The 137,500-nt window shown below is 41.7% G+C and overlaps 2 protein-coding genes across 2 annotated transcripts in view; one reads left to right on the top strand and one right to left on the bottom strand.

The window, feature by feature from the left end:
* Positions 1 to 19,303: 19,303 nt before the first annotated feature.
* On the bottom strand, positions 19,304 to 68,026 carry DHRS3 (dehydrogenase/reductase 3). Its single transcript, XM_074306227.1, has 6 exons — positions 66,967 to 68,026; positions 32,071 to 32,214; positions 30,485 to 30,604; positions 29,920 to 30,158; positions 25,836 to 25,961; positions 19,304 to 19,694 (listed from the first exon to the last, which is right to left on the bottom strand). The coding sequence occupies exons 1-6, from the start codon at positions 67,159 to 67,161 to the stop codon at positions 19,610 to 19,612; spliced, it is 909 nt and encodes a 302-aa protein (XP_074162328.1). The 5' UTR covers positions 67,162 to 68,026; the 3' UTR covers positions 19,304 to 19,609.
* Positions 68,027 to 103,755: 35,729 nt separating this feature from the next.
* AADACL4 (arylacetamide deacetylase like 4) overlaps positions 103,756 to 137,500 on the top strand; it is a 76,312-nt gene continuing 42,567 nt past the window's right edge. The window contains exons 1-2 of the mRNA XM_074297637.1: positions 103,756 to 103,885; positions 110,072 to 110,189. Of these exons, the coding sequence (XP_074153738.1) occupies positions 110,096 to 110,189 (94 nt within the window). The 5' untranslated portion in view covers positions 103,756 to 103,885; positions 110,072 to 110,095. The remainder of the gene's footprint in view (positions 103,886 to 110,071; positions 110,190 to 137,500) is intronic.

Genomic DNA, 137,500 nt, shown 5'->3' with positions numbered 1-137,500 from the left:
GAAAGAGTGTGATAGGCTAGGGCACTGGAGTGAATTTCATAACATGGAATTTAATGGGGATAACGATTAAATCTTACATGTGTTGAAAAAATTAACATCATAAGTGCAAGATGGAGGAAGCACAACTTGATAGCATTTTACTTAAAAAAGATCTGAGGGGCTTAGTGGACTTTAATATGAGATTCTATGAAATATAAAAGAATATATATATGGGGCAAAGGTCACTAAGATAATCACAGAATTTGTCAGAGACACTTCAAAGGCCTTCTAGTCCAGCCAATGCCCTCAAATGGCTTACCACTACAAAACATCTCTCTGGTCCCAATTTCTTCTGTAAAATGAAAGGTTTGGATTAGAAAATCTCTAAGGTCTTTCTTAGATTTCAAGGCTTCCTCACACATACATATTCATACACATACCTATTATTTTGGAGACTATAGAGTATGGATTAGAGATGGAACTAGAAGCAGAGAAGGAAAAGTATATGGGAAGAAAGGGTTATTAACAATGTCAAAAGTTGCAAAGAAGACTGAAAAGGGGACAGTGGATTTAGCCTTCAAGAGGTAATTGATAATTATTGGAAATCATCAGTAGTACAGTAGGATAAGTGGGTAGGACGGTAAAAAAAAAAAGTGGGAGTTAGAATAGACAAATCTTGACAACTTTGATTACCGTGGATACTGGATAATGTCCAACAGATGTCTAAACTTCAGTTGTTCTATGATTTCATCATTGGAGAAATACTGGCAGGAGTATGTTAGAGCCAGCTCAAACTGGTTCTCAGAAAACAAACGTTAAATTTTCAACGAGGGCATCTACACCTTAGAAACTGGCAAGCGTTACACATCATGGCTACGTCATGTTTCTTTGCTGATGATCTAGATTTTAAAAATTGATGGAGAAAATAGTGATAATTCATATTAAATGAAAAGTGTATCATATGTTCTCTTTTTCTCCAGAGAGTTGATTGTTAAACATTTATTAATACATCTTTAGATCCTGGTAAGAACAGAATTCCCTTAGAAAGAGCATTAAAAATGTGGGAGTGGGGGTTAATGAGGAAAAGTCTAATGTAGAAAATAATATCAAGCTATACTTTGGGACGTCCCTGGCTTCTTCACCATGTCTTCACATTGGATATTTTTTCTCCCTAGCTTTTCAGCTTCTTTTTTATATGTCTTCCTCTATTAGATTATAAGTTCCTTGACAGCAGGGGCTTTGGGGGGGGTATTTGTATCTCAAGTGCTTATCTGAGTGACTAGCACATAGTAGGTGCTCAAGAAATGTTAATTATTATTACACTATCTTAGAAATATAACCCTCTTTCTTTCTAAAAGTCAATTAAAATTGCCTGACTAAACTTATTCTTAACCGATAATCTGGAAGGGAAGCACACCAGTGGGGGCTTGAGCTGATGTTATGAGGGAATCTCTCCCAACTCATTAAGGATAACCCTACAATCCTGAAGAAGGGAATGTGGCTCTAGGACCTGAATTTATTATCTAATAGAGGAAGTTAAGGCTCTTTCTAAGGGAATTCTAAGATTTTCTTACCAGGATTTTAAGAAGTGATGGAGAAAATAGTGATAACTCACATCTGTGAGAATAGGAGTTGAAATAAGGCTCTTTCAGCTTATATAAGATTAATTGTGGATCCTAAATGATGAATTAGAAAAGATAATGAAAAGGTACCTAGGCAAAGACAGAGAAACCCAACATGGAATATCAGAGATAGAAAATAACTAGTAGGTTAGTTGGACTGGAATGGAGACTGTGTGAAGAAGGATAATGTGAAATAAGATAGGTGGGAGACAGATGGCATAAAATTTTAAATGCCAGCCCAAGGATTTGGCATCTTGTCCTAGAGACCCTAGGAAAACATTGAAGATTTTTGAGAATGGAAGTGACACGATTGTAGAAATATGTTTGAGAAATATCAATCTATCAGGTTGATTGGTGGAGAGAGGCAGGATCCAGGGAGACCAACTGGCAATTAGTTCAGGCAAGAAGTGATTAGGGCCTATGAGAGTTGTGAACATGGAGAGAAGGGCATGGATGCACTAGGTGTCACGGACATGTCTGATTGGTTGCTGGGTGTGAGGAATGTAGAATGATGGAATAAATTTCCCAGGAGGCAGAGATTTCAGCGATGACATCGCAGAGGATGTGTTTGGATGTGGCAGTGGGGATCAAGAAGTAAACTGTTCTGCCTCCCAGAACCTAGCTTGTGATTGCCACATAGAAGATGCTCAGCAATAGGAAGAAGGAAAAAGGATAGGGGGAAGGTGGTAGCAATGTAAAAGAAGGATGGAAGAAGAAAAATAAAAAGAAGAGAATAAGGAGGGGGGAAGGAAGAGAAAGATGGGAGAAAAAAGGATGATGGAAAGAGGGGGAGCAAAAAGAAAATGAAAGAAAAGAAAAAAAAGGAGAAAAGAGGTGAAAGGCAGGAGAAAAATGAAAAAGGAGGAAGAAAAGGAGAAGAAAGAAAAGGAAGAGGAGGAAAAAAAAGAAAGGGGAGAGTGCTGTCCTGGGGAACGTGACCAGTGCTATAATGTCATGTGAAGAAAACCAGATTTCTGTGAGCCAAAAGATAAAGTGTAAGAGGAAAAGGTCAAGGATAACAGGAAGTTTGAGAACAATCAAATACAACTATTCTTCAGCTTAGTGGAAAGGGAGGACAGAGGAAGTTAAGGTGGGGGTTGGAGCAGAGCTGGGCAGATAAGAGAATTCAGGGAGAGGCAACAAAAGGGCAACTGGTCGCCATCTGGGGCCTTACCTTGGTCTCAATTTGGTATTTCTTCCTCAGTCCCAGGCTTGTGTGGACAACCCTCCTCTGTGGAAAACCAGGCTGTTCTGGCTCAGGATGCCTGTCTGGGGCTTCACAGCAGAGGAAACCGTGCTCTTATGTTCATTTTCCCCTTCTCTTTTTTCTCTTCATTCCTCCCTCCTTAACCTTCCTCCTGTTCTCCTTCCTTCCTTCCTTCCTTCCTTCCTTCCTTCCTTCCTTCCTTCCTTCCTTCCTTCCTTCCCTCCCTCCCTCCCTCCCTCCCTCCTTCCTTCCTTCCTTCCTTCCTTCCTTCCTTCCTTCCTTCCTTCCTTCCTTCCTTCCTTCCTTCCTTCCTTCCTTCCTTCCTTCCTTCCTTCCTTCCTCCCTCCCTCCCTCCCTCCCTCCTTCCTTCCTTCCTTCCTTCCTTCCTTCCTTCCTTCCTTCCTTCCTTCCTTCCTTCCTTCCTTCCTTCCTTCCTTCCTCTCTCTCCCTGTCTCCCCATCTCATCTAGGCTAGTATGGCAGCCACTCAGCTGAATCTCATGGAATTTTTAAGCTTCTTCACTTCAGACTTGGGCTTGTTTATTCCTCATTATTCCTCAGTTGACCAGCAGCCTCCTCTCCCCAAACCAACACATACAGACATCTGCCCTTGGGGCTCCGCCATCTTGGTGCCAGACAGACTCTGGCTGAGTCCTCCAGCATCTCAGAAGTCTCAAGCATGAGCAGTCTACCCCTCGCCCCACCCCCACCAGTGTAGCAGGGATTCCAGGTGTGACCTACCACACCTAGTAACACAGGTAATGTTGCCGTTGAAACTCCTATTATATGTTTTATAACATGGACACACCCTTGATCAGTTTCACATTCATCTTATAATCCTCAACATGCTTCCTAAAGCTTTTCAAATATTTATTTTTAACTTTTGTAATAATTATAACAGCTAGAATTTATATAGAGCTTTAAGTTTTGTGAGCTACTTTTTAACATCTCATTTGATGTATGAATATAATTTGAGTTATTTTAAAAATAAATTTTGAAATAAACTCTTTAAAAAAATAATAGCTTTTTATTTTCAAAATACATGCAAAGATAATTTTCAATATTCACTCCTGCAAAACGTTATGTTTCAAATTGGAAATAAACTCTTAATTTGGTTTTACTGTGGAGTTAACATTTGTTAGTAAATCTTACCTGTATTGTTCTAAGATGAAACTCAAACTAAGATATAAAATAAAAGTGCAATCTTGACTCTAAGAAAAATCACAACAAAACAACTTATTGGTATAACACATCTAGAAACTGGTGGAGAGCATCGGTTTATGGAAACTTGAGGAATTTCAAGAGAACTTGATAAAAGGCTCCAGAATATTTGGTGGACCCTGCTACTGAATTTATGGGAGGATATAGATGCGTGTCACAAAGGATAAACACATCTGGACGGTCTTGATCTGCATGGTCAGAGAGGGAAATTGATGAGACTATGATCACTTCAGTTGTGTCTAATTCTTGTCCCCATTTGGATTTTTCTTGGCAAAGATACTGGCATGGTTCGCCATTTCCTTCTCCAGCTCATTTTACAAATGAGGAAGCTGAGGCAGGCAGAGTTAAGTGACTTGCTCAGGGTCACCCAGCTAAGCGTGTTTGACGACATATTATAATAATCTTCCTGACTCCGGGTCTGGCATTCTATTCCCTGCACCATTTGGCTGTCCTGTGAGACCAGAGACTCCCAGAACATTGGAGTCCTCTGTCACTCATTGCAGAATGGATTAGAAGGTAAAAGAGACCAGATTGCATAGAGCAAACATAATGGTTTGGCTTATGATGGTCTAATGGTGGGTGAGGAGAGCTAATGCTCAGTTCCTGGCTCAACTTGGCAGGATGTGCTTTTCTTGGCCCCAGTGGGCAGTCGTGGAGGCCATGAGTGGAAGTTGTAGAGGGGAGGTCCAGGAGACCTTCCCGAGAGTCCGAGCTATCCCAAAGTGGAGTGGATGATCTTGGGAGGCAGGTGGATTCTTACTTACTGCAGGTTTCCAAGTAGAGTCTGGATGACCACTGAGGGGATTCCTGTCCAGTGATCACTTGATCTAGTTGGTTCTTGACCTTTGTTCCAACCCTGAGATTCTGGGATTCTGGGATTGGATTTTTTGGGCTCAGAGCCCAACTTAGCTCTAGAATAGTCTTCCTTCCACAGCTCCAGAGGTCCTCAGCTTTGCCCCTGGAAATCACTCATGTCTGCCAATCCAGCAAATCAAAGGGGCATGAACACAGCTACCCACTGTGCGCTGTGTCATTCCCGCCATATTAACAGGGGCAAACTGGAAGCCATGTGGAATCTATTCTATTTGGAACAAACTGAGTTGCATTGTCACTCTTGAAATATTATGGTTATAAAAATTAATGAGCCCACAATGTAACTGTTCTCTGAAATCCCCAGAGATTTCTCAAGTCACCCCCCTGGTAGCCCAATGGTGACAGTAAGCTGGGGGCTTGGCTAGAGCCTGCCCTTGGTCATCGCAAGTGGGCACCCCAGGGAGGAATAAGCCAAACACAGCTTGGATCTTCCATCAAGTGATTTCTTACGTCCTATTAGCAGTGAGTATGAGATGAATGCTGAGGGTGGTTTCAAGGGCACGTTAGGGCGAATTAGAGGAAAGCAGAGGAAGGAAAATTCGAATGCTCTAGCTTAAGTGCCCACCAAGACAACGGCACCAGTCAGTTTCTGAACAAATGTGAAGGAGAGGAAGAAGGTGGACATAATTAGCCAGCCATGTGGTATCGCTGTCCACATCTGGGAACATTTGAGGGCAGAGCAGGTCTTGGCTTTTCAAAGTGAAAAATAGTTGTTGCAAAGAGTATTAGAAAGAAAAGATCAATATTTCCATGGTCTTTATGACATTCTCTTTTACCAATGCTTATCACAATGTCTAGCACATAGTAAGTACTTACTATTTATTGATGGATTGATTGATTAGATAATACATTTGGGTCATCTGTCCCCATATTGTTACAAACTAGAGGATTCTGGGCAAGTTCCTTCAGTTCCATGTGCCCTGGGCAACTCTTCACTATATTTATCCATCTTCCATAAATGTCATCTCCTCCATTAGAGTGTGAGCTCCTTGAGAGCAGGGACTGTTCTTCAAAGTACTTAATATTTATTGATGGATGGATTGATTGATTAGATAGTACATTGGGTCATATAATTAAAAACTCTTTGGGCAGATCCTCAGTCATTTTTAAAAGTATAAAGATGATGAGAATAAAAGTTTGAGATTTATTGCATTAGAGGATAGAAATGGGAACCCAAGCTGTATACATGATAAATGATAAGTAGTCATGGCCAAATGGATGGATGAATTCATGAGGATAACCATGGCCTACATGGTCTGAACATGTGCTAAGTAATTAATAATAATGGTAATAGATGGATGGATGAGAAGAGAACTCACTGAGGCACTGGAGGTACAATAAATCACTTGGGTTGTTCCCAAAGGAAGTACTTAATAATCAGTGTTGAATAGATGGATGAATGGATACATGAAAACAATATTGGAGCACTCAGGTTCTACAGAAAGTAGGTCTGTACATATGGTAGGTACTTACCATAGTAATGGTGAAAAGATGGAGGGATGGATGAATGAGTTGATGGATGGAAGAGAACAGCCCCCCACTGAGAGACTGGAGAACAATGGAGCACACGGATTGTTAACCCAATGTTGGACAAATGAATAGATGTATGAAGATCACAAGGAATCCCATGGATTGTCCATCGCAGGTTCTTAAAAAGTGTAACCCTGATAGATGAGGATGACAGTGGAGTTCCCGAGCTCCCTGTATAATAGGTGCTTACGAGTCATAATTAGATGGATAGATGTCTGCATGAGGTTAACAGTAAAGCGTGTGGTTTTGACCCCAAGTAGGTATTTAAAAGTCATCGTTGGATGCGTCGATGGATGACTGAATGAATGTGGAGGAGAAGGCTCCCGGAGGACCTGGTGTGGCCCAGTGATACCCCAGAGGGATACTCAGCTAGCTTGGGTGGCCCAGCCAGTCTGGCTGGTTCCATTGTGGAGTCAATCTCCCCCAACAAAGGTTTGTTCTCTCTCTAGAGCAGCTGTTTTTTGTTGGTTCTTGCCTGCTGTCACACCCTGTAGGCCTTCCATAAAAATGAATCTCAGTGGATTCATGCCATACCCTAGCTTGTATTTATAGAGTCGGTTTCTTTCCCAAGCCCTTTCACGTCTTTTAGGTCATCTTGATCCTCATAACACCCCAGGAAGTGATGGAAAAAACTCTACCCAAGGTCCCCCAGCTGTGGAGCCATAGCTTGAATGCCAGTCCTTCGACCCCAGACAGACTGGCTTTTCATCGGGCCTCATTGCCAGCAGATCACACTGGCCATCGCGGCTGCCAGAGGGCCTGGCTCAGGGCTCCCGGGGGCACTCCTGTCAGTCAAGGAAGGTTCCATGGCAGAAAGTTACCTCCTCAGCTAGGCAAATACTGATGCTACACCTTCCAACATAGCCTTTGAAGGGAAGATTTGTAATTTCCCTGAGTTCTTTGAAATACTTGGGTGCAAAGGGAATGTTCCTTCTCTTCCCCACCATGGAGCTAGAGCTAGAAGAGGTACAACCCTCCGTTTCCAGGTAAGCATTTCAGTTCTCTGCCTTTAGGGTTCTCCCAGGTCTTCCCTCTGTGGGGTCCCTGTCCAAGGGTACGCATGAAGGGGCCTTCCTGAGATATCCTGAGGCACAATGGGGAGCTGGAGAGAAAATGTCATACAGAAGGCTTATTGTTATGGCAAGAACTTTAGGTGACCTTCCAGTCATTCAAACATTGTCTTAAGGGAAGTGAAATGAATAAATGAATTAAAAAGCATCTATTAAATATTTCTTTGCACCAAGCACTGGACCAAGTGATGAGTATATAAAAAAAAGAGTATATAGTATATATGACTATATATAAATAGAATACTGCAACAGTCACTGTGCTCAAGGAACTCATTAGTTGGTGGTTGTTCTTCATTCTTGAGGACCAAAATGGCCAAAATGAGGGACAAGCATTTATTAAGTGCCGACTATGTGCATGTACTGTGCTAAGTACTGAGGGGTGTAAAGACAGAATTCCTGTTTACATCCAGGTTTGATAGGAATTGGAGTTGGAAGGAATCACATCTTGTCCAATCCCCTCATCCAAAGAGTTTGAGAGGCTTGATCAAAGAAACATAAGCATTAGTGTTAAGTCAGGATTTGAACCCAAGTTTTACCATCTCCCAATAGAGTGCTTCCTCTGACTCACCTGACCTCTTCTAATAGTTCTGTGCATCCTCAAAGTCTTTAGTCTTTAATACTTACTTCAGTCTCTGGTCAGACAGCCAGGCAAGTTGTCAAAGGAGGATGCTTAGTATGGATCCAAGCTATTCAGTTCTAACATGATATTTTTGTGAACACAAGGAGATTTAAATTAAATTAAATTAAAAATTTTCATTAGGAAGCAAAAGGCGGGGCAGCTAGGTGATGTAGTAAGTAGTGCACCAGCCCTGAAGTTAGGAAGACCTGAGTTCAAATCTGGCCTCAGACACTTAATACTTCCTAGCTGTGTGACCCTGGGCAAGTCACTTAACAGAAGAAAAAGAAAGAAAGAAAGAAAGAAAGAAAGAAAAGAAAGAAAGAAAGAAAGAAAGAAAGAAAGAAAGAAAGAAAGAAAGAAAGAAAGAAAGAAAGAAAGAAAGAAAGAAAGAGCAGAAAGAAAGAAAGAAAGAAAGAAAGAAAGAAAGAAGAGAAAGAAGAAGAAAGAGAAAGAAGGAAGGAAGGAAGGAAGGAAGGAAGGAAGGAAGGAAGGAAGGAAGGAAGAAGGAAGGAAGGAAGGAAGGAAGGGAAGGAAGAAGAAAGAAAGAAAGAAAGAAAGAAAGAAAGAAAGAAAGAAAGAAAGAAAGAAAGAAAGAAAGAAAGAAAGAAAGAAAGAAAGAAAGAAAGAAAGAAAGGAAGGAAGGAAGGAAGGAAGGAAGGAAGGAAGGAAGGAAGAAAGGAAGAAAGGAAGAAAGGAAGAAAGGAAGAAAGAAAGGAAGAAAGAAAGAAAGGAAGGAAGGAAGGAAGGAAGGAAGGAAGAAAGGCAGAAAGAAAGAAAGGCAGAGAAAGGCAGAGAGAAAGAAAGAAAGAAAGAAAGAAAGAAAGAAAGAAAGAAAGAAAGAAAGAAAGAAAGAAAGAAAGAAAGAAAGAAAGAAAGAAAGAAAGAAAGAAAAGAAGGAAGGAAGGAAGGAAGGAAGGAAGGAAGGAAGGAAGGAAGGAAAGAAAGAAAGAAAGAAAGAAAGAAAGAAAGGCAGAAAGAAAGGAAGGAAGGAAGGAAGGAAGGAAGGAAGGAAGGAAGAAAGGAAAGAAAGAAAGAAAGAAAGAAAGAAAGAAAGAAAGAAAGAAAGAAAGAAAGAAAGAAAGAAAGAAAGAAAGAAAGAAAGAAAGAAAGAAGGAAGGAAGGAAGGAAGGAAGGAAGGAAAGAAAGGCAGAAAGGCAGAAAGAAAGAAAGAAAGAAAGAAAGAAAGAAAGAAAGAAAGAAAGAAAGAAAGAAAGAAAGAAAGAAAGAAAGAAAGAAAGAAAGAAAGAAAGAGAGAGAGAGAGAGGGAGAGAAGGAGAGAGGGAGGGAGGAAGGAAGTAAGAAGAGAAAGGAAGCAAGGCAGAAAGAAAAGAAATTTTGCAATTTGATTGTGGTACTTGGAGAATAAATGTGTCTCCTAGATCACAGTGATATGATTGTCACAGAAGAAAGCAATCAGCATGGAGGTGAAACCTGGAAACTGCCTCCAGGGCCGTTAGACCCTCATCATCTCAGCAATTGAAAGTCTGAAAAGACAATTCTCAACACGGGAGCCCTTGGTTGGCCCTGCCAGATGCTCAGCTCTGAACAGAAAAAGCATTTTCAAGGATGTGTGTGTGCCCATCATATGCTGAGGACCCTACTCCCTTCTGTCTGACTCACAGCTCATAGGGACTCTCTGTGCCTGGTCTGTGATAGAGCCTTCCGATCTCGCTGGACTCGCTGTACTTTGACCTCATCTCAGTGATGTCATTTTGATCCTCCTCAAGAATGAAGGACAACCATCAGCCAGTGAGTTACTGGTTTCAATTTTCTGTTTCTATACTTAGCACTTGGCACAGTGCTTGGCTCAAGGAAGTATTTAATAAATGCTTTTAAATTAATTTATTCATTCATTGCACCTCCATTAAGATAAGCAAAATAAGGAGGGATTTAGTTTTAAAGATCATTCAGAAAACCAGACTTAATTAAGTCCCTTTTTCCCCACGCATTAACCTGAAACATGGCATTTTCTCTAAATCAGGGAGATGGAGTCATCCAACCCTCATAGGGGATCATCAGACTTAGAACCCCATACAGTGTGGTTCTGTTTGAGAAGACTGAGGAAATGAACCCTTTAAACATTTTGTTCTGTACAAAGCAATCCCAATAGACTTTGGCCAGAAAATGCCATCTGCATCCAGAAAAGAACTATGGAGACTGAATGTACATCAACACATGCCATGTTCACGTCTTTTTTTTCTGTTTGTTTATTTGTTTTTAATAATATCTCCCATGGTTTTTTCCCTTTTTGCTCTGATTTTTTTCTCCCAACATGACTCATAAAGCAGTGTGAGTTAAAAATAAATAAATTTAAAAAATAAAAATAGAAATTTTGTTCTGGAGTCTTAGAACTGATCATATGGTGTATTGTGATGAACATGGCAATGATGTGTAGTGGTAAGTCTACAACAGGGGATTAAATCCTGGCTGCTGTTTACTGGCTTCATGACTAGGAAAAAAAGGTACTTAACCTCAATGTTCCCATTTGCATGTCACTTGTGATCCAATTCCACAAGTTCTAGGCTTGCAGAGACCAGGCTCTGTCTTGGGAGCACTTGCCAAATCAGGATTCTTTAACTGGTTTTTCCCCACATGCAGAGTTCTCTCTGGGAACCTCCGAACAGAACTCACGTTGGAAGGCTTTACTGATGCAGGTAAAAACATTCAAGGTAATGATGCTTTTCAGGTACAGGATGTCCTTTATTTCAACCCAGAGAAGGGAAAATACCAGTGAGCCGCTTTCGCCTAGAAATCAATTATTATCTCATTTTAAATAGACCTTATCTTCAAACTCTCTCCAATGGAAAAGTCAAGGCCAGTCAGTCAATATGCATTTAAGCACCTACTAAGTGCCAGGTACTGGGGATACAGAGAAAGACAAAATCCAGTCCTTGCTCTTGAGGAGCTTAGAATCCAATGGGGGGAGACAATATGCAAAAAGCAATGTATAAATTGGAAATAATGGAGGAAGGTGCTAGCATTAGGAGGAATCAGGTGAGGCTTCTTATAGAAGCTGAATTTTAGCTGAAATTTGAAGGAAGCCAGGAAGTAGAGATGAAGAGCGAGATCATTCCAGACATGGGGGAAGAACCAGTGCTTAGAGTATGGAAATGTAATGAGGAATAGAAAAGAGGCCATCGTTAATGGAGCAAAGAAAATGTGGAAGAAGGGAACACGTAAGAAGACTGGAAAGGTAGAAGAAGAACTAGCTTGTGAAAAGCTTTGCATGTCAAACAGAACGTTTTGTATTTGATTCTGGAGGTGATCGGGAGCCACCAGAATTTATTGAATGAGGGAAGGGGACGACATGGTTGGATCTGTACTTTAAGAAGAGTAATTTGACAGCTGAATGGAAGATGGACTAGAGTGAGGGGAGATCGTTAGGCAGATTCACTGGTAGGCTGTTGCAATAGCCAAGAATTAAGATTTTAGTCTCATTTGTTCTTCTAGAGTCATCAAAGTCCAGTGGTAGGACAAAAGTCAGAACCACTGATGATGGCCCAGGATTCAAGGTATCTTCAATATCTGGCTAAGCTCTAAGCACTCCCCGGTGCTTGCTTCAAGAACATTGGAACAAATGTTCTCACCCACCCATTCTGCTGGGGGAAGTCTTTATGTGATTGGAGCAGACATTCCCCTAACTCAATGACAGATCTGTCAGTTATCCTCAACCTACCTAGAGGCTTTTCCCAGGGTCTGACTTCTGTGCACACGATCACTTCTTGGAGCCACAGGTGAGAGGAAAATAATTCAGTGGGAGAAGATAAGGAGGGGACCAGGCTCTCCGGGACACCCACCTTCAGCAGTGACCTGGATGCACATCCCTCACCTCCCCATAACCTTATTAAGCAGATCAGGGAACCTCCTCTGATCCACCCTCTGAATGTAAAATAATGATAATAATGCCTGTTTTACCTACTTCACAGGGCTCGTGGGAGGCTCAAATGAGAAGAGGGATGTGGGGAGTTTGCAGAGGTCACCCTGTTATTCCAGGTTTTAAGAGATTTTAATCCTGGGCTTGGCTCTCTCAGGCTCTGCATCTTGGACTGACCAGTCTCTTATTTATAAAATGGGGATAATAGCTGCCCCACCTGCCCTTCAGGGGAAGGATCAAATGAATTCATGTAAAGGAAAATCCTTTGAAATTTTACAGTCATCTATTAATGCTACTAGGAATTAACATTCATTCAAATTTAAGGCGCTGCCAGACAATAAGAAATGTTAGAGAGAGCCAAACGTTCCAAGCTAGCCCAGTGGTCCAAGGCTAGCCCCTGGCAGCCAATGGCATTTCTTCTTTTACATTGCCTCCTCTCTCATATTCCAAGAAAATGGACTCCCAATGTCCACGTCCGCCAGTCTGGACTTCCAAGATCAGGGACCAAGCAGACACAGCCTTGCCTAGCACAGGTCTTGATTTCCTTATAAAATAAAGGGATGGGACCAGAACCATCTCAGGACCACTCCCAGACTGGAAAAGTTTGGCAGAAAAGTACAGTGGGAAGAGCACTAGCTTTATTTTTTTCTCTCTCTGAAAGTATCTTTCTATTCGGAACTTAACAATCACCAAATAAAATTAGTATTTTCATATAAAAAAGAACAGAAAAAGATTTTATGTGCAACTATGAATTTCCATTGCATAGAGCTCTCTTTCCCTTTTAAGTGCATAATAAATTTCATATGCCATTTTAAAAACTCTCTGTCTTGCTTATAAACCTTCTTTCTGATAAGAAAATCTGTAGGGACACAAGACCTGGGTCAGTGCTGTCTCTGGTGCTTGTTACCTCTGTGACGTTGGGCAGGTCACCTGGCCCTCAATTTCCTCAGCTGGAAAGTGAGGTCGTTACACTAAATTAGGCAGCCCCACAAAGCCCGTACTTAATTTGTACTTAAGTTGCACTCTCTTAGGCTCTGCTAACTGACCTAACTGTCTAACAACTATGGAAGAAGGGAAGCCTTATACTTATATATATATACTGTTAGTGCCAATATATACTATACTGGGCTCAGTGCTTTGCAAAAATTACCTCCTTTGGTTCTCGTAGCAATAACATGAATAGATATGATTATAATGATCCCCATTTTACAGCTGAGGAAACTGAGGCAGAAGCAAATAAGTTACCCAGAGTCACACAGTCTGGGTAAATGTCAGAGTCCGTATTTAACTTCAGATATTTCTGAGTCGAGGCCCAGGGATGTAGCTGCTGAATACCTAGCTGCCTAACATGGCTCCCTGGGAAAAGGGAGAAGGAAGCTTCTTGTTCCCTGTGGGATACACTGAATGCTTGGTCTGATCCAGAGAGGTCTTCATTCAAGATGGGCCCTGCCCCTTGTCCTGGGGGCCTGCCAGAGCTGCCTACATTAGGGGGGAGGGAGCTGAGGCTGGGCCAGGCCGGACCAAGAAACGCTGCTTTCCAAGAGTGTACCAGTGGACCTCTGTTGACTTGATAGAGTTCTTAAATGCTTGTGTAAATTGGACTTCTCTGGAAGAAATATCAAATACTGGAGGAGTATTTAAAGATGCTGGAGAGGCGGGGATTTGGAGTCTGGAGAAATGGCTTTAAATCCTGGCTCTCTAGACCAGTTGTTTTTTATTGGGCCTTGCCTGCTGTCACTCACGCCATCTCAACCACCTCCCCAGAGCTATGTGAGGAGCGTTGGGTAGTCCTGTACACACCTCTCAGTCTAGAACCACAAGAAAATGAACTCTCATTGCTCTGGGAAAGGGTATGTCAGTCCAGGCACCTGTGCGTGTACACACTATTCCCACGGTCACCCTCTGGCCTCCTGGTCTAAACTCACACAGGACGAGCAGGTTTGGTTCGCAGGGTGGAGAACACTCCTCCCCCCAGGATTCTTGGGATAACTCAGAGAAGTGGAGGTTTCCAAAATGAATTCTCATGAGCCCCATGTCCGATCCTCAATACCTTCCTTCCTTGTTTCTTTCTCTCCTCTTCTTCTTCTCCTTCCTCCCTTCCTTTCTTCTTCTTCCCTCCCTCCCTCCTTTGTTTCCTTGATTCCCTTCTTTTTCTTTCTTTCTTCCTCCTTTCTCTCCTTCCTTCCTTTGTTCTTTCCCTACTTCCTTTTTTCATCCTTTTTCCTTCCTTCCTTCCTTCCTTCCTTCCTTCCTTCCTTCCTTTCTTCCTTCCTTCCTTCCTTCCTTCCTTCCTTCCTTCTTCCCTTCCCTTTCCTTCCTTCCTTCCTTCCTTCCTTCCTTCCTTCCTTCCTTCCTTCCTTCCTTCCTTCCTTCCTTCCTTCCTTCCTTCCTTCCTTCCTTCCTTCCTTCCTTTCCTTCCTTCCTTTCTTTCTTCCCTCCCTCCCTCTTTCTTGAAGGAGAAGGAAATGACTGCCTGGAAAACACCACCATGGAAAGAATGGAGAAAGACTAAACTGGGTCTTGGCTGGCCAGAAGATTGAGACTTTGGGAGCTGATTGGACGGGACTGATATGAAGCTGATGTGAACTTCTGGATCAGCATCAAACAAATCTGCTGTGAGCCTTTACCTCTTGGGAAAGTATAATAAATTCGAAATATTTATTAATGCATGTCTGAGTCATAGGCTCATAGATTGAGAGTCAGGGCTATTTACTCTAGGCTCTTCCCTTTTTACAGATGGACGTAAAGTGATGTGTAGGGGCATACAGTCAGTCAATAAATGTTGCAGAGATTCGAATGCAGGTCTGCCTCCAAACCCACCGCTCTCTCAGCTAGATTATGCTGACTCTAACGTTTTTTCTGTTTTGAACATTTTTTTTCCTCAGTAAAAGGACAAAAATAGCTACTTTCACCTTGATTCTGCTACTTTGTATAGTGAATTTTTTTTAGAAGGGCCCCCATTATTTATTTTTGGTGAGGAGATTTATATGTCATACCTAAGTTTTGTTTGAGAGGCTTTCCCCTGGAACTCTGGGGTGGGGCCTAAAGAGCTGAAGAACTAGTTTAAGAAAAAGTCTGACTCCCCATTTTTAGGGATCAGGTTCTTCAAGGTTTTAATGCAGGTCTGCTTGAGACTGGTGCTGGAGCTTCTCACAGGTGGAAGGGTCCTGTTTAGCCACAGGTGATGCTGCCTTTTGGACTCACCCAAGTGGATGGAGAACCAATCTTGGAAGCAGAAAAACCTGGTGCAAATGTTAAGAACTGCTGAATTAGCCTTTGGAACCAAGGTGCTCCTCAGCTCTGAATGATTCTTTGGTTATTGAAACCACAGATTATATTTGGGTAGAGTCTCAGGAGTTATTCTTCCTAACTATCCGCCTTCAGTAGCCCAGATTTGCTTTTTGAAATCTAAGAGTTAAAGCCTGAGACTCTTGGCTACCAAAAAATAGTGGGCCAAGAGCTGTAAATCAAAGCCATCTTGAACCAGAGCATGGAATGCCAGAACTACACACGATTACCCTGGGAAAACACCAAGGAGCTACCTCTGTCTGCAGAGCCAGCCTGGAAGAGAACCAGGCGGGAGAGCATCTGATTGGGGGATCTGGGCACTGTGCCCATTAAAAGTAACAGGTCTTGGATCAACCCCTCAAACAATTTCAGTAGAATAGGTTCTCTGCATCAGTGAGTAGTAGGGGTAATCAGACCCTGTGCCCCCTGCCCTCATTTCACATGGCTCTGGAGCTCAATATTGCCACCTTGAAAGTCATCCCTTGATGGTTCACCAAGAAGAAGGAATGTCAGGCAGAAGTCAGGCAAACAGAAAAGAACGCCGATTTCTTCTCCCTCCTTTCTCCTCTTCGCAGTAAACTTCTCTTCCCGGTATCTGAGGTTTCTCAAGGGACTCTTGATTCTGGGAAGCTGGGGGCGGAATCCTATATACACGGCAGCATTTTACATGGGGCCAGTGGCTAATTCACCATGAAAACACTGAGTGAACACTGATGGAGGAGGGGCTCTTAGCTGCCCTTCCAAAGCGGCCCTGCTTCTTGGATTCGGTTGTGTCCTTCCTTCTTGAAGAGGATCCTGACATCAAGAGATGATGCCGTGACGTGCAAGTGAGTTGGATTTAAGCGAGGCAGGACTGTTCAAAGTTGCCAGCCTCATTTTCTCCACTGGAGCCATCTGTGGCCAGACAAGATCAGGAAAACTGGATTCTAATGGAGCCCCAAACATGTTCTCCCCAAGATTGAGGATTTTAGTAGGAATCAATTGATCTCCTTCCAATCAGTAGGAAAGTTTTGGCTCTGGCAGGTGAGCAGGAAATTTAATTTATAGTAATCATTTTTTCCTACTTCCATGTTTTTATTTTTTAAAATATACATTGCTTTATGGATCATATGAGGAAAGAAAAATCAGAATAAAGGGGAAAAACCATGGGAAATGGGGAAAAAAAACAGAAAGAAGTGTGTTGATTTCCATTTAATGTCCATTGTTCTTTTTCTGGATGCAGATGGCATTTTCTCTCCAACATTTATTGGGATTGCTTTGGACACAGTAACCCTTCAACCCTTCTCAAGGCAAGGAAAACAGACCAAACTATGGAGTCTTCCCATGACCATGGCTGTTATCATGGGCAGTTCTAAGCTAAGTAAGTACAGAGGGATTTTTCCCCCCCCTGGAATATGGCTACAAGGGAATGAATCAATGTGCAGCCCCGGGTGAGGTTTGAGAATTGCCCTCCCATGTGTTTGAAATGGAGTCAGGGCACAGAGCCTTGGCTTTTGGGTAAGAGGAACTGGGTTCCAATTGCATCTCTTAGCATCACTTACTGTTTGTATGGCTTTAGTCTCTCTGGATCTAAATTTCCTTGTAAAATGAGGTGCTGGGACCAGATGGACTCTGTATCCCATCAGTTAATTTCCTTACGCAACGTGGCTTCCTTGATATGGTTCACAGGAAGGCAAGATTAGGTGTCTCTTTGATTCCTGCCAAGAGAAAGCAGGGAGTGGAGGCCAAGAGGCTGGCCACTTTGTTTTCCCCTGAAAGAAGAGATATATGTGGCTAGAAATATATCTATTTGCTTGTATAAATACTGTCAGTCTAGGGGAAGAAACTTTTAGATTTGAGCTAAACTCCTGGTCTCTATTTCCTGACAGGTGAGAGCGGGGAGGGGGAAGCTCTCCGTCCGAGTCTCAAGTCCCTTTTGACCAGTTCCAATGAGAACACAAAGAACAAATGAAACCGTTCATCCACGTTGAGAACAAAACAGAAATCAGGGAAAGTTCACATATGAATATACACGTGGATAAGACAATATAGATCAAAGAACTTACTCATTGGGAATAAGATATCCCAATTCAACTAAGAGAGAATCCCAGATTATCCCCAATCAAGCCTCGAGGATAGCAGGCTGAGGATAGGGACATGATAGAGTCCACCAGTTCCTCTCATATTGACTTCTTCCTAGAGTCTTTTTTTCCCTTCAGTAATCTGAAAAAAGGTTAGCACCAAACATCATCTCTCTCGAAGCTAGAACAACTCCGGATCTCTTCCCCCTTCTCACTCTTGACCCTGTCCCCTTCTCATGTAGGTGTGTGACCTTTTCCAGTCTTACTCAAACTTACTGCTCTCCACCCATCCTGCAATCCAGTGCCTCCAGCCTCCTCGCCATTCCTCCCGTCTCATCCTTGCAGCACGTGGCCCTCGAGTCCCAGAGTTTTCACCAGCTGTCTCCCATGTCTGGAATTCTCTTCCTCCTTTACCTGCTTCCTGATTTCCCTGGCTTCCTTTGCAGCAAATATCTCAATTTGTACATCAAGTCCTCCTTTACGCTAGTGTCTTCCCTCTGCTGATTATTTCTGATTTATCCTACCTTTTATTTGTACACAATCAGACTGGGAACTCCCTCAGATCAAGAATTGTCTTTTTATCCTTGTATTCTTAGCACATAATAAACATTTAACAAATACTTGTTGATTTCTTGGCTTATGTGTTTCCTCATCTGTAAAATGTGAACGATTTGCACTTACGTCCCAAGGCTGTATTAGCTAGAACAACATAGGTAAAATTCGTGGCGCACCTTAAAGCACTTCATAAAGCTTACTTATCACTATTGAATAATCAGAATTATCCTTGGGGTGTCTGCTCACGTGCTCATCTCTTCCCAATTAAATGGGCCAACTTCTTAACCACAGGGGAACATATCACGTTTTGATTATGTCGTGATGCTCACTAGCAGTGTCGAAAACCCATTATTGTCCCACTAGCAATGTTGTTCTCTGTTCTTGGACAGCGACTGGTGGTCAGTTCTTGGTGCTAATTGGGGGGAACACTGATGAGGAGGAGATAGTCCAGGAGGAAGCCAGCAGGATGAGGGAGAAGTTGAAAGTGGGCCACATGGGAGCATTCAAAAGAAAAAGAGGTTTAGCCAAATGACTTAAAGGGAGAAGGAACACGTGAATTGTCAAGTGAGGGAAAGGAAGGGAAGGGGAAGGGAGAGGAGGGAATAGAAAGGCAGCGCCATGTACTCTACATCCATTCTGTGTACTCTATGGTCCAAACAGACCTTACTCCTCAGTCCACACGGTGCTTCATATCTTGCCTTCATGACTGTGTATTTTCCCTTATATCCATTATGGCGTCTCCTCTGTCTCAGAATTGCTGGTTTCCTTCAGGGATCGGCTCAAATACTACTTTTTATATGGTTTCTTCTTTCTGGATCTCCCCCTCCTTCCCCTCTCTCACCAGCTGATAGTGACCTCCCTTTCTAAACTATTTTATTCATTTTGCATCCATGTATACATATTTACATGGACGTGTGTCAACATGTATGTTCTCTTTCCAACAGAATGCAAGCTGCTACAATCACTGGGAGTCTTACTGGTGCCTCATGGCAAAGGGCAGGGGAGGACAAGATGAGAAAATCGAGATTGTGCTCGTCGTTGCTACTAGAGGGAAAACCACGCAGAGAGTACGCCCCTGAAGGGTCTCCTTTCTGCAGATTGAGAGCACATCTGATTATTTCCCAAGAAAGGAATAGAAAGCTCAGGAAAGCAGCTCTCCGAGGTTCCAGTTTGACAATATCCATTCCAAATCCTCTCCCTACCCCACCCCCAATCCATAGGGAACACTGAGGAGGGAGATCAGTGGGAGCCTGCACTGGAGATGTTGCTTGGGTGTCCAGAGTCTGGTGGCAGGGATTCCAAGGGAGGGAAACGCTCTCAAAACCCCTTTCTTTTTATTTTCTGTTCCCTTTATGTTGTCAGGGGCCAACAGGGAACAGAGCCTTAAGAACAGAGTCTCTAGACACTTTTGAGGAATGATTCGACTATATAAGCAGATTTAATGATAAAACTCTAAAGAATTAGAAATATACAAAAACGTCAAGGCTGCTGTTTTTTGTTTTTCGCTTTTCGCCTCCTGGTGGGGTAAGGGTCCTGTCCATCAGTCTTGTGCAAAAGGTCATGGTGCTGGCTCAGCAGTCATGTTCTCTCCCTTCCTGGGACAGGAGCAGCGCCCATGGGCGCCCTGACGCAGGAGGGCGGTGCTAAAGGACAGGCCTCTGGAGGCCCTGCTCGCTTCTCTTGGCCTGGAGGATGTCTCCGTGCTTCCGGCTTTATGTCCGACCTTTGAAAGTGTTCATGCAGGTGTAGCTGCCAGAAAACTTGTGGATTTCTTCAAGTGCTGCTTGTGGGAGTATGCTGCCAGGGCGAAAGGAGGCCATGAGCTTAAGACACTTACACGATGCCTTCTCTTAGCTTCAGGTTCCCCGCCCCCCTTTCCCTTCCCCAACCCGGGACTTCTTTCCATATGAGCTGCTATCTCATCAGGACCCATCCCCCCATCTTGTACCTGTGACACTGATTTCTTGAACCCAATTGTAAGACTTCACATTTGCTGCTGCTCAGTCTTATCTTAATCAATTTGGGCCAATATTCAAGACCTTTAGAGTGCTTCATCTAGCCTTCGGTGGTTTTTCTCTCTCACTGCTTAGTGACATTTCCAAACATGATAACACACACACACACTCACTATAGACATATTTTTGTCTTTATCCAAATCATTGATAAAAAATGTTAAAAAACAAAAAAAATAAAAAAAAACAAAAAAACAAAAAAAAACAGGGTCAAGCATAGATGTCTGAGGCACTCCACAGGAACTCTGCTCCCAAGGTAACATCCATCAATGATTACTTTGGGTCTGGCCCTCCAACCAGTCCTTCTACTATCCAACTGTACTAACATCAATATTTTGACCATGTTTATAAAGTGCTTAACACAGTGCCTTATACATAAGAACTCAGCAATGCTCGTTCCCATGTCTCCTCCTTTCCTGTGTTGATCTAAATATTGGCCCCGATTCATGTGTCATCCCATTCCCCCTCCCCGATTTTGTTTGTTTAAAAGCTGTGTTTTTTAGTTTGTAGCATTAAATATTTTATTTCAAAAAGTTCTCATTTTAAGGATGAAGCCAATATTTTGGGAGCAACCTATTAGCCTCAGGAGAGTATGCATCCAATGTTAAAACAATCCTGTTTTAACAGGAGGGCCGGACTTAGTCTCTGAACCCCCTATTCAGTCATCTTCACTCTTTTCTATCATTAAGGGGTGTCACGTAATTCTATAAGGACATTTCATTTCTATAGTCAGAGAGGTCCTGGATAGGTTGAGATCTGCATGGCACTGGAGATTTTTTTTTTTTACCTCAGCTTTAAAATCATCAGCTTGGCCATTTTTCCATGATTGTGTTCAATGTAATAATTAATGTGAAAAGGATGGTTGGGAAGCACCATGAAGTACTCACTAGTAATCACTTCTAAACTAATCTATAGAAACACAAAGGTGAATCCTTTTGAATCCTCTCTCTAACCTGATACGATGAAGACAAAAGTCAGCATTTATAATTATATTTATTCTCCCTGGGAGGTAAATACTATTATCATCCAGATTTTACATGGCAATGATGAGGAATGGAGACAGAGGGAGGATAAAAGACTTGCTTAGCTGAGAAGGGGCCAGGCAGAATATGAACTCGGGTCTGGAGGACTCTACCACCACTTCACCTAGTTGTCTAATCAGGTGGGCAAGGAAAGAGTTGTGGGACCTGTGCTTTGCATGCCCTCGTGAGATACTTGGTGATGTTCGACACATTTGTGGTGCGCTTCTTCTCGGGTGGGACCCCAGTTTGGGCACTGTCCATGGTACAAAGAAGAAAACACCATCCTCAAGAAAGCTTCCAAGTTAATGCGGGAGCTTCCAGCCCAGAACAGGACTGCTATTGAAAGAGCAAGTTGTGTGACTCTGGAGAATAAAGGCACCTTGAAGTACCTCCTCTGGGGATGTGGCCCTGGGTCCCAAGTTTTATGGTTTCATGGTGAATTCCCCCCCCCCCTTAGGCTGGGGTTAAGTGACTTGCCCAGGGTCACACAGCTAGGACGTGTTAAGTGTCTGAGACCAATTTGAACTCGGGTCCTCCTGAATTCAGGGCTGGTGCTCTGCTCTATCCACTGCACCACCTAGTTGTCCTGTTTCATGGTGAATTTGAAATCTGACCAGTCCAACTTCCCTCTGGCCTTCCGAACCTTATTTGTCTGATGTGTAAGAAAGTTCATTCTATCCTAGGCTGTATTAAGTCTCATTTCTGGGAGTGGAGCACTTCCAGTGAAGGGCCACAACAAGAGAAGGGTACCGAGTAAGCCAAAAGATGACGGACTGAAGGAGCTGAGGATGTTGAGCCTAGAGAAGAGAACACTTGTCTTTGCTTCTTTTCAAATGTCTTGGATGCTGCCACATGTAAGAAAATTTAGACTCATACAGTTTGGCCCCAAAAGGCAGGACTAAGAGCCATGGCTGGAAATTACAAAGAAATTAATTTTGGCCGGACACTAGAAAAAAACTTCCTAACCAGGCTGGAATGGCCACTGTCCACTGGCAGGAATGGGCATTCTCTCCCAGAGTGGGATTGGAATCGATGGACCCTTCCTGCCCTGAAATGCTTTGATTCTCTGGTGTGGAGAAGGCAGATCCTGAGATCCATCCAATTCTGTGATCATGCAATACTTGGAAAGCATTGCAACATGTGGTATTGATTCAATTTAACAACGATTTGTTGTTGTTGTTCAGTCAGACATGACTGACTCCATTGTGACCCCATTGGGGTTTTCTTGGTAGAGATACTGGAGGGGTTTGCCATTTTTTCTCCAGTTCATTTCATCGTTGAGGAAACTAAGGTAAACAGGCTAAAGTGACTTGCCCAGAATCACACAAGTGTCTGGGGGTAGATATGAGTTCAGGTCTTCAGGCCTGGTGTTCTATCCACTGTGCTACCGAGCTACCCATGACAGTGGGCTGAGCATCTATCACGTATGGTGCAGAAAGGAAACATGGGGTAACGGAGAGAGCTGGTCTACATTCAAGTCTTGCCTCTGACTGTTGAGCCTCTCGGCCTTCGAGACCCCTTCTTAAATGGTGGATCACAACTCCATTAGGGTCTCAAAACTGAATGTGGGAGTTGCAAAATTATGATTATCAGTTAATGTTTGATTTGTACACCTGGAAATCTCTCAGGTAAAAAGGCGTCTCGAATAAGAAGCCCGACACTAGTCAACTTTGAATGTGAAAAGAAGGCGTTGATCTTCAGAGGTAGCGAGTTTCCCATCCTGGCTTAGTCTTTCTCCCTCTCCCTCCCTTTGTAGATGCGCGGCTCCTGTTCTGATGGAGCTTAGGGCCCAGGAAGGGAAGCGAGGCCGGACATAACCTCACCCAGACAGAATGGGGAGGCCGGACACTGCATGGTGGCCCTGCCAAGGAATTCCTGAAAGGAGTCACAGATCAAGACCTGGAAGGCACCTTAGGGCCATCGTGTCCAACCTCTTCATTTTACAGAGGAGGAAACTGGGACCCAGAGAAGAGTCCGGTGTGGCGTGCTGGGTAGAGAGCTAGCCTTCAAGTCAGGAAGATGGTTCCAACCCCACCTGACGCCTCCTAGCTGAGACTCTCAAACCTTTCCATGCCTGGAGCCATTCCCTACACCAACAATGTGCAGAGGAGACACTGATGTGCATGAGGGGATCTCCAGGGCAGCGAAGGCACAAGTTTGGTCTCTGCTCTCCACAAGAAGGTCTCCTCTTCTGTCACAAAAAACCCTGGTCCTTCTCTCAGCTCAGGGTTTCCTACGAAGGCTCACTCAGCTGCCTTTTCTTCTGGCTTCTAGCCCATGTCCATGGCAACAGATGGGGAGTAGATTTTTTTCTGAGAATTAATGGCACAGGAAAATAGGGGCACTGGATAGAGCTGACCTGGCTCCGTGAAGTGTGTCCTGCCCTTCCCTGAAAGCACTTTCTAGGTCAAATAGGTTTAATGAAACAGGCAAAGCTGGATTGTCAAGGGGTTGTGGTGACCTACTCCCTGGTGCACTTGTATCTCCTGGGTCCCCTGAGTCCTTTCCCAGCCTCCAATCTGAGACTCGGAAAAAGCCGGCCAGAGCCAGAAATCAGGAAGTGCCATCAGAAATCAGCCTGACGCGGACAGGGCCAGTTGTGTGACAGCCAAATGACCTCAGGGAGTGTGGTGCAAGGTCAATTCCAAGGACGCCCTCCGAGTTGGGAGGAGCTGGGACTCGATCCTAAGTCTTATGAAACTTCAAGGTGAATTCCTGATCAGGATTACCCTTCCTTGTCCTCCCCAACAGCACATGCGGGGACGCACGTGCCAGACCTTTGGCTACGCTCTTGCATTTATTTTGTACAGGAAGAGCAGAGAGAGGGAGATGTGAAGTGCTAGAGGAGAAAGAGGGCCGCCATCTTGTCGGATGGACCTGTGACAAATTTATCGTAGGATGTGGACAGAATGACAACTATGGAAACCGTGTTGGAGAGAACTCAAATTGAAATGACTTATCTAGTACTCCAAGAGGGCAGAGACTGTGGCATTTTGTCTCTGTACCCCCCAGGGCTGGGAGTAGTGCCTGGCTCCGGCTCTATCGTGTGATGTTCCGTGGTCAGGGAGTTGCCTCCAGATTTTAGCTTATGGCCTAAAGGGCACGAAGGAAGACAGCTGACAAATCCTGACTGGGACACTGCAGGGCAGGACTCCCTCCCTCCTGGGCCCCTTTTCCTGGGTCATGGAGAATGGCATTTCTCATCATGTTCTGCCTTTTTCTTTGGAGAGGTCCTATCTTCTTGGAGGATGGGGGGAGGGGCTGCCTGCCCAGTCTTGTCCCCTTGAAAGGGGCTGCCCATGGTGTGCTGACACAGGGCAGACACAGGAGAGCTGATGGTGAGCCTGCCCCGTCCCAGAGACGTCAGCAGCTGAGGCACTGAGGGACAGCTTACTTCCTAGGCCAGAGAAGGGCTTCATGGGCAGCGCTCAACTTCCTGTGGAAACAAGGGGTGATTTCCAAGCGCTTCTGTGGAATATGATCCGATGCCGGCTATGCCGACAGAGAAGAACCTTCTCCAGGCCTTGTCGTTCTGCAGAGTGAGGATGGAGAGGGCGCAGAGACTTCCTGAGCAGAGTTCTGCTTAGACAAGAATCTGTGACCTCCAGACCAGAGGAGCGTTAAAGGGCCCGTGACGTGGGCAAGCAGGGCCTCTGGAATTCTCCCATCTCGGCTCTTAGGGACAGGGACAGGAGAGGAGATTTCATCAAGGGAATTTCCGGATGAGCAAGCTCCCTCTACCACTACAAGATGCACCTTCTCTGTAACTTAGGTCTTAAAGAAGTGCCTGGAGCGCCGAGAAGTCCGATGTCCAGGGTCATATGGCCAGCGCAGGCCCAGATTTCAGCAGGGCACCCTATTACCTCTGTTGTTGTGTTTCACTCTGTCCACTGTTTCCACTGGTGAGGGGAGTGCTGTAGGTCCAATGCAAAGGGGAGAGGAACACCGGCGGAGCTTCTGCACTATAAGAACGCTTTATTTCCAGTTTCTGCATTACCGAGAACGCTTTATTTCCAGTTTCTGTGCTCCCTGAGTCCTCCATATCTTCTGCGCGTTATGGCAGTCATCACCTGTGGGCATTTGTTACCTGGAGTGCTTGTACAGGAGCCAGGGATCCTGACAGGGAGTCAGGGTAAACCAGACAACAGCTGTATCTACACTGAACTGGGAGATTCTTCCGGTAACCTCCAGGTGAGAACATGATGATTTGAAAGAGAAACTGCCCTTTTAGCAACAGGCCTTTGTATCACACTTGGTCCGAGGGAGCCCAGAGGCCGTGCTGGGCTGGAGGCCATATGCTACTTACAGGATAAAGCATGAAGATTTTTTTTCATGTGTTAGGGAGAATAGAGAGCTAGCTCTCCAGTCAGGAAGACCAGAATTCAAATCCGGACTCAGACACTTAACACTTCCTGGCTATGTGACCTTGGGCAAGTCACTTAACCCCAATTGCCTTAGGGGGAAAAAATCTCTTTTCAGACTATCTATCTAGCTTTTATAATCCTGAGTAAATCACTTAACCTCTGTGTGCCTCAGTTTTCTCATCTGTGAAATGGGGATATTAATAATATCTACTTCCCAGAGTTGTAAGAACATGAAAATACTATATACATGCTACATATCACCATGTTTTGCACGACAAGCACGTGTCTTTCCCCACTAAATTCAATTAATTTCAACATTTATTTAGTGTCTACTATGTGCTAGGGATGCCAAGGTGACGTCCCTGAGGGCAGGAACCCCTTCCAGAGTCTAACACAGGAGGACCCTGCCCGCTCTGATGACAGCATGTATCACTGTCTTGCACTGACTGATGATGGGCTTCACAGGGCCACGATCCCTCTCCCCACCCCAAGCACCCCAAGCACCCCAAGCACCCCAAGCACCCCAAGCACCCCCTGTACCTTTTCAAGATGACCAGTATGTGCATCGTCCAGGGGAGCAGGAGGAGGGCCTGATTGAGCTGAACAGCTTCCACTGTCCTCCGGGCCACTGTTTCTGGCTTCAGTGGGGGAAAGAGATTGGGAAACCTGCAATTACAAACACAAAACGCTGTATCACGCTGATGTCTCACCCAGGGAGCCCCTGCACTCAGGGCTTGCAGGAACGGGAGCTTGGCCACAGGAGGAGGAAGGGATGGGCTCTCTCTGGGGAGGCTCAGTTTGGGAAAACGAGGCACGACTGTGCAGCAAAACCAGGACTTCCCAAGGAAATCACCTAGAAGAGAGAGGTTTATGGGGTGGCCTAAGGGCTGCTTGGGATCTTGCAGTCTAGAACACAAGAGAATCATTATCATTATCAAGCATTTATTAAGTGCCTACTGCGTGCCAAGCATGTGCTAAATGCTAGGGATACGAAGAAAGCCTAAGGTCCCTGCTCTCAAGGAGCTTACAATCTAAGGGAGGAAACAGCAGACAGACAATTATGGTCAAATATGCCTTAGATGGGATTGACTGGGGGTAATCTCAGAAGAAAGGCATTAATAATTAGGAGGTCTAGAGAGGACTTCCTGTAGAAGTGAGACTTAAAGGAAGCTGGGAGGCAGAGACGGGGAAGACAGAGGGGACAGTCAGAGAAAACAGGCAGGGTCAGAAGGCGGAGGGTCCGGTGAGAGGAGCGGCCAGGAGGCCAAGGCAGCTGGATCATGAACAAGATAGATGGAGTAAAATATAAGAAGCAGTAAAATAAAGGGCTTTTTAAAAGCCAGAGAAAGGATCACTGGAGTTTATTTAGAAGGGAAAGGACATGGTTGGACCCTCATTTGGGGAAGATCAGTTTGACAGCCGCATGGAGGAGGAGGAAAGGGGACGGGCTCGAAGCTGGGAGATGGACCAGGAGCCTCCTGAAGTAGTCCAGGTGTGAGGTGCTGGGGGCCTGCACCAGATGGCAGCCACATCAGAGGGGAGAAGGGGGCGTCTATTAATAAATGCTGTGAAGGTGGAAGTGGTGGAACCGACACCAGATTAGGTCTGTGGCGTGACCACGACTAAGGGTTCACGAAAGACCCCAGGCTGTGGAGCCCTGGACAGTTACCGGGAAGCTGGGGCGGGGGAGGGACTTGAATTCTGTTTTAGTCATGTTGGGTTTGGTATTTGGACAGTGACCAGCCTGAGATGTCCGACAGGCAGGTGGTAATGTGCGAGATGAGCTCATGAGAGAGGTAAGGGCTAGAAAAATAGATCTGAGGATCATCTTCATGGAAATGATCATTGATTCCACGGGGACTGATGAAATCATTGGAAGAGATAGGATAGACAGACTACAGACAGATAGAGGGAGAATGTCAGTGGATCCAGGACAAACCCTTGGGGGAGAGTCATAGCTCTCGATGCAAATCTGGAAAAGGAAACTGAGAAATAGTTAAGACAGGAGGAGATTCAGAAGAGATCAGTGTCAGGAGGAAGTATCCAGGAAGAAAAGTCAAGAAGGACGAGGCCTGAGAAATATCTCATCTGGATATTGAGAGGTCCTTGAAGGGAGCAGTTTGGGCTGATGGTGAGGATGGAAGCCAAACTGTCTGTAGAATGTAGAGGTTTAGGAAGAGAGGGAGAGAAGAAGACAGGCACCATCTGTAGACAGCTTTCTCAAGGAATTGTACCACAAAAAGGAAGGGCGATCCGCCCCCATTCTACAATCCCCAAAGAAACACCAGAAGGGCAATGGAGAGGAGTCAGCATATGGCCAGACGAAGAATTACAAAGGAGGACAGCGGAAAGGTGATCATTAAAAAAAAATGATGATGATTGAAAAAGAAAATGGGCCAGTCCTATGGGGAAGTGAGGGGTACCTGGTACGTGGCTGTACCAGAAGCTCAAGGAAAGAAGGCAAGGTCTCCAGCATGGGGGAAGGATTCCCCAGGGCCAACAGATGGAGGGGCAAGGAGAAAGGTCCCCAGGGGGCAGGTGGGGCGGGCTGTGACCTGTGTCACTGGAGACAGTGTTCATGAGCAGGAGGCCACAAGTCCCCTAGAACACTCAGATGGTTATGAAAGGGTGTAGCTTCTAGGGAAAATATAACAATAATCTAAGGTCCCCTGACCTTCGAGTGCTATTGTTCTAACAATCTGTCTATCAATGATCCTAAAGCCTTCAGGCCTTAGGAAAGTTCTACAAACACTGCTGACTGTCAGATGCATAATCTGCTGGTCAGTGATGACTAAGTTCCTGAGATCACTCCTGGACTATAAAATTAGCCTATCAGTGACATGAAGAACTGAATAAATTTGTCTCCTTGTTCCCCATTCTTTGCTAAATCTTCTTGGATTAGTCCGCTTCAATTGGCGTTGCGATTAGAATAAACTTTGCCCCTTCACTTGGAGATGGGTTCAAGCCTGCAAACTCTTTTGAGACACCTCACGACACCGGTCTGTGACCCCAACTTTTGGGGGGCTCCTTCTGAACCTCAACAGCCAGACGTTTTATCAGTCCTCGGCAGGCTCTGCTGAAGTCATGGCTAGAATAGCTGCAGCTGGGAACAGTGGCCGGCTCTTCTAGTTTCTTTCAGGAAGAAGGTTTTCATTAAATACCATTAGTCCATCCCTCTTCATTTGCTCATCCCGGGACTGCGAGCATTCAGGCCTATATGTCAGTAGGCAACGGCCGCCCACCAAGGGAGAAAGTCTTATATTTCTGTCTCCAAAGGGGAAGAGGGCAAGGAGGTGGAGTTCGACGTGAGAAAGGGGAAAACACGGCCATAAATCTGATTTCCAGCTCCAACCTGTCGCTGTACATCACGAGCTCAGAGGAGCGTTTGACGTGCTTATGAGAATCATCCCTTCCCCAATTCTTTGGAAGTACTTTAGGGGATTGAGACAACCTTGCAAATAAAAGTTAATGGGTTCACCAGTCCCTAACCGCCATCCTCAGGAGGTAGCTGATCTTTAGGTCTCGGCCTCCGCTTGTCCAGCCTCAGATCGGCAGGTGGCTGCTCTGAGCCTCCGGCATCCGAGGGCCTTGGAAGTTCACATCAGGAGTTTGGTCCAGGGGCAGACCCAAGCCTGAGCTGTCTCAGGTCTTATCCAGCTTCTCCTCAAAGTCCTACAGGGTCCTACGGGAGGTCTTCTGTTCTCTGGACCCCGAGATGACAAAAGCAGATTCCTCTGGCTGTCTACCCGCCATTCCCTTGTCCTTGACCTGGTCACTGGGAACAGCGATCACATCAACTATGGTTCCTGGAGGATGAGACAGCAGCAGCCAGAGGACCCCGCTCTCATGTCCAGTTTAGAAATAACTGTCGCCCTCCATGGCACATAGATGCATTTTAGGAAAACTTAAATAGCAATGCATTGTAAGAAGCTCCATCTTAATCAGATGGGGCCAGCACTGTCCTCGATATATTCTCTTCCTCCATTGCAGATTCCTAACCATCTTTAAACTATGAACTTTAAAAATTATTTTTGGATAATTTTGAAATAATTTTGAAAATTTGGATAAATTTTACAATTCAACACAATGGGCTTCCTTTGTAATCTCATATTTTTTGCATTCAAAAACACTATTCTAATGAATCTATAGGGTTTGTCAGACTGCATAGTAAGTACTTAATAAATGCTTGTTTCTTTCCTTAAATATCACAAAAAGGTGAAGAACAGAAGGGAAAAAGAACTTATTAGGCACCAATTATGCACCAGGCACTGAGCCAAGTGCTTTACAGATGTTATTTTATTTGATTCTCACAACAATCCTGGGAGGAGGGGCTATTTTTATCCCCATTTTAGAGAGAAGGCAATTGAGTCAGACTGAGATGAGGTTGCCAGCCCAGAGTCACACAGTGAAGTTAAGTGCCTAAGGCTGACTTCAGGCTCAAGGCTTCATCTCTTGTCCCACCCCCTGCTAAGAAGAACCCCAGAATGTAAGCGACTTGAGGGCAGGAACCGCTTCCTCTTTTGTCTTTGTGACCCCAGAGCTTAGCAGAGTGTCTGGCACATAATGTTTCATAAATGCTTTTTCATTTTCCTTTTATTTCCTAAGGCCCATGGTCTTTACTCACCTGACTCTCATTCCCTGAAACATCTCTGTGCTAGTATGGAAGGGCAGGACAGTGGTGGCGTTGACCCCTGGACAGTCCAGCAGACCCAGAGTCAGACTCTCCATGAAGGCGAAGGAAGACGCTTTGGAGGTGCAGTAGTCAATGGCTCCAGGGATGGCCGACAAAGCCAGAACTGAATTTAGACACACAATATGGCCATTCTGGAGCTCTAGCATCCGGGGCAGGAAGGCCTTGGTGGTCTAGGGCAGAAACAAGAAGTCAGCTTGGAAGATATTCCTTTCAATCCCCTAGCATGCATCTTTTTTCCCCCTAAGGGGCAAGGATCTCAATAACATTTCTAGGCAATAAGTCTTACAATTAAGGGGGAACAAAAAATTAACTATCGTCTGCTTAGTGGAGACAGATCATAAAGACCCAAGAATTTCTGGCATGAGTTGGATCCAATACCAAATTGCTCTCTGACATGTCCGCTGGCCTGCTGATCTCCCCCACCAGGGTCATTCTCAAGGCCGCTGGACCTATCTTAGGAAGAAATGTCCACATCCGATTCAGCCGCTGCTCTTACCCAGAACTGCCCCAGTGTGTTGATGTGCTGCGACTTCAAGAGGGCATCATCATCACTGTCCATCAGGCTCTTCCCATGGACCACGGCAGCGTTGTTGACCAGAATAGTGATATCCCCTACCTAGAAACAAAAGGAAGAGAGCAGAGCCCAATTATGACCTAAATTCCCTCTGTTCAAGCTCAGCTGGGCACACCTCTCACTGCTCAAATGGACACGTCCCCTTCCGCCTCCACGAACTGCACGGGCCGCCTCTCAAGCACAGAAAGAACTTATTGCGCAGGTCACTTCTCATGCATAGAGAGGATTATTTCCAGTTGTTAAAAAAAATCCTTCTACTCCTCCAAGACTCAAACTACCTCTTTCTGTCTGCTTGTGATTGCTCTAGTTGAAAGTGGTATCTCTTCCCTCAAATTTCCCTAGAATATTTGTTTGGTTTTCTTTCCCACCCTCACCATTAATATAACATAATATAATGTAATATATAATATAATATAACATAACAATATTCTTATTTGTGTATGTGGTGTTTTTCTCTAACAGACTGCAAGTTCTTTGAGAGCAAGAATTATACCATTCAGCTCAAATGAACAAACACTTATTAATCTTGCACTGTGTCCAAGGCTCAGTGCTGGACAAGGGGTGAGAGCTGAAGGGGCTGAACAAGGACAGAAATGTGGCAGTCCCTGCCCTCAAAGAGCTTACCTTCTTGGGGAGAGGAGGCAGAGTGTACAGAGATAAGTACAAAAATATTACTTAATTGTGCTGCTAGAATGTATATTCCTTATGGGAGAGGCTATTTTGTTTTTATTTTTATATCTCCATTCTGACATCTATCATGTTTATATTTATCTTCTATATCCTATCTATACAAACATACACAGAAGAGAAATATGACCTAGATTTCTCATCAAGATCATTGGATAAGTTGCTTGTGATTGAAATCCAGACAATGTGGGGGTGTTTGGTTTCTTGGGGGAGGGGGATTGTGGTGTTCAGGGTCTGGATTTGCTATTTTATCTCTAGAGAGTGTAAGTTAATATTCTCTGAGAGATTCTCGGATCTGAGATTTAAATGATAGTATGTGTCAACAATCAGTATTGGAACCTAAATTATCCTGAACTCCAAATCTAGCCCTATTTCCAATAAATGTTAACAAATGAGCTGCGAATGAATGGACCATAAGAAATCAGCCAGTGGAGAAAAGGATTTAGGAAAGGAAATAAGAGAGAGTGGGAGAATGATTCCAATTTCTTTGGGTTCTTTTTGTTCATGGACATTGTCAGACACTTTTGCCATGCTCTACTCTAGGAAGGACCCTCCCCAAGCACCATCTGTTTCTGGGGAGTGGAGAAGCAGCAGCAGTGACCAAGGACGAGTTGGTCCCTTGAGTCCATCATGAGGTTGGGCCTGGCCATCCATGTGGACTAAGGTTTTCTTGGAGCCAGATCACAGGGAAGACATCTCTTTTCAAACACGCCTGAGATCTGAATGTGCCATCATCTTCCACAGGGATTCCCAGCCTTTTAATCTGAGCTGAAGACAGGTCCAAGAATCAGCAGCCTCTATCTCCCTCCCAGCCTCCCTACCTTCTCTCGAACAGCTTTTGCCGTCTGGTAAACCTCTTCCCGGTTGCCCACGTCACAGATAAAATAGTGGCATTCGGTACCCATCAGCCGGATTTCTTCGGTGGTCTCCTTTAGACATTTCTCAGTTCGACCCCAAAGGATGATCTGAAAGTGGAAATAAATAGAAAACTCAGCCAGAAAATCAAAACCAAGTTTATTATTAAAAAAGCTGACATGATAGCTAGACCATGTATCACTTCAGAGAACTATGGTACCATTTACCTAGCACTTTGTGATTTACACATTATCTTCTCTTTTTATCCTCACTACAATGTTGGGAAGAAAATGCTATTGCTTCCCACATTGTACTGAGATGTAGAGAGTTTGAATCAATTATTAAATGAAGGTGCTTCCTTTAAATAGCCTCCCCTTCCTCCCATTTTCAGTGTTTCAGTCTGCCCTTTTAAATATATATATACACACATATATGTATATATATATATAATATTTTATTTTTCCAAATACATGCAAAGATGGTTTCAACATTCACTCTTGCAAAACCTTGAATTCCAAATTTTTCTCCCTTCCTCCCTCCCTCCCTTCTGCCCTCCTCTCCAAGACAGCAAGCAACCCAATATAAATTAATCAAGTACAATTCTTCTACACATATTTCCATATTTGTAATGCTGCACAAGAAAAATCAGATCAAAGGGAAACAACCATGAGAAAGAAAAAAAACAACCAAAAAAGGTGAAAATACTATATTTTGATCCACATTCAATCCCCATAGTTCCCTCTCTGAATATAGATGGAGCTTTCTTTCCCATGTCTATTGCAATTGCCTTGAATCAAGAGGTACCTTTTGTATTTGATCATACTCTATGTATGATGTTGATCACCTCCCATCCTCCATGTATCCTCTTGCACATGAGTTGGAGAAAGATCACCATAGAACCTAGGTTTTGATATTAAGCTCACTCTACAGCCTCACACTGCCTCTAATTCTGAATATATGATAAATCAAGGCGAGCACAGTTTACCTCTGTTCTAGGTGCTGGAGACAAAAACCAAAGAGGCAAAGACAAAAGAATCCATTTCTGCCCTAGACAAACTTTCATTCCACTGGTGGAGGGAGAGGGAAGGGATGGAATATATTCACATATAAGTATACTTGGGATAGCTACAAACTCAATACACAGTAATGGAGAGGCTAATAATAATTTGGGGAAGAATCAGAAAAGGATTCGAAGGAGGTGGCAACTGAACGGAGGCTTGACAGGAGCTAAGGGTTCCAAAAGGCAGGATGAGGGATGGCATTCTAGGCAGGAGGGACATGCAAAGAGATGAAATCCTGTGTATGGAAACAATGAGCAGGTCAGTCTGGCTAGAACGTATAGATTACTGTAGAAGGACAAGCCAGAATCAGATTGTGCCTTGTGAATGCCAAATAAAGGGCTCTATGTTGTACGCTAAAGGCAGTGAGGATGCCCTGAAGCTGCCTGACAGGGCCTGTGCTTTGGGATGGGGCATTTGGCATCTGGTGGATGGGAGGGTCAAGACAATGAGGAGGCTACTAGAGTGGTCCATGGAGCTGGTGATGAAGGCTGAGACTGGAGTGGTTAAGATGCGAAGAGAGAAGGGGATGGAGTTAAAGAGACCTTGAGGAAAGAAAGCTCCATCTATATTCAGAGAGGGAACTATGGGGATTGAATGTGGATCAAAACATAGTATTGAGACTGGATGAGACTTGGAAACTGTTGGATATGGAAGCTGGAAGCATCAGTGTAAATGGCAGAGGGGAGGTGCTTTGAACAGAAATATGGAAGTTAGGAGATGGGCTGGGGGGACGGGTTAGAGGAAAAAAAGGTGAGTTCTGTTTTGGACAGAGAACGGAGCAGGCTAAGTTTGAGGTTCCTATGGGTCATCCTGATGGAGATGTTCGGCAGGGAGATATGTAGATTTGTGCTGAATCTGCAGAGAGAATCAGCATTGAGTGCTATGTCTCTGGGTAGTGCTCTGGACCTACAGTGAGGAAGACCTGGTTCAAATCCACAACTTGCTGTATGATCCTGGGAAAATTTGTTAACTTAGTTCTGCTTCAGTTTCCTCATCTGTAAAGTATAATAACAGTATCTACCTCCCAGGATTATTGAGGATAAATCAAAATCTTTGTAAGCTGTGTTGCAAACATTACGGTGCCACAGAAATCAACATTCTTCTTTTTATTATTAATTTTTGATTATGGCTGAATTCACATCAGCTGATATGGTCACCAAGACGGCCTAAGAGCAGAGGGTGCAGGATGATATTCTGGAGCAGATCTGCATATAATAGGCAGGCCAGGGATGATGATTCTGCAAAGAAGTCAAAGATTTGGGGGGTGGTAATTATCACCCCTGAAGCTCTCACAAAGCACTTCTCTTTGGGAGGAATTCAGGTTCATATTGCACTTGGATTAATACTCTGTGCTGCTGAAACCCCGATTTTCTCTAAAGGTCCTACCCAGTGCCTATTTAGACATTGGAGCTTCTGGACAGGGACCCCTCTTTCCAGCCATCGGCCTGCCTGAAATACCATTGGAATAGTGGGGGCAACCAAGGTAGGAAGGAAAAGAGGGAGCTTAAAGATATCTGGAGTTTTTTCTAGAATTGTATACATTAATAACAACAACCACCAGAATGACAATAACTCACATCTCTATTATGCCTTATAATCTGCCAAATTCTTCTGTGAGGCTGCGAATATAAATATTGCTACATCCATTTTGCAGGTGAGAAGACTGAGGCTTTGAGAAACTTAAGAGCTTTTGTTCATTATCACAATAAATTTGTGTGGTGACGGTTGAGCCCAGGCCTCCCAACTCCAAACCTAGCATTTCGGAAAACCCCTCATTAAAAGTTTTGGGAATGAGAAAAGCACTTTGGGGGGAGCATATCCGCAGAGATTCCCAGAGAAATGTTTAACCAGAGAAAGGCTATGTGGACACAGGGATAAGACTAAGTGACTCCCTTAAACTCTGAGTAATTGAAAAACCAATGAAGGTACCAGATGAGACATATAATTCCTTTGTCCTTTCATGAGACCGGGAAGACAGAATTTTTTATATTATCAGGCATTGTATCAGGTAATTTGGTTCACTTTTCATAAGGAAGGGCATAGGGGAAGGGGAAAGAGTTGAAATGACTGTAGTATCAGGACAAAAACATATATCTTTTTAAAAAACAAAGGTTAAGTGATTCCAAGAATGAAAAATCATTTCTCTGCAGCTGGAGAATTCATTTGCCCTTAGACTGGGTGCTGACTCCTCATGAACACTTTCTTTCTCTCTGGAAACTTTTTACCTACAACTTGACTTTGAAATCTGCAGAAAAGTTATCCAGTTAAGGGATGATCTAACCAGCCACAAGAACGTCTGGGAGAGGAAACGAAGGGCATGTCGGTTATGGGGAGAAGCCTTCAGCAGCCCGTGAGGGCCCTTCTTCGGCACGTCCTCCACAGACAGTGTAAGAAATCGGATGGAAGCTTTTGACCGCTGAGCCATCACAGGGACGGGGCACCCTGTGGGCCAGCAGAATAAAGGCTTTGTGCAAGGCTCTCACACAGAGCTGCAGGGAAGAGATGGTGAGTGGTGGGAAGCCAGGGATGCTGGGGCCGACTATTTCTTAAAGTATAAATAGGGCCAGAGTTCCTAACATGGTGTAACCATGCCCTGCTTTACTCATTTAGTAATGAGAGGAATAATTCCCTCTGAGGGAAGAGAGATGAGAGTTTGATGGGTCTCCCAAATCCAAGGCGCTTCTATCCTTGCCTGCTTGCCTTTGGAGCTAAGGGACGAGGGGCATCTAGAGAGAAATTCTGAAGGCCCCACAGACCTCCATCACTGAGTTTTTAGCTGAAGTGGATTTTGCATCAACTTAAGCATGGACCTGCGACTTCCCCCTGAGATGATAAAGTTCCCTGAGGGCAAGGGCAGTGTCATTTTGACCATATAGGGTTAAGGGAAGGGATTTCACTGCTGGACTGAGATCAGCACCTACTCTGTGACCTGGGGGTTAGAAAGTTGCCAAGGGTCCTGAGAGGGGGTCATCTTGCCCAGAGTCACACGGCCAAAATGTGTCCGGGGCAGCACTGAACCCAGCTTCCTGACTCTGGGATGAGCCCTTTGGCTCATGGGAGGAGCCTGATGAATGCTTTTCAGCTGTGAGCAAGAAATGATGCATTAAGGGGCAGCTAGGGGGCGCAGTGGAGAGAGCACCAGCCCTGAAGTCAGGAGGACCTGAGTTCAAATTTGAACTTAGACACTTTAACACTTCTAAGCCGTGTGACCCTGGGCAAGTCACTTAACCCCAGTTGCCTGGGGGCTGGGGGGAGAGATGCACTCAAGTACCTGAAATCTTTTAAAATTGGTGGCCGAGGATGTTCAGGTCCTGCATGAAGGGCCCGGGAGGTGGATGGGCCACTGGCTGGAGTCAAGAATTTTGGATTCAAATCCCGTCTCAATCCCTGGCCGTGGGGCCCGGCAAGTGCCGGCCCTGGGCCTCCTCTGTAAAGTCCGAAGCTGGACTCGTGGCCTTCTCCAGTGGCTTCCAGGTTCAAATCTATCATTCCGTAAGACGGGGCACGTGTGACGGAGGGGTTACTGGGGACAGAGGGGAGGCAGGTAGCGAGGGCTTCGGCTCAGCCTTCTTTATTAGGCCCCGCTTGCTCTCCAGGGCTCCAAAGGAAGGCTTTGTTGGGCCTCGGGGAGGGCGATGGAAGGATGGGGGATGGGGGCGGGGCAGTGAGCGTCCTCTCCTGAATCTGAAAAGGGGAGCATGGGAGCAGGATGGGAAAAAGAAAAGATCTGTCCAACTTTGCTCCTCTCTGGCTTCCAGACAGGGTCTCACTGGCAACTGGGCTTCAAGTTGGGGTGTTGCTGGCAGCCAGAGAGATCCCAGCGAGAATCCTCATAATAGCCCCAGACACAGGGACCTTGTTTCTTTGAATTCCCATTCATTCAGGTTATGTACAGGGGGCGGAGGGAAGAGAGAAAATGTAATCTCTCTTTTTGGACAGGTAGCTGCCAGGCCTGGACGGGATCCAGCCACTGTCTCTCTGGTCCCTTCAGCTACCATCCCGGGCGGATGGGCAGCTCCCCCATCTCCCCCACCCCTTCCCACATGCAGGGACTCTGCACCTCCCCCCTGTCCCAGATCCCCTCCCATAGAAGCCCTACTCTTCTTTCAGAAAGTTACTGACCAGAAAATTGGGGAGGGCAGTGGCCCAGCAGGGCGGGTAATCCCCTCTGGGGGGAGGGGTCTTTGCCCCCTGTAACCTCAGAATGACCTCACCCCAAGGCTGGCCAGTGTCAGGGAATGGGGCTAAGAGAACAGCCCTCTTCCACCCCTGAGAAAATCAGGGATTTGTGGTGGGTGAATAAGGGAGAGAGAAAGGAGAGATTTATGACCCCTTGAAACTTAACCCTGCCTGCTCCCTGATTAACTTTCAGGACAGGGATAGGCTGAGGTCTGGTGGGGAGAGGTGGTGGTCAGCAGCAGTCAGATTTACTCTGGGGTGTAGCTTGTACCCGGGAGTTACCGGCTACCAGCAACTGAATGTCCTGTGCCACGTGACACGCAGGGTGCCAAGATGGAGACCTCCGTCCAACCACCCCGACAGCAAGGCTTTCCCCATTACTTTACATGATTTTCTAAAGCACTCATATAGTAAAGACAGGTTCACATGTTGGAGCTATAACAGAGCTTTCTTCTCCCTTCCTATTTCCCTCAGTCTCCTTTTTCTTGCTCATGCTTTCTCTCAGTCTTTGTTTCTTTCTCTCTCCTCCCTTCTCCCCTTTTTCTTGCTCATGTTCTGAGTCTTTGTCTGTCTCTCTTTCTCTTTCCCCCTCACTTCTCTCTCTTTTTTCTTGTTTCTCAATCATGTTCTCTCAGTCTTTATTTCTCTCTTCCCCCTTCCCTCTCTCTCTTGTTTCTCAATCATGTTCTCTCAGTATCTGTCTCTCTCTTTCTCCTCCTCCACTTCCCTCTCAGTTTTTAATCATGTTCTCTCTCAATCTCTGTCTCCCCCCCCCCCCCCCCGCTATTTCCCTCTCTCTCCTTTTTTTCAATCATGTTCTCTCTCAGTCTCACTATGAACATAGCTACAGTTCAAGGTCAAAGTCCCTAGAATTGTTGTTACAATGAGAAATTTAGAGTTATAAGGGGCCTCAGAGGCTTTACAGTTAAGGAAACTAAGGCTTGGAGAGATGCTTAAAAAAAAAAAAAAAAAAGATAAAATCTCAAAGTTCCCAAGTCATGAGAGACTACAATTTTAGGATTTGTTCTTAATGGGAATCTCACCCCCTTTTACCTCTCTGGCAGGAGGAAGTTAACAAAGTCCAGTCTTATAGACAAGATGGAGAACGCAGACACGGTCTAAGAGCAGAATATGCTTCTGGCTTACCACAGGTGCTCACAAGGTGGGGAGCACTTGAAACTGCTTTCAATGGAGCCAAGCTTGGCTTGCTAGAAAGCAGGGACAGTTTGGAACAATTGAGTCTTGATCTTCTCTGTATGGATTAGTCTTGGACTGAGTTTCCCCTGAAGAGAAATAGAGGAATTCCTGGACTAGTCTGGGAATCTGAGCCAAGTAATAGCTGGAGCAAAAGGGGGAGCAAGAGACAAAACTCTGATGTCAAGATGCAAGTCTGGATGTGGTCTCCATTCATTCTAGGCCTAGAAGCAAGTCATGTTTGGAGTTTTGCAGGGGAAGGATCTGGGGAGGGGTGGAAGCCAATGAGTGTCCAGTGGGATGGTTCCTAGCTCATCCTTGGTCCATGTAAACTCAAAGCCCAGGATCTAGGTGGTGGGTTCTACTGTTAACTAGAAAAGGGCTAAATACTCTCCAAGGTGCTTCCATATTCATTATTTTACTGATTTTAGTCATTTGTCTTTTTTTCCTTCCTCCAGTTATCTTTTCATTCTCTTCAGTAGAATGGAAGCCCTTTGAAAGCAGGGACTTACTACTTATCAAAGTACCTTAAATCTGTCTTTGTCTGTCAGGCTGTCTCTTCCCCTCCCTATTTCCCTCTCCTTTTTTCTGCTCCTGTTCTTTCTGTCTCTCTGTCTCTTTATCTCCCCATTTCCCTCTCTCTCCTTTTTTCTCACTCATGTTCTGTTTCTCCCCCCATTTCCTTGCTCATATTCTGTTTCTCTGTCTCTCTCTCCCCCTCCCTATTTCTCTCCTTTTTTCTGCTCATGTTCTTTCTGTCTCTTTATCTCCCCATCTCCCCATTTCCCTTTCTCTCCTTTTTTTCACTCATGTTCTCCGTCTCTCCCTCCTCCCTATTTCCCTCTCCCTTCTTCTTGTTCATGTTCTCTCTCACTCTCTGTCTCTAGCTCTCTCTGTGTCTCTTCCTGTCTGTCTCTGTCTCCCTCTCGATCTCTCCATACATAGGCAGCACAATCCAAATGTTCCTTCTAGCCTTCTGGAGTCTGTGATCCTATAAAATCACTTGATCTCACTGGGACTCAATTTCCTCCTTTGTAAAATGGGCTGGGTGGTCCAATACTCTGTGAAGCAAATAATTCAAGTATCAACAGCTGAGGAACAAAGGATTTGTCCAAAGTCACAGAGGTAAAAAGTGTCAGAGGCAGGCCTGAGCCTGAGGTGGGAGAAGGCCAAGGGGCACAGGGGTCTAGCTGGGAGGACTCAGATTACTTCCTGCAAGGGGGAGGGCATGGGAGTCCCAAAGCCCAGGTCAGGAAACCCCTCTTCTCTCCAGCACAGAATGTCTGCTGGCTGCCTGTGGCCTCAGCTTAGCCCAGGAGAAGCAGGGGCAGGCCCAGGGAGCTGCCTGAGTGTTGTTTGCTATTAACCAGTCCCCAAGTGGGCCACAGAACTGTCCAGTCTTTGAGGCTTGAATGGGGAAGGAACAAAGGAGAGGCCCTGGGGACAAACAATGCCAGGAACCGGCTTTGTCCGGGCAGACCAGAGCAGTAGGGCTCTTCCAAACATGGGGGGGTGGAGGGGAGGGATAATGAGGAGGGCCCTATAGAGAGAGGAAGGAAGGGAGGAAGAAAAGCATTCTAAATCCATCTGGCTGGGCCTTTCAAAAGTCCCCCTTCTGTTCACTTTGATGTTCCATGTTCCCAGAAAAGTCCCATCTCCTTAAAGGTACAGCTGGCTTGCCTGGCTCCTTCAACACCCCTCCATCTTCCCGCTCCTGCCCCTTGGCTTGTCTCCCCGCACACAACTTGGCAAAAACGGCCATGGCAGGACTCAGGAAGTGATGAGGACATTGAAAGTCTTGTGGGAGAAAGCAGTCCTATCCTGAGAGCTGGCAGATGGGAAGGGAAGACTTCCAAAATATGGACACCTCCCCAAACAAAAAAAGAAACTCAAGGGGAACATGGGAAACGGGTTCTTGGCTCAGGTTTCTAAAGGAGAAGTGTCATGGCCCAGGGGCCCAGAGGATTCTGGAAAGAGCCCTGGAAGGGGCCTTAGGAAGCCTCTATATTTCCTTCCACCCTCATTCTATAGATGAGAAACATGATCAGACCCTCAAAGCCATAGCTAATCGATCAGTCTTTACTTTTCAAGCTGGTGGTCAGAGAAATAAAGAGCAGATAATGTAGCTACAAGAAAAGGGAAGAAGTAGGAGACATGGATTCCAGGCTCTGTCTTCTCCCTGACTTGTTCTATGATTAAGGGTGAGTGACCAAATCTGACATAGACAGAGAGGCTGATGGGAGGCAATAAGAACTGCATAAAAAAGGCAACATTTAGAGGGTCCTCAGACTGTGACAAGAGCAAGACATGAAGTAATGCCTCTGTGTTGGTCATTCTGGGACCTGGAAAACACTCCCTCCTCCTCACCATGGCCTCAAATTCAGGCCCTTCATTCAGGGGACAGCTCAAGAGCCACTGCCCTCGGGGAAACCTCTTCTGACTCTCCTGGTAACTAGGGCCTTACTCCACCAAATTAACCTGTATCTTTCTTGTATTCACCTATATTTGGACATCTGGTCTCTCAGGGTCTGATGGTAGCTCCTTGAAGGACAGTGACTGTTTCATTTACATATTTGTATCCAAGGTACCTATGATGTTTCCATCATATAATAGGAACTAATAAATGTGTGTTTTCAATTGATTTGATATCAATGTCAAAAGAATAAGAGGAAAGTGGACCCCCAGGAGGGCTTTGGGAAATGGGAAATGAGATGGGTCTCACAGGGTGAGAGAACAAGGTTGGGCTGTGACTCAAATTACTGTAAGGAGTACACATTGATACTGATGAAGTCATAGATCCCTCTGAGTACAGAACCTCTTTGGGCCTCAGTGTCCCTACTATAATCAATGAATCATCATTTATTAAACACCCATTATGTGCCAAGCACTGTGCTCAATTAAGAGATTATGTCAGAGGGACAGAAATGATATTAGTATTACTTAAGGCTTTTAAAAAGGACACGCACACCCTAGACATCTGAATCAATTATTTAGTACAGATTTTCCTGGTCTCATGATAGATATCTCTCTCTGGTAGAAAGCTTTTTGTATCTGGAATTGGAGGGTCCAAGTTCAAATCATCACTTTGCTACCTGTGGGACACTTGGCTAAGTCACTTGACTACCCGAAGCCTCAGTAAATGGATTAGGGGCTGGGGAGGGGATTGGACTAGAAGATCTCTACTTTGCCTGCTAGCTTGGACATCAATTTATGTTCTCCCTGTGAAGCACTGGGCTTCCCCTTTAAATGTGCCATTGCCTATTCTTTGTTAATGCTACCTGAACTTTTCCCAACTGAAAAACTAACTTTTTCTGGCTACTGAAGACTTCTTGATGAATAGAAATCTGCCATAGCAGCAAACTTTTCTACTCCGGAAGACAAATGAGAATGAAAATTGGTCAGGGTCCACTCTTGCCAAAGTGGCTCAAAAAACCAGGTTTCTTCCACTCCAATTCAAGTAAGCCTTCATGATGTATCAGACATGGTACTATATCCTGGGTCACATAAAGAAATAAGTGCAAACTTACAGTTTCTGACCTCAAGGGACCTACATTTTACTGGGAGATCCAATATGTACGAAAGTGAGAAAATTCTGAAGAGGGAGGATATCAGTATAATAATGTGTGACTAACATTTTGGGATTTGGAGTTCAGAGGGTCTGGACTAACTTAGACTTTTGTGATCTTTGAGCCAGCAGGCAGCTTTGAGTCATACTTGGGAGGTTTGAAAAAAGATGCACATGGGCTCTAAGAGGACAAACTGGGAATGAGGACTTGAGACTTGATGAAATGACATCCTTGGCCCCAGCCAGGACATGAGCTGAGCTGGAGAGAAGTGGGGACAAAGGGTGAAGTGACAGACACACAGAGATAACAACAGAATGAGACAGGTAGAAATGGAACCAGAAAGAAGAGGGAGACAGAAAGAGTGAGACAGAGATAGGTAGAGACAGAAAGGAGAGACAGAGGGGAAAAAAAAAAGAAGATGAAGAGATAAAAAAGACAAAGAGATTTAAGAGAGACAAAGAGAAATTGAGGTAGGGAGAAAGATATATAGAGAGAAATTGAGAGAGAAGGGGGCAAGAGAGAAAGAGAGAGACAGAGAGAGCAATTAAAAAAAATCCCTTAGATTGAAGTTATTGGATGTAATCATCTCCTCAAGGACTGAAAGTAGTTTCCAAAAGTCTACTCTTTCCTCATCTTCTTTCTTATCCTCATAGGGGCCTTGTAACAGGCACAATCATCAACTCTTTTTACTTCTAAGCATAACTTTGTCCCAACTTTGCTTTCAATAAAAAGACACCTAATCAGTCAGGAAACCTTAATAGCATACTTACACTGTGCTGAGAAAAATCTTGGAGGAAAGCAGGGATTAGCTGGACATACATAAAATTTAATTAAGGCAAAAAGCCAAACTTCTGTACAAATGTTAAACATTTTCCTAACTGGGGAGCTCCAAGTTATTGTGATTATTCTAACTTTTCATCTAGGATATAAACTAGGATATTCACTGAATAGCTGAGAGAGGGACCATGAGGACTTATTGGCCTTTAGGTTGCTTCTAGTCTAAAAGCCAGTTGTCATGAAAATATATGAGTGATTAAATCTCTAGTAATTAGGAGAGAGACAGGAAGAATAGAACCCTAAACCACTCACTTCTTCCAGGAAGGAGACAGATAAGGTCTGGGAAGTATTCATCTCCAGACATTGCCAGAGAACGTAGGAGGCAAAAAGGATGGAGTACCAGTTGGCCAACTCTTCCTCCACAGACACCTACCCATTATGAAAAATCAACAAATTCTGCTGTTTGATGATATTTTTAGAATCTCTTGTGTGTTGGAAATCTTTAGTCAGTTATCCTATCTCTATTGTTCTTTTCTGCGCAGATTATTTTCCATCTTTTCCAAGGAGCCTTCCTTTATTTTCTTTCCCTATCGGCCTTCAGATAGTTATTTGTGTGTGAATGTCTGATTGCCCTACTGAACTGGCTCTGAAATCTTCCGGGGACTCTCAACTTGAGGAGGACTGGAAACGGGCTGGCCTGAGCTCTTCCTTCTCCACTCTTGCAGCTCCCTTCCCCCCCCCCCTTCCCACGGAAGGAGACTTTGTTTGGTTCCAGGCCGGGTGGGACTGCTGCCCTAGTTTCTCTAGATGGCTTTGGAGATTCCTCCCAATTCTAGACCCAGGATCTCTGAGAGGGACTGAGGGAAAACCTTTGGCAGTTTTTACTCCACCAAAGCAAAGCAACTATTTTTTTTGATGGGGGGAGGGGAGAGAAGAGAAGGGAGAAGTAGCGAGAGGAATAAGGAAAGACCTTCTAAAGGAGGTGATGCTTGACTTTCTGGAATCAACACAGAAGGATCAGCATCCACACCAGCCGATTTGGCTGTCTAAACTAAAGATTCTCAATTTTTTGGATCCTGAAATCATCCTGGAAGGGATTGTGGATCCATTTCCCCATTTACTGCCCCAAAAAGCTTCCCCAGATAAATTAGTCAAAAACCGTGTTCACAGACGGGACTAGAGTCATGGAATCATTCTCAGCTACAAGAACGTGCCGGACCTCTGGAAACTGTGTACAGTCCTGGGAGCCATGTTTTCAGAGAGCGGAGTCCGGCCAAAGAGGTGAGAGCTAAACTCAGTTCGACAAATATCGACTGAGAAGCTACTGCCATAGGTGCCTGCGCTGCCTTTACAAGGAGAAGGAGGAGGAGGGGGAGGAATAGAAAGGACCACTTCCGGTCCCCAAGGCTCTTAAGCCAGAGTTCTTAACCTCTGTGGCAATTTGTCAAAGCCAACGGACCCTTTCTCAGGACCATGGTTCTGAGAACTCCAGCCAGAACATTCCGGATCCATCTCCAGTCGAGACTCCTGTCACTGATGGAAATACTAAGTTTAGTTGGAAGTCAGTGGAAACTAGTGAAGAGAAATGTTGCAAACTGAAACAACTCTGAGTTACTACCTCATACTGTTAGATTGACTAACATGACAGAAAAAAGTAACAAATGTTGAGGAGGAAGTGGGGAAACGGGACACTGGCGCACTATCGGTAACCGATTCGATTGTTCTGGAGAGAAATCTGGAACTGCGCCCAACAGGCCGCAAAGCCCCGGACACCTCGGACCAAGCGGTGCACTTCTAGATCCTGTACACATGTGCACATGTAGACATATGTGTTCTGCCTCCCTGAGAGGTCAAAAAAGAGGTCAGTGATGTTTTCTCTACCCAGTGTCCCAGCTGCCCCAGCGCGGAGGGGAGAGGGGCCGAGGACGGGATCCCATTGCCACGCTCTAGACTTCGGGAGAGAGGAGAGGGCCTCCAGCGGTGGGATGAGTTTCCTCCCTGAGGGAACCACCTTTCTTGGTGGCTCTCCATCCTAGGTCTCCAGTCGGTTTAGGTTGTTTACGAGCTGCCCCCACCCGTCTTTCCGTCCTCCGGGCACTTTCCGAACAAACTGGCCGTGGCTCCTCTCCCTGCCCTCCTCCCACTCCCGCCCCCTCCTCTGCAACGGCTGTTCCCCAGGAATGACACGGGAGCTCCCGCCTTCCTTAAGGCCTCAGTGTCTTCCGCAGGAAGTGTCTCCCCAGCACCCCGACCTGTGACGTCATGCGGAGCCCCCCCTCCGCCGGCACCTTCTACACCAGCATTAAAGCACTGCCCGGCGCCTCCTGCTCCGACCCTCCCCCGTGCGCTCCGTGTCCCGGCCCCTTTGTGGAGCTAAAGAGGCCGGGACACTGAGAAGCGCGTTAAGTGCACAAACTCCGGACCGAGTTATCCGCACATTCTACCTGTATCTACATCTGCAGATAAAACATAGGGAGGGGGAGGGGGAAAGTTCTCGGATCTCAGGTGAGAAGGTCTGTAGTCTTTTCCATCATTAGAACGTAAACTCGAAGGTCAGCACTTAGCAGAGTGCCTGGTATACAGTAAGTTCTTAATAAATGCTCATCCGTTCATACATTCTCTTCCTACTTCTACACAAGTCGCCCCTCCCGTGAGCTCCCCGAGGCAGGAGCCCGGGCACCAGGGCCTGGCACACAGCAGGCACTTAATAAACGTGTGTGTGCGGGCTGACGAGGGGCCAGGCGCGGAACAAAAGCGTCTCCAGTTCGGAGCAGCTCCCAGAGCTTTCCCTCGGGCTCCGTCCCGCCCGGCCTGGAACCGAACAGTCTCCTCCGAGGGCCGGGCCGGAGGCGAGGGAGCTGCGGGTGTGGAGAAGGAGGCGCTCCGGCCGGCGCGTTCCCAAGTTGAGACTCCCCGGAGGATTTAGTTTTCTAGCAACTGTCGGCAGGAGGAAGGGAGGGGGTGTCGCAGAGGGGGAGGGGAGACTGCCGCGGAGAGGGCAAGGAGGGGGTGGGGGCCGGGGAGGGAAAGCCCACTCGGAGCAGGGGCAGCACTTCCTCCCGAGAAGACGGTAAACAAATGTGATGATGTCACGAAGAGCCGCTGACCCGCCGGTGAACCCAGGGCTGCAAATGAGATGCAAGGTGCCAGCAGCCCTCTTCCCATCCATCCCAGCCCCACGCACACCCTGCTCGGCGGCCCGAGCTTCCCCAGCTGCACATATGGACAGGATGCTCCGAGCTCCCCCAGACGTTGCAACACACGCACACACAGTCTGCTGGCCCGCGTCTGAACCGCGCGGGGCGCCCCCTCCCCGACACCGGCCGCCGCACCGCGGCCCACGGCCCGGCCCTGGGGGGAGGGGCTCTCTACCGGCCCCGGCTCTCCCATCCTCTGTCCCCGGGTCTCCCGCTCCGTGTCTCTCATTCTGTCTCTCGTTCTCTCTCTGTCTCATTCTCTTTCAGTCTCTCATTCTTTCTGTCTCTCAGTCTGTCTCTGATCTCATTCTCTCTCATTCATTATTTGTCCCTCTTTCTCATTCTCTCTCTCTCTCTCTCTTTCTCATTCTTTCTCCCTCTCTCTCTCTCTGTCTCTCTCTCCTCTCTGTCTTTGTCTCTCTCTCTCTCTCTCATTCTTTGTCTCATTCTGTCTCTCTCTCATTCTTTGTCTCATTCTGTCTCTCTATCTCTTTGTCTCATTCTGTCTCTCTAGCTCTCTTTCTCTGTCTCTCTCTCCCTCTGTGTATCTGTCTCTGTCTCTTATCTCTGTCTCTCTGATTCTTTGTCTCATTCTGTCTCTTGTTCTCAGTCTCTCCCTTCCTCAGAGACTTGCTGTGGCACCTCCAGTTTGCTTGTCCACGGCCCCCCTTAGTTGAGACCGCTGAGAGAAGACACCGGTTTGGGCCCTCCTTTGTGTCCCAGCCCTTAGGTGGGCGCCAGCACCCAGAAGGAGTTCACAAATGCCTCCTGATAACAAAGATGGAATTTGGGCAAATTATTTTTTATCTCCCTGGGCCTCAGTTCCCTCCTATGTTAGATGGAGAGGTTGGGCTGGTGGCTTCTAAGGGTTTTTCCACCTCTAGACCCAAGATCTTCCATAGGAAAGGGGCAGCCTTTCTCCTCTATTACCCATGGGGCCCTGGGAATATGCCAGCCTGAAGCTGTCCACCCCTCTCTCTAGAACTGCTCGGGGCAGGAATCCCTTATGACCTCGCCACCCCCCACTGGCACTGGGCTCTGTGGGAAGCGGGGCAGTTCCCCCTGCAAGCAATAACTTGGGATGCTAGCTCTGGGCCTGCCAATAATGAGGCTTCTTCGGCAAAGCCAGCCCTGGTGCAGAGCCCACACTGGCCAGGCTCCCACACTGCTAAAATCAGAGCTGGACACTTCCCCCGCCCTCCCCTTCCCGCTTTCCCTCCTGCTGAGAGCTGCCAAATCTCCCTCCAGGCCAGTCTGAGGGGACAGCAGGCTCTGTTTACTATTAAGAAGGGATTTTAAACAGTGGCTGCTCCAAGAAAAGCATCAAGGCTAATCCCCTCTAGTGGCCGGAGGATCTGCCCTTCAGCCCAGACAACTGCGAGGGAGGGGCGCTGCTAAGGGGTACAGCTCCAGGTTTGGGATCCTGGGTGAGGATGCTCAGAGGCCTACTCTCAGAAGCCCAGAAAGTGATGGGAGGAGAGCTGGAGATCTCAGCTTTTACTCCAAGTCCCACAGAGAATGAGGGATGAGATAGGGCAGAGTTTGAAGAGATTAACCTGACCATCCCTCCAGCTGTTTGGAATCTCTAGGAGAAATTAATTCAAAGGAGGACAACCAGGCACAATCAATAAACAATGGGTAGTTCTTATTATGTATGCCTACAAAACCAGTTCCTGACCTCAAGGAATATATCATGTAATGATGGAGGCAGCTTGTACATAGATAGATTCATACAAGATAAATGGAGTAGATAGAAGGGAACTAAAGGGCAGCCAGGTGGTGCAGTGAGCGGATGGAATGCTGGAGCTGTGGTCAAGAAGACCTGAGTTCAAATCCAGCCTCAGACACTTAGTTGGATGACCCTGAGCAAATTATTTCATCCTGTTTTTTGCTCAGTTTCCTCATCTGTAAAAGAAGCTGGAGAAGGAAATGGTAATCCACTTTAATATTTCTGCCAAGAAAATCCCAAAGTGGGTCACAATGAGATGGACACATCTGAAACAAGTCATCAACAAAATCTTAGAGGGAAGGAGGTAGGGAAGAGACTGAGAAACACCTTTTACAGAAGGGTAGAATTGGGGCTGAGTCTTAAAGGGGGCAGAGATGAGGAGACAGAGCATCCCAGCCATGGAAGACAGCCATGGAAAAAAACATAAATAAAGTTGTAAATGGAGGAACAGCAGAGAGGCCAATGTGGCTGGATTCTCGAGGATATAGAAGGAAATAAAGTAAAAAAAAACACAGGAAAGATTGTACTGTCCTTTAAAAGCCAAACAGAAGTTTAGTTGATTCTAAAAGTGAGAGGAAACCACCAGAGTTTATGGAGAGGAGAAGGAACTGGGTAACATAGTCATACCCAAGTCTAAAGAAAACAATTTTGACCACTATGGAGAGAACTGATTGGCGTGGGGAGAGGCTTGAAGCAGGGTGGTCAATCAGAAGGCTAATTCAAGAGGCAAGGTGAGAATGGTTGAGGTTGGATGAGTGGAAAGAAGGAAAAAATGAAGGTAGCAATAGCCAGAGTGAAGAGGTGAGAATGGCACTCTAGTTGCCAGTAGGGTTCACTAAGAGGATGGTTAACAGTAATAGGTTAGGCTAGAAGAAGGGAGGTTATAAGAAAGAAGACAATGACTTCTGTTTTGGACTGTTGAAAGTGAGATGCCTGTAGGACTTCAGTTGTTAATTCAAGACTGGAGCTCAGGAGGAAGCTGGGGCTAGATGATGAAGGGCCCCAAGCTTAAGCTCCATGATGATCAGTGGAAGGAACTTGGATTATTTGGTCTGGAGAGGAGTTGTGACAGCTGAGGTCAAGGGCCTGGTAAATAGTAAACATTTAATAAATGCTTGGTGATTGAGTCATTTGAGCATCTCAAGGGCTGCTTGGTGGAAGAAGGATTCAACTCACTTCTAGATGATATAATTAGGAGCAGGGAGTACAAAATGGCACATTGAGATTTGATATGAGGAAAAATTTCCTCATGTGGAATAATGGGGAGATCAAGAACTTCCCATATGGAGGGCTTCCAGCAGAGGCTTACAACCACTTGTCTGCAATATTGTAAAGACAATTTTTATCTAGGTAAGGTTTGTCTAAGAAGCCTTGTGAGGTCCAGTCTGGCTCTTGTAGTTCTGTGAATAACAGACTCTCAGAGCTGAAAGGGATCTTGGAGGCAATCTGGTCCAACCTGTACATGAACAGTGTCTAAAAAAACAGCCATCTATTCCCACGAATCAAATATTTTTCAAATGCCAGGCTCTGTCCAGTCTCAATACGGCTACCCAATAATAGAGAACTTACTACTTATCAAGTCAGTAAGTCAGTCTATTTCAACTTTTTTGGGGGGGGGGGCACAGAATAATTCTCATTATCAGGAAGTTTCTCTCCCCCAGCCCCATCTTGAACCTAAACCTGCCACCCTGGTAGTCACACCCATTCCTCTCAGCTCTGCCCATCTGGGGCCAAGGAGAATGAGTGGGCTCAGGGGTGTGGAAGCCTGTTCTGCTACTCACCACCCTTTTCACAAAGCAACCTGACTCAGGAGCTGCAGAAACTCCTGGGCATCAGTTCTAAGATTGGTCTGATGTGAAAAGTCACTGAGTGTTTCTAAGCCTTAACTTCTCTCCTATGGAAACAGAGGGGAAGAATCCTCTTCATTATGGAAGCAAAAAGGTGGATGAGAGGACTGGGAAGGGGAAAGACTGGAAATACAATAATGTTAATAAGAAAGCACATGTCTGCTAGGAGGAGGCCCCATAAGGGTCACCTCACTTCCCACCAAACTGCAACTCACACCATTTCCTTAGTATTTCCCATGAGTATCTGGGGCTTGTATTATTCACTACAGGGACTTTGAGGATGCAAAGCAGGGTAGTCTTTGAATCTGAGGTGTTTACCACCAGATGGTGAAGATGAATACACTCAAAGGGTTATAAATACATATGTGTAAGTGTATTTATACAGGACTAGCAAACTACACACTCCCCATATCAATTGTAGTGGGATGGATAACAATTTTTTTAAAGGATAATCTGAATCCTCAGCCACTTATATATATGGTCTCAGAATTCATTTAACAAACTATACTTTGCAAAACCGGGGAAAAATGGAGATTGTAGTGGTAGCAATTGGGGGAAGGGAAGCATGAGCAAGCCACCTTCCTATTTGATTAAATTTAAGATTGAAGTCTTAGTTCTCCTAGTGGATACCTATATGATCTTGGACACATCATTTAATATTTCTGGACTCTTCTTAGTTCCTTCATCTGTCAAACAAGAGGACTCGATAAATGATCTCTTTGGTCCCTTTTCCTTCTAGATTCTGACTTTCTCTGCCTTTCTTGAGCACACAAGAGCTGAGTAATATTAGTTCAATTTCTTTTGTTCACAACAATCCTGCAAAGGAGAGGTTCTGGGCAAGTACTATTATATCCATTTTGTAGATATGGAAATTGAGACTCAGAGTGCTTAACTAATAGACCAAAGATCAAATAGCTGCCCTTCCCAATTTATAAGGGTGGGAAGAGGAAAAAATGATGAGGGTAATGGCTAAACAAACTGTGATCTGTGAACAAAATAGAATATAGCTAATGAAAGGAGCTCGGGGTCTGTGATTTCACTGTTGAAGGAAATTCCTGGTGAAAAGTTGACTCTGCCAATGTGGGCTATGTCTTCTATGAAACTTATACTTTTAGAAAAATGACAAAGGCACTTTCCTAGGACCTAAGAGCTTAAGGATCTGATCCAGGTATTCTTGGCTTTAGAGCAGGCTCTCTGTCCATTATGCCATGGCTGCCTCTAACAAAAGATGAGCATGAAGAATTCAGAGAAGTATGGGAAGATTTTGATGAATTAAGGCAAAGTGAAATGAATAGGAGGAAATACCAATGTAAACTGAATACTGTGTAATTATAATGAGCAGAATTAGCCCCAGAAAAAAGATGGGAAGATATATGGCTCTGTCTTTTTCTCCCCAGAAGTGGAGAATTTTGAGAGTGGAATACAAATATTCTTTTAGGATAGAGATGGATTATTTTGTTGAACTATTCTTTCATTTCTCTTAAAAAAGAAAAACTTTGTTTAAAAGGAGACACATTGGATAAAGGAAAAGAAAAAGATACATTTGGAAATGAATGTGATATAAAACCCTAAGATATCAATAAAAATAAGATAAAAATTTTTGCCACAGAATCTATAAACTCTGTCCCATAACCTAATCAAAAGCTAGTCATGTAGGGTCAGTGATATTTAGAACCATGTTTGATCCTATAGGAAATGGGCTCATAGAGAAGGTGAAATGAGAGGTATATTACGTAGGATAAAAGATAAATAGTACACTCAGGACTTTCTTTGCCAGCTTTCCTCCTACCAGAAGTATCATTTGGAGGTCACTCAACCAGGTCGCAATAAAAGCCAGTCATTGTGAAGAGAAGTGGGATACCAGTGATGCAATGTCTCCAGGAAGACCTAATTAGGTTAGAAGTACCCAGTGGCTAGTGGTCTGACCCTTGGCTAATTAGGCCCAATTTATGGGTCAACTTCCAGTGGCCATGGGCTCTCAATTACTTGCCAGCTAAGGTAACTATCTATTCTACAGGCTATTAATTAGGAATCGTTTTAATCTCCTCTGGGACAGAGGTCAAACACCATGGCTTGAGTCTGGCCCTTCCATGCTGGCGTCAGTGTTATCAGGTGATGGATCTGGCCTGGCAGAGCTGGGGACTTCAGAATGTCAATAAGATGCTTTGAGTAGAGAAAGACCAGAGTTCAACACATCACTTCATGGTCAGCTCAGCTATTCGGATCTGTATGTGGGTTTCTGGGAATCTGGGAACAAATCCCCAGTGAATTTTGTTTTGCAGTGGTTTGGCAACTTCAAAATTTCCCTGTAATATCAGTTCTGATTTTCCCCTGAGTTCTTGCTATTCTTCCCTTCACACTTCCATCTTTAGGCTGACCTCTTAGCTATGTTACTTAATAGCGGTGTGATTTTGGACAAGTCATTGAACCTTTCTAGGTTTCAGTTCCCTCATCCACAAAATGACCTCTAGAGTCCTTTCTAGTTCTAGTACCCACCAGAATCCTTTGTGCTCCCTTCTCTGTGACTCTTTTATGCATTTGTTGTCTCACTCACTTACTCATTCATTAAACAAGAAATTTTACTACATGCCAAACGATGTATGATTTATTGGGGATACAAAGGTAAAATAAAAAACAAATCATTCCTGCGCTTATAGAAGTAATATTATGCTGGGGAGAGGGAAACATGTGCCCAGTCTTGGGATTATCTCACTATCATCATTTTCTTGATTCTTCCCTCTTTTAAAATTCACTTTCTCTGTGAAGCCTCTTCTGATTATACTCACCATTCATTTACTTTGTTTCCTTCCATCTTTTATCCATGCAGCTGGGTCCAAATTAATTTGTCCAATTTCTTTGCAAGTATTGACTCTTTTACATTATATATATATATATATATATATATATATATATATATATATATATGTATATATATGTATATGTTTATATACATATATATGTATATATATAGTGTAAAATAGTCTAGTTGAGGAGATTATATATATATTATATATATAATATATATATAATCTCCTCAACTAGACTATAAACTTCCAGGTATTGTAATGTCAATTTCTTTTGTATCTTCTTGGAGAATTAAGAACAAAGTTTCTCATTCACTCATTCATAAATCCATTGATTCACTCACACATTCATTCATTAACCATTATTAAATTCTTAATATGTATAAGACAGTTGTACTAAGGACTGGAGATCCAAAAATCTTCCTTCAAGGAGCTCACATTCCGCTTTGCATTCAGTAAGTGCTCAAAAAATGTTTTGGCTGACTAGGTCTTTGTTTTCTCAGCCTAGGCTTCTCTCTCTGACCTTTATGTTTCCCTACTTTTGTCCCATTTTGTGATAACTTACAGGGATACTAATTGGAAATACAAAACAGCAAAGAGCCAGAAGCCAGGAAGAGTTGGAGAGCAAAGTGTAAGTCCTGAAGTCCATCATCCACTGGGGTATGTCTTTGAGGCACCTGAACTTTCATTTTCACTGGATCAGCCTTCTATCCTATCTCCCAGTCTCTTTGAACAAGACTGCTGTCTTCCAATGTCTGGAGAGCTATCACCATGACAGTAGATTTACTATTTCTCTTTAGTGTTTGGATGGAAAAAACTAGGGATTGTGGGTAATAGCAGGGGAAGCAGATTTAGGCTCAATATAAAGGAACAATTTTTTTTTTAAGGGAACAATTCTTAACAAATGTTAAATAAAATGTGTCCCAAAGTGAAGGGAGCCACCTTGGGAGACAGGGATCTTAGGGAAAGGATTTTCACAAAATTTATGAGTTGGATGCTCTATTTGTTGGGAAAAACAACAAAAGGCCCTTTTAATATGTGGTACAATGAGCTGTTAGGTACAGCCATAGTGCACAGAGCACCAGGCCTGGAGTCAAGAAGACCTGAATTCAAATCTGCCTTTAGATACTTACTAGCTGTGTGACCTTGAGCAAGTTACTTCACCCCATTTGCCTCAGTTTTTTCATCTGAAAAATGAACTGGAGAAGAAAATTGCAAACCACTCTGGTGTGTCTGCTAAGAAAACTTCAAATGGGATCATGAAGAGTTGGACACAACTAAAATGACTGAAGTAGAAAAGGATGCTGTCCTTTGGACACCATGATCTCTAAGGGTCCTTTTAACACATGTCACATTGAAAGAATGCTGGATTTAGAACAGAGAATGTGGGTTCCAATCCCAGGTCTGCTACTTATTCTCTTTGTGAGTTATTTATTCCTCTTGGGTCTAGTTAACTCACCAGTGAAGGAGATTGGATTTAATGGCTTCGGAGGTCCTGACTTCTAGTTCTGTGTGGACTGTGTGGCCGTGTGGACTGACTTGATGATTCTCTGGGTCCCATCCCGACCAGTTGGATTTGAGAGCTAATTCATAATTCAAACCTGTCCTAGGCTTTGACTTGTGAGCCAGGCTTCAGTTTCTTCATCTGTTACCAAACCAGGAGGTTGGGCTATTGGGCCTCTGAGGTCCCTTGCAGCTCTAAATTAAGGATGCTATGAACTTTGATAAAGTTTGGCAAAAGTGGGGGGAGTGATGATGCTGCCGTTCTTGAAAAGCCAATTTCCAAGTCTTGGCTGAGGGTTGGCAGTTCCCTTATGCCCTCTCCTTCTTTTTATTCAGCTGGGACAAAGACTAGTTGGCTGCGGAAATCAAGTATCCTCATTTCTTGCTCAATGTAGACCCCAGCTGTAAACTCCTGAAGAGCTGCCTGTTTTGTAAGACCTTCCATGGGGATCAGCTCCATACTATCCTAAGAGCACAGAAAGTCATTCAAAGAACATGGATGGCCTTGAACCACTGGGCTCAAGATATTTTCCTCAATATGGATGATGGGGATGGCGATGAGAGGAGATGCTTTGATGAAGCATAAAACTCCAAAAGAAACAAAAATTCTTTCTTGGTCAGCTATAAATATTCCCATGTTCATTTCACTCTCTTACCAAAAGAACTTCTTCCATCTCTCCACTGGTAAATAAGGAATAATAAGGATATGAGTGGACTAATGAGGATATACGTAGAGCTATTTTTAAGATCCAGTGGAATCAAAATTTTTCTGAATTCCCAACCAATCTTACTGCCCATTAGTATAAAATGGTGCAGGGTTCTAGTAGAGGCAATGGGTTCTGTCTATCAAGGATGTTCAAGCAGAGACTGCAGGACTACTTGTCCTGCATAAAAAAGAGTGGATTCTTTGTGGATGTGGGTTGAACTCAATGTCTCCTGATGTCCCTTAGGACTACGAAAGTGAGTGTATCCCTCAAAATGATCTCAGCCTCTTTTGATTCTGTACAGGATCACAGATTTAGAGCTGAAAAGGGACTTTTGCTCAACTTTCTCATTTTATGGCGGAGGAATCAGAGATTCAGAAAGTTTAGTTGATTTGCTTGGGGTCACACAGCTGGTAATATACCCTGCCCCTAAGTCCAGGACTCTCCACTATACCATGCAGGCTGATTTAGAAGTCAGAAATTCTTAACTTGGGGTACACAGATGAATAGGTTTCAGGAAATCCATAAACTTGCATGAGAAAAAAAAAGTATGCCTTTATTTTTCACTAAGTTCTGATTTCCTTTGTAATCTTTTACATTTATTTTATGCATTTAAAAACATAATTCTGAGAAGGAGCCTGTAGGCTGCCAAAGGTTAGAGGCACAAAAAAAGGTTATAAAGACTTCTGCTCTAGGTTGAAGTGAAGTACCTGATCACCTGGCTAGTAAATAGCAGGAGTGGAGTTTAAATCCATGGTTCCCAACTCCAAATTCCAGGCTCTTTCCACTATTCCACATTGGCTATAAACAGTCCTCAAAATCTCTTAATTGTCACTTTTCCTAGATGAGAATTATCTTCTCTATGGCAGGTCTTAGAGTGAAGATCATGGAAGGGGTCGAGCTAACAAAAAGAAAGAGGATCCTCATGAACCCAATGGCAGACTCACAAGGTCACTTCACAAAGTTCAAAGGGTGGGAGGTCGACCAGCTCAGCTTGAGATTGAGAGGAAGCTTGTGCAGAGGGCAAGTCTACAACCAGAAAATGGGGACATCCCATAACTAAAATTTTTTATGATAGCTTTTTATTTACAGAGCATATGCATGGGTAATTTTTCCAACATTGACCCTTGCATGACCTTTTCTTGCAAATTTTCTCCTTCTTCCCCCACCCCTCCCTTATCTGGCAGGTAGTCCAATACATGTTAAATATGTTGAAACACATGCCATGACTAAATTTTACTTTCTGGCAGGTTTGGGACCCAGATGCTTCCTGACTACTGTTCTTCCATTCAAAAAGAGAGTGTACAGAACATTGGATTTATAGTCAGCAAGACTCGGGTTCAAACTCTGTCTCAGACAGAATGTTTCCCCAGGCAGTTACTGTTACTTGCTGGATACCAGTTTCCTCAACTGTGAAATCAGGGGATTGAATTAAATGATCTCCAGGATCCCAGCTCAGCATCCCTGTGATCTAAAGGCTCTTCACCTCTCTGAGCCTCAGTTTCTTCAGGTGTAAAATGAAGAGGTTATTTTAGAATCTCTAGATGCTCTCTCAGAGTAATTTGGAACTATGCCCAAAGGGCAACCCTTCGACCCAGCAATACCACTATTAGGTCTGGGTCCCAAAGAAATAATTTTAGAAAGGGGAAAGGACCTACATATGCAAAAATGTTTTTAGTAGTTTTTTTTTTTTTTTTTTTAGGCTGGGGTTAAGTGACTTGCCCAGGATCACACAGCTAGGAAGCTGTAAGTGTCTGAGACCAGATTTGAACTTGGGTGCTCCTGAATTCAAGGCTGGTGCTATCCATTGCACCACCTAACTGCCCCTCAGTTGTTTTTTTTTTTTATGGTGGCAAAGAATTGGAAATTGAGGGGATGCCCACCAATTGAGGGCTAGCTGAATAAGTTGTGGTATACCAATGTAAGGGAATACTATTGTGTTATAAGAAATGATGAGCAGGCAGTTTCCAGGAAAACCTGGGAAGACTTACATGAACTAATCCAAAGTTCATCACTGCCTCCTTACTATTCCATCTCCCAACTGGGAACATTCTCACTAGCATTTCCTCATACTTGGAATGCTATCTCCTCTCATTTCTACCCCCAAGCTTCCTTCAAATTACACCTTATGCGAGATCCTTTCCCAATTTTTTGAAATCTTTTCTGAAATCTGAGATTTATCTCCATTGTACATTGCATATATCTTATTTATACTTGGTTGTCTGAATGCTATCTACTGCATCAAGCTGTGAGCTTTTTTGGGGGGGAGGGGGAAAGAAGTTCTTTGTATCTCTGGAACTTAGCACATACTAAGTGTTTAATATTTGCTTTGCTGACCTGATTTGGTCAATCCAGATCTTGCATCCAAGATCATGAGTCCAGGCCATAGGATTATGAGTGGAATGAACTAGGGACTTTTAGGTAGAAGAAAAATTTCACAGGATTTGTGAAAGCCACAAATCAATCTTCAAGTGCCAAAAGAGGAATTAAATATCCTTTTTGGCTCCAAATGGCAGAATAAGGAGAGAAGGGTGGAAGATGCAAAGATGTGGCCAAGTGAGACTTGATGTCAAGAACTTTTGAACAATGAACACTAACAAGAAAAGAAATTGGTTTCCCAGGAAAGCAAATTCCCCATATGTAGAAGTCTTCACACAGACTCCAGTTACTATTCATCAGACATATTGTTGAGCACTTTCATTTTTCAGATATGAATTAGATTAAAAGGAGGTTTCTTCCAACTCAGAGATTCTATGATTCTGTGGTAATTGGCTAATTGATTCTTATGAGGATTGAATCTATCCACAGAATAATGGAAAGTGGATTTGAAGTCACAAGAACTGGCTTTGAATCCTAACTATAACTTACTACTTGTATGATTCTGGGCAAGGCTCTTCACCTTTTAGAGTCTCAGTTTCCTCAGAGGTAAATGCAATGTTTGAATTTGATGATCTCTTAAGACTTATTTCAGCTCTTATGAAACTGTGACTGCCTCTCTAAGCCCCATGTTCTGACCAAGTGAGCTAAAGGGTTCCTCACCATGGTGTAAGTAAGAGACCAATGAGTTCCTGCAAGGAGTACAGATGGGTAGCAGAAACAACAGGAAAAAAACAGAAGTGGGGACTGTGGACTCATCTTCTTCTCAGGACTTAACTATCCTTCAGCTTCTCAAGTTCTTTCTCCCAAGAAGTTCCTCTCCAAGACTAACTTCTACAGAAGAAAGGGGTCCATTGTGTCCACTCATTTCCATTGTGTTCTGGGGCTAGAGTGGGAGATGGAAATGGCAAGCTTCTTAAAGCTTGCTATTCTGAAAATAATTCCCTCCTACTGGTTTCTAGAAAGGGGTCAAGAGCTAAATTTCCCCCATGGAACTCTGGGAAATGGATGGAATTTTTTTCTCCTTTAGGGAATCCCAAAGCACATTGACCAATACACTCAAGTTAGCAGTTACTCTGGCTTTGGACTTGCAAATAGGGGATATTGGGCAAGAAGTATTCTTTTGGGGCTTCACAAATAGTTGTCACTCTCTGCTGATTCATTCTATGAGCGTTGTGCTCCATATGTTTTTGGCCTACAGAATCTATTTGGGGATTCTGCTTCTGGGGCATTGTACTCTGTAAAGGCAGCAGGATTGGGAGGCAGAAAATTTAGCTTCAAGTGTAGGGTCTGCTATTTACCAGCTGTGTTACTTTAGGGAAATTGCTTATCCTCACTGGGCCTCAGTTTCCCCATTTTACAGACAAGGCTTAGATAGAGCTTGCCCAAGGTTATACAGTGAGTGAACTGATATTTAAACCCAGATCTGCCCATAAAATAGGGCAGTCAAAGGAGCAGGCCTTCAAGGCAAGAATCTTCAAGGCAAGAGGACCATACATTTTAAAAGCCAGAATGCACTATTGAGAATACAGAGACCCCTCATTTCATAAGCAGGAACTGAGACTCAGAGAGCTTAAGACCCAGTTAATATTAGTTTAATATTAAATTAATAATTAATTAAATTTATAAATAAAGTAATAATTAATTTATAATTATTTAGAATATTTTATAATATAAATTATTAATTTATAATAATTATTTATAATAATTAATTAATAATTAATTGAGTTTAAATTAATAATTAATTAATATTAATTTTAATTAATATTAGAGGTAGCTTCCTCAGTCCAACTCCAAAGCCCATTCACTCTCCCATGTTGAGTTTAATATCCAGTGATTCTGGCAATGTCTCCAGAGTTGATATATAGGGAGGGTATGGTACTGAGTGGGAGGAGTGCCATCAGAAAGATGTTTATCCAGAAAAGAGGGCTGCCTCATCACGTAGTGATGGCAAGGGTTACTCAATGGACGGTCTATGTCTTCTGAATTGGTATCCATGCCAGATCTAGAAGAAAGCCTTTGTGAAGGTCTCATGGACACGGACAACAGTCACATACAGAGGCAGGTAGAGACTGCATTGTGAGCCCTATCCCTGAGATCATGGAACCACAGACATCTAGAGCAGTGACATGGCTGTCTTGGGAGACAGGAAGCCCCTCACCATGGCAGCTTTTCACCCAAGGGCAGGAGATGTTAGAAAAGGGGCTTCTCATTAGCTCTGTCATCAGTACAAGAGAGATCTCCTTCCAGAGCTGAAATTCTATGAAACATAGGGCCCAGGACCCAAGGGTGGAAGGCTGCTTCCCTGCCTGGGAAGAAGTAAAAGCAGCCAACCTCAGTGACTTGAGGTTACTTCATGGATTTTCCACTAATGGCTGACTGTCTTGGTACATTCTCCTTCCCATACTATTTGTCATACTCTTGCATCCATATTTCTGGGCCCCTTTTTGTCCCCTTCTAGTTCTGAATTCCCTGAGTTAGAGCTGAGGCAGTGAACAGAGGAGCAGAGACATGATGTACACACACACACACACACACACACACACACACACACACACACACACACCACATCCTCTTTTGAGGAACAGACAAAAAGGGGTGACATAATTGTGTAGAAGCAAGTACAAAGCCAATGATGTCAGGCTAGGGAAGGGAAAACGAGATTTTTTTTTCTTTTTTTTAAGCACAGACGGATACTGAACCACCCAGACTCCTTTCCCTGCTCCTATCTGGTCCTGGGAGTTGGGAAACAGCAACAGTCACTGTCAAGTCGAGTCAATCCAATTCAACAGACATTAGAGTATCGTTATCCCCATTTTACAGATAAGGCTTAGAAAGAGCTTGCCCAAGGTTATACAGTGAATGAACTGATATTTAAACCCAGATCTGCCAACTTCAGATAAAATATTCTATTCACTAGGCTACATTTGATATTTGATGCTCATTTGTCTGTATCCACTATATAACATTAGGAATGAGAGGATTTCAAAGTTGTGAAGGGCTTTGGGAGTGCGTTTAGTCTGACCTGTTTCTGAAGTGAAAGAAAGTCCCTTTATAAACCCCTAACATGCTTATATCTACCTGAGGCAGTATGAAGTTACTGGCACAGTCCTGGGCTTGAAGTTGAGGAGAACTGTGTTCTATTTCCAAGCTGACACTTAACTAGCCTTGTGACCCTGGTGGCTAGATTATAGGATCTGTCTGAGTCTCAGTTTCCCCATTTATAACAATGAGGATAATAATACCAGTAGCACCTCTCCCTCTGTCCCGGTAATTGTTCAACCTCCGCTTGAAAAACCTCTCCCTGTGACTGGATTTCCTAATTTCAATGTGAGTTTTTCTCGATACTTTAGTCCATGGAAGCTGGCATTCTGGTAGGCCCTTTCTCAACGGGTCTCTGAGTTTACCATGCTTTCCAAACTCTATTGGATTACATAATATGATCCAAAGGTTCCTTACCCTTTGTAGCTGAAAAAAAAAGGCCACAAGCTTCTGAATCAATGGTGGCAACAACAGCCCTTTCTTGGACAGTTCATCTAGCTAAAATTTAGAGTGCAACAAAGTGGCTTGAGTCTTGGACTTAGCCTCAGGAAGATTTGAGAGCACATCAAAAAATCCCTTACATTTATTAGCTTGCTAACTGGGGCATGTCAATCATCCTTTCTAAATCTCAGGTAAGAAATATAAAATTATAGATGGGTGTCTAACTCTATTAGTAAGGGGAGTTCCCACACAGATAAGTCACTGATGTTCATTTTGGATTATTTTTCTCTAAATTAATCACTTCAAGACATAATGAGCTAAAAATGCCTTGGGCACTCAGAGAAGGACAACCAAATTGATATCATAGGATAGAAGGGTTTTTAAATGAGGGTCACTTACAATGACTGGCAAGATAAAGGGCGAGAGAAATCCAAGGCTAAGTAACTGCAAAAGTCCTGGCTAGAATGAATTGACGTGGTCATCAAAATGAGGCTAGATAAGAAGCTGAGCAGCTTCAAGAGAAATAATATAAAAAATAATTTTTATACAATAAATACATTTATGAAACCTCCTTAATGAAGACTTTAGATTGAAAGTAGAAATAGATTCTAAATTAGTCTTAGGAAAGCCTGGGTGGTTAGATTATAATATATTACTTAGAGGATTTTTTAGAGATTAACCAGGACCAATCTTAACATTTTGATGTTACATTCTTTCACTTATTCATCAAACATTATTTAAGCAACGGCTGTGTGCAGGACACAGTCTTATGGCAAAAATGAAATCATCTCTGCCCCAAGGAGATTATATTCTGTTGGCAGCAAACAACATATCTACAATATTTAAAATACATAACAAGTTAAAAATGGTGTGTGTGTGTGTGTGTGTGTGTGTGTGTGTGTGTGTGTGTGTGTGTGTATGTTTGGATTGCCAACAATAAGATGATCAAGAAAAGCTTCAAGGAGGTGTCCAAATGAGCTATGCTTTGAAGGAAGTTAGGGGTTTTAAGAGGTAGGAGAAGAAGATATATGTAGCAAAACTTGGACATGGAATATCGTATAGACACCCCTGCTTTCCTGGAAAATCTCTCTTGGTACCTCTGTCAAAAACAAAGATATTTAATCTCCATTTTGGGGGGTCAGCTTTGCCCTAAGGAAGCATTTTTAAAGGTTCTAAGCTATTGATCTGAGTAGTAGACCCTGTTCCTCACTGATAGAGGTGAAGAAACTGCTTCTGTAAAAGCAATTTCTTTCATTTTGAATTCTGCCAGGTGTCCAACTTCCCCTTTCATTACCCCAGAAAGGGCAGGGTAGGCTATACTTGCTTTCCTCCCTTATCACCACTGACTAGTCAGCTCTTTACAATTTGATTTCTGCCTCCCCTAACTATATTTTTATTCAAACTTTATTCAAACAGCTTTATTCAAATAGCTCTCTTTCCCTAATCTCAAATGACCTCTTCATTGCTAAATCAGACATTTAGCAAGAAAATTCAATATTTGTCAAGGCAAACAAGGCACCCAAATCATCAAAATGTTTTAAATCTAGTATTTAGCAATCCTATTTTTTCTCTCCTCATTCTTTTTGATCTCCCTGGGGCACCTGATCAGATGACATGGGCCACCTCTTCCTCCTTGGGCCTCTCTTCCCCTGTGGCTTCCTTCTGAGACAGTTCACTCTGAATGTTTCTGGGAGCTTCTTCTCTGACTCTGGCTGGCTCTACTTCCTAGTCTTGCAACATGTCTGCACTCCAAAGCTCTGTCCTTGAATCTTGTCTCTCTTGCCAGTCTCTCCCTTGATGAGCCCATCTATTCCCTTGGCTTCCATCTACAGCACATGACTCGCAAATCTATCTATCCAAGCACAAACTCACTCTTGAGTTCTAGTTTTGGATTTCCAATACCTTGATGTTCTGCCAGGATATCACAATAAATAAAAAACTTCTCTGATGTTGACCAAAGACACTATTCAAACATGACATAGCTCTCTTCAGGGTGGTACAACCCTCCCCCAAGTTGGATGGGGACAGAGGGAAGGAGAGGCTATTTGTCAGAGGATGAAGGAACACAGGACACTAGCAGCAGTGTGGTATAGTGGAAAGGCAGGCTGACTCTGGGTTCAGGGGTCCTGAATTTCAAATCTCATTTCTGATACTTGCTATGGTCTTCGGCAGACATTTGGATTGCCGGTATTGCTTTCATCATTTGTAATTTGAGGGGGCTGGACTGGATGAAATGGGATGACTTTCTTATCCTAAAACTCTTACCCCAAAATATCATCTGCCCAATGGCAATTCAGTGTGTCTGGGAAAACTCACTTCTATGGATAGGAAGGCAAGAGGGAAATGGAGATGGTGACTTGGACTCTTAATTTTGTTTTTCAACTCTCAAATTCATTTGCGATCTCCTAAAATCTCAAAAGAAATGGACTATTACTGTCTATTGTTTTGTCAGGGACTCTCAATCTATACTTTGTATCTTTTTCTTCCTTCCCACCCTGATTCGATTCAACAAATTTATCAACCAAGGCCTGTGTCTGGCTCTCACAACACTAAGAAAAATGATACAACCTCCCCATCAAAGAGTTTATGTTCAACCATTCATTCAACTGAGCAATTATACTCCAACAAATAAATACAAAGTACATACAAAGTAATCCACAATCATTTAAAAGAGGTTTTAGGGCTTCCTTAATGCCAGGCCCATACTCTGTATCCTTCTAATAGATATTTGTTGAAGGAAGAAGGAATGGAATTGATAAATCTCTTTTAAGGGCCAGTTCAGGAGAGAATGACAGGAGAACAGTACTGTAACATCTCACTCTATAAATAAAATGTTATCAGTTGCACAAATGTGACTCCTGACCCCAGCTCTCCTATCACCCCCATGGAATGCATTTCTGAGCCTGGATGTACTCCCACCAATTGATAGCTAGCCCCATTGACCTAAAGCTTTAGGACCAGAATTCAATGTGTCCTCTGCATTCTCCCAGGACTTGAAATTATGACCAAGTGTTGAATGTTGTCATCTTGGATTGCTCAAACTGGTTACCCAATATTGGGCCAAAGGTTCGCCTGGCTATGGCAAATAGTCTATCCGGTCTCCTGGATTTTCCAAACAAACAATACAATCTTCCTCTTCTCTGAATGACTGGTGCTAAGGTCACGACAACCCCAGAGAAGGTTGACGGATGGAAAGGTCAGTTGGAAAGCTCAGTTCCTTGGTCAAGAATGGGAGTGTTTATCAAGTGCTTGTCCTCAGGAAGGAATGCCAACTAGGTTGAACTCAAGATTGCCAAACCACTTTACATCCTTGTCTTAGTTATGAAGTTTGATCTGAGTTAACTTCTACTCTGAGAAAGGCACAGAAGATAATTACACAAAACAGAAGTGGGGCTGGGAAAGCACAGTATCTACCCTCAAGGAGTTTATAATCAGGTGAAGAGAGAGGCAAGCATACAAAACAGCTAATCAAGGGAGAGTGTAAGAAGTATAAGGAGAGATACAGGCAAGATTCTTGAAACATTTCAGAAAGAAGAGATTACTTTCCATTATCCTGGATGGGAAAAGAAGCTGTTAAAAAAATTTAAATTCAGTTCCTCATTTTCTGAAAACTCACATATTTTAAAACACCTGTTCACACCCTTTGGAATCAGAACCCTGTGGCCTCTGACACATCCATCTCACTAGTAAGAAGCATGCAAATGTCCTTCCTAGCCAATATATATATATTTTTTTTCCTAAGGCAATTGGGTTAAGTGACTTGCCCAGGTTCACACAGCCAGGAAGTGTTAAGTATGTGAGGTCACTTTTGAACTCAGATCCTTCTGACTTCAGGGCTGGTGAGCTATCCACTGCACCACCTGGCTGCCCCTAATTCAGTTCTTTTCAAAGGGAGCCTCAAAGGAGATAATGGATATAAGCCCTTTGTAAGCCTTGAAACTCTTTATGTATTCATAACATTATGATCATAATCGTTATCGTTCTTAAAAAGATAAGGTTCAGGGGGAGAGACATCGGGAGATGTCAGTTATCATCAGTCACTGCCTACTTTGTTTCATGCATACAGTTGGCATCATTCCTATTATTTCCTGGATCTGGACCCAGAGTTCAGGCTAAGTGGACTCTCCTATACTGATCCACTCCCCCCAAATCTCAATGTGCCCAACCAAACAAGGATTCTCATGTGCAATCTGTGGTAAAACATCGCCTCCTACCTAAAGTAAAATGTAGGGCTGCATGGGGGATGCAGGATTAAGTTCATCCTAAACCACATGCTTGCTTCAGCCCCAAATGAGAGAGGCATCCCAATCCCTCTGGAGTTAGCTAGTCTCGTGGCCTTTTGACGCTCCTTCTAGAGCACTTTTTCCTCCTCATGAACTCTCAGGGCCCTAAAATGCTCTCAGAACATGTGGCCACAAGGTAAACTTATGATATTGGCTACAAAGGCCTGAAGATGGACTCGGGAAAGTCAGTAACCCTTCCCATTTTTCTGTGTCATAGCTCTGATAAGAAAGTCACCACAATTGACTTAACCTGGTCTCAGCTCTCTGAGCCGTAATGGGAGAGGACCCTTGTTTCTGCTTTTATTGGACTAAACAACAGTAGCCAATGAGGCAATATGAGCCAGAGGCAGTCTGTGGAAGTAATCTATGCAAAGCACTTTATAAATAGGGGGTGTTGTTATATTATTGTTGTTGTTACTGACTCCCACAACTCCTCTGAACTCGGTGAGCTAAAAGGATCGGCGCAAGAATCATTCTCAGTGACCCTGAGTTTACTGGTTGGAGGTGGATGGGATCCAACCTCGTCTTGCTGGGGGTTCGGGGCATCTTATCTTTCTGGTCCCTCCATTCAATTTTGCACGAGATTGGCTTATCAGTCAAGTTTTTTCCAGACTGACTCAAAGGGTTCTCCCTGTGCCCACTGCAACCAATTAGGCAGGAGGCTGTTGAAAATATCGGCTCTTGTGTCAGTTTCATGCTTCAGAAGAGAATCTCTCTGGGGAGGCGGACAAGAAAATGACAACTACCCTGCAAGCCTCTGGGCTGTACACTCCCAGCCCCAAACCTGCCCAAGCCGGGACTCCTGTCTGCAAAGGGATTGGGACCTTTAAAAATGAACGCATCTTTCCAAGGAAATCAAGCTGCTGAGTGTAGCCCATTCTTCTGGATGTTCAATGTTGTTCATCCACGGGTTAAAAACACTCCGGGCTATCACTTCTCCCCCTCCCCCCCACCCCACATTCAAGGGCAAGGCAGAGCAGCTGCCCAAACCACCCAAGGAGAGGCGGGAAGCGAGGAGAGCAGGAGCCGTGGCAAGCCCACCGGGGCCAGACGCTGGGACCAATGGGAAAGGGCAGTGAAGAGTTAACGAACAAATGATCTGCTCCTTCCCCGATCAGTCGGGCTCCAAAGTTCAGTTCCTGGTCCCAAGCAACCTCGAAGGAATTGTAAATCTCCTTGCAGTGTTTAACAAAACAAAAGCAACCTGAAATTGCATGCAGGTTCGGTTTTATGCAGTACATATTTACTTAATCCCCAAGGTATGCGGCTCCGAGTCATGTCAGTTGACTTTGTGCCCCCCCCCCCTTTACTCACAACAGTTTAAGTTCCAAACTCAATCCATGTTTTTGTTCCTACAGTTCACATGGTTCAAATGGGATTCTTCACACTGCCCTCCTCGCCGGGGGAGTCACTCCCCCCCCCAAAAAAACCAAGAAGGGGGCACGACCACCACCCCGAGGATCCCACCCACAGCAGAGCGCGCGGCAGAGAAGCCCTGCTTTGGGCTGCTCCCCTTAACTGGGCAGGAGGAGGGAATCTAATTCTGTTTTTTGGGGGACTGAACAATGACAGACCGAAATCTTCCCCTCTCTATCTGCCCCCCCCCGGATTCTCAGTCGCCCCGACCTCCCCGGACATGGCCGCGCGCCCGGACCGTCCAGGAGAGCAGAGCCGGGAGCCCGCGGTTGCCCCACAGCCTCCCCGCCTCCACCGGAGATTTCACATCTCCTGGCTCTCAGGTTGGGGCTTGGAAAGGAGCCGCCGAGGAGAACTGAAAAGTGCCAACTTGTGAGAAGCTTCTCAGACGCTCCACCACGCACACGCCCTGCGATAATCACCCCAGCTGCAGCAAAGGGGGAGGGGGGGTGGGGGACCAAGGGGAGAATACCTGGGGGGGGAGGTCGGAGCTGGGAGGTTTCGGGGGGGGGGGAGCACTCACTCAAGGCCACAGAGGTGCCCGGACAGCCCGGACCTGCCAGACACTTCCGATCCCGGGGGAAATTCACAAGGTGAAATGGACTAGGTCAGCGTCCTCGTACCCCCCAAACCGCGGGCGGAGGGAGCCCTCGGCTCCGCCGGCAGGTGCGGGGTCCCCTCCCTCCCCCCAAACTCCCGGTCCCCGCGCCCGCCAGCCCGGCCCCTCAGCCGCTCGCGCTCACCTTTCTCGCTCCGCGTTCGGCAAACTCCCGGGCGAGGTGGCGCCCGATGCCTCTTCCGCCGCCGGTGATGAGCACGCTCTCCCGGGACAGGTCCCGCAGCTTGGCGGGCAGCAGCAGACACACGGCCGCTTTCGCCACCAGATAGATCAGCTGCAGCGGGAGCACGAGCAGCGCGCCCAGCCATTTCCAAACCATCCTCCGAGGGGTGGGGGCGTTGGCGGGGGGAGGGGGAGGCACCCCCAGCGCGAACCACGCACCCGCGCCCAAAACCAAAAAAGAGAAGCAATGATAAGTAAGTCGGTGGGGGCGGGGCGGGGGCGGGAGAGAATCCCACCTGGTCCCTCTAGAAACGCGGAGTAGCGGCTGCGGGGGGCGAGGCGACGGCTCCCGCTTAGGTGGGGAAGGCACTTCGGAAAGTTGGGACAGCGGGAGGGGGGCGGGGGGCGGGGAGCGGGAGGTGGAAACGTTGAGGGCAAGAAGCTTCTTGCCTCAGCTGTCGTTTCCGTTGGGGATTTCTCAGGTAATGTTTACTGGCTGACAGATCTGGGGAGTTTGGGAGGGGGGGGAGCACAGCCACGCGCGCGCGCGCAGCCTCGGCCTCGCAAGTCTCCAAGTGCGGGGCTTAGAAACACCCAAACAAGCAGCGGCGGGATCCAGCCCCCCAAGGGGAGGTGGGGGGAAGGGCTGAGGTTTCACCAATTTCAGCCGGCGAACTCCTCCCGACTCATGGCTATTCTTACGCGCAGGAAATTGCTTAAATGAGCGCTGACTGCCAGCACTTTGCAGGAGAAGTGGGGGGTCCCGGTGTCAGTTTCTCTACGTGCGCCGCTCACTCCCCCTCGCTCTCTCCCGGCTCCCGGGGCTAGCCTCGCCAAGGGGCTGCCGCCGTTCCGCTCAGCCTCCCTCCCTCCCTCCCGCGCCCCGCGCCCGCTCTCGCTTCCTGGAGCATTTATTGCTGTCTCTCTTTTTTTCCGCCCCCAACTTGGAGTCCTCGGGCTCCGAGAGCGAACGAGATGCACCCCCTGTCAGCCCTGCCTCGCAGGCAGTCTCTCCACTGCCTCCTTCCCCGGCAGCACAGATGGAGGGTTTTTTTTTTTTTTTTTTTTTTTTTTAATACCCCATTAAGTCTGATTGACAGTTAAAGTGTTCGGGAGATTTCACTACTGTTTCTGTGAGTGGCTGACTGTGGTCTCCCCTCCCCCTCCCCCCACCGGCTTGGCCCGCGCTATCTCGGGGCGCGCGCCCCCGGGCACCCGCGCGCGCGCGCCCCTCCACTCACACGTACACGCACACTCACTCTCACTCTCCGGGCGCTGTGTTTGCAAGCTGGGACTTGCAGGGTGTGCATGCCCCTTTGGACTCGCCTGTGTAACCCGAGCACGCTGTAACTGAGCGCTGGGACCGGCCCCCTCCCCTCCGAGACCTTCCCCCAGTCCTGGGGAGTCAGCGACCCGCGCTGAGGGAAAGGTCACGCGCCCAGAAAGAGCCTGCCCCCCCGCCCCCCGCCCGAGCCCGGAGCGGGGTTACTCGGAGGCGCCTCGTTCTAACATCTGCCCCGGGCTTTCCCCCTCGCGGTCCCCAGAGGACCGCGCGCCGAGCCGGGGGGGACCCGGAGGTCCGCAGAGGTCCGGGAGCGCCTCCCTGGCCCGGCCGGCACCGCGCCCGAGCCCTCCAGAAAAGGGTCCGATTCCGCCACGTTTGCGTTCACCTTGGGCATGTCTATCGGTCTGACCCGAGTCCCCGGGCTGCCGGGTTCGCTCCTCGGCTGAGCTGCGTCTCTGGGGGCAGTTTCTGGGGGAAGGGCCGGATTGGAAAAAGACCCGATCCCAGCTGTTCCCTAGGGCCAGTTACTTCTCTCTGAGCCTCAATCTCCCCTGCTGTAAAGTGAAGTTCGGCTCAAATAAACTCAAGATCTTTTTCAGCTCAAAATCTTAAGACCCCGAGACTGTCGCAGGCCTCCAAATGCGTATCCCCTTCCGTACCCCCTCCCCCCCGCAAAGGTCGGCCTTCTGTGCTCCCCACGGGGCGGGAGACCCTCAGTAACAAATGTGTACGTGTCTCACAACGTCCCTGGTTCTACACCAGCCGCTTCCCCCGCTTCCATCCCTCTCTGTGGCCGGAACCGCGCGAGGCACGCTCCCCGTGCCCCTCCACCACCCCCAAATAAAGTTTCTTCTTGGCTGGGGGAGGGCTCTAGTTGGCGTTTCCTCTAGGAGGAAGTCTAAGTGACTCACTTAAAGACAGCCTTGGTAAAAGCTCCCAGGGAGATTCTTTGAAGGGTCTCCCAGAAGCCACCGGAATTGGGGCTGGTGTGAGCAATTCGACATATTTTAATTTGGGGTATAATAATAATAATAATAATGTCCTAACTCAGTTTCATACTGCGGTCTCTCCCCAAACCCTGGGTGGTGGAGAGGTCTCCGCGCCTGAGTTTTACATATGGGGAAGCCCCAGGCTCCAGAAACGTTAAATGACTTCCTTCTGATCACACAACTCTTACCCTTTCCAGAATTTGAATCAAGATCTCCTGACTCCAGGCCCCTTCATTTTTGGCAAAGATCCTGCCATCCTTTGATGGCCTTTATACTGAAGGGTTTTTCAGCCTTTTTTGTGTCACATTGCCTTTCTCAGATACATGTTTTTTAAATGCATTAAATAAAAAAAAAAAATCCCAAGAAACAAATTATGTTGAAATAATTACCCAAAATTCTTTAAAATATCATGTCTCTATGTATATATGTATGTCATGTAAAATTCTTAATATATATAATATATATGTGTGTGTATATATATGTTTGTGTATATATACATATATACACACATTATATATATATATTATATATATATACACACACACACACACACACACACATATATATATATATATATATATATATATATATATATATATATGTTCAAGAACCTAATTTTTTTTAATCCAGATTTTGAACTCCTGTCTTAGAAGTAGGTGGAAGTCTGATGAAATAGAACCCCAGGCCTAAAATCAGAGGGTCCTAGGCTTGGGAAGTCAGCTAGCCCAATGCACCCTACCCCCTTACAGATGAAGAACCCAAGTCCCGGAGAGATGAGTTGATTGGGCTAACATCATGGTGGTATCAAGTTGACTACAATCTGAACCAGGGTCCTTTGCCTCCAAATCCAGTGCTCTTTCATTTCCCTCACCCTTCAAGTGGAATCCCAGTGTTGGCTGGACTTGAGATTTAAGCTAAGGAGAAACATAATGAATTTATCCCAAAGTGCAAGAGCTGCTTCAGGAGGTAGTTATGTCCTGGGCTCCCCCTTTCTCTTATTTTAAGTATCTACAAAGTCTACATGGAAGATGTGGCATACAGCCAGTTCGATGAACTCTGAGGTCTCTGAATTGATTCTGAATGGAATACTCTAAGGACTCTTCCAGCTTTAAACCTTTTGAGGAACAAACATCCCCGTGGTTCTACTCCAAAAGGAAAATGGGAATTAGGAAGTTCTGTCTCTCCTTGTTTTCTAGGATATTGCACAGGTCTAAGGAAAAAGGCAAGAATAGAGAGGGAGGCAGAAAAGGGTAAATGCTCTGGGGATGGGGTGGCTGCTCAGCACTAGGTGATCAATCCCTAGTCTAGAAGGAAGAACTGGATTTCCTAGTTACCAGTGAGCACCTTTGGGCACTCGGCCCCACTATATTCCCGAGGAAAAAAGCAGGCCCTTTGTTTGGCAAAACCTTTGGAAGCTGCAGAATGCAGGGCTTCCTGGCTGTGGTCATACCCACCCAAAAGGGAAGGCAATAACAAGGAAAATGAAAGTGGTCGCCTGGGAGGGCCCAGCCCTTCCCACCTATGGGCCTCTGAGGCTGGCTGGATTGGCCCCATTTGCCTTAAAAAGCTTCAGAAGATACACAAAGCCATCGTCTTCTCCACTCTTATATTAGGAAGCCGCCTAGTGGTTAGGAGAGATAACTGCTCTTGGGAAGCTCAGACTACTAGTGTCAGGTAGGTACCCCCTTCTGCCCTCTGCAGCCTTGTCAGGCCCCTCCTGCTCAGCCTTCCCCAGGTATTGGTAGAATCATAGCACCCTAGGGTTCAGGGCTTTCTGAGACCCAGGCAACTGGATAGTTTGGAGGAGACCAAGACCCAGAGGAAGCAGTGACTGGTCACAGTCTCACAGATAATCAGAAAGGGCAGAAGCAAGATTCCAAAGTGCAGGTTTTCTCAGCTTTTCATTCTGCTTTACTGCAGATAGGCTCACTCTGTAACAAGATCACTTGACTTGCTAAATCGCCTGCTTATTTCTTGTCCTCTCTTCAATATTATTCAAAGTAAAAAAATCAAATTAAAAAAAAAATCCCTAGCAAAACTAATGAGGAGGGGATAGCTACAGCTGAAAAGTCAAGTCATTAAGCATTTATTAAGCATCTATTGTATACCAAGCACTGAGCTGTGCAATGCCAACAAAAAGTCTCTCCTCTCAAGGAACTTATAGTCTAAGGAGAGAGACAACATGGAAGTGGCTGTGTACCAACAAGGTCCCTTCTTCCCCCACTATGACACAGTTAAATGGTGCAGAGGGAAGAGACTGGAGCAGGAATAGGAAAACCTGGATTCAAATCCTGACTCAGCCAGTTATCACTTTTATGACTGGATAGTTCGTTATTGGGGCCTCATTTCTTTCATAATGAGACTTGCATTAGATGGTTTCAGAGGTTCTGGGGCAGCTGGGTGGTAGAGATCACCATCCCATGTGGGGTCCTATAACTGAATGTGGGGTTATGAAATTATAATTTATTATCAGGAAATGTTTGATTTGTATATCTGTTTTATATACCTATACACCTGGCATGGTGTAAAACTTTCATAGGTGAAAAGGGGTCATGAATGGAAAAAGTTTAAGTCACCCTTGTGTATTGGATAGCATGGATTCAGTCAACAAGACCTGAGTTCATATCCTGCTCCAGATACTATGTGATCCTGGGCAAGTCATTTAACCTCCAGTCTTAACAGTTTCCATGTGTGAAATCAGGATGATAATAGCATCTATACACCTGGATTGTTGGGAAGACCAAATGAGGTAACATTCATGCATGTGTGTGTCTTATTTTTAATCCTATAAAGTAGTACTAGATGGGTCTTCAATCTTAGGATCTAGGTCCAGTATCTACTTCAACTCTCTAATTTTACAAATGAGGAAACTGGGGCTAGAAAGTTCATAGGATAACCAGACCTAGAGGTCGAAGGAACTTCAAGGGCCATATAATCCAATCCCTTCATCCTTCAGACAATTTATTTAAATGGCATGCTTCAAGGTACAGAGGTGATAAACAGCAGCAGGGAAGATTAGAACTCAGGTCTTGTGATTTCAGAGCCAGTCTACTTGGCAGTAACACAAGTCCATTCTCATCTCATTTCACAGAAGTCAAAACTGGGGTTCAGATGAGCTAAGACGTTTGCTCGAAGCCACAAAATACACCAAGATTGAGCTAAGCTCTTAGGTAGAATCTCAAAGTTGGAAGGGCCCTCACAGGCCATTCAGTCCAGCCCACACCTGAACAGAAACTCCCACATCTATACTCTTCATCCTGTTTTTGTTTTTGCTTTTTTGCTCCTGTTTATGCCTGAGGCTACCACAACATGCCTGGGAAAGGGAAGAAGTAACTTGTTTCTCTTTGATGTAGTTCCTCTGGGCTGGATGGTTTGAACTCATGAAGGATAACTTGTTCTATTTCCTCCCCAATCTTGGGTCACTCAAGGTCCCATGCCAGTTAGACTTTCTGCCCATGATCCCACATAACTTCTTTTGCTTCTGAAAACTTCTTCTCCATGGAGCATACCTTCAAGACAGACGAGCCTTTGGGTTCAAGCAGGCTTTCCCCCCTACACTTTCTATCCCCTACATGTAGAGAGTGAGTTAATGGCAAATTAGGGAAGGTAGCCCTACAGGGAAACTGCTGACCCAAATCTCTCCTATGAGACTATGAGCTTCTTGAAAAGAGTGACACTTTTTTCCGGTGGTGGTGATGATGTATCTTTGTATCCCCAACTCTTAGCACAGTGCTTGGTACATAACAGGCACTTAATGAATGCTTATTGGTTTGACTTTGGAGCTGCAGTCTTGTGGTACCTTTTTCTCCCTCCCACACTGGCTAGCTCCTATTTGTATATAGGTACTAGATAAAAAATGAAAATTGAGGGTAGATTTGAAATTGTATCTTTTAGATCAATTCCAGTCCCTAAAATTTACAGATTTTATAGGAAATTAAGATCCAGAGGGGTTAAGGTAACTTTCCCGAGGTTGTACAGGAAGCTAGGTCTTTTATATGAGTTATAGAAGCCTACCTAGGTGAACATATCTCATTTCTGTTTATCTCTGGGCACAATGTTTTAGAAAGGACATTGGCTAACTGGAGGATAGCCAGAGAAGGGTCAACTGGGATGGGAAAGGCCTTAAGTTCACATCCTATGAGCATCAGTTGGAGAAGGTGGAGAAGACTTGGTTCAGCAGGCTTTCATGTGGAAGAGGAACCAGACTTGTCTAGTAGCAATGAGAGAAAGTTCTACAAAAACAGCTTTCATGGAAGAAATACTGGATTTGGAGTCAAGGGTTTGAATAATGATGTTGCCATTCATTAACTGGGCAAGTCCTAAACCTCTTTCTGAACTTCAGTTTCCTTTTCTGTAAAATGAGGTTAGTAATTCTTGCACTAGCTGCTTTATAGAGTTGTAAGAAAACACTCTATGAACTTTAAAATGCAACATGTCACCAATGCAATAATATCAAGAAATTTATATGAAATGTGGCATTTTTCAAGGACATAGTTTAAGCTCATTATAGTTTTTCCTAGACTTGAATTCATGATCATTTCTCCTAAGTATGGATTCCAAATTAAAACTGGAGCCAAAACAAAACATTTTATCAATTACTTCATGTATATGGTTAACATCAAGCCATATAGCTCCAATGAAAAACACATTAAACATCTTCATTCATTGAATCTTTCTCTAATGACATAAAAAATGTCATTTGGTTCAATAAGTGCAAAATTATTAACATATGCCAAGGAAAAAGAGAAACTTTGGCTTTGGCCTTGAAACTAGAAGTCTCATTGAATCACGGAATGAAGATGATACCTACAGATACACCCTATCTTCTCCACATGAGATACATCAAGAATAAACATATTAAATAACTTTCTGTCAAGATGTCTACCTGAAGTCAGGCTGACCAGCTCCCACATATTTACTCCAGAAAAATCCTACAATAGACTGAACATTGGTCAAGAAATCCAATGAGAAACAAGTTATTTCTTTTACCCCAGAATGGCACAAAAACTTAGCCAGAAGCAGAGTCTTCCAGCACTGCAAGTGACAGAGCACCCAGAGAGAGGACACATGTAGCTGTCAGGGATCTTTGTGTGGAGACATCAAGAACAAAGGCTCTGCTTATCAGCAGATAAGGCTTTATCTTTATCTTTATCAAGCCTCAGAGTGGTCAGAAAGCCCCAGGATGGGAATCTTGGAATCCCCAGGCAATTGTCAGTGATTGGTGTGATGGTGTCACAGTCCTAAGACTTGGACATTCTTGGACTTTCCTGAGTACTCTGAAATGAGACTTCATAGAGAGCTCTGAGAATCTAGAACTCTGAACCTCTAAGACCCAGGGTGCCTAATCTTGGGAGATGGAAATCAGTGTAAGAACTCAGGACCAAATTCCTGAAGAAAGTACCTTTGAAGATAAAGTGGTAAACTTTGCTCAAGAAATGGACTCCTTAAGAACTAGAATATACTAAATATACTAAATAAAAATCAATGGTTCCATAAGACATTGAGACTTATTAGAACAAAGATTGAAAAAATAGAAGAAACTTAAATTATCATATCTGTGCATATATATATATATATTCACATATATATATATACATATATATGTATATATATATGTATATATACTGATCTGAAAAACCCATCAGTGAAAAACAATTTAAAAATCACTGGGCTACCTAAAAATCATGATTAAAACAAACAAACAAAAAAAGAGTCTGGACACATTTCAAGAAGTCATAAAAGAAAACTGCTCAGATCTATCAGAAACAGGATAAAATATAGGATGAAGGTTCTTTTCTGAAGGTCGGAATAGTGGAAAGAAAAGGAAGAGTAAAAAGAGGAATACTTTAGTGCACAATGAGGGAAGAAGGGATGGAACTTGCTATCTCTCCCAATTGTTCTTGAGAAGAATATAAATACTTGGAAGAAAGGGTAGAGGATACTCTTTATACATCATATAAACCATACTCTTATCTGAAATAGATAGAGGATGGTTGAATTCATATATATGCAAACAGTCGACTGACTCTTGGACAATTAGGATGGTTCATATTGAGGTTTACAAATGTAAATAGAATGTTTTTGTTTTGTAAGAAATTATAAAAGAGGCAATGGAAAAGAACCTATGTAGTCTGAACTGATAGAGTAAAAACAGCATAATCAGGAAAGTTATAGGATAACTATAATCTAAAAAACAATTTTGAAAGACTTAAAATTCTGATCAAAGAAATGACCAATTGTGTCTCCAGAGGACCTATGTTACTCACTTCTTGATGGAGGTGATAGATACACTGTGCAAATTTTTCTGGATTGGTCAATTATGTGGATTCATTTAACTTGATTATGCTTATCTATTGCAATTCTTTTTTTAAAGTGAAAACTGTGGCTGTATGTTAAGACATACCAAAATTCTGAAAACAAAGCTGAATGGGAAAAATATGTCTTAAACATTTAATAGCTCATAATACTCTTCTTAATGTATATCTTGAGGACCACCAAATGAATCCTACTGAAACTACTCTAACAAAACCCCATGTGATATTAATGTAGTACAAGCCTCTCCACTGAAGGCAGCCATAGAAAAATGAACACTTCCTCACTCAAAAGGAGGAAAAAGATTGATAGGGATTCTTAGAGAACATGATAAACAAGAATAAGGCCTACAGAAACACTTTTGAAACAAGCAGAAATAACTTCACCAAGTATCAGCAAAGGCTGATAAAACCACTGACTCTGCCAAATGTATCTGAAAGTGGTTTTCCTCCAGATGGAGATTGTAAACTGGCTTTGATCTAAGAGTGGAATCAAAAGGCCCTCCATGGGTGACGTCTGCATGAACTCAGCAACACATTGACATAGAGGCATAGAATAAATGACTGAGTCATATGGATTTGTTTGTGGAAATGGAGGGGATTATGATGGCAATAGAAGACTAGGTCATCACCAACATAAATTACAGAAGGCTTATCCTTATGGAGTCCAGATAGTAATCAATGTAATTATGCATGGAAATGGTAGAAATTGTGCAACATATCACTGTTGGCCATAAAAATTTAGCAACTACTGAATGTTTAGCATGATATGATCTAGTGGCTAGAATTGCCCATCTGAGGCATGTTATCTTTCATGAATTGCCTGATGATAAATCCCTCTACTCCAAAATACCGACCTCCAAATAGCCTAAAGAACTCAACCAATCAACTATACTGAAGCTGGAGCATCATCACAGACTAAATCATGACCTATAATCACCTGGGCTTAATATTGATTTCTAGGAATTTTAAGAACAATTCTGTTGAAGTGTTTTTCAGTTGTATCTGACTCTCTGTGACTTCATTTGGGGTTTTCTTGACAAAAATATTACACTATCTTGCCATTTCCATTTCCAGCTCATTTTACAACTGAGGAAACTGAGGCAAACAGGGTTTTGCCCAAGGTCATACAGCTAGTGTCTGAACAACAATAGATGATACCATAACAAACATATCTCTATGCTAAATGGAACAAAAAGCTTTTAAGGTATAAAGACCAAATGAAGGACATCAGAATCACATGGGAATAGGATGAGCTGTGAGACTTCCTTGTTCTCTCACTGCTACTGGAGTCAAGGAGACTTTCATGGAGTTTACAAAACAATGTTGTTTCAGCCACCTGTGAGGACATTATTTTAAAAAGCAGGATAACAACTTGTCCCGTGATCAATTCTACCTGAACCGCATAAAAAGATGAAAACAATGATAATCACACTTGGCAATGTATCTGGTTCAGAACTATAAAATTCTAAACTTATCCAAAAAGCATGATGACATTTAAAAAATTATGAATGCCAACATTTAATATCAACTCTAATAATGTCTTCTGGATCCTTGGATCATAAGTTTGAGAACAAATGCTTTCTTTTTAAACCAAAAGCTCCTAATCTCAAGAATTGGATGATTGATTCCCTTTACCCTGAGAGATACTGAACTGCTTTGAGATAAAATATATCCATGATACAAACTGGATTCTCCTACTGCCTCTGCACTACTGGGGCTTCTCTGCCTGCTTAGAAGATTCTGACACTTGAATCACAGTGCTTGGCTGAGAAATGTTAGCTTTGATTAGTGGTCCAGTGTTACCTCTTACCTCTTTAATTTGTATTTCTAGTAATTAGCATATCGCCATCAGAATTTGATGTCAGAATTGATCAGAATTTGAATCAATTTTTAAGTGTATAAAAGTATTGGGGGCAGTTGGGTGCCATAGTGGATAGAGCACTGGCCCTGGAGCCAAGAAAACTTGAGTTCAAATTCAGCCTGAAACACTAACTAGCTGTGTAACTCTGGGCAAGTCATTTGATTCTCAATTGCTTAAAAAGCAAACAAACAAACAAACAAACAACACTACACAATAAAACAGTATAAAGTACTCTGAGACCAAAAAAGCATGAGAACTACTGACACAGAGGAACATTTTTGGAGCTAGGCTCAAGCTCTGCCTTGGGGACATTAGCTGTGCAATATAAACAAATCTTTTAACTTCTTAGTTCCTTGGGCCACCTTTTAGGACCCTAAGTTACAGATGACCCACAGATCTGGAACAGTGGAGGCACTTTCCACACCAAAAACCTCCCCATTCAAATCCAGACAAATTAATAATAAAGGTCTACTAGTAGACTTTTAAAAAATAAAGGAAAACCTATTTGATAGTAGCAGCAACAATCACAGTAGTACTTGAATGGGCTGCTTTATGAGATAATGAGCTCCTCATCAATGAAGAGCTTCAAGCAGAAGCTGGATAACCACTTTGGGAGAATTTCTCTTTAGATATGGCTTAGACTAAGTGACTTCTGGATTTCTTCTAGTTGTAGAACAGGAAAGTTCATAATAACTCTGTCTTTCAGAGTACAGCGAGACAAGGCAGCATTTTTCCCTTCCCACCTCAGCCAAACCCTACATCCTTCCCCTCTCCTAGTAACTCCCTCAGCTCCCTTCCAGCTCCAAGTCTGTGATACTATGATCCTTCCTTGGGGGGCCGCAATGTAACTCCAGGGCGAACACTAGAGTTTCACATTCCCAGCCTTGGCAGTGGGCCCCACAAGCGTATGTGTTTTTTCCCCTGGAAAAGTGAAAGGAGCCTTTGTGGGTTTGATGGAAGAGGTGAGCTGAAGCCTGGAGATCTTTTTCCATGACTAAATTTTCACCAGCAGGCTCCCCAGCAACTTGGATTTAAAGGTGTGAGAGGACCTGGCAGTCATTAGACAGTCATCTGAAGAAGTTGGAACCATGTCAGAAAAACAAGAAGAATGGTAACAGGCCTAGAGAAATGGAGATAGTCCCAATAGTCCTAGTTTATCAAGAAAGTCGGGGGAGCCTTCTTCACTAGTATTCTCTAGGAATGGGAATGGTTTTCATGATCGGTATTTGAAAGTCTAGAGTCAGGAGCATGGAGGTGGACGGTCTCTTCAGGTCCTTCCTGGTTCTACAACAATTCTCTGGTCCGTGGGTTGCCCCGGCACAACACACACAAATGGGCAGGGAAGCAAGGTCAGTGTTTCCTACTGGCTACCTTACCTAGCATAAGGTTGGGTGGATATGGAGAAGCGGCAATGAGGGCTTGGCTTAGCGGATGATTATAAGCACCAAGTTTCTGAGGACTGAGCCCCACAAACTAGAAGATAAAAAATGCTAAAAATTCTTTGCTGAAAGTGATTTTCCAGCCCTGCCTCCTAACACCTTTGCCATACTCCTCCCTAGACACAACTTAGTCTCCCTCAAAGACTTTAAAAATGTTTAGAGATCCTGACATGCAAAATCCTTTAAAACCCAAGTTTTATTTGAATATCTCAAAGTGAGGTCAGACATTTGGGGGAACTAATAGCAGCTACATTTACGTATAAAGCTTTAAAGTTTACAAAGCACTCAACATGTGTAACCTCACCCAAGTAGGGTTGCCTCATCCCGCTTGAACTCTATGACAACTTGCTGGGGTGGGTACCATAGACATGATGGCCCCATTTTTATGGAGAAGTTGAGGCTCAGATGGGCTCCATGGTCACACATAAGTCCATGGTGGAGGTGGAATTCAAACTCAGTTTTCTCAACTCCAGTCCAGCAATCTAGAGCCTCTCTGAGAGAAACCACAGACTTGGGAACAAGGCAGGTATTTGAGAATCTCCCCAGGCTGGGCTCCTGTAATAAAAGACTCCCCAACCAACAGATTATGAACTGGAAGTTAATATGTTAAAGGCACATCTGGTAGTTCACTAAGATGGGGGAAGAGGTTTGGTGGTATTACCTCCCCCACCCCAATTTGTCAACTACCTTCTCAGCACTCCCTTCTTTTTACACTGGCAAACATAAGATTAATCGGAGGATCATGGTTTTAGAGTTGGAAGGGATCTCAGAGGTCATTAAGCCTCTCTGCCCCCACCCCTACTGTTATTTTTAAAGAAAAGGAAATGGAAGATTTACTGTATTTGGCAGAGCTCGGAAGGGGAAAATACTACCTTGTCTTGCTGCAATCTGAAAGACAGGGTTGTTATGAGTGCTCAGAATCTTAGAGCTAGAAGTACCCCAAAGGTAACTGCGTCCTCCTCACCCCCTGACATTATTTTTACAGATGAGTCCAAGAGAGGTAAAGTTACTTGCCCAACGTCACAAAACTAGTAAATGCTTGAGGCCGATTCCAAGTTACATGCTCTATCTACTGTACCCCAACTTCTCCTTGGAAGGGAGAGGAGAATATTGCCCTACCACACCGGTGGGGGGAAAGGATGGAGAGAAAGGCAAGGCTGAAGAGGAGCAGGGATAGGATAATGCAGGGCATGAAAATCAGAGCAGTGGGGAGTAATCACAGAGGCAGATCTCATGAGGCTGGATAGAAGAAAGAACTAAAAAATTAGGGAGATACAAATGATTTAGTATTGCTGGCATTTCTATAGCATGTTAAGATTTGCAAAACATTTTTCATATATTATCTCATTTGATTCTCACTCATTCTGGGGAGGGAGGCACTGTTATTATCCCTGTTTACATATGGGGGAACTGAGACAGAGATAGAGACGGGATAGGTCACATAGCTGATAAGGGAAAGAGGCAGGATTTGATTTTGTGTTCCTGCCTCTCAGTCCAGCACTTCTCCCACTTCATCATCTAGAAGCCCATTGTAGGAAGGGACAATAGTAGATTTAGAGGCAGATGGGACCTTAAAGGTCACTGAGGAGTTCAAGCCTCTCATTTTTGCAGATGAGGAACCTGTGGCCCAAGAAGGGCAGCTGACTTGGCTAAGGTCACACAGGGCCTGGAAGAGAAGGTTAGGATTCCTGCCCTGGCCCTGAGGCTGACACTCATCCCTGAGTATCATCAAGGATGAGGCCTCTTTGGTGATACTAAGGAGAGTCTTGATGTGGAATGGACTACGTGGCCACTCAGCTCCCTTCCTCAAGAGATGATAACAACTGACAGATCTGTGCTTTTCAGTTTGCAAAGTGCCTTACACACTCCTTCCAACAATGATTTGATTCAAGACCATTCCAGTAGACTTGGGGTGGAGAGAGCCATCCATACCCAGAGAGAGAATTATGGAGACTGAATGTGGATCAAAACATAGTATTTTTACCTTTCTGTTGTTGTTTGCAGACAAACCTTGTCTGCTTGATTTTTTTTGTTTTTTTCCCCCTTTTGATATGATTTTTCTTGCACAGAATGATGAATATGGAAATATCTTTAGAAGAAGTGCACAGATTGCTTGCTATCTTACCGGGAGGAGACGGAGAAGGAAAAAATTTGGAACACAAAGCTTTGAAAAGATGAATGTTGAAAACTACCTTTGTATATATTTTGAAAAATAAAATAAAAGCAAAGTCAAGTGTTCTAGTTTGTCAAAATATTCCTGGATTCTTTCTATATGATAAGATGACAAGCTGTCTTTATCTATGTCACCGACAAAAAGGTGAATAGCAGATAGCCAAGGTCAAATCCCTGGAGGCAATTGCTTCCATGATGCTGAGGGGCCATACTGTTGTCCTGGTCTTTCCATGAATTGGCTACAAGAGTCTGTCCACGCAGTTATATGCTGGGAGTCTTCCTCAGTCTTTTTCTGACATAGTGAAGATTCCAGTGGAACTCATGAACTGAGTACCAATTTTACCTTTTGATCATACATTTCCTTTGCTATCCTTTGTTCCTCTTCTTCAGAGTTCACTTTGATTTTATACTGCTGTGTGATCATACATCCTGCATTATTTATTTAGTTTTTTTTTTACTTTTTGGAAGTCAATAGTTCTACCCTGTTCTCTCAGTCTCTTTAAATGAAGCTCCCAGGATCATTTGCATAGACCCAGATAACAACCAAAAATTTCATGGAACATAATCTGTACGTAATTAAAAATTATTGTCACCCAAAAAGCAATGGAAAGATGCAGGATCTCATTTGACCTTCCCATGGTGAGACAGAGGCCAAATGCCTACTTGTCTGGGCTTCTAGAGAGAGGATTCTCACACTCCCAGGGTAAGGGGTAGATTCAATAGTCTTTGAAGTCTTTATTGACTCTGGAATCATATAATTCTATGACATTTAATAAGTTGTAATCTATTAGTCGATTGATGGTATCTGAGGACCCACTGTTGAATCACTATGAGGAAATCACTATAACAAACAGAAGATGGATTCTTATGATGGAATGGAATTAATTAAAAATATATTTCCTAATTTTAAGTATTATTTGATACTTTTTATGAATAGATAGCATTCAACTAAGAAGCCCTGGGTTCAAGTCCTGTTTCAGATAATTATTAACAGTGTGAGAAAATCATTTAACCTCCCTGTAGCCATCTTCTCAGGGCTTGAGGTTAAGATGTAGAAAAGGTGCCGTCTTGTATTGGTAATGTTCCCTATACTAATGAAATCCAGATCTTATCTTTCTTAACACTTTTTGAGAAGAACTATCTCAACTTGTTACCTGACTGAGAATCACAGAATACAATATATTTGTTTCCAAAGAACTTTTTTTGTTTGTTTGTTTGTTTTTTAAATATTTCATGGAGGGCACTAGGAAAGTATTACATGGGAAGAGAGCAGGTAAGAAGTAATAATGACGAATAAAGAACTCTGAAAGGTATCCCCAAAGATGTGCAAAATTGAAAAAGATGATCTGGTCATGTGAGCCAAAATAAAAGCTTATAAATGTGTAGATTGCAGTTCTGGTAACCCTGCGATTGCAGCACAAAGGTCTTAGTATATTGGGTGGATAGTCTTTTGACACATTTATGGGAGGACATGGATGAAAGTCCATCCCTGCAGGAAATTCCCAGCTGGATATAATATGATAGAGTTTGAGCAGATACCCATTTATGACTATTTAAAGCTGACCAAACAGTGACCTTTTTAAATCAGTGGACTGAGGCACCCAGGAGTCTTTTTTTTTTTTTTTTTCTCTATCTCCTGGCTTGAGGCCCTGACCCTCAAAAAAAAAAAATCCATAAAGGACTGCACATTGGCCAAAGGGCAAACTCATAGTTCCTAGTTACTAGAAGTCCTTGTTCTTCCTTCTTGGGTTCATTGTGCAGGCCCCTTTAGGTGAAACTCTCTGCCGGGCTCCAAAGGGGAGCACCATGTCTTGTTTGTCTCTGGCTTATTTTTCAGCTCCGTGTGGGGTACGCTAGCCACTACCATGATATTCCCGTGTATGGCACCATCTGTCTTTAATCTAATGATTGAAGCACTTCTCTATCCTCCTGAAGTGATACACTTGTTTCCCCCTAGTTTAAATCAGGACTTCTTAAACTAAACCTTTTCACCTGAGAAATTTTTACATGATCCATGAGTGTAGGTATAAAACAGGCACACAAATCAAGCATTTCCTGATAATTCATCATAACTTCACCACTCTCATATTCAGTTATGTGACCTCATTTGGGATCACAACTCACAGTTTAAGAAGCTTCGGTGTAACTGACTGATCAATTCAATGTAGAAGTCTAGACGGCAGTGTTTACATTAAGCAGTATCCCTATGTACACATTTCTCCTTGTCTGGAAAATAAGGACTTATTGCCTTCTTTTTTTTCTTTTTTATCACCTAAGCTTTGTGAGATTCAGAAAAGATTGGATTTGAATCCTTCCTTTATAACTTACTATTTGGGTGATTTTGGGAAAACTGCTTTAACAAGCTGGGTCTTAGCATCTTCAACTATAAAATGAAGATTGCATCTTTAAAGTGCCTTCTTGATCTAAATCTATGATCACATGACTTCTCCAAGACCACATAACTAGTTCGTGGTAGAACTGGGGCTAAAAACCCACATTTTGTGACTCTTGCTTTCCTGTGACTGTAATTAATGGATTTAGTACTTGTTACAGAGACAGGCTGATTTGAAAAGCTTAGTCATTCTTGTATTGAGTCCCATGGAGCCTGGAAAGTTAAGTCTGAAGGAGAAACAAGATTGTGCCTCCAAGGCAGAAGTTTCCTTGGCTCTATGTTTCGAGCTTACAACTCCCTTTTGTGCACAGGGAACAAGAAGACATCAGTGTGTTGTATGTGACATGCCTCTCACTGAGGAGAGAACAGACCATTGAAACATCCGAGTGATTTTGATGTCAGGTAGACAAGGCCAGGGGTAGCCATTTCCCTTTGTTCTCCTTCTAGACAGTTTCATTTTGGTCTCCATGTTCCACAAGCTTTATACAGAGGTTTGGACCTTGTATCCACTTACTCATTTTTTGTCGAACTGAACTGGATTGAATCCAAGGAGTCTGACCCCAGGGTGTCATAAATGACACTAGGATGAAAATTCAAAATCAGGCTCTTGTAGCCTAATCCCGGCCCTCCCGTCTCTTGCCATCCCTTCTTCCCCTCTCTTACCCGGTTTCTGGAGTCTAGCAAGACTCAAAATAACACTGCCCACAAATATACAGACACTAAAGCTTTATTTAACAACTGGCTACTTTTCTCCCCCAAGAGAAACAGGAGAGCAGTGTTAGGAGGACAAAGGACAGTGCTTGAATTTAGGCAAAAAACCCTAAGTAAACGTGAAAAAAAAGGCTCAAGTAAGCTGAGGACCAGACTCTTCAGTAGATCCATGTGGGGGCAGGTGCCCTGGAGAGTCAAAAATATATGAACTTGCAAGCATAACACCATGAGCCCAGCCAAAGGCAACACAGTGAGGTTTGGGGGTGGGTGTTGGGGGGGCAGGGAATGTGTTCCTAATAGGATGGAAATTCTTTCAGCCAGAAGGGAACAAAATAGTAGCAGGGTGCCCCAAGACAGACCATCTGTGAAGGCAGAGATTTAAGAACCACTCATAAAACACCACTTCTCCTTTCCAACGCTGAATTCTTGACAAATGGACTCTTTTTCTCTTAGGTAAATCAGACTTATTAGGGTAAAAAAAAAATCCACTGAAATTGACTCTTGTTTCTGCCTCCCTCCATGCAGTGAGCACTTGCCTTTTGAATTTCTTTGCTTATTCTGTCTCTATTCCTACCCTTCAGTACCTTTGTTCCAGCCCAGTCTTTCTATGGGTTATAGGGATGAGATTCATTTGAGAGTTCTATAATATATTATTATATTTAATATAATGTGTATTTTATATATGTAACATAAAATAATGATAATACAATTTTTTTAATATTTTGCATTATCTTATAATCTTTGCCTCTCTCCTTTCTCCCTTTCTTATTCTCTATCTGGTCTGTCTGTTTTAGTTTCTGTCTCACTCTTCCTTTCTCTTTTCTTTCCTCCCCCAAATTCTCTTTCAGCAAAAATGAGCCCAGCATTGAGACCTGAGTGAGACAGGAGGCCAGTGTAGTGTGAGTGGACACAGGTGTGGGTCATGTTTATTCTGGATATCCAGTGTCAAGCAAACAAGCAGAGGAAGCCAAGACTGAGGAATGTGGTTAAAGACACTGGCAGAGGTTTGGGGTGCTAAGGAGCGAGCACAGAGGAAGGAACCTGAGGTCTTGAGTGGGGGTGGAAACTGGAATGAGGGACTAAGCAGATCATTCACTTTCACCTTCAGGCTGGACCGTATTCAAATAATTCCAGATCAGTGTGTGCCCTTCTTATCCAAATGAGCATAAGTAAACATGCCAGACATATTTTTTAAAAAAATAAGGTGAAACGCTACAGGGGTTCTTAATCTGGGGCCTGTTATTTAAAAAAAAAACATATATATATATATATATGTATATATATATATATATATATACATACAGAGAGAGAGAGACAGAGAGAGATAGAGACAGAGAGAGAGAGACAGAAACAGAGAGAGAGAGAGAGAGAGAGAGAGAGAGAGAGAGAGAGAGAGAGAGAGAAAGAGAGAGACAGAGAGAGAGACAGAGAGACAGAGACACAGAGACACAGAGAGAGAGACAGAGACAGAGAGAGACAGAGAGAGAGACACAGAGACAGAGAGAGACACAGAGAGACAGAGAGAGAAACAGAGACACAGAGAGAGAGACAGAGACAGAGAGAGACAGAGAGAGACACAGAGAGAGAGAGACAGAGAGAGACAGAGACAGAGAGACAGAGAGAGAGACACAGAGAGAGAGAGACAGAGAGAGACAGAGACAGAGAGAGAGAGAGAGACAGAGAAAGACAGAGAGAGAGAGAGAGAGAGAGAGAGAGACACAGAGAGAGAGAGACAGAGAGAGACAGAGACAGAGAGAGACAGAGACAGAGACAGAGAGAGACAGAGACAGAGACAGAGAGAGACAGAGACAGAGAGAGACAGAAAGGAGAGAGAGAGACAGAGAGAGAGACAGAGAGAGACAGAGAGAGAGAGAGAGAGAGAGAGAGAGAGAGAGAGAGAGACAGAGACAGAGACAGAGACAGAGAACTATATTTCAATATAATTGGTTTTCTTTGTAATTCTCTGTATTTTATTTTATGTATTTAAAAGCATTCTACTAGAAGGGGGTATAGGCTTCACCACACACTGCCTGAGGGGTTCAAAACACACAAAAGGTTAAGGACTCCTGGTCCAGAGGAAATAGAATCAACTCATTTTTCCTTTCTATTATTTTTAAAGAAAATACTGCATAGCATTGGCTTAATGATAATAATAATAATAGGTGATATTTATCTTGTTCTTTAAGGCTTGCTGGAGGCTATACAGACTTTGTTTCATTCTAGCTTTACAATACCTCTGTGAGGTATACTATAAGTATATAGAGAGATATATAGACATACCTAAGAATATATAAAGTATTCCCATTCAGACTTCTGGGATAGTCTATATGTCTCTATATAGATACACACATGTATATAAAACATACATGTCTACATATATGCAAATGTATATATACCTATGTTGGACTATAATTTCCATGGTTACTGCTGAGTAACCAAAGAGATCAAGGTCTGTTACACAATTTATAGTTTTAGAAACTTGCTTGGGAATAATGAAAATTCAAGTAATTTGTCCAAGGTTAATCAATCAATTGGTAAGCATTTATTAATCAATCAGTAAGCATTTATTAAATACCTTCTGTATGCCAGTGTAATTAGACATTTGGTCTTTACTTTTCAGGCCAGAGAAATGTCTAAAATCTAACTAACTACTAGAAGCATGGTTCTAGGAAGATTAAGTATTCTTTTTCTGCCTGGGAGAGACAGACACTATCACCAGCAGCACTGGGTGTTTTGAACTGGATGTATCATGGGGATAGACCGGACAGGGGAAAAAATATGTTTCCCTGACACTCAAACTTTTCCTTCTGAAAATCAAGATGAGAAGATTGCGAGAAATACCTGACTATTCTCAATAAATTTAAATCACCAACTTGCCCTTTCATCTGAGGCCTGATGACTTCCCTTGGGATTCTAGGAGTAATTCTGTGGGTAGCCATTCCTACTCCTGCGGCTCCCAGGCTGCCCTGGATGCCCCACCTGTCAATAATCAGTCAGTAGAAAATTAGCTTTTAGCAAAGACAAGTAATAAAGTGGTATAATAAGAAGTTTTTACAAAACATTCACTGATAGACTGATTAAAAAAAAACAAACAAAAAAACAAAAAAAACCAATGCCTACCCTCAAGGAACTTACAGTCTAATGAGATATGCAATATGCAAACAACTATGAAAAAACAAGATATGTGTGTATGTGTGTGTGTGCCCCTCTATGTATGATACTTTACTTAAAATGGAGCTTCTGGCAGGAATTAACCAATGTGAAGAAGGGTCAAAATAATGTAAATTCACTTTGTGAAGCAAAGTTAATAAAATAAGACTTTAGAGCTTATATTCTAATGGGTAAGACAACAAGCACAGATATATGTACACTATATATATACATATATATATTTGATGTAGTTGGGCCTTTTGTTGATTGAAACAGATTAATTTTTTTTTATTCATTTTTCCAAATTATCCCCTCCCTCCCTCCACTCCCCCCCCCATGACAGGTAATCCCATACATTTTACATGTGTTACAATATAACCTAGATACAATATATGTGTGTAAATACCTTTTTCTTGTTGCACATTAAGTATTAGATTCCAAAGGTATAAGTAACCTGGGTAGGTAGACAGTAGTGCTAACAATTTACATTCGCTTCCCAGTGTTTCTTCTCTGGGTGTAGTTATTTCTGTCCATCATTGATCAGCTGGAAGTGAGTTGGATCTTCTCTATGTTGAAGATTTCCACTTCCATCAGAATACATCCTCATACAGTATTGTTGTTGAAGTGTACAGTGATCTCCTGGTTCTGCTCATTTCACTCAGCATCAATTTATGTCTCTCCAGGCCTCTCTGTATTCCTCCTGCTGGTCATTTCTTACAGAGCAATAATATTCCATAACCTTCATATACCATAATTTACCCAACCATTCTCCAACCGATGGACATCCATTCATTTTCCAGAAACAGATTAATTTTAAAGAGAATAAAATAAAAGCAGCAATGCTTTGATAAGGTTGGGAGGGGAGGAGAGGATCAGGAAAGTTTTCATGCAGAATGTAATGCTGAAGTTGTGTCCTAAAGGAAAGACCAGTTGGAAGGCTGATGTAGGGAAGTGATGAGGGGCCTGGACTAAGGTGGAACATGCTTGGTTCTCTGATTTGATCATGTTAAAGCACAAATCCAAGAGTCTTCACCATCCTGGACATTCTCTTCTAGATAATCTCCAATTTATCAATGTCTTTTCTAAATTATGGCCACCCAGAATTGAGTCCAGTAATCTAGATGTGTTCTGACAAGGACAGAGAATAGTTACTTTAACCTCTTTGTTCTTGGAAGCTCTGTTTCTTTTTGTGCAATCTGAGACCAAATTAACTTCTTTGGTTGATATTCCTGTTTGTCATTTGGTTGTCAATATTGCTGGCAGATTGAGATTTGAGTCTACTAAAATTCCAAGTTTCTTTCTTTTTTTTTAGACAAATTTTTTCTTCTTCTTGCTGAGGCAATTGGGGTTAAGTGACTTGTCCAGGGTCACACGGCTAGGAAGTGTTAAAGTGTCTAAGTTCAAATTTGAACTCGGGTCCTCCTGAATTCAGGGCTGGGGCTCTATGCACTGTGCCTCCTAGCTGCCCCAAGAAAACTTCTTTCTAATTGCGTATGTCTTATTTATTTGTGATCACTTATGAAGCTGATAATTTGAATCCAAGTGTAAGAATTACATTTACTTTTATTAAATTCTATCTAAACAGATGTAGTCAAGTGTTCTAGTTTGTCAAGATATTCCTGGATTCTTTCTATATGATAAGATGACAAGCTGTCTTTATCTATGTCACCGACAAAAAGGTGAATAGCAGATAGCCAAGGTCAAATCCCTGGAGGCATTTGCTTCCATGATGCTGAGGGGCCATACTGTTGCCCTGGTCTTTCCATGAATTGGCTACAAGAGTCTGTCCACGCAGTTATATGCTGGGAGTCTTCCTCAGTCTTTTTCTGACATAGTGAGGATTCCAGTGGAACTCATGAACTGAGTACCAATTTTCCCTTTTGATCATACATTTCCTTTGCTATCCTTTGTTCCTCTTCTTCAGAGTTCACTTTGATTTTATACTGCTGTGTGATCATACATCCTGCATCTTTCCATTGCTTTTTGGGTGACAATAATTTTTAATTACGTGCAGATTATGTTCCATGAAATCTTTGGTTGTTATCTGGGTCTATGCAAATGATCTTGGGAGCTTCATTTAAAGAGACTGAGAGAACAGGGTAGAACTATTGACTTCCAAAAAGTAAAATAAATAAATAAATAAATTGATGCACTTTCTTTCTTCTCCAATTATAAAATTATAATCCTGATAAATTGTATCTGGTACACAGCTATATGTTACAAATGTATATAACAACATTAATTAATTGGCATATAACTTAGGTTTAAGTTATTCTGATACTCACATCCATCTCAGTCTATGTTCCAAAAATATCAAAGACCAAAAATATCAAAGAAAGAAAATAAAAACCTATAAGTATAAAAATATTTGTCTGTCTTTGATGCCTTGAATGTTCTCTCTCTCTCTCTCTCTCTCTCTCTCTCTCTCTCTCTCTCTCTCTCTCTCTCTCTCCTTCTCTCTCTTTCTCTGTCTCTGTCTGTCTCTCTCTGTCTCTGTCTCTCTCTCTCTCCTCTCTCTCTGTCTCTCTCTCCGTCTCTCTCTTTCTCTTTCTCTCTCTCTCTCTCTCTCTCTTTCTCTGTCTCTGTCTCTGTCTCTCTGTCTCTGTCTCTCCTCTCTGTCTCTCTCTCTGTCTCTCTCTCTCTGTCTCTCTCTCTCTCTCTCTGTCTCTCTCTGTCTCTCTCTCTCTCTCCGTCTCTCTCTTTCTCTCTCTCTCCCTCTCTCTTTTTCTCTGTCTCTGTCTCTCTCTCTCTGTCTCTCTCTGTCTCTCTGTCTCTGTTTCTCTCTGTCTGTCTCTGTGTCTGTGTCTGTGTCTGTGTCTCTGTCTCTGTCTCTCTCTCTCTCTCTCTCTCTCTCTCTCTCTCTCTCTCTCTCTCTCTCTCTCTTTCTCTCTTTCCCCCTCTGTGTCTCTCTGTCTCTATCTCTATCTCCCTCCCTTTCTTTCTCTATTCTCTTTCCCTTTCCTACTTTATATAGAAAGCCTCTCCCAATTCCTCTTAATTCTAGCACCTTCCTTCATTTGATTATTTCCTATTTATCTGTCTATAAATTGTTTGTACATAGATATCTACATGTTGTCTCCTTCATTAGATTGTGAACTCTGAGGGAAGACTCTTATTTTTTGCCTTTCTTTGCCCCTACCCCCCATGCCTGGAGTATAGCTAATGCTTGATAAATGCTTATTGACTACTGACTGATTTTCTTCTGTTTCTTCTTTATCTCTTTTTGCCCTGTTCTTCCTCAAAAGTCTATTTTGTTTCTAACCACTGATCTGCCCTCCCTTTTATGGCCACCCTTCCTTGCTCTTATCTCCTCCCCTCCTATTTCTCTATTGTGGAAGATAAATTTCTTTTTTATTATAGCTTTTTATTTACAAAATATATGTATAGGTTATTTTTCAGCATTGACAATTGCCAAACCTTTTGTTCCAATTTTTCCCCTCCTTCATCCCACCCGCTCCTCCAGATGGCAGGTTGACCAATACATGTTATTATGCTAAAGTATATGTTAAATACAACATATGTATACATGTTCATACAGTTATTTTGCTGCACAAGGAGAATTGGACTTTGAAGTAGTGTACAATTAACCTGTGAAGGAAATAAAAAATGCAAGTGGACAAAAATAGAGGGATTAGAAATGCTATGTAGCGGTTCACACTCATTTCCCAGAGTTCTTTTCACTGGGTGTAGCTGGTTCAGTTCATTACTGCTCTATTGGAACTGATTTGGTTCCTCTCATTGTTGGAGAGGGCCACATCCATCAGAATTGATCATCATATAGTATTATTGTTGAAGTGTATAGTGGTCTCCTGGTCCTGCTCATTTCACTCAGCACCAGTTCATGTCAGTCTCTCCAGGCCTTTCTGAAATATGCCTGTTGGTCATTTCTTAACAGAACAATAATATTTCATAATATTCATATACCACAATTTATTCAGCCATTCCCCAATTGATGGGCATCCACTCAGTTTCCAGTTTCTGGCCACTACGGAAAATAAATTTCTATACACAACTGAGTGTGTGTATATATTCTTCCCTCTTTGAATCAAGGCTGATGAGAGTGAGATTCAAAATTGCCTCCCACCTTCTTCTCCCTTCCCATTTCCCCCTCCACTATAAAATCTCTTCTTTGAATATTTCTTTTATGTGAAAAAAATTTCCCCATTTTCCTTCTCTTTCTCCCAGGGGAGCCCTCTTTCTTGCCTTTCCACTTAAAAAAACCATTATCCCAATATAATCAACTTATGTTCATGCACTTGATGTAGATAAACTTTTTAAAATATCCTAATAATGATAAAAATTCTTAGGAGTTTCATGTATCATCTTCCCATATAAGAAGGTAAATAGTTTAACCTTACAATGATTCTCTTATTTCTTTCATGTTTAACTTCTTATGCTTCTTTTGAGTCTTCTGTTTGAATGACAGTTTTTTATTCATCTCTGTCTTTTTCATCAGGAATGCTTGAAAGTCTTCCCCCCATTAAATATCTATATTCCCCTTGAGTGAAAGTACTCAGTTTTGCTGGAAAGGTGATTCTTGGTCTAGCTCCTGTGCCTTCTGGAATATCACATTCTAAACCTTCTCTTCCTTTAATGTAGAAAGAAGCTAAATTTTGTGTGATTCTGATTGTGGTTCCATAATATTTGAATGACTCATAAATTATTGCTGCTTGCAATATTTTCTCCTTGGTCTGGGAGCTCTGGAATTTGGCTCTTATATTCTTGGGAGTTTTCATTTAGGTTTTTCTTTCAGGAGGTGATCAATGCATCCTTTCAATTTCTGTTTTATTTTCTGGATTTAAGATACCAGGACAGTTTTTCTTTAACTTCTTGAAATATGATGGCTAGGCTTTTTCTTTTAATCATGGCTTTTTGGCAATCCAATCAGTCTTAATATCTCTCACAGATTTTCTAGGTCAGTTGCTTTTCCAATAATTCCAATATTTCACATTCTCTTCTATTTTTCATTTTTATACTTTGTTTTATTGTTTCTTGATATTTCATGCAGTGTTTAGCATCCACCTGGTTGATTCTAATTTTTACATAATTACTTTGTAGTTATCGTTTGTGAATTTTTTTTCTGTTTGAACAATTCTGATTTTTAAGGAATTCTTTTATTGAGTGAATTTTTGTGCTTCTTTTTCCATTAGGGCAATTCTATTTTATTCCTTTTTTTTTTTAAATTAAAACTTGTTATTTACAAAACATATGCATGGGTAATTTTTCAACATTGACCCTTGCAAAACCTTCTGTTCCAAATTTTCCCCTCTTTGCCCCCACTCCCTCTCCTAGATAGCAGGAGTCTACTATATGTTAACTATGTTAAAATATATGTTAAATCCCATATATATATACATATTTACACAATTATCTTGCTGCACAAGAAAAATTAGATCAAGAAGGAAAAAAAAAAAACCTAAGAGAACAAAATGCAAGCAAAACAACAACAGAAAGAGTGAAAATGCTATGTTGTGGTCCACAGTCAGTTCCCTCTCTCTGGGTGTAGATGGTCCTCTTCATCACTGAACAATTGGAATTGATTTGAATCTTCTCATTGTTGAAGAGCGACATGTCCATGAGAATTGATCATCATATAGTCTTGTTGTTGCCGTGTATAATAATCTCCTGGTTCTGCTCATTTCACTTAGCATTAGTTCATGTAAGTCTCTCTAAGCCTCTCTATATTCCTCCTGTTGGTCATTTCTCTTGTAGAACAATAATATTTCATAACATTCATATACCACAATTTATTTAGCCATTCTCCAATTGATGGGCATCCACTCAGTTTCCAGTTTCTGGCCACTACAAAAAGGGCTGCCACAAACATTCTTGCACATACCGGTCCCTTTCCCCCCTTTAAGATCTCCCTAGGATATAAGCCCAGTAGAAACATACTAGGTCAAAGGTTATGCACAGTTTGATAACTTTTTGGGCATAATTCCAGATTGCTCTCCAGAATGGTTGGATTCTTTCACAACTCCACCAACAATGCATCAGTGTCCCAGTTTTCCCACATCCCCCCCCAACATTCAGCATTATCTTTTCCTGTCATCTTAGCCAATCTGACAGGTGTGTAGTGGTATCTCAGAGTTGTCTTAATTTGCATTTCTCTTATTAGTAGTGATTTGGAGCACTTTTTCATATGACATGAAATAGTTTCAATTTCTTCATCTAAAAATCGTCTGTTCATATCCTTTGAGTATTAATCATTTGGAGAATGCCTTGAACTATTATAAATTTGAGTCAATTCTCTATATTTTAGAAATGAGGCCTTTATCAGAACTTTTAACTGTAAAAATGTTTTCCCAGTTTATTGTTTCCCTCCTAATCTTGTCTGCATTACTTTTGTTTGTACAAAAACTTTTAAACTGAATATAATCAAAATTATCTATTTTGTGGTCAACAATGATCTCTAGTTCTTCTTTGGTGACAAATTCCTTCCTCCTCCATAGATCTGAGTAGTAAACTATCCTATGTTCTCCTAATTTGTTTATAATCTCCTTCTTCATGTCTAGATCATGAACCCTTTGATCTTGGTATACTGTGTTATGTGTGGGTCATTACCTAGTTTCTGCCATACTAGTTTCCTATTTCCCTAGCAGTTTTTGTCAAATAGTGAATTCTTATCCCAAAAGTTGGGATCTTTGGGTTTGTCCAACACTAGATTGCTATAGTTATTGACAATTTTGTCCTGTGAATCTAACCTATTCCACTGATAAATTAGATTATTTCTTAGCTAGTACCAAATGGTTTTGATGACTGCTGCTTTATAATATAGTTTTAGATCTGGAACAGCTAGGCCACTTTCATTTGCTTTTATTTTTTTTCATTAATTCCTTTGAAATTCTAAGGAAATTCTATTTTCTAAGGTGTTATTTTCTTTAGGGTTTTGTGTGTGTGTGTGTGTGTGTGTGTGTGTGTGTGTGTGTGTGCCTCTTTTATCAAACTGTTAATTTTCTTTTAATTATTTTTCTTGCATTATTTTAATTTATTTTCCTAATTTTCCTACATCACTCATTTCTTTCCTTAACTCTTCCAAGAATTCTTATTGGGCTTGAATCCAATTAACAATTTTTAATCTATAGGCAATTTTTGGTTATAGTTTTTTTTTTTTGCATTATTGTCTTCTGAGATGTGTCTTGGTCTTTACTGCCACAGTAAAGTCTTTTTTTTTGTTTGTTTGTTTGTTCATTTTCCAGTTTATTTCTTGACTTTGAACTCTATGTTAAAATTGGGCTCCACTCACCTAAGGATGAGGAATCCCAAGTTCAGGATTTTTCATGCTGCTGTTTTCAGAGCTTGTTGTGGAGCTCTGCGATTTTTTGGTACCTTTCAAGTGTTATGACTTGGGGAAAGATACAGTCACTTCTATCTTGATCTATGTTTCAGTCTTTATCCAGAAAGAGCCCCTGTTACCTGAAGTCACAAGCATTAGCACTCATTTCTACTTTGAAAATGCACTTAAGGTCCCTGTTTCCTTATGATTGACCAGAAGTGCTCTTCTTTACCCTGGAACTATGGCCCCAAAATGTGCATGAGTTGCCAATCAGCACTAGCTGCACCCAGTTCCAGCAAAAGGTCCTGTTATCCCTTTCTGGGCAGTTGTCTGACCTCCTTACTATCTCTGGGCTAAGAGCTACCAAAGCTGTTACTAGTGCAGCCACTGTTAATGCTGATACATGTGCTCCATATAGGCCATCCACTTGGGTGTCACAGACCTGTCCTGCTGACCCCCTACGTCATATTTTATTGGCTCTGGTGCTCCAAAATTTGATTTGAGGCATTACTTTAAAGTTGTTTGAAGGGAAATATTGAGAGACATTGGCAACTGGATTGCTGCCTCTAATTCACCATCTTGGCTCCACAAGGGAATTATCCTCATCCCAGAAATCACAGAATTTGAGAGTTTGAAAGGATCTTGGTGGCACCGAGAGAATAAAAGTTTTGGCGGGGGAGGAATAATTTAATGTTTGTTCTTGGAAGAGGAGAGTAGATCCAGAATGGCTATGGGTAGGGGAATGATTCTGAGTAGACAAGGGTATCATTAGAGCTCCAGGATTTCTCAAGGAATAAGGAAGAAAGGGGATGATGCTTCAGGAGTAGAACAATGACAAAGAAGAAAGATGACAAAAAGGAGGCAATACGGAATGGCAATGCTGAAAAAGTGTTAAATCTAGACTCAGGTGACCCAATTTTGGATTCTACCTCAGTCACTTGCTGAACGACCATAGACAAATCATTTTCTGAGCCTCCATCAGTTTCCTGATCTGTAAAATGGAAATAGTGATACATGTACAACTTATTTCAAAGAATTGTTATGGAAATCAATTAAGAGAATGCTTATAAAGTGCTATGAAAATCTTTTAAAAACCCAACACTATACAAATGTCCTTTATCATTATTATTGCTTATTTTGCTCCTATCTAGCTCTAATTACTTTAAGGTTGATTGATTTTTGATGGTAGTCTCAAAGACTTCTGTTTTATAATATCAACAAACACGTTACCATCTGTTTTCTTTATGGAGATCAAGTACAATTTGGACTAAATCTTTGTGCAGGTTCTTCTATGACCAAGACAGTGGTATCACCAGAGCCTTTATTTTGGACAAGAAAATAGCTGAGAAAAGGAGATAGACTAAAGGGATTTGCATTTTCACCCAAAATACTTCTAGTTATTTTTTCCTATCTTTTAGAGTATGATGATGAAAAGAAGGCTGTAACTCAAGGCTTCTCCCACTTCAAAGACTCGTAGCTTACATGGAGAGAGTCCAATTTGGGGAGTCTTCTCTCTTTGGTTCATTATACTCCAGGGTTAGGAAAATCTCCAAAATAAAGCTTAGGGATCATTCCTATCTAGATTTTTCTGAATGAAAATGATACTCTTTCCAAATTGAGTATGGGATAGACTTTATTTAATTGAAAGAACATTATGTACAGATAGAGAAACATATAATCCATTCAAACAACCTATTGAAGTATCTCTGGAAAGTAATTACACTTTGAGGACTGAGGAGAGCTGCCAGAAAAATATCCCCATCCCTGTGGACGGCAATGTTCCCAATTCATCAAAATGGCATGTCATGATAAAATCCATTTCTCATCATTCCCAGTCTAACTTTAGTCAATCAGCTACAACATAATTTTCTCTCTTGGAGATGCTTTTCAACCTCTTAGAAACATTCTATCGAGGACATCCCTTTCTAGGATTCTGGTAAACAAAACTCTGAACTCAGAGACAACCTCCAAAGCTAATACTTCCCGGGAAATCTTTCTCTGGTTTTGTGGCTAGTCCCCATAATCACACAACTAGTGAATTAAAAATCACTCCGTCTTCCAGAAAGAAATCCAGATATACAACCAGACATGAACATTGTTCATTAACTATCTTCTGTAGCCAATTGGACAAACACAGCAATCTCTTCCACATGCAAAGGAGAAGAAAGAAATCTCTGACCCCATATTTTTGTTGCACTCAGAAAGATGGTGCAAGGGAAAAGGCAAAAAGTGAGTGATGGAGATCAGAAGAACCTTCTCCAACTTATATAGATTCAACAGATGGTCAATCTTTCCAACAAAAATGTAATCCCACTGACAGTTGCCATTTGTCAGCCCTGATTGCTGGGAATCAACTAACAAAATACTCTTCTCAGTAAGATGACATTGCCTCCTTCCTTCCAAATTTCCCTGTTATTATCAAAGGCACCTCTATCCTCCTGTTCACTCAATCTCAGAACCATTCTTCCTGCCCCACCCCATCCAAAGTCTTACCAAATCTGATTGATTTTACCTTTGAAACATATTCTGAAGAGGTCCCCTAGTGTTCTCTAGCACTGCCGCCTTGGTGCATACTTTGACTATTGCAATAGCTGTTGGTGGGTCTGCTTGCCCCAAGTCTCTCCCTATTCTAATTTATGCTCTACTTAGCTATCAAATTAATCTTCCTAAAATGCAGGTCATATAACTCTCCTATTCAGTCAACTTGGGGGACTCCTGATTTCCTCTGTGTGGTATTTAAAGCCCTTTCTGGCCTAGGTTCTTGCCACTTTTCCCATCTTCTTATATCCTATTCATCCCCCCACACTCTGCACTCTAATGGCGGTAATCTCTGCTATTCCTCCACTCTTTAATCTTTGCCTTTGTCCTGGTTGTCCTTCATACCTCTCTCTCCTCATTTCTGCCTTCCAGATTCCTTGAAACTCAGCTAAAATCGCACTTTCTATAGGAAAACTTTCCTGATTCCTCCTTAATGTGGCTTCTCTTTGTTGATTATCTCTGACTTATCCCATATTTGCCTTTTTTGTTTTTAATTAAAGCTTCTCATTTTCAAAACATATGCATGGATAACTTTTCAACATTGAGCCTTGCAAAATCTTGTGTTCCAAATTTTTCCCTCCCTTTCCCCAATCCTCTCCCCTCCATGGCAAGTAATCCAATATATGTTGAGCATGTTAAAAATATGTTAAATCCAAAATGTGTACATATTTATACAATTATCTTGCCGCACAAGAAAAATCAGATCAAAAAAGAAAAAAATGAGAAAGAAAACAAAATTCAAGCAAATGACAACAAAAAGAGTGAAAATGCTATGTTATGATCCACATTCAGTTCCCTACATTTGTCTTATATTATAAATATAACTATTTATATTATATTATTAAATATAATTATATATACATTATATTATAATTTATAATTATTATAAATATAGTTATCTTCATGTTCTCTTTTCTAGTAGAAGCATTCAGGCAATACAGTGGATAAAGTTCTGGGTTCAAATCCAGTTTCAGATACTTATTAGCTGTTATTCTGGGCAAATCAATTAACCTCTGTCTGCCTCAGTTTCCTAAATTATAGGAATAACCTATCTTATAAAATAGGAATAATAATAATATAAAATAGGTTATAAGGATAAAATGAGATATGTTTGTAAAGAACTTAGTACAAAGCTTGGCACATTAATAAATGTTTATTTCCTTCCTCCTTTCCCCTTTAGGTTGAACACCTTCGAAGGAGGGATTTTTTTAATTTTTAAAAAAATTCTAAAAAAAACCACCAATCCTTGGTATTGTGCTTAGAATAATACATAATAGATGTTGGTTAAGTGATTGTTGACTTGACCTAACTAGCATTTAATACAATGCCTCGTACATAGCAAATTATTACTAAATGTTTCAGTATCTATCTTTGAATCTATTTATCCATGTATTTTTGTACAGAACATTTATTTATTATTTATGTATCTTTCTATGTTAACTATCATGTAGGTGTTTAATTATGTACCTATCTATCTACCTGTGTACCTGTCTATCTATCTATCTGTAGCCAAGCATGGAAACTAGCTAGCCCTTTATTTTTTCAATTTAGATTTTATTTATTTACTATAAAACCCTGATGGCTAGGAGAAATATCTAAACTGCATGTCATATTTCATTTAGTGTTCATGTATCTTAAGGAAGAGAAAAATAGGAGAGACAATTCTGTCTTTGTTTCATATGAGTAGGCAGCTCTACTTGATGATGGAGCCGTTAAGGCAAAGTGGGGTGGCAAGGTACTGGAGTGTTAGGAAAGAAGGGGGAAAAAGAAGCTCAGACACCTCTAGAAATAATTTTTTTAAAAAGTGAGCTGGTAATAATTTCAGTCTTCTTCAGTAAGCATAATATGCAATAGAAATAAACTGCAACCTTTTCCAGTAAGATCAGGAGTGAAACAAGGTTGCCCACTATCACCATTACTATTCAATATAGTACTAGAAACGCTAGCCTCGGCAATAAGAGCCGAGAAAGAGATTCAAGGAATTAGAGTAGGAAATGAGGAAATTAAACTATCACTCTTTGCAGATGACATGATGGTATACTTAGAGAACCCCAAAGACTCTGCTAAAAAGCTATTAGAAATAATTCAGAATTTTAGCAAAGTGGCAGGATACAAAATAAATCCACATAAATCCTCAGCATTCTTATATATCACCAACAAAATGCAACAGCAAGAGATACAAAGAGAAATTCCATTCAAAATAACGGTCAATAGTATAAAGTATTTGGGAATCCATCTACCAAAGAAAAGTCAGGAATTATATAAGCAAAATTATGAAACACTTGCCACAAAAATAAAGTCAGATTTAAATAATTGGAAAGACATTCAGTGCTCTTGGATAGGCTGAGCGAATATAATAAAGATGACAATACTCCCCAAACTACTAATCTATTTATTTAGTGCTATACCAATCAGACTCCCAAGAAACTATTTTAATGACCTAGAAAAAATAACAACAAAATTCATATGGAAGAATAAAAGGTCGAGAATTGCAAGGGAACTAATGAAAAAAAAGTCAGAGGAAGGTGGTCTAAGTGTACCTGATTTAAAGCTATATTATATAGCAGCAGTCACCAAAACCATTTGGTATTGGCTAAGAAATAGAAGGGTAGATCAGTGGAACAGATTAGATACAAAGGACAAAAAAGGGTACATCTATAGCAATCTAATCTTTGACAAACCCAAAGATTCCAACATTAGGGACAAAAATTTATTATTCAGAAGAAACTGTTGGGAAAACTGGAAATTAGTATGGCAGAAATTAGATATGGACCCACACTTAACACCATATACCAAGATAAGATCAAAATGGGTCCATGATTTAGGCATAAAGAGGGAGATAATAAATAGATTAGAGGAACAGAGGATAATCTACCTCTCAGACCTGTGGAGGAGGAAGGAATTTATGACCAGAGGAGAACTAGAGATCATTATTGACCACAAAATAGAAGATTTTGATTACATCAAACTAAAAAGTTTCTGTACAAACAATACTAATGCAAACAAGATTAGAAGGGAAGTAACAAATTGGGAAAATATTTTTAAAAGGAAAGGTTCTGACAAAGGTCTCATTTCCAAAATATATAGAGAACTGACCCTGATTTATAGGAAACCAAACCATTCTCCAATTGATAAATGGTCAAGGGATATGAACAGACAATTCTCAGATGATGAAATTGAAACTATTTCCACTCACATGAAAGAGTGTTCCAAATCACTACTGATCAGAGAAATTCAAATTAAGACAACTCTGAGATACCACTACACACCTGTCAGATTGGCTAAGATGACAGGAACAAATAATGATGAATGTTGGAGGGGATATGGGAAAACTGGAACACTGATGCATTGTTGGTGGAGTTGTGAAAGAATCCAACCATTCTGGAGAGCAATCTGGAACTATGCCCAAAAAGTTATCAAAATGTGCATACCCTTTGACCCAGCATTGCTGTTATTGGGATTATATCCCAAAGAAATACTAAAGAGCGGAAAGAGACCTATATGTGCCAAAATGTTTGTGGCAGCTCTTTTCGTAATGGCTAGAAACTGGAAGTTGAATGGATGTCCATCAATTGGAGAATGGTTGGGTAAATTATGGTATATGAAGGTTATGGAATATTATTGCTCTGTAAGAAATGACCAGCAGGAGGAATACAGAGAGTCCTGGAGAGACTTAAATCAACTGTTGCTGAGTGAAATGAGCAGAACCAGAAGATCTCTGTACACTTCATTGTTGTATGAAGATGTATTCTGATGGAAGTGGAAATCTTCAACATAAAGAGGATCCAACTCACTTCCAGTTGATCAATGATGGACAGAAATAACTACACCCAGAGAAGGAACACTGGGAAGCGAATGTAAATTGTTAGCACTACTGTCTATCTACCCAGGTTACTTATACCTTCGGAATCTAATACTTAATGTGCAACAAGAAAATGGTATTTACACACATATATTGTATCTAGGTTATATTGTAACACATGTAAAATGTATGGGATTACCTGCCATCGGGGGGAGGGAGTGGAGGGAGGAAGGGGATAATTTGGAAAAATGAATAAAAAAAATTAAAAAAAAATAATTCCAGTCTTAAGTGAGCCAAGCATTTTCTTTCACTACTGCTTTGTCTTTTATCTGTAACTTTCTATTTATATTTTATTTCTTTACCATAAAACCCAGTTGGCTAGAAGAAATTTCTAAGTTGCATGTCATATTTTATTTAATGCTCATGTATTTTAATGAAGGGAAGGAAAAAAAAGAGCCAACTTTGTTTTAAAGAGATGAAATATTTGTTCCATATGAGTAGGCAGCTTTACTTGGGGATGCAGCCAGTAGGGTAGAGCAGGGTGAATGGTACTGGATTATTTTAGGCTGGGGAAAGAATTAAAAAAAAGCCCAGATGACTTTAGAAATTAAAATGTTAAAAAGAAAAGTGAGCTGGTAATAATTCCAGTCTTAAAGTGAACAAAACCCAGCTTTCCCCACTACCAGGGAAACATTAGGCATATTGAGTTTCAAAAGGAAGCCATGGCTCCAAGAAATGAAGGGAAGTGCCTTGCTTAGAAAGGCCAAGCAGGACTGGTAGTTAGAAAAGTGCCATCTATTCAAAGGAAAGGAGGGCTACCTGACCCAATGTGCTCCCTTTGGCTTATGGAATGATGGCAGTTCAAACTGCTATGTTTACCAGCACCACTTAGTGACTTATATGCACAAGGGAAGTACATTTAAAATACTATGAGAGTTCAGAGGGAGAAGTGCTCATTTCTTGGGAAAGTTGCATGGAGAAAATCGAATTTTAGCTTGAAGATGATCTTGAAGAAAGGGTAGGATTTCAATGAAGGGACTTGTGGAGTAAGACATTCAAGGAGTAGAGAAAGACAAGAGAAAAAGTTAAGAGGCAGAAAACTATGGGATATATTTGGATAATTGCAGCCCAGTTTGGCTAAAAGATAGTGAGTTTGTAGAAGAAAAAGTGAAAAAAATAAGCAGGGATCTGATTTTGAAGGACCTTAACTGATAGACTGAGTCTGAAATTTATTCAGTAGGCAATGAGTAATCTCTCTAGTTCTTTGAGCAAATAAGATGATCAGATCTGTGTAATAGGAAGGTTAATTTGCCAGTGATATCTAAGAATGCCGAGGACTAGATAATAGAGAGAGGTGGGGAGGTTCCTTCAGCCTATTTCAATAATCCAGGCAAAAGGTAATGAGAAGATAATAATGGGGATGGAAACAATGAAATGCCACTTAAAAACTAGGATTCAGGAGTCCTGAAATCTAATCTCAGTGCTGCCACTAAATAGCTGTGTCACTGTGGACAAATCAGGTCAAGAATTTCAAATCATAAAACTGTAGATTCAGGGAGGAATTTTAAATCATGTTCTTCTCTCTTGTCCCTACTTAGCAACCATAAATTCTATGAAGGAACCACAAAGACCATTGGGTCTTACCCCTTTTTTTTTTATTTTATAACAGATGAAGAAACCGAGGTCCAGACAAATTAACATTAACTAACAACTTATTTAAGCTGAATTTGAATTCATATCTTCTTGATTCCAGGACCTATTCACTACACCATGTCACAAAAATGTCCTTTAAAGATATCTGACAAGTGATCACCCAGCTCCCTTTGAACACCTTCAAGTTTGAAGATGGGGACCCTTCCAAGGCAGTCTATTCCATCTGTATAATAAAGAGGACGGGCTAGAAGACCACCTCTGATGCCCCCTCTAGCTTTAGGTCTATGATCCTATAGTCTGGCTGGGGATTTTTGGTATGGGAAATCCCTAACTGCCACACCCATGTGGCCACTAGATGGAAAGTGTTTTGAATTGCCTATGGCGACGGAACTGTAACGGAATTGTTTTGACTGAAATTACTGTTTTCAATCAAACTGACCACAGGTGGTACAATATTACTATCTACAGGGATCTTGGAGATCAACTATAAAGAGCCCATCCCATCATTTTATAGCTGAAGAAAATGAGAGACCCAGAGAGAAGTACTTTGAATGAGGTCATATGGTTAGTGGTGGGCTCAAGATTAGAATGCTGGTCTCATAACTTTCAGTGTTCTTTCAAATTATACCTTGAAACACTCTCTCTCTCTCTCTCTCTCTCTCTCTCTCTCTCTCTCTCTCTCTCTCTCTCTCTCTCTCTCTCTCTCTCTCTCCTTCTTTTTCTCCCTCTCCCTGTTCCTCTCTCTCCCCTCCCCTGCCCTAAAGTTTCCTTAAAAGGAACATGGGATGATTCTCTCTCCCCTTTTTCCTTTCTTACAGGACCCTTTTGGAATTTAGATAAAATAAATACTTTGTGGATGGGCTGAATAAAGACCTGGAATGGTTTCCAGGCAGTGGGGTCACTCAAACAAATCCTATCATGTACATCTTTTCAAATATCAAGAAACTATATGTTTCCTGTAACCAGAAAGCCCACATTCTAGTTGGGAAGACAGCCCTTTGGTGTGGTATGTCTTAAAAGTACTTACAAAGCTGTGAGATGGAGGTAGACACCCTCACCAGCACAGCAAGTCTGGGGGCTTCAGTTTCCCTTCCAGTAGAGCCGGCCTAGGCATTGTTTCTCTTGGAATGTTTATCAGGGCTCGGAATGCCAGTTCTGAATGTGCTTCCTCAGCACCGCTATCAAATAGCACTGTCTGTTTTCTTAAGGGATGGTCCCTAGGGACTGAGAGAGGCAAACCTCATCCCTGATCTCCTTGGGTGGAATTCTTGGAATACCTGGTTGGAGAGAACGATTTAAGTAAGCAACACCATGGGGTGTGCCTTTTTCTTGGATCCTAGAAAAGGGCCCGATGAACTGATTTACAGGTCAGGGAGAGAGCTGTTGGGCCCTGCAGGAGAGGGGTGGAGGAATTACAGAAAAGCATTCAGATCTTGCTGTGGGGCAGAAGGAGCCAAAGTCACAGGGGAGCAAGCCAGCACACTGTTCCTCCCTCTGCTTTGACCTTCAACAGATGAACTGAGGCCTGCTCAAGGAGGGGGACAAGACAAGAACGTGACTCAGAATTCCTCCCTGAATGCACACTAACCATCAGTCAGAAATCTACTTTAGAACAAATACAAGCTTATTAAAGGAAATGGATTCCTTATTTCTATCTTTGTTTCTCTTGGGTACCCACACATAGATCTTGGGATAAGTACAATGGTCGTGACTACAGGAACTAGAGCTGTAAGATACCTTGCCGTCTTTTAGCTAGATCCATAGATATATAGACAGAGAGGCAGAGCAAGATAGAGCATTTATTGAGCACTTACTGTGTGCTAAACATGGTACTAAATTCTAGGGATGTAAAGTCAAGAAGACTAAGGCTGTCCCTACTCTGAAGGACCTTAGATTCTAATACAGGAAGATAAAACATGAAGAGGGTCTGGAAGGCAGGGAGTGAGTAGCCAACATGCAGATGGAACAGATCTGAGAGTAAGCTCGAAGTGATTTTTAGGTAAGAAAAATGAAGTCTAGAAAGATCAGCTGGGTTGCTCAATTAGCCAAGGAAACGACAAGCATTTATTAAAAGGCCTATTTTAGGTTAGACTTCATATTGGCCCTGGGGAAACATGGCAAGAAGAGGCCTTGCTCTGGAGGAGCTTGCTTTTAATTGGGGGAAACAATGTGCACATATATAAGTCTAGAGAAAATATTTCTATGGCAGGGTTAGGATTCTAACTCACATCTGTTGGTCCCAAAGTCAAGGACTTTAATGATTTGGAGGGAAGTTCTTCAGCATTTAGTGTGTAAGGATCTTTTATGCATAGGACATAACTAATCCATGGTGCAGGAAGGTAGGAAGGAATGAAGTGGGTAGACACATGGCTCATCTCCACATCTGCCTTTCCCCTTGGAATCTAAGAAGCTTCTTCTCCCAGATGAGAAAGCTGAGGTCCAGAATTACTAAATGAGGTGCTAAGGTTCTTACAGGTGATAAATAGAAGTGAGACTGAACTCAGATCCCATGGCTATAGATCCAGGGCTGATCCACTGCACCTGCTCTCTGAGGAAAGGACATGAGAGAGAGAGATCAAGGAATGATGGGATATTTTAAATAAGACCTGCCTCAGGCTAGCCCCAAAGCCCATTGGCACGGGTAGAGATAAAAAGCCTACCTTTCAAGAGAGATGGAGTAGAGTTGGCAAGAAATGAGGGAGCTATAGTTCTCCACCAATTTCCCTTTAAATTTTAAGTCTTCAGGACTTTTTAAGCACTTAGGTCACTTAGGGTATTTCTGGCTCCCAGATTCAAGAGTGAAGATGGAATAGATCAATGTTACTTAAATTTGTATAAAGAAAGGACTGAGAAGACATGAATAGAGTAGGGAAGACTGGTAGGTAAGTAGATCTATCTATATCTATATCTATCATCTCTCTCTCTCTCTCTCTCTCTCTCTCTCTCTCTCTCTCTCTCTCTCTCTCTCTCTCTCTCTCTCTCTCTCTCTTGCCCTTCCTCCTTATCTATCTACCTATTTATAACAGATTAGGGGTTGATGTTTTATTAGGTTATCATAAGGCAATGAAAGTTAGGCTTGTTAGTGGACTGGACTTTCAAGTTCTTGGTTTGTTTAAAACAGGAATTTGACTGTAACATATGTTCCACTTAGAGAAGGATTCTCCAGTCATCTCCCCAATAAAATGGGGAAGAGTGAGGAGGGATGTAAATCATCAATTCCCCTACATTCTTCACAATTTTTATGGATGCTCTAGTCATGCAGATAAGTGGTCATGATGAAAAGGCATTCTTATGCTTTGCCACTTGCCCCTTAATATTTATTTCTCCAGGTGGGTTGGGGAGAAGACACTATACCTCAGGTATGTTCTCTGAATTTGCATCTGCTCTGCAGTTGTTGCATTGGAAGAGGATTATCTCATCCCTTCCCTTTTCTCTTTTTCTATAAGCTCATTCAAGGCCTTGTGATCTTGTCTTGGCTCCAGAGATGAAGAAAACTCAAGATCTTAGCTATTTTGATGGGCTTAGACCACTTTTCCCTGCAGAGAAGGTGGTGTTTCCGTCATACATACACAGACATGCACATGTATATTATATATATATACATATATATATACATATGTATATATATATATATAAACACATATAACATGGAAGGTGATTTTGGGGATAAGGCACTAGGAATCTGAGAATCCTAGTAAAGTTTAGGATTAAAATTTGAGAATCATCAAAGATTTCTCTACAAGATAGCCATTGAGTTGAGTCTGGAAGGAAACCATTTGGCCAGAAATATGAAGGGCATTGATGAAAAAGGAGAATGTGAAAAGACCTCTCGGGAGGCTGCTACTTGAAACATAGGGGTTAACAAGGGCCTTTATTAATAGAGTGGCAGTAGGGAAAGAAAAAAGGGAAGAACCCCCTGAGAGATGTTGTCTAGATGGATTAAAAAGACAGGGTAGGGGCAGCTGGGTGGCGCAGTGGATAGAGCACCAGCTCTGAAGTCAGGAGGATCTGAGTTCAAATTTGACCTCAGACACTTAACACTTCCTAGCTGTGTGACCCTGGGCAAGTCACTTAACTCCAATTGCCTCAAAAAAAAAATGGAACAATTGGATGAGTATGGGAGGTGAGACTGTAACATGAATCAAAGATAGCCCCAACAATGTATACAACTTAGAAAGGCAGAAATAGGGGAAATGAGAAATAGGGATTCAGGGAGAATGTTAATACATTTGACATGTTGAGATGTGATACATCAAATGAAAATATCCTCTAGGAAGTTGAAGATATGATTCTAAACCTCAAAAGAGGAGTTAAAACTAAGGATACAGGTTTGGGATTCGTTAACAAGGAGGTAGTTAAAGCCAAAGGAATGAAAGAAAATGCCATGGGAGAGTCTAGGGGAAATAATTTTTAGGTTCAAGCTATTTTTCCTTATCATTATCCTTTAATGGGAAAGAAATATTTCAAGCTACATCCAAGGGCTTGATAGCTTTTTCATCAAATACCAGTTATTCAGAGACCATCACGATGAGGAATACCATTTATCCAAGCAAACAGAATTCATAGAATAAGCTAGAAAATATACAGTGAAGGAGCTAGGATGACATTCCTTGCAGTCTCTGATGAAACAAGCTAGAAAGGTATATGCCCAAGGTGACAGTTCCTTTGCATGTTGGAGCACCCAAAGTCTTTGTTTTTTTTTCAATTAGAATCATTTCCCTGAAGAGAACCCAGACGTACGTGAGTACTCTTAGAGCTTTTCCCAAGCTCTCACCAATCCTGCCCTTTACAAAGGCACTGAGAAACCACTCTCTCCATTACTGTGGACCATTATGCAAATGCTCAGGTATGAGATACAGAGCACTCAGAAATGAAAATTAAACTCATGGGAACTGATCACCAAGGGAAAAAACAAGAGAAGGGGGACCCAGGACAAAACCTTGGAATACAATCAGAATTGTGGATGTGATACGGATAATGGGACAACAAAGGAGACTAAAGAAGGATAAAGCATCTAAAAGACCTTGGAGAGAATATCATAAAATCCAGGGAGAAAACATATCTAGGAGGAGAAGTAGTAAATGATATCAAACAAAGTAGGGATGATAAGGATGAGGACTGAGAAAACACCCTCCATCGTGGCAGTTAAGAGGTCACTAGCAACTTTGGAGAGAGAAATTGCAATTAAGTGATGAAGTCAGAAATAAGATCACAAAGGTTTAAAGAGTAAGACGAGATGAAAGGAAGGTGCCAAATAAGAATAACTTTTTGTTTGGGCTGATAAAGGAAGGAGGACCAACATCAGACTACCTTGAAGGGATAGGAGAGTTCAGTGAAGGTTTTGTTTTTTAGAGTATCTAAAGACACTAAGAAAGGAACCACTGGAGCTGATAATTAAAGATTAGAGACAGGGAAACAATGATCAATGGAGCAATTTTCTGGGGAAATGGGATAGAATAGGATTGAGAAGACATAAAAGAGGTTAGTGTAGGCAGACGGAGGGTCCTTCTCACCAGAAACTAGAAGAAAGGAAGACAGAATGGAGGATGTTGCTCTACATTATATGGCCACAAAAAGTTAATTGTATCATCTAAACATAAAAGGTTGAGCCCGAGGCAGGAAATCTCCCAGGAGTGAGCCATAGAGATTTTTAAAAATGAATATATCTGAGCAATATTTAATATCAACTGCTAGGCTGGAGTTCAGAAATCAGTGAATTTTCTTTCATGAATGGGTTCAACATCCTGGCAATCTGACTCAATGAGCTCTTGAGGCTGGTGGCTTGAGTTTAGCACCACCTGGTGGACAGTAGCCTTGTCCATGTGTGCATTAAATGGGGGGAGCTAAGGGCTCCTTGGTGTGATCTGGGACTTGAATGCTTCTTGAAGCTAACAGCAGCAGTAGAAAGTTTCCCCCAATCCTGTAGCTAGGAGTATCTTCAGGCAGAAGTGGTGGGAAACCCTTTCCCGATGTGTGAGTTTTTCTCATACTGGATTAAGGTTGAAAAAAAAAGAAAAATTTTTTTTCTTTCTTTTTTTAAAAATTAATTTTATAATTATAGCATTTTTTAACAGTACAGATGCATAGGTAATTTTTTTTTTTACGACATTATCCCTTGTACTCCCTTCTGTTCCAAATTTTTCCCCTCCTTTCCTCCATCCCCTCCCCTAGATGGCAGGCATTCCCATACATATTAAATATGTTATAGTATATCCTAGGTAAAATATATATGTGCAGAACCAAATTTTGTTGTTGTTGTTTTGCAAAGGAAGAATTGTATTCGGAAGGTAAAAATAATCTGGGAAGAAAAACAAAAAAAAAATGCTCACAGTTTACACTCATTTCCCAGTGTTCCTTTTCTGGGTGTAGCTGATTCTGTCCATCATTGATCAATTGGAATTGAATTAGCTCTTCTCTATGTTGAAGATATCCACTTCTATTAGAATACATCCTCATACAGTATCATTTAATGATCTCCTAGTTCTGCTCGTTTCACTCAGCATCAATTGATGTAAGTCTCTCCAAGCCTCTCTGTATTCCTCCTGTTGGTCATTTCTTACAGAACAATAATATTCCATACCATTCATATACCATAATTTACCCAACCATTCTCCAATTGATGGACATCCGTTCATCTTCCAGCTTCTAGCCACTATGAAAAGGGCTGCCACAAACATTTTGGCACATACAGGTCCCCTTCCCTTCTTTAATATTTCCTTGGGATATAAGCCCAGTAGTAGCACTGCTGGATCAAAGGGTATGCACATTTTGATAACTTTTTGGGCATAATTCCAGATTGCTCTACAGAATGGTTTGATTCTTTCACAACTCCACCAACAATGCATCAGTGTCCCAGGAAAATATTTTTTTTTTCTCCCAGAGGGCAATAGTATGCACTCATCTTTAGGTATTATATGCTTTTGAAATCAGATGACAGTCAAACATTTAGGAAGCTTATGCTTAGTGGGGAAAGGCAAAATCACTCACTGCCCTCAGGAGGCTCATTTGCTAATGGGTGAGACAACATGTAAAGCAAAATATAAGGTATACTCAGAGGAGATGAGTTCTGGGAATCAAGATGGTGAAGTAAGCAGTGAATCACTGTAACCTTCCCATGTTCACTTCTGGGCAACCATAAAATAGTGTTCCCAAGATAGATCCTGGAGTGAAGGAACCAGCAAGAAAACAGAGTTAAATAACTGACCCAGGAAACTTGGAGATTTGGCAGGTGGGGTACATCTCACTCAGGTGAGTTTGGGGGAAGTGCAGTTCAAGACAGGAAGCTCTCCAGTGAGTCAGCATTAAGTTCCATCTCAACAAAATAGCAGGAGATCCTGAGCCCTGGGGTGGTGGAGGGGGCCAAGAGGCAAATGGGAGAACACTAATACCAGGATCCCCCATGCCTTGTCAAAAACCAGGGGAGCCAGTGGTAGGACTACAGCTCTAGGAGTCACCATATGCTCTGGTATTGCCCTATCCAAACAGGTATCCTCTAGCAGCCAGACCACCATGTGCTTCCGTGTAGCTCTGGGGAAACACAGCAGTACTCCACCTTGTCTTAGCACATGCCAGACACAATCATCAAGACCCCCATCAATACCAGGTAAGCTGCCAGACCCCAAAGCCTCCAAAAGTGCCAGCCATCCCTCATCCCACATCCTTAGTCAGCATGAGACATGAGAATCCTCCTTGGACCTCAGGGCAACATCAGTTCAAAACCAGGGGTAAATAGGCAGGGTCTGCAGCCACTGGCACAAGAAGTGTTCCACCTTGAATAGTGCTCAAATTTAAAAGAAAGAAAAAGCAAGAGAGAGGGAGAGAAGGAGGGAGGAAGGGAGAAAGAAAGAGAGACAGAGACAGAGACAGAGACAGAGAGAGAGAGACAGAGACTCTGGGGGGGGGAGTGGGAGGGGAGGAAGGGAGGGAAGGAGAAAGAAGGAAAAACAATAAAAAGAATCTGACCATATAAAGTTATTATGGCGACAGGAAAGACTAAGACACAAAGTCAGACGAGGACACATAGGCAAAACCCCAAAGACAATCAGAAACAGGTCTCCAGCCTAGGAGGAACTCATGAAAGAATTTACAAAAGGAACTCAAAATATATGAGAGGTAGAAGAAAAACTGGGAAAAGAAATGAGAGTGAAATAAGAAAATTATGAAAAAAAGAGTCAATAGCTTGGAAAACTGCTTAAAAGTAGAATTGGCCAAATGGAAAAAGAGATACAAAAATTCACTGTTTTCTTTTCCATTTGGCTAATTGTATTTTTTAAAAAGGAGTTGTTAGGGGGCAGCTAGGTGGTGCAGTGGATAGAGCACTAGCCCTGAATTCAGTAGGACCTGAGTTCAAATGTGGTCTCAGTGGTCTCAGACACTTAATACTTCCTAGCTGTGTGACCCTGGGCAAGTCACTTAACCCCAGCCTCGGGGTGGGGGGGAGGGGGAGAAGAGTTGTTAAACTTAAAAAGCACAATTGGCCAAATGGAAAAGAAAGTACAAAAACTAATTGAGGAAAACACTACCTTAAAAGTTGGAATTGAGCAAGCAGAAATGACTCTATGAATCATCAAGAATCAATAAAAAAAAAATGTGAAAGAATAAAAAAGTGGAAGAAAATATAAAATACTTCCTGGGAAAAACAACTGATATGGAAAATAGATGCAGGGGAGACAATATCAGACTCATTGGACTATCTGAAATCTATAATTAAAAGGAGGATGTGGATAGCATCTTTCATGAAATTATTACAGAAAACTGCCCTGATGTCATGGAACCAATTTTTTAAAAATGCATTGAAAGAATCCAGCTATCATTTCTGGAAAGAGACCCGAAAATAAAAACTCCAAGGAACATTATACCAAATTTCAGAACTATGAGGTCAAGGGAAAAATACTACAAGTGTCCAGAAAGAAATAATTAAGATATCTGAGAGTCATAATCAGGTTTACAGTGGACCTGGCAGCTGCAACATCAAAAGACCGGAGATCACAGAACATGATATTCCGGAAAGCAAAGGAACAAGGACTACAACCATGAATCGTTTACCTAGAAAAATTTAGCATAATACTTCAAGGGGGGAAAAGATGGTTATTTAACAATATAAGAGGATTTCAAGCTTTCATAAGGAGAATGCATGAATAAAACTTTAAAATGCTATATAAATATATTGCTTAAATGGGTTATTACTAAGAGAGAAAAGGAGTGACTTCTACAGCAAGGTCCTGGCAATGAGAGGGGACGTGGTTAAGGGTGAAGGTAAAGAAGCATGGTCCTTAGTGAGAAGGAAGGCTGTTTCTTCTTCTCTGATCAGTGGAAAAGAGAGAGTGAATGTTGCTGCTGATAGGTGTTGAGGAGTAGAAGAGGGAGTGCTGAGAAGGTTACCTTGGATTTGGATTAGTGTGAAGGTGAAATTTAGACTCTCAGCACATTGGTGTCCATACCCCTAGTTTTTAGCCCAAACCACTCCAGTGTGATTCCTGGTTGTATGCAGGCTGCCAGCCTATGGTACATCAGCTCATGCTAACCAGGTGAACTTAAGAGTCTGAAACACTCCCCCTGCCCCCATTCTTCCTCTGGTTTGTGTGATATTTTTTAAACAATCTATTTATTTGCAACTTTGGTTCTGGACATTTTTCTCTGGCTATTCCAATGCTTGGATCTCTCTCCCTCCTCACCTCTATCCCCCGGCTTTCCCAGTTTGCTTCAAATTCTAATCAAAATTTCACTTTTTATTGGAAACCTTCACCATTGCCTCTTAATTCTCTCCTTCTTTCTCTCCATCTTAAATGTAGCTCCATTAGAAATGTGAGCTTCTTAAAAGTTGGGACTTCCTTTTGCTTTTCTTTGTATTCCTAGAACATGGTACAAGTGCCTGGAACATAGTAGATCCTTAATAAGAGCTTACCAATTGATAATGATGTGGACCTGGAAGCTGCAACATCAAAAGACCGGAGCTCACAGAACATGGCAATTGATAATGATGATATTTCTGATGTGAAATAAGTAGAGAGAAAGACATATTACATAGATACATAGAGAAACAGATTAACAGGATCTTAGAGATACAGAAAGCTCTTCTAAGACTTAGGGGGAGGGCAAGTATAGTTAGGAGGAAAAGAAGGGGAAGGATAATAAAGGGAATGTAGCAAAGCAGACTGGGACAAGGGTGAAAGAGGGCAGGTGAGACTAGGGCTGAGTTCAGTGTGGGTGTATTGTAGACAATGAGATGGGAAGTACTGTGGATTGAAAGGCAGTAATGGACTTGTGGGAGTGGTAAGGAAGTGACAGCTGATAAGAGAAGGCTAAAAGAAGCTATGAGAAGGGGAATGGAAAGTCCTAGAGGTGTAGATGTGGTGTGTGGGTGAGATGGTTGTGGAGGAAGGCAAAGTAGAAAGTACTTTCTGTCCATCACCCTAGCCAAACACATATTGGTTATGGAGCTGGCATGTCACCTAAACTCTCAGTATCCTGGGCACTAAAAATATGAGTTGCAGAGAAGGTAATCTAGTTTGCCTGCATTGATAGAGGAATTTATTTATCTGGGATCTGGGGGGGATCCAGTCCCTATGCCTATCTGGTCCCCAACACCCTGTGTCCTACAAAAAGTAGGGACTCAATATAACCTTTTTGAATTAAAGAATGAATTCATTCTCTTCCATTTCTCATTTTGACCTTTTAGTGAACAAAAATCAGCTCTACACTGCCATCTTTTCTAAACCCCCTTGTCCTCTCATCCTATCAAAGATCTTACACTGTGGATAGAGAAGAAGGGTCACCAAAGCAAAGGTAAAAGGTCCCAGCTAAAAGATGAACCGATTAGAAACAATTAGCTTTTGTGTTGTGATATGTTGGCCAGTATGGACAAAAACTGGTCACTTGGCAGTCCTACTTAGGATAGCCTCATTCTGGAGATTGCAAGAACAGCTCAAGGCCAATGTCCTACCAATGGTGGGTGGACAGTGTCATCATCTCTCAAAGGCCAATAATACTAACACAGATAACCAGCAAATAAAAACATCATAGTAGCCCTTGCCAAATACTCTGTTGACAGGGTGGTTATCTTTGTGGTAATTTGGAATGAAAGAACTGACTTTATTGTGTCTGTAGCCAAAGGAGATGGTACTGGGTCCTTTAAGGTGAGAAGTCACTTATCCTAAGGAATGCTACAATGATTCCTTTTGTGTATATGTTGGACCAGATCAGGGTTCTTAATCCTTTTTTGTTTAATAGATCCTTTGAGCAGGCTGATGAAGTCTATAGACCTCTCTCTCCTCAGAAGAATATTTTTAAGGGCATTAATAAACATATAGGCTTACAAATGAAATCAATTATATTGAAATAAATAGTTATTAAAATTTTAAAAATAAGGTCATGGACTTTATTCAGGTAAAGAACTTCTATCCCAGAAAGTTGTTGAGTCCCTTCCAACTCTAGTACCTTACACATCATATCAGTTGAGTGATCATTGATTGAGGATCATCATAAGAAAAGAAGGCTAATAATAGCACAAATAGTATATCACATCCAGAAATGGGAGCTGCAATTTGTGAGCCAGATAATGACAACAGTGACATCTTTTTTCTTTTCTTTTTTTAAAATGAAATTTTTTTATTTTAAAAATATATACAAAAATGTTTTTCAAAAAAAAATTTTAACATTCACCCTTACATACAAAACCTTGTGTTCTAATTTTTTTCTCTTTCTTCCCCCAATTCCTTCCCCTAGATGGCAAGTGATCCAATATATGTTAAACATGTGCAATTCTTCTATACATAGTTCCACAAATATCATGCTACACAAGAAAAATCAGATCAAAAAGAAAAAAAAAAAAAAAGAAAGAAAACAAAATGCAAGCAAACCACAACAAAAAGAGTGAAAATACTATGTTGTGTTTCATAATCAGTTCCCACTGTTTTCTCTCGGGTTCTGCTGTTTGTCTGGAGTGTGTATGTAGGCTGTAATGAATAACATCCTGAATCTTGTCATATCTAATGACTTCTACCCTCTTCCCACAGTCATATGGGCATAAATGATATTATCAGAAGGAATCTAGAAAATGTTGCCAAAGGTTCTGAGGTCTTGGGCAAGAAATTAAAGATTCTGGATAAAAGGAGATTTAAAAAATATATTTTATTCTTTCCCCAATTAAAGATTAAAACTATTTTTAGTATCTTTTTTTTTTTTCCAAGTTCTGAGTTCTAAATTGTATCCCTTCCTCTATCCTCCCTTCCTACTTTTCTGATTTGGTAAGCAATAAGATATAGGTTTTATGTGTGTGATCATGTAAAACATTTCCATATTAGTCATTTTGCAAAAAATAAACTTGAATAAAAGAAAAAGAATGAAAGGACTAAAGTGAAAAATAGCATGCTTCACTCTGTTTTCAAACAATATCATTTCTCTGAAGGCCAACAGTATACTTCATCATTAGTATTTTGGGATTTTCTTCTATCATTGAATTGAATTGCTGAGAATAGCTAAGTCAATTGTGGTACTTCATTGTACAATATTGCTGTTACCATGTACACCATAATCCTGATTCTTTCACTTTGCATCAATTCGTGGAAGTCTTTCCAGATTTTTCAGAAAACATCCTGCTTGTCATTTTTTATGGCACAAATAATGTTCCACAATTATATAGTACAGCTTAGTTAGTCATTCCTTAATTGATGGGTATCACTTTGACTTTCAATTTTTAGCCACCATAAAAAGAGTTGCTATAAATATTTTTGTCCAAATAGATCCTCTTCCCCCATCTTTAAATATCTTTGAGATATAGACTTAGCAGTGGTAGTGTGAGATCAAAAGGTGTGCATCGTTTGATAGCTCTTTGGACATAGTTCCAAGTTGCACACGCGCGTGCACACACACACACACACACACACACACACACACAATTGCCATCAGGAGAAACTGAGAGCTACAGATGAGAAAGACATATTTAGGAAGTGAACAAGACAGTGCCTAAGAACAGGATTGATATTTCTGGACCATGGTTTAAATCATTTTATAGAATGATGGAATTTTGTTAAGGATGAAATATATTCTAGTGTACTCTGAAAGATGGTAAAATTATATTTGCCTAAGAATTGGAAACCGAGGGAATGCCTATCACTTGGGGAATGGTTGAACAAGTTGAACAATGGCATTTGAATGTAACAGAATACTAGTGTTATATAAATGATATAAATGATGAACAGGTGAATTTTAGAAATACTTGGAAAGACTACTGATACTAAGTGAAGTGAACAGAACCAGAAGAATATCGTATACAGTAACAGTAACACTGCAAAGATCAACTCTTCTTTTAAATATAATGATCTAAGGCAATTCCAAAAGACTCATGATGGAAAATGCCATCCATACCCAGAGAAAGAACTATGGAGTCTGAATGGAAATTGAAGCATGTTATGATTCTTCTTTCACAACATGGTTAATGTAGAAATATGTTTACCATGATTGCACCTGAATAGTCTAACTTAAATTGCTTTCTCTCTTGGGAAGAAAGAGGGGAGGAAGAAAAATTTGGAACTCAAAAACCTATAAAAAATTAATGCTGAAAACTATTTTTACATGTAAATAGGGGGAAAAGACTACATTTACCTGAAATCTTGCAACCTGAATGAACAATGCTTCAGCTTGAGAGTAGAAAATTTGGGAAGCATTCAAAGAAAGCATGTCTCCAAGGCCTAAAACTCAACAGGGAAATCAGAAAAGGGGAAATTGGAAACTCACAGGATTAAAATCCTGAAGGTGAAAAGAGTTTCAGTAAGAAGACAAAGAGGAAGTTTTTTAAAGAGATCAGTGTGGATGAAAATTACAAACTAATTTAAAATTTTTAAAAGTATGTATAGAAAGATGATGAGATAAGGCATGTAACAAGATAAATAGACAAGTGTGTCATGGTATAGTGACAATTGTTCCAGATGTCTCTAAAGCTTTTGAGAAACAATAACAATAATATGCTGTTATTGCTGTTGTTAAAGCTATGGGACAAAGAGGAAGATCAAAAAAGGGACAGGTCTGATGTTTGGGTAGATGAGGCAATAATGACTAATGATAGGAAGAAGGCAGAACTAGTCAACTTTTCCTTTTCCAATGAAAGAGGCAGAGGGACACAGTGGCTACGTAATTAACCCTAAAGTCAGGAAGCCCTGAATTCCAGTTCTGCCTGTGTGACATTCTGGCTGTGTGATCCTAAGACACTTAAACCTCTTAAGATCCCAGAGCAGTGGGGAATAAATTCAAATAGAAACAAATCCCTGTAGGCTGCATAATGATGAAGAAAACCACAAACTGACATTATTTATCTTGTATCATTTTTAAAATTGTTAAATATTTCAGTTACATTTTAAGATAATCTGGGCCCTCTAGAGTTTTGTGGGCTGCTTAGCTACCAGTTGGATATCTCTGCTCTCCACCAGGGCTTCTTTTTTAATATGGCTTTTTATTTACACAATACAACCAGTGGCTACAGAAGCAGGGATGCCTGAACAGGGCCTCTCACCTATGAGCGAGTTGCTGAATTCCTGGATTGGCTCTCCTCCCATTGGCAGATACCATGCATACACAAAGCTCATGAGCGGCTTCTCTGCATGGTGATTGGGGATTGTCAACTGTTCATATGCTGATTCCACTTACAAAAATGTATGTCAACAAGGCTGTATAGCATAATAAACTGGAGCTCTTTTCACACTCTCTGAGTCTCCTGCCCTATTCACCTTGCCTCTGAGATCAAAGATCTCATATGCTTTGAGCTCTTAAAGAGGACCACAACAATTGGCACCCAGGAACAGAGATAGGAACTTGGACCAGTGCCAGAGCGACTACTTCTTGGTCAAGCACCGCTACGTGGTCAAGACAACCTCTACAAGGACTCCAGAGGAGCAGCCTGCTGAACTGCACTGTTTCTGGACCAATGTGGCAGAGACTGTTAAGTAACCTAATGGGGCAGAAAATAGGCACCCTACTCCCTTCAGACAGGGAAACATATGTCAAGATTATATATAAATGTATAAAAGAGCAGGGGTGCACAGTTCAATTAGGAGACATTAGGAAATTCCTGAACATTGCTTATAAAGTTTCTCCACGGTTACCTGAGGAGGGCTGTTATAATTATGATAGATGGATTGTTTTTGGTGAACAGCTCACTGCTTATGATAAGCAATGCCCAGGAGAAATAAAAAAAGTCATTTTACTACATATAATCTCATGAAACAAAATCTAAAATCAGAACCAGAAAAGGAGGTCAGAAAATGTATAGTTGAAGCACAGTTAGGCCCATCTCTTAGCAGCAGTTATCCCTCTCCTGAGCCTGAGCAATAAGATAAGTGAATGGCCTTCAACTCCACCACCACCCCCTCACTACCTTTGGCCCCACCCTATTCTTGTGTCTACATGGATTTCATGGAGCCTTTCAAAGGCTCTCCTAATAGAAAGCCCAAAAATGAAATAAGAATTGAGGAAAAGCAGGATCAGAAATATAAAACAAAAACCACAGTGACACTTAGCAGACAAAAAGCAAAAGGTAATCATGTATATTCTTTACCTTCACTTCAACAAGTTTTGCAACAGGTTAGAGATCAAGGAGAAGACACAGAGGGTTGGGAAGAATTATATCCTGTTATAGAGGAGAATAACTCTTTTAACCAGGGAAGAGAAGATGCAGACATGAACCACTTCCCTTTAAAGTTCTAACCAAGCTTAAGGACTCAGTTCATAAATATGGCCCATAGCACCTTTTGTTATGTTACAACTTGAAACAACGTCATGGGAAATTTTGTACTCCAGTGATTGGAAAGCACTCACATAGGCAGCGTTGACTGCAGGCCAGGCAGTGTTCTGGATGACAGAATTTTTAGAACAGACTCAGTTGACTCCCACTTGGGTTGCTCCAAGAGCAAGCATGAAGTTATACTTTGAGCAACTTAATGGTGCTGGGGCTCATGCAGACACTGGAGATATTCATCTTACTGAAGAGATATCTCTCAATATCCCAATGTGCCAGAACAGTGTGGAATAGGATTCCTATAGAAAAGGGTGAAAAGGAAAGCTTTACCCAAATAAGACAAAAAGCTGGGAGCCCTTCACTGATTTTGTTGCTTGATTACAGCATGTCGTAGCTAAGGCCATGGGAAATGTGGGAGGTGTAGATAGGATATTAAAGGCTTTGTTATGGGAGAACTGTAATGCAGATTGTCGCAGAGCGATGATTATTACCACCTACCCTTCCATGCTGTTTGTGAAGTGCTCATTCAACAATATCAAAGAGAAAAACAACTAAAAATCCTTATTATAAATACTAATATTCATTAGCTATCCCAGTCATACAAATATATGAGAAAATACCTGTGTCCTTAACTATGATTAACAGACAATATTTTTTTCATTTTTTAAAATTATTTTTTAATTTTATAATTATAAAAAATTTTGACAGTATATATGCATGATTAATTTTTTTATAACATTATCCCTTGTATTCATTTTTCCAGATTTTCCCCTCCCTCCCTCTACTCCCTCCCCTAGATGACAGGCAATCTCATACATTTTACATGTGTTACAGTATAACCTAGATACAATATATGTGTGTAAATCCCATTTTCTTGTTGCACGTTAAGTATTAGATTCTGAAGGTAGAAGTAACCTGGGTAGATAGACAGTAGTGCTAGCAATTTACATTCACTTCCCAGTGTTCCTTCTCTGGGTGTAGTTGTTTCTGTCCATCATTGATCAACTGGAAGTGAGTTGGATCTTCTTTATGTTGAAGATGTCCACTTCCATCAGAATACATCCTCATACAGTATTATTGTTGAAGTGTACAGTGATCTTCTGGTTCTGCTCATTTCACTCAGCATCAGTTCATGTAAGTCTCTCCAAGCCTTTCTGTATTCCTCCTGCTGGTCATTTCTTACAGAGCAGTAATATTCCATAACCTTCATATACCACAATTTACCCAACCATTCTCCAACTAATGGACATCCATTCATCTTCCAGTTTCTAGCCACTACGAAAAGAGCTGCCACAAACATTTTGGCACATACAGGTCCCTTTCCCCTCCTCAGTATTTCTTTGGGATATAAGCCCAGTAGTAGCACTGCTGGATCAAAGGGTATGCACAGTTTGATAACTTTTTGGGCATAGTTCCAGATTGCTCTCCAGAATGGTTGGATTCTTTCACAGCTCCACCAACAATGTATCAGTGTCCCAGTTTTCCCACATCCCCTCCAACATTCATTATTATTTGTTCCTGTCATCTTAGCCAATCTGACAGGTGTGTAAACACTGACAATATTGAAACATATCTTAACAAGGGATACGTAGTCATTCCATCTGAACTTATGGTTAAAACAGAAGATAATAATTGTGAATTAGCCCCACAGATGGGTCCAAATTCAGAGGCAGTTGTACAAACATATTTTACAAAGGCTATCACACTCACTCAGCCAATACTGATCCTTACTTTGAATAACCAACAATTTGAAGGAATAATAGACACTGGAGCTGATAGGACCGTGGTGGCTACTTCTTAGTGGCCCCTTGGTGGCCTATGACTTCAGCTAACAAGAGAGTGGCAGGGGAAGGAGGCAATAAGAAAGCTTTGATGTCTGCTGAACTGGTAAACTGACAAAAAGATGGAAAGACAGGAACTGTTTTTCCTTTAATAATAGATGGCTTACATATTAACTGATGAGGTAGGGATATATTACATCAATTAAGGATAAAAATCACCACAGAATTGTAGGAGGGGTTATTGTTGCTGTGGCTTCCACCAATCCAAAAATGACTTGGACTACTGACACACCGGTATAGGTGGAGCAATGGCTCCTGACCAAAGAAAAAACGGCCACTCTACATCAATTAGTATAAAAACAATTAGAATTAGGACATATTGAGAAAACAAATAGCCCATGGAATTCCCCTATATTTGTTATAAAGAAAAGACATTATAACTGAAATAGCAAGGAAAACATTGCTCAGAATTATCCAATTAACAGGAGAAACAAGAATTATATGGGTTAACATAGACAAGGATAGGTTAGATTGCTTAATAGCTATTCAGGAAACCTGGACCATTTTGTTAAAGTTAGGAGAAGTAAGAGCAGGAAAAATCCTGACCCAGTTGCCATTCTATCAACAGTGGCAATGGATTTTTCCCATAAAAACAAAAACACATCCACTTAAAGGCCCTAATGTGTTCACTGATGCCACCAAGCAAAATAAAGTGACCATATATTCCCCACAATTCGGCATCTCTAATTTTTTACTATGCCTTACACCTCAACATACTAACTGAGTTGTATGCATTGAAAATAGACAAACCCATCAATATCATTTCAGATAGTCACTATGCAGTTGGGGTGATTCAGAGAATAGAGACAGCATATAGAAAGGCTCAAATAGGACCTATCTTCACATTGTTTCAGGAGGTACAAGAGGTGATTTTAATGAAAGTCCACCTTTTTTATATAATGCACATCCACTCTCATAATGATGGGCTGGGAGCTATATTTGAAGGGAATAAAAATAGTGGATGGCCTGCTTATTCTTCTCTGCCCTCTAGAACAAGCAATAAAAGCTCATGAACATTTGTCTCTGGCTGCCAGATCTCTTCAGATATTGTTTGGTATAGTATAGTAAAGCATAGTAAAAAGATGTGTAGCTTATGTACCATATTCTAAGAGACTTGTAGGGCTGGGGACTAACCCCAGAGGTGACAGGCCCAATGATATATGGCAAATGGATGTTACATGGGAAAAACATGCATTCATGTCACAGTTGACACTTATTCAGGCTTTGTATCTGCATCCTCTCAATGAGGAGAAGCTGTTTTACAGATAATAAATCACCTATTTCACTGTTTTGCCTCTAAAGGTATCGCATACACCATTAAGACTGATAGTGGATCCTCATATACCTCGAAAATATTAAAACAGTTCTTACAGTAATTCTCCATACATCTTGGTTTTAAGATTCTTTACAACCCTACAGGACAGGCCATTGTAGAAAAGACTAATCAGACCCTTAAGAGATTTATTAAAAAACAAAAAGAGGGAGATGGAGGTAGGGTCACTCAGAAAGATATAAAGCAATGTACACAATAAATTACTTAAAATTTGATTCAAATGATTTAAGTCCAGCTATGAAATATTCTTTTTTTTTTGCTGTAGCCTTTTATTTTGTTTTTTGAACACTTTTTAAAATTAATTTTTATAATTATAACATTTTCTTTGACAGTACATATATATAGGTAGGTTTTTTTTGTTTGTTTGTTTGTTTTTGTTTTTTTTTTTTTACATTATCCCTTGCACTTGCTTCTGTTCTGAGTTTTTCCCCTCCTTCCCTCCACCCCCTCCCCTAGATGGCAGGCATTCCCATACATATTAAATATCTTATAGTATATCTTAGGTACAATATATATGTGCAGAACCGAATTTTGTTGCTGTTGTTGCAAAGGAAGGATTGTATTCGCAAGGTAAAAATAATCTGGGAAGAGAAACAAAACAAAACAAACAAACAAAAAAAACCAATGCTCTCAGTTTACACTCATTTCCCAGTGTCCCTTTTCTGGGTGTAGCTGATTCTGTCCATGATTGGTCAATTGGAATTAGATTAGCTCTTCTCTATGTTGAAGATATCCACTTCCATTGAAGTGTATAATGATCCCCTTGTTCTGCTCGGTTCACTCAGCGTCAGTTGATGTAGGTCTCTCTAAGCCTCTCTGTATTCCTCCTGTTGGTCATTTCTTACAGAACAATAATATTCCATAACATTCATATACCATAATTTATCCAACCATTCTCCAATTGATGGACATCCATTCATTTTCCAGTTTCTAGCCACTATGAAAAGGGCTGCCACAAACATTTTGGCACATACAGGTCCCTTTCCCTTCTTTAGTATTTCCTTGGGGTAAAAGCCCAGTAGTAGCACTGCTGGGTCAAAGGGTATGCACATTTTGATAACTTTTTGGGCATAATTCCAGATTGCTCTCCAGAATGGTTGGATTCTTTCACAACTCCACCAACAATGCATCAGTGTCCCAGTTTTCCCACAGCCCCTCCAACATTCATCATTATTTGTTCCTGTCATCTTAGCCAATCTGACAGGTGTGTAATGATACCTCAGAGTTGTCTTAATTTGCATTTCTCTGATCAATAGTGATTTGGAACACTCTTTCATATGAGTGGAAATAGTTTTAATTTCATCATCTTAAAATTGTCTGTTCATATCCTTTGACCATTTATCAATTGGAGAATGGCTTGATTTCTTATAAATTAAAGTCGATTCTCTGTATATTTTGGAGATGAGGCCTTTATCAGAACCTTTAACTGTAAAAATGTTTTCCCAATTTGTTACTTCCCTTCTAATCTTGTTTGCATTAGTTTTGTTTGTGCAGAAACTTTTTAATTTGGTGTAATCAAAATTTTCCATTTTGTGATCAATAATGGTCTCTAGTTCTCCCTTGGACACAAACTCCTTCCTCCTCCACAATTTCGAGAGGTAAACCATCCCATGTTCCTCCAATTTATTTATGATTTCATTCTTTATGCCTAAATCTTGGACCCATTTTGATCTTATCTTAGTATGTGGTGTTAAATGTGGGTCCATGCCTAGTTTCTGCCATACTAATTTCCAGTTTTCCCAGCAGTTTTTGTCAAATAATGAATTCTTATCCCAAGATTTGGGATCTTTGGGTTTATCAAACACTAGATTGCTATTTTTATTCACTATCTTGCCCTGTGAACCTAACCTATGCCACTGATCAACTAGTCTATTTCTTAGCCAATACAAAATGGTTTTGCTGACTGTTGCTTTATAATACAGTTCTAGATCAGGTACAGCTAGACCACCTTCATTTAATTTTTTTTTCATTACTTCTCTTGAAATTCTCGACCTTTCGTTCTTCCATATGAATTCTGTTGTTATTTTTTCTAGGTCATTAAAATAGTTTCTTGGGAGTCTGATTGGTATAGCACTAAATAGATTAGTTTAGGGAGTATTGTCATCTTAATTATATTCACTCGGCCTATCCAGGAGCACTGAATTTCTTTCCAATTATTTAAATCTGACTTTATTTTTGTGGCAAGTGTTTCATAATTTTGCTTATATAATTCCTGACTCTCCTTTGGTAGATATATTCCCAAATATTTTATACTATTGACCGTTATTTTGAATGGAATTTCTCTTTGTATCTCTTGCTGTTGAATTGTGTTGGTAATGTATAAAAATGCTGAGGATTTATGTGGATTTATTTTGTATCCTGCAACTTTGCTAAAACTCTGAATTATTTCTAATAGCTTTTTAGCAGAGTCTTTGGGGTTCTCTAAGTATACCATCATGTCATCTGCAAAGAGTGATAATTTGATTTCCTCTTTTCCTACTCTAATTCCTTGAATCTCTTTCTCGGCTCTTATTGCCGAGGCTAGAGTTTCTAGTACTATGTTGAATAGTAATGGTAATAGTGGGTAACCTTGTTTCACTCCTGATCTTACAGGGAAAGTTTCTAGTTTATCGCCATTACATATAATGTTTACTGAAGATTTTAAATATATGCTCGTTATTATTTTAAGGAATAGTCCATTTATTCCTATACTCTCAAGCGTTTTTAGTAGGAATGGATGTTGGATTTTATCAAATGCTTTTTCTTCATCTATTGAGATGATCATATGGTTTTTATTAATTTGATTATTAATATGGTCAATTATACTAATAGTTTTCCTAATATTAAACCAGCCCTGAATTCCTGGTATAAATCCCACTTGGTCATAGTGTATTATCCTGGGGATGATTTTCTGAAGTCTTTTTGCTAATATCTTATTTAAGATTCTAGCATCAATGTTCATTAAGGAAATTGCTCTATAGTTTTCTTTCTCAGTTTTCGATCTACCTGGTTTAGGTATCAGTACCATGTCTGTGTCATAAAAGGAGTTTGGTAGGACTCCTTCATCCCCTATTTTTTCAAATAATTTATATAACATTGGAGTTAGTTGTTCTTTAAATGTTTGGTAGAATTCACATGTAAATCCATCTGGTCCTGGGGATTTTTTCTTAGGAAGTTGGTTAATAGCTTGTTCTATTTCTTTTTCTGAGATAGGATTATTTAGGCTACTTACTTCTTCCTCTGTTAATCTGGGCAAGCTATATTTTTGAAGGTATTCTTCCATTTCATTTAAGTTATTGAATTGATTGGCATAAAGTTGAGCAAAGTAGCTCCTAACTATTGTTCTAATTTCCTCTTCATTAGTGGTGAGTTCTCCCTTTTCATTTATAAGACTAACAATTTGCTTTTTCTCTTTCCTTTTTTAAATCAGGTTTACTAAGAGTTTGTTTATTTTGTTGGTTTTTTCATAGAACCAACTCTTAGTTTTATTAATTAATTCAATAGTTTTTTTACTTTCAATTTTATTAATCTCACCTTTTATTTTTTGAATTTCAAGTTTTGTGTTTGTCTGGGGGTTTTTAATTTGTTCCTTTTCTAGTAATTTTAGTTGTAAGCCCAATTCGTTGGCCCTCTCTTTCTCTGTTTTATGCAAGTAGGCCTGTAGAGATATAAAACTTCCCCTTATTACTGCTTTGGCTGTATCCCACACATTTTGGTATGATGTCTCATTATTGTCATTTTCTTGGGTGAAGTTATTAATTATGTCTATGATTTGCTGTTTTACCCAATCATTCTTTAGTATAAGATTATTTAGTTTCCAATTATTTTTTGGTCTATTTTCCCCTGGCTTTTTGTTAAATGTAATTTTGATTGCATTGTGGTCTGAAAAGGATGCATTTACTATTTCTGCCTTACTGCATTTGATTTTGAGGTTTTTATGCCCTAGTATATGATCAATTTTTGTATAGGTTCCATGAACTGCTGAGAAGAAAGTATATTCCTTTCTGTCTCCATTTAGCTTTCGCCAAAGATCTATCATATCAAACTTTTCTAGTATTCTATTTACCTCTTTGACTTCTTTCTTATTTATTTTGTGGTTTGATTTATCTAATTCTGAGAGTGCAAGGTTGAGATTTCCCACTATTATAGTTTTGCTGTCTATTTCTTCTTGCAGCTCTCTTAATTTCTCTTTTAAGAATTTAGATGCTGCACCACTTGTTGCGTATATGTTAAATATTGATACTGCTTCATTATTGATGCTACCCTTTAGCAGGATATAATGCCCTTCCTTATCTCTTTTAATTAGATCAATTTTTGTTTTTGCTTGATCTGAGATGAGGATGGCTACCCCTGCTTTTTTGGCTTTGCCTGAAGCATAGTAGATTCTGCTCCACCCTTTTACTTTTAGTTAGAATGTATCACCCTGTTTCATGTTTGTTTCCTGTAAACAACATATAGTAGGATTCTGACTTTTAATCCAGTCTGCTGACTGCTTCCTCTTTATGAGGCAGTTTGCCCCATTCACATTTATGGTTAAAATGACTAATTCTATATTGCTTGCCATCCTATTAACCCCTGCTTATGCTTTTCCCCTTTCTTTCCCTCTTACCCCCCTACCCAGTATTAAACTTGTGAACACCACTTGTTTTTCACAGCCCTCCCTTTTTAGGATCCCTCCCCCACCTTAAAGATCCTCCCCTTATTTTACCCCTTTTCCTCACAATTTCTGTATTCCCTTCCCCTTAGCTTACTCCTTCCCTCTCATTTTTCAATGAAGTGGAAGAAGTTTCACCATAAATCAAATATGTCTATTGATACACACTAAGTTCATCTCCCTCCTTTCTTTCCCTCAGATATAATAGGTTAGCTTTGCCTCTTTATGAAATGTAGTACCATCACTTTACACTTATTTATGATATAATTTCCTTCCCACCTCTAGTTTCTAGGACAAATTATACATATGTTCTTTACATATTTTTATGGCAGAAGTATAGTTCTCAAGATTTCTTTTTACCTTTTTAGAAATCTTTTGAGTTCTGTATTTGAAGATCAAACATTTTATGTAGGTCTGGTTTTTTCATCAAAAATAGATAGAATTCATTTATTTCGTTAAATGCCCATCTTCTTCCCTGGAAAACGATGCTCATTTTTGCTGGGTAAGTTATTCTTGGCTGCATACCAAGTTCCTTAGCCTTTCGGAATATCATGTTCCAGGCCCTTCGTTCTTTTAATGTGGACGCTGCTAGATCCTGGGTTATCCTTATTGTGGATCCTCCATATCTGAATTGCTTTTTTCTAGCAGCTTCCAATATCTTTTCCTTTGTCTGATGGTTCTTGAACTTGGCCACTATATTTCTTGGCATTTTGATTTTAGGGTCCCTTTCAGTAGGTGATTGATGAATTTTTTTCAATGTCTATTTTACCCTCTGTTTCCAAAACGTCTGGGCAATTCTCTTTGATAATTTCCTCGAAAATAGTGTCCAAGCTCTTTTTTTCCTCACATTTTTCAGGGAGTCCGATTATTCTCAAATTGTCTCTCCTGGATCTGTTTTCCAGGTCTGTCGTCTTTCTAATAAGGTACTTGACATTCTTTTCAATTGTTTCATTTCTCTGGTTTTGCTTGACTACCTCTTGGTTTCTCCTTGAGTCATTCATTTCTACTTGTTCGAGTCTAATTTTCAATGATGTATTTTCTTCACTCACTTTTTTTATATCTTTTTGTAATTGTCCAATTGTGTTTTTATCTTCTATGGAATTTTTTTTCAATTTTATCCATTTTATTTTTTAGAGAGCTGATTTCTTTATCCAGCTCACTAATCCTGTTTTCCTTGGAGTTGTTTGCCTTTTCTAATTCACTAATTTTGTTTCTCAATGATTTGATCTCTTTATCCACTCTGGATGACTTCTCTAGGCCCTCTTTCCAAGCTTCCCTTTCCTTTTCCCATTTCTCTTCTAGCTCTCTTGTGAGAGCCTTTTTGATTTCCTCTATGAGGTTCTTTTGTATTGAGGAGCAGCTCATATCCCCCTTAGGGGATTCCTCTGGGAACAGTCTGTTTTTAGTCTCTTCAGTATTTAAAGTCTGCTCTCTCTCCATACAGAAGCTGTCAATGGTTGGAGCCCTTTTGAATTTTTTGTTTATTTTGTCAAGAGTGGAATGGATAAGATGACAGGAACAAATAATGACAAATGTTGGAGGGGATGTGGGGAAACTGGGACACTAATACATTGCTGGTGGAGTTGTGAAAGAATCCAGCCATTCTGGAGAGCAATCTGGAATTATGCCCAAAAAGTTATCAAACTGTGCATACCCTTTGACCCAGCAGTGCTACTACTGGGATTATATCCCAAAGAAATACTAAAGAGCGGAAAGAGACATATATGTGCCAAAATGTTTGTGGCAGCTCTTTTTGTTGTAGCTAGAAACTGGAGGATGAATGGATATCCATCAGTTGGAGAATGGTTGGGTAAATTGTGGTATATGAAGGTTATAGAATATTATTGCTCGGTAAGAAATGGCCAGCAGGAGGAATATAGAGAGGCCTGGAGAGACTTAAATCAACTGATGCTGAGTGAAATGAGCAGAACCAGAAGATCACTGTACACTTCAACAACAATACTGTATGAGGATGTATTCTGATGGAAGTGGAAATCTTCAACATAAAGAAGATCCAACTCACTTCCAGTTGATCAATGATGGACAGAGGTAGCTGCACCCAGAGAAGAAACACTGGGAGGGGAATGAAAATTGTTAGCACTAATATCTGTCTGCCCAGGTTGCACGTACCTTCGGATTCTAATGTTTATTGTGCAACAAGAAAATGATATTCGCACACATGTATTGTACCTAGACTATATTGTAACACATGTAAAATGTATGGTATTGCCTGTCGTTGGGGGGAGGGAATAGAGGGAGGGGGGGTAAATTGGAAAAATGAATACAAGGGATAATATTACAAAATATATATATATATATATATATAAAAAAAAAAAAAAAAGAGTGGAATGGAAGAAAACAAATTGACAAGAGAAACAATTGGTCTGTTTTTTGGGGGATGGGGCTGGATGGTGTTAATGGGCTTCCTCTACAGACTGGGGGTAGGGCAGCAGAGAGCCACTAACAAGACAGCGATGGCTGTGCTGAGTCTTCGCTCTGAGGCTCTGAGAAAGCACTGAGTCACTCCAGGTGGGGGTTGGGGGTGGCCGGTTCCCAGAGACTCTAGCTTTCTGGGGTTTTAATCTTTACCTCCGGTGTTTACACCCTCTCTGCTGCTCCTGGCTTGCTGCCAAGACGAAATATCCACACTGGGGTAAAAGTCTTTTTGCAGAAACGGCAGAGATCGTACCCCTCCCCCCTCTGGTCTGAGCTGTGTGAGCTGTCTGTCTTGATCTGGCTTCCTGCCCTCAGTCTGCGCCCAGTCTGTTTGTCCCCTCCCCCAAGCAAACACAGACCTTCTCTGTCGAATTTCAAGGATGTCTTCTCTTGGTGATTATTTGTGGGTTTCTTTTCTGATCAAGCATTAACTCTGAGGCTTGTCATGAAGTAAGTCCTGAGAGAAAGCGTGGAGCTCAAGCAGCTGTCTGCCTCCACGCCGCCATCTTGGCCAGAAGTCCTGAAATATTCTTTGGTAAACATAGAGAATCACTCAAAAATAACATCCCATCTTCATTAAGAAGGCCCTCTAACAATGAGACCATGGTAATGAAAAAGGGTCCTGAAGGATGGAGGGACCTTATAGGGTTCTAATGTGGGGGACAGGATATGCTTGTATCTCCAGAGGAGAAAACCTTCAGCAGTGGATTCCCACCAGACATCTCAAAGTTGTCCATCGAACTGAAGAAGAAAAGAAGCAGAGGCGACTGTCCAACAGGAGGAGCAGCCCCCAAGATGCTTTCTATATATATGGGTTTCTGTTACACACAATCAGGACTGGCAACAGAGGCCAAAAGGTGAACTATGGACCCATCAGGGTCTAGGATTGTCTCATGGGGATGGGCATCACATGACACATGCTGACGCCTGTCCTAGCGACACCCTCATCTACGCAGGAGGGTTGCAGCGGTGTGTCTACATAATGGATTATCAGGTTGGCCCCTTAGAAAGCACAAGCCTCCATGGGACACATTCTTGTCACTCAAGAATTGGGCCGGCAGTTTGGCACTTGGAAAAACATTGTGGGCCCTTGTTCCTGGACAAATGGCATGAGAATTGGATACCAGTTTTATACTACAGCCTGTCTGAGAGGGAAATATGCATTTATGTGGGGAGATTCTGAAACTGTTACCAAAGAAACATTAGATTTTTTACAATGTTACTTGTTGGAATTGTATACTGAACTTGAAAATCAAACTATATTTGTGCTCACTAAAGCTCATGTATCCATGCTTCCTCTCAAAAGTGAGAAGTGGTACCATACTAAGACTGATCATATGTTCAATACCATAATAGAAAAGAAGGAAACAGCCCCATTAGAAAAAAGAGATGTATCAGTTGTGTCATATTAGGTATCACTATGTTGGTTTCATTTATGATTTTATCAGTCTCTCTTGCAATGTCCATATCTAATGTACAAAACAGCATACTGCAAGCTGTATATACAGAGGAACTAGTTAGGAATGTCTCAATGGGTTTTGCCCAACAGGCTAAGACAGATGAATAATTGTTATCAGATACAAAAGATTTAAGAGAAATATCATTGGAAATAGAAGCACAAGTGGAGTTATTGAAACTCCAGGCTGAATTACAATGTGATTATAGATATACAAAGGCTTGTGTAACCCCTTTGCTGTATAATCATATAGGTCAAGATTATGATTGGGATAGTATCAAGAGGCATTTGAATGGTTTATTTCTCAATAACACAATTGAAGGTGACATAGAAAGTTTATTTAAACTAACTTCTGACATAGAGAAAGCTTCTCATGAAGATTTGAACCCGGATAAAACTGCTGAAAAAAAATCAAATATTGGTTTGATAATACCTCTTCATGGTGGTGAAAATTGGAATCATGGATGGCCCTATGTGTTAGTATGTTGTTACTGCTTCATTGTTGCCCTGTAATATTAGGAGGCTTTTATGGATCTTTCTCCATCACCTTTTCAGAGTTGCAGCTCAAGAAAGGACTTTTTATATAAAAGATAAAAAGGGGGAATTGCTAAGTTATGGGATTCTACCAAGAGGGAGTACTGAGGCCACCTCGACCTTTGATGCCCAATAAGTTTTCTGCCGCATTGAAGAAATGTCTTTGTTGAGCAAGAAGCAATGATTTGTGATCATGAGAACGGGTAAGCCAGAGGGATGCAACCAGTGGCTAGGTAAGCAGGGATGCCTGAACAGGGCCTCTCACTTGTGAGAGTGAGTGAATTGCTGAACTACTGGATTGGCTTTCCCTCCTATTGGCAGATACCATGCATACACAAAGCCCACAAGCTGCTTCTCTGAATGGTGATTGGGAATTGTCTACTGTTCATATGCTGATCCCACTTACAAAAATGTATGTCAACAAGGCTGTATAGCATAATAAACTGGAGCTCTTTTCACACTCTCTGAGTCTCCTGCCCTATTCACCTTGCCTCTGAGATCAAAGGGCTCATATGCTTTGAGCTCTTAAAGAGGACCACAACAACTGGCACCCAGGAACAGAGATAGGAACTTGGACCAGTGCCAGAGCGACCACTTCTTGGTCAAGCACAGCTACGTGGTCAAGACAACCTCTACAAGGACTCCAGAGGAGCAGCCTGCTGAACTGCACTGTTTCTGGACCAATGTGGCAGAGACTGTTAAGTAACCTAATGGGGCAGAAAATAGATAGGGAAACATATGTCAGGATTATATATAAATGTATAAAAGAGCAGGGGTGCACTGTTCAATTAGGAGACATTAGGAAATTCCTGAACATTGCTTACAAAGTTTCTCCATGGTTACCTGAGGAGGGCTGTTATAATTGTGATAGATGGATTGTTTTTGGTGAACAGCTCACTGCTTATGATAAGCAATGCCCAGGAGAAATAAAAAAAGTCATTTTACTACATATAATATCACGAAACAAAGTCTGAAATCAGAACCAGAAAAGGAGGTCAGAAAATTTATAGTTGGAGCACAGACAGGCCCATCTCTTAGCAGCACTTATCCCTCTCCTGAGCCTGAGCAATATGATAGTGAATGGCCTCCAATATATATTAAACATATTAAACATATATGTTAAATCCAATATATGCATACATATTTATACAATTATTGTGCTGCACAAGAAAAATCAAATCAAACCCATGAAAAGAAGAAGAAGAAGAAGAAGAAGAAGAAGAAGAAGAAGAAGAAGAAGAAGAAGAAGAAGAAGAAGAAGAAGAAGAAGAAGAAGAAGAAGAAGAAGAAGAAAAAGATGATGATGCAAGTAAACAACAATGAAAACAGTGAAAATGCTATATTGTGAGCCACATTCAGTTCCCACAATCTTCTCTCTGGGTGCATATGGCTCTCTTCATCACTGAACAATTGAAATTGGTCTGAATCATCTCATTGTTGAAGAGAGTCATGTCCATCAGAATTGATCATTGTATAATCTTGTTGTTCCTATGTATAATATCATGCTACTCTTATGGAAAAGATGGAAGTATGTGGCCTAGATGAAGAGAAAAGGAAAAAGAATAAGTATTTTAAGTACCTAAAATTAGAAGACTGAAACTGTGCTAAACACTTTAAATATTAATCACAACAATAAATAAATATCTTCCCAACAATCCTGGGAAGTAGGTTGTGTTAGTATCTCCACTTTTTAGTTGAATTAATCGAGGCACACTAAGTTAAATGACTAGCCCAGAATTACTCGGCTAATAAATATTTGAAGTGAGTTTTTTTTAATAGCTTTTTATTGACAGGACATATGCATGGGTAATTTTTACAACATTGCCCCTTGCACTTACTTCTGTTCTAACTTTTACCTTCCCTCCTCCTACTCCCTCCCCTAGATGGCAGGCAGTCTCATATATGTTAAACATGTTAAAGTATATCTTAGATACAATATATGTGTGCAGATCCATTAAGTTCTCTTGTTGCACAAGAAAAATTGAATTCAGAAGGTAAAAATAACCTTGGAAGAAAAACAAAAATGCAACTTGTCCACATTCATTTCCCAGTGTTCTATATACTAGTTTATATATACTATAGGAACTATATACTAGTTCCTTGGGGTCTATATCTTAAAAAGATTAAAGAAAGAAGAAAAGACTCCAGCTGTACAAGAGCACACACATACACACACATATACATATCAGCAATTTTTTTTTGTGGTGACAAAGAATTGGAAGGGATGCTCATCAGTTGGGGAATGGCGGAACTAGTTATAGGATATGAATATAATAGAATGCTATTGTGCTGTAAGAAATGAAGATGAGTTTGGTTTCAGAAAGCCTGAGAAGATTTACATGAATTGATTCAGAATGAAGGGAACAAAGCCAGAAAAAATTACCACAATTACAAAGAACTTTGAAAGATTTGGAAACTTTGATCAAATGTGATTCTGAAGAACCAATGACTAAATATGCTACTTACTCCCAGATAGAGAGGTGATGAACTCAGATTTATATACATACACATGTAGATGAATATATCTCACATATATCTATAGTATATATTACATAGATATCATATATGTATATATGTATGTGTAAGGGTTTGCTCATATGGCTAATAGGGGAAATTTGTTTTATTTTACTATACATGCTTCATGTGATGGATTTTTCTTTTCTCTCTTTCTCTTTTGGGTGAGAGAGGAAAGAGGGAAGAGCAAAAGAGGTGGATTTTTATTGATTGAAAAAATTTTAATTAAAAAAAGAAATACAAATTTAAGAGCCAAGAGAAACTTAGGTAAATACATTTGATCAATTGAAAACACTATGTGATGAATTATTTATGACAATATATGCCAATAGGAGAAAAGAAATATATTCTTTCATAACTAGTGTATTCAAGGGTTACAGAAGGTTAATGATATAGGCACAAGGCCTTGGAAAGGTTTTGTTCTATCCTGGATGGTTTTAGAAAAAGAAGGAAATTGTAGGGAAAGGATAAAGTGAAAGAAGTCAGTTTGTCAATAAGTATTTTCAAAGTATATCATTCATCAGTATTTATGCTAAATTAGCCCTCAAGGAGCTTACATTCTAATGAGGGAGATAGCATAAAAACATTTATTTATGTAGAAGATATTGACCTTATGAATGGGGAGTCATCTGAGTGGAAAGGCATTGGAGTCAGAAGGATATGCTGGGGAGAAGAAAACTAGAAAGGCCTCTTGCAAAATATTGAGTTGAGTCTCAAAGAAAGTAGGAGATGGAAGTAAGGCAGGAGAACATTTCAGATATGGGGAATGACCTACTAGCAAGACAAAGACCATGAAAGAGATCTATGTAGTCTCTGTTGATGTAGAGGGGAAAAAAGTGCAATAAGACTAGAAAGTCAGTAAGTAGCCAGATTGTGGACTCTAACTGCCCAACAGAAGATTTTATGTTTGAATGTGGAGATTTGTTGAGTAGGGAGGTGACAGAGTCAAAAGCTTCAGGAAGATGGAGGGAGGAGACATTTGAAGCAGGCTGATACCCACCCTCCCAGAAGACTCCTAAAGTGATCAAGGTATGAGGTGAGGAAGACCTACGAGGTGGTGATTGTGTCAGAGGAGAGAAGGGGTGTCAATAAGGATGTTCTGAATATAGGAAGGATAACATGTGAGATTGAAAATTTTCCAATTTTCTCCCTTCTCATCCTCATCTCAACATCTGGGGTGCTGTGGATTATGGGCAAAAGTATAACTCAAGTTGGAAAGATTGGCAAGGGAAGTCATGGGATGAGGAGGGAAAAAATTTTCAGTGAGTGTCAAAAAATGGCAGGAGTAAGAAAAAAAAAGATTCAAGATGAAAAAAATGTGTTACACATGATGCAGGTATTTCAAAAAGTATTATGGAAGGGATGAATAGCTTTAAGATGGGATGGTGGAGGGTTGATTTATGGGCAATGGAGTATGGGGTTTGCATAATGAAAACTGTGGGTTCAAAATCACTGGCATTAGGAGAGTATGGTGGGATGGGAGTGTGCTAATAAATGAGAAATGAATTCAGGTAGGTTCTCATTATCTTTGGGAATTAGGCCTTGGTAGAATTATTTTAGAGTGCCAGACAGTGATGTATAGCTGGGAAATGGGAGTGGAGGTAGCACAGCTAGAATTGTAGGAGGTTGGAATGGAAGGAGGAAGAGAAATGGAATGGCTGACCCAAGAGGGCTCTCAGTGTTAGGAAATTTTTCTCAAAATCAATCCTGAATTTGTCTCTTCAGTTTTTTTTAACCATTGTTCCCAGATCTTCCTTTCAGGGGAATAAGCAGAACAACTCTAATTCTATTTCCTTGAAGACAACTGCTATGACCCTCCACATGTTTTAGATGCATATGTTTCTCCATCCATAACCAAACAAACACTGTCTTATCACAAGAACTGACTTATAGGGACAATTTCTAATTCTGTAATGTCAACTCACTTTGATGGGTCTATGAAAAATTAATTGGACTATTGTAAACCAATTGAAAATCCAGTCTTGTTTCCTTCTTATTTTGTACTGTAATTTCAGCAATGCCTTATTTTTTAAAAATTATTTTCCAAAGACAATGATTCTACCCTTTAAATTATAGTTTAAGGTAGGACTCTTCATAACCTTTTTTGTCCTGAACCCCCCTGGTAGTATTTGGTGAATTCTCTGGGACTCTTCTCAGAATACTAACACAGATGACAACATAATTGCTAAAAATGTTTTAAATTTAAAAGTTAATTTATTAACTTCTTGCTAAGAATCCCTGGCTTAAAATTTCTTCTGAGACTCTATCAAACCCTTTGAGTGCTTGATAAAATCAATTATTTGGGGGCAGCTAGGTGGTGAAATGGATAGAGCCCCAGCCCTGAAGTCAGGAGGACCTGAGTTCAAATCTAGCCTCAGTCACTTAACACTTCCTGGCTGTGTGACCCTGGGCAAGTCACTTAACCCCAATGCCTCAGGGGGGGAAAATCAGTTATTTGGAATAAAGAAAAAAGTCTTTTGAGTCATATAAAACAGAGATGTTATGCAGCACAGAGTTCAACAGAAGTATTTCTTTAAGTTATATACATATCCTATTGCAATATCTTATTATAATAATTAGATCATTTTAAGCTGAGGGCCACATGATGACTCTTAAAATCTATGTGGTTTCCTCCTCTTGGCTTTATGGAGATTATTTTAGACAAAATGTTAGGAGTACAAACATGATTGCTCTAAGTCTCAACTTGGGAAAATTCCTAACATTTAGGAGAAAGCTCTCTCCCTCAATTTGCATTTATATCTATCTTTAGTTAAATCCTTTGTGGTTGAGACAAAATTCAGTTTGCCAGAAATACTTGAGTATGAAGTAGCCAATGATATCATATTGTTTGTGGATAGCAGACACATAAATGGTAAGTTGGGGAAAGAGCTGACCATTTTCTTGGAACTTTCCAAAGTAAATCACTGAGTAAAATGAGTGGCATCTGCCTGAGATGTCTGTGGGGCTAATAGTCTATCATGATATTTCCCTTCTCTTTCTACTTTTCTCTCTTGCCTTTCATCTCCCAATTCTTTCCGATCTAGTTTTGTATGACCAACCCTAGTCTTTCCTCTCTGCCTTCATGGTCTCTGAATCTATCAGGCTCTGAGATAGTGGTATCTTTTGATAACATTCCTCAAGGAAGGACAAAGTCTTGCATCCTGTGGTTTTGACAGATTCACAGGAAGTGTATAGCCCTGTTCATACCCAGCTCTGATTTATTTAATTAATAAATATTCTTATCCAACAGATCTTGCTGTTAAGTGGAATCAGACTATTGAAGGAGCCCTACCCTTACACTCTGGCATAAACATTTTATGCAGAATTTAGGGGCATAGATTTAAAGAGGGACTATAGAAAGCTTCCACCCACTCCTTTTATAGATCAGGTGATAGCATTCAAGGAAGCTAAAGAATTTGCTTAAGACTGCATACCTGGGAGAGAAATGCAAATTAAAACAACTCTGAGATATCACTACACACCTGTCAGATTGGCTAGGATGACAGGGAAAGATAATGTTGTAAGTTGGAGGGGATGTGGGAAAACTGGGACACTGATACATTGTTGGTAGAACTGTGAAATTATCCAGCCATTCTGCAGAGTGATTTAGAACTATGCTCAAAAAGTTATCAAACTGTGCATACCCTTTGACCCAGCAGTGTTTCTACTGGGCTTATCCCAAAGAAATCTTTAAAAAGGGCAAGGGACCTGTATGTGCCAAAATGTTTGTGGCAGCCTCTTTGTAGTGGCGAGAAACTGGAAACTGAGTGGATGCCCATCAATTGAGAATGGCTGAATAAATTGTGGCATATGAATGTTATGGAATATTATTGTTCTGTAAGAAATGACCAACAGGATGAATACAGAGAAATACTTACATGAACTGATGCTGAGTGAAATGAGCAGGACCAGGAGATCATTATATACTTCAGCAACAATACTATGTGATGATCAATTCTGATGAGCGTGGCCCTCTTCAACAATGAGAGGAATCAAATCAGTTCCAATTGTTCAATAATGAAGAGAACCAGCTACACCCAGCAAAAGAACTCTGGGAAATGATTGTGAACCACTACATAGAATTCCCAATCCCTCTATTTTTGTCTGCTTGCATTTTTTATTTCCCTCACAGGTTAATTGTACATTATTTCAAAGTCTGATTCTTCTTGTGCAGCAAAATAACTGTTTGGGCATGTATACATATTTTGTATTTAACATATACTTTAGCAGATTTAACATGTATGGGACAACCTGCCATCTGGGGGAGGGGGTGGGGGGAAAGAAGGGAAAAATTGGAACAAAAGATTTTGTAATTGTCAATGCTGAAAAATTACCCATGCATATAACTTATAAATAAAAAGCTACAATTAAAAAAAAATAAAGATTGCATACCTGGATTTGAATACAGATCCTTGGATTGCTAATTAAGGGGTTTTCCCC

Source organism: Sminthopsis crassicaudata, chromosome 3 (genome assembly GCF_048593235.1).
Source record: "Sminthopsis crassicaudata isolate SCR6 chromosome 3, ASM4859323v1, whole genome shotgun sequence".
In the NCBI taxonomy this organism is placed as follows: Eukaryota; Metazoa; Chordata; class Mammalia; order Dasyuromorphia; family Dasyuridae; genus Sminthopsis; species Sminthopsis crassicaudata.
This window is presented reverse-complemented; position numbering and strand designations above follow the sequence as displayed.

Coding starts and splice junctions, on each gene's coding strand:
- DHRS3 (XM_074306227.1), bottom strand. CDS start 67,161: ATGGTTTGGAAATGGCTGGGCGCGCTGCTCGTGCTCCCGCTGCAGCTG. Junction 32,215..66,966: donor CCGAACGCGGAGCGAGAAAG/GTGAGCGCGAGC, acceptor TTCCACTTTCAG/ATCATCCTTTGGGGTCGAAC. Junction 30,605..32,070: donor CAAAAGCTGTTCGAGAGAAG/GTAGGGAGGCTG, acceptor TTTTGTTTCTAG/GTAGGGGATATCACTATTCT.